Raw genomic sequence first — 120,174 nt, 5'->3', positions numbered from 1 at the left:
GGCCTGGGCTTCTGCATCTCCTTTGGTATCCGGTGTAACCTGGGCGTGGCCATAGTGGGCATGGTCAACAACAGCACCATCCACCTGAAAGACAAGATCATCATCACAGAGGTGTGGCAACGGCTGCGCGCACTCATGACGTACAGGCAACGTAGACCGCGCGCCGCAAGATACAAGACACCTGCTTCTTATTTAATAAGAAACTAAAAACAGAAAAGGGGAAATTAATTCCTCCAGACATTCTATACAAAATATGTAAGGCCTACGGGTATATTCCGCCATAAAATCACTTTAATAACCCCCAATAATCATGGATGATGAGCTTGTAATTTAAGTCGACATTTGTGGGTATGAAGAACCTTTTATTAAATAGTTGAATGCAAGCCTAAATCGTTAATTCGCCGTAAAGATGCGTCCCATGTATTATAATGTCAGATGGCTTTTATAGGCGATGTTCTATATTGATGTATAATACATTTTGGGAAATAGCCTATATGATGCAATTTTAAAAGTATCAAATGTGTATGGAAAGCCCAAATCATGAAACCTATCAGTTTACGTTATTCTGAACTCTCGGCAGCATTTATTTGCATAAAAGGCAAATAAGTTAAAAGACACACATAAGCTATACATCTAAAAAATAAATCTCAATAACTGAATTCACAACAACTTATAGATATATAGGTACAGTTACATATTTTTTTGTAGTTTTTGCGTTTAGGCCAAATATTAACCGAAATATATAGCCTTTACCTACATCTGACACAGCTATACTTTCACACATATTCTCAATAGTGTTTATTTCACAGTGCAGGAGGCATGCATGGTTTTGATGCGCATATCAATTTAATCTGATCGAAATAACCCATTGCAGGCCTTTCATAGACAGGCCTGGATTGAGAACAATCCATTCAGAGAATACACGTTTCGTTTCTTTCAACAGAGGTCATTCAACCAAATGCAACGTCATTGTTGCGTTTTGTCACTAGTTTTGATTTTCCATATTATCTCCCAGAAAGCCAAGTTCAACTGGGATCCAGAGACGGTGGGACTGATTCACGGATCATTTTTCTGGGGCTACATTGTGACGCAAATCCCGGGAGGATTCATATGCTCCAGACTGGCAGCAAACAGGTAGGGCCGTCCTCCTGGGGAAATACCATAAATACAACACAGTGGCAGTCATTTTTCCGATTTTATTATTTTTTTGAATTACCATTTTTTGCCAATTAATCAAACTGTTGGTGTCGTCTCACTCTCATTATGTATTGTCTGTTATCTCTAAAATAAAGAGGAAACAAAAATGAACACATAGGGACTGGAATAAATTCAGACCAAAAAAAAGAGCCTAGGCCAGACGTGAAAAAATGGCGTCTCGCCTGAATTATGAATTGGTTAAAGAATTCACAGCTACAGGCTGAGTCTCACCACATAAAGGCAGCAGACATGCAGACAGTCAGCTGCTCTGAAGTGATGCAGAGCTGCAGGGAGGCACCGGGCTGGCAGGCCTGCTCCTGGTGTCATGGCTTTCTGCCACCTGTTAATGAGATCCCTGGGGGGAGCCGGGTCTAGTCTCTCAGGGCACGCAGACCAGACCCGGTCTTTAATTCACATGAGCACTGCCATGAGTCATCATAATTATTACAAACAATATACAGGCCATAACATTAATACGAAGATACACGTTTTTAGCTCGATATTCACAATCTTGTCAATTGGTAACACCACCATGAGGGCAACATGGTTCTGCTTAGATGTTTAAATCCTCAGCGCGCTATAATTATGAACGTGTATAGTCTATAAATTAAAACCAAACAATAGCCTAATATTGACAGACACTAATTCTGAAAAGGGGGCCAACATGTCTAACACATCTACCTGCTATAATTTTATATTATTGTGCCCTATCGCTCGTTTTTGTTTCACATGTGTATTTCCCTGCACCCCGGCTGTCCTTTCCTCGTCCTGTTGACTGACACGAGGATGTAATCGAATCAATTGGTCTCGTGCCCAACAGTAGTCTCAACCGGATTAGGAGTTCCCCCCCGCGTGCAGATGAGAGGGGCGGGAAAACGTGACAGAAATGAGAAATAGCTCCCTGTTTATTGGCCCGCCCTGTTTTTTTTTAACAACCGTAGAGAGTCATTATACGCAAATGTTCAGTGGTCAATACATGGTTTGTTTGTATCTATGGAAATGACAAATTAAAATTAAATGACATTCATTTATGAAAAACATTGCTGCTTGAAATATGTATTTTTTCGGATGGGAGCGCGAGCCAATCAGAACCGAGGACACAACAGAGTTTTTTTTATTGCGACAGATATTTTCATAGTCTCCCCAATGACATAAAGACAAAGATACGTTTAATGACCTTTCATGTAGAATATATATAAATTGTTAATTTGCCATGGCTATTTATTATAAACAATGGTATGATAACGTTAATATGTTCCTGAAAAGATAAAGGCATATGTCATCATGCGATATTTCAATGCTCTGCTCATTGTCACCATAGCACATAGCTTACGCATGGCAATGCCATTCATTCAGTTTAGTTCAGATCATAATGATATTTATGAAATGCTACATTTAAAATGCATCTTATAATTTTCAGGGTATTTGGTGCAGCCATTGTGCTAACCTCGTGCCTCAACATGTTCATTCCCTCGGCTGCCCGAGTCCACTATGGCTGTGTCATCTTTGTCAGGATATTACAAGGGCTGGTGGAGGTAAGAGTTTACATCTAAAGGTGTATTACAACAATTTAAGTATTTCTTCCCTTTACAGTAATACAAATCGTGGATGGATTCATAAATACAATTCAGCCCTGAAAGCATTCTCACTATTAATTGGACATAGAGGTTACATAAGTGGGATGGAATTTCTGTTACTGTGGCTATCCATAGCTGAGGATCTGCAATAATACACTACACAAAGGGGCTTCTTGCCAATGTTACTCCAGAAGAAAGCACAGGAAAGACTGTACCATGCACTGGATTTTCAACCAGAGGAAATGTGAGAGCTGTATTGATCCAGTTCATACAGCCGAGTGTTTGTGCAAGTCCAGCTTCCAATTTTGCGGTCACACTTTGTATCGTGGAAACACAACAGCAAAGTGCTGGTAGATGCAAATAAAAATGCTGATCGGCAAAAGTACATTGGTCCTCTGGCTTCGTATAGTGAATTATGACACCAGATGTATGCCTGCTGTATAGTTGATGTTGTGTATATTGGTTATAGTGCAAAACACAGACAGCTGATATAACAGGTCTTATACACAAATATGACAGCATGTACAAATGCAGTGTTTGTAGAAATGGGATACTTTTTTTAGGAGAGAATGTCTGGATGAGAGCTTTCCATTACATGTTAATGGTTTTAGACAAATGGTTTCAAATTCTTAGTCATGATGGTGGATTATTCTCTCACCGGTAGCCCAGCAATATGTTACAGCATATCTTTATTGAAGGCTAATTTATAGATTTGAAGAGTTGTGTGGAGAATAAATAGTAAAAAGAAAGTCATATTATAACGCACTGCATTGCTCTCCTAAAACAGTATTTTTTAGTATTTTACATCAGCACAGTTTGAGTTTGTTCAGATTAGTGCCTGATGGAAATGTAATAGCTGCAGGGCTGCTTCGCTCCATGCACAGCTCACCTCTGTAGCAATTTGTTCATGGTAATTACAAGGGTGAAAATGTTAATTTATTTAATTATATCAGAATCTGTTGATTCATGTTCATATGTATAAGGATATTGCCTCTTAGATTGTTGCTAATTCCTAAATTCAAATAATCCAGAAATACAATTTATGTGAACCATAACAATGCTTTTATCATGTTTAAAAAGGACGGGTATAACTAATTCCTGTAATTAGTTTATTGTACAAACCAGTATATCTATTTGAACCAAATGCCGAAAAATGGCTGACATGGAGCACTCTCATTGAATACATACATTTCCAAAACAAACTGTGAGTATCAGGAGTGCTGAAATGATAATCTGACAAATATAGAGTTCCAGTCTGCTGTTTCTTACTATGAACACAGACTGTCTCTGTGTGGTGTGTTTAGGGAGTGACCTACCCGGCATGTCATGGCATCTGGAGTAAGTGGGCTCCTCCGCTGGAGAGGAGTCGACTGGCCACCCTCTCATTCTGTGGTAAATACTAATTTCTCATTTTCTCCTATTGGCATTAATACATTGTGTGACGAAATGATGTGTTACATATTACCGTATAGTGGTTAAGAAGTCTGACTTGACTCCCTTGTCTCGCTGTCTGCCAGGCTCTTATGCTGGTGCCGTGGTAGCGATGCCTCTGGCTGGGATCCTGGTTCAGTATTCAGGCTGGTCCTCTGTGTTCTACGTCTATGGTAAGATGGAACGATGATGCATGTGATGTGTGTGTGTGTGTGTGAGTGTGTGTGTGTGTGTGTGTGTGTGTGTGTGTGTGTGTGTGTGTGTGTGTGTGTGTGTGTGAGATGAAGTCAAATTCATTCATTAATATAATAAAGTAAATATAAATATGTGTGTATGTGGAAAGTGGGTGGCTAAAGTGTTTTCAAGCTGGTTGAAACCTTGAGAGTTTGACACTCAGTGAAAGTCAAATGGATTTATCCAGGCCGACTGCATATTGATTTCCTCCCCCCAATGTTTTGGTATGTCAATAGATAAATCCATGTTTAATGTTTCTCACTGGACTGGATTCAGTTAGCTATCCTGCCTGGGTTTTATTCTCTCAGGCGTTCTGGAAAGATCAGACTGCCAACGACTCTCTATCTATGTGTGTACATACCGCTGGAGTCAAAATTGGCTGCACTACTTTGTCTTTAATGATCTAAAATTCTGACACGTTTTCTATCTGTGATGTGCAGGATGCTTCGGCATCTTTTGGTATATTTTCTGGATCCTTGTGTCTTATGAGAGCCCTGGTGAACATCCTACCATCACTGATGAGGAACGCTGCTACATAGAGGAGAGCATTGGAGAGAGCGTCAAGCTATCGGGTCCTGCCGAGGTATACCAGCCGAGACAATGAATATTTTTTTATCCACCCAGCCCTCTTTGTTCTCAACCGTTTTTGCTGTACAGGGTGCTAGAAGTACAATGATTCCATTCCATCAGCCATTTCCATCACCTTTTGTCTGTTGCAAGGGAGACGCAAAAGTATTTATGTCAAATTCAATCCTTTGTGATAATCTATTGCAGAAATTCAAGACCCCCTGGAAGAAGTTCTTCACCTCAATGCCCGTCTATGCAATCATTGTGGCCAACTTCTGCAGGAGCTGGACGTTTTACCTGCTGCTGATCAGCCAGCCTGCATACTTTGAGGAAGTCTTTGGCTTTGAGATAAGCAAGGTGACCTTACAATACAAGTCAGTAGACAGGTGACAAACACGGAGTATGTATTGAGTGATTGATGAATGACAGATTAAAACGCACTGCAAATAATCCCTCAACAATAGTGCCAAGCGTTTTGGAGCTGAGCATGTGACTTGTTGCTCTTGGAATGATTCGTTATATAAATCAATGTCAGCAACTGGTGGCCTGTCATGAACTGACACATTACATAACAAGGCTACAACAAGGTAACAACCTGCAATCTCACGCTGCTGTTTACCATTCAGTGCACTACATTTACCCACTTTATTTGTTCGTCCAAAACATATGAAATTCAGACAATGAAACAAAAAAGTAGTGTCCATGGCAACAATCTCACGGTGCTATTTGCCGCAACTTTTGTTTTTAAGTTTTGAAAAAGCTCATGAGCAATGATTATTTGTGACGTCTCTCATGTGTGGTGACTGTGCCTGCCAGCGATGAAACTAAATGATGATGTATTTCCTCAAAAAGGCCTCCTGAATTGGTTGATTGTCTGCTTGTGGTTGCAGGTCGGCATGCTGTCCGCGCTGCCACATCTGGTGATGACCATCGTCGTGCCCCTCGGCGGCCAGCTGGCCGACTACCTACGCAGCAGGAACATCCTGACGACTACCACTGTCAGGAAAATCATGAACTGTGGAGGTGAGAAGTCGGAACCGAGGATGAAATATCATTTTCCACACCTCTCTCTGCTCAGATACTGGGTGTTATTTCACGGTGTTAGATCCATACTCCTCTTTTTTTGTTGCTCTTCACTGCCAGAGAGATGGTTGAGTTTATATTTTTCTGTTCAATACTTAGTTGACTCGGTGATTGTGACTGTGCATTGATTTCATAACTGTCACTTGGGTAATTGAGTGCAGGCCATGTATCATGATTAATTAAATTGGCACCACAACGTCCAGCAGCCCGAGGGCTTTGTGTGTTTTTGTGTGTGTGTGTGTGTGTGTGTGTGTGTGTGTGTGTGTGTGTGTGTGTGTGTGTGTGTGTGTGTGTGTGTGTGTGTGACCTGCTGTCTATCTCTGTTAGGATTTGGCTTGGAGGCCACATTTCTGCTGGTGGTGGGATATTCCCACAGCAAAGGCGTGGCCATCTCCTTCCTGGTACTTGCAGTGGGCTTCAGTGGATTTGCTATATCAGGTTAGTACAAGTAAAACACACTTTCTGCTCAATCAGAATGCAATTTAGGCACAGTTACATTTTTCTTGCTGAGCATTGAATATAGAAGATTGATATTCTCACATGTCAGAGTGGTATAGATTTTTTCATCAAACTATTTGCAAGAAAGAGAAAAAGCATATTTTCCTAAATGTCTATCTATTTTAGTAACATCCATAACATTTAATTAGCACACTGTATGTCCAGTCAAAACAGGCAGTACATTTGTGTCAGTTCACCTGAAATTGTGAGATTTTGTATTAAAATAATTTTGCAAACGTTGTTAGGTTGAGAGCATGTAGAAGTGGGGAATGTTATACCTTCATTAAAGTTACTTTAATGATAAGATAGTTGGTTCTTTCCTGACTAATTGGCATGCAGCTCAAGTATGAGTTTAGGGATCATATAATATGACAAACATTGTTGAAATGTATTTGAAATACAAAACAATGTTGTTGCCATCCCAAGCAGTGGTGTATTTACTGTTGTTTGACAATATGATTCCCCTTTTGAAAAAAAAAAAAATCAATATAAACTGCGTAACAGACTTCCTCAAGACATCAGGTTACAGATATTATTTGTAACACATTTTAACTGACGGGCAAAAAGGTCCTTTCCGCATTCTTAAGCCACTCATTCAACAGATCTTTTCATGTTGATGCGCCGGTCTGTGACTGTGCAAAATCTTCTATTATTCTTCTAATATATATATATATATATATATATATATATATATATATATATATATATATATATATATATATATATATTTATATATATATTTATATATATATATATATATTCTAATATTCTTGCCTGTTGTTCTTCAGCTTTCTCCTGGAGTGTTTAATAATTCAATGCTAGCTAGCTGTCTCGGGGGATTTGCCAGGCAGGCAGTGTGAGGCAGATCGCGAGGACACTTACTCATTCAGCCAGTCACTGTGGGGGAGGAGGAGAATGTGCAGCGAGTTACTGTCTATTTCTGCAACAAGATGGTCACCATTTGGGCTACTTTCATCTCTAGCTTCTGTTTTGCTACTGTCACAGTGGTTTGCCTAAATTTGGCATTTTAATCTGGTTGTCTGGTCATGTCATAATTTTAAAAAGGTAAAATGTATCAACACTATTTCAATTGAATGTGTTGCTTTTTGTTTGCTCCATCAGGATTTAATGTCAATCACCTGGACATCGCTCCGCGCTATGCCAGTATTTTAATGGGAATCTCTAATGGTGTGGGTACTCTGTCTGGGATGGTGTGCCCGATAATTGTTGGTACTATGACAAAGAACAAGGTAAGAGCTTCGCCATACAGGCACCAAAAATGGCATGAATTAAGATCCACTCATTTTATGTGTACAATAAGTCTTAATGGTCTAAATAAAGACCTATATAAGTCAGCAACACTTAAAGTCTCCCTATTTGGCATTTAATAGCAGTAAATACTGTTAACATTTAACAAACTATAATGCAGCTGTAAGCAGGTATGCATGCGTATAATGTAGAGACTCTATTTAAAACATGTATTCATAAGATAAAATAGAATTGCTGTCAAATGTGGACTTTAAGATTTTAGGACATAAAGTGACAGATTTGACTCCTAATTTTTGATTAGTGGTACCTGGAAAGAAAATATATGAAAATATGTACTGTATATGTACATTATATGATGTCCACATGTGGTCAAATATTGAAACCCAAGACTCAATGTTTTTTTTGTTTTTTATGTCTGCACCACCTTATTAAATATAAATATTACAGATTCACAAAACACACATTTCACATTCCTCAGAAGTGCATTTGTTGGACAACAATGTCTCTTGCATATAGACACTACTTGTAAGTGAGATATTTTCATTGTTGGCTTTAGTTATTTTAAAATAAAAATGTCCAGGCCTTTTAATAAAAAAAGCTAATAAAACTGTACTTTTGGGTTTGCGTCCCTCTTCAGACCCGAGAGGAGTGGCAGTCTGTGTTCCTGATTGCCTCCCTGGTGCATTATGGGGGTGTGATCTTCTACGGGATTTTTGCATCGGGAGAAAAACAGCCCTGGGCCGACCCAGAACTGACCAGCGAGGAGAAGTGTGGCTTCATAGACGAGGACGAGCTGGCAGAAGAGACGGGCGACATCACTCAAAGTTACGGGGCCTTAGGCGGTCCGGCTAAGTCATATGGCGCAACCACACAGGTGAACGGAGGCTGGGCTTCAGGCTGGGAGAAGACAGAGGAGTATGTCCAGGAAGAAGCACAGGCAGGAGGCTACGGATACAGTCAGGATGAGGGATACTCCTCGACCAAAACACACAATCACTGACACATGAGTAGACTTATTTTCTTGAATGTGCATCAGTTTAGTCAAAAAAATATCAACAAATGAGTAACAAGAAAAATTACAATCTGTCATTGTATCGTTTGCACAAATTCAAAAAGTAAAAAAGTATCAACTTAATGTTCAAATTTCGAAAGTGTGCAAGCGTACAATAAGCGTACAATATTCAAAGATATTGGATTACTAGAGATGTAACACATATCAAATTGGCAGTCTGTAAATGTATTATTATGCATACTGATAATAGATATATTCATTCGGAGTGCAATTGTGTGTAAATGTCAACATTTGTATCCCATCAGCCGAGGCTTCCTGACCACACTGAAGCCAGTAGGGTTACATAGGAGATGACCCCTTGTTTATCGACTTAACTGTGACAGTACAACGTCCTACAAGCCAGCCATTACAGTGTGTAGATATGTCCCTCCACAGCGTGATGAACAGAAACTAGACCCTCTGTTGATATAGATTGTACTGTATCTCTCTGCACTCAGAGTAGTGTGTCCTTTTAATGCACAATATGATGTTTTTTGTTTTTTTTATCACCGGCTTATGTGTGTGTAAAAGTCCTTAACATGTAAGTGAGCTTGTGTCGAGATTTGAGTGGCTTGTGATGACCGTTTGGTTACACTTTCACGTGGTAAAAAAGAATAGAAAATGCCTGTCTAATGTTTGCTATATGTGATCCATTTGGTGACACGATATCTCTGCAGACGAGCATTTTGATTTTAGCAATTTTCATCCGTCACATCTCAGCAGTGTAGTGCAGGAGTAAAGCCATTCTCATTATTCTACTCACCATAACTGTCAAAAGTCTAGTTGCACCAATGCATTGTTGAAAGAGTTGTCTTAACTAAAACATATATAGAGATAAGAGATAACTAGTGAGTAAAGATGTATAAGAGTTTATAGATTACATTTAGAGATTCACACTCATATGTGAGTGTATAAAGGGTTTGTGCAATGCAAAGAGTTTAGCAAAGTACAGATGAATCAAAATCAGTATGAGATTCTTACTTTATTAGAGCAGCAAACCTAAGAAACTTAATTGTCTTTAGACAAAAATGAATAATTAAAATGATGTGAAACATATGTATATGATCAAATGGATAAGAGAGATATTTTAATGTTAAAACCTAGTACACATATTATGAACAATCAAAGTTTAAAAAAATAAATCTATTATGTGAAATAATCACAACTGTTGTAACTTCAGTAGAAAGTTGAGAGGTTAGGCTGTGTAGGATCACATCGTTTTAAGTGAAAACGTTGTGATACATGTCTTTGAAGCCTTTGAAACTAAAAGGAGAAGAGTTTAAAATATCAATTGACAGTATAGAAGTAAACATTCCTAAACAAGTATTTACACGTTTACATTAATCTATACTTTGCATAAAGTTCACCAAAACAAGATATTTCTATGACAGAATGGAAGTGAGATGAATAATGTAATAATGACGTGTCTTCATGGGAGTCTGGTAATGAAAAGTCTGTCTGGTCTTCATTCTGCTCTCACACAGACAAACTCTGATGGGAGACACTTTGGTTTCATTTGTCTGTGGAGACCTTAAGTCAGCACTTCACAATATAGATGTGTATGGATGTGTATTTATGCATGGAACAAAGTGCAATTTGTGGTGTGTCCTTTTTTATGTTTCCCTTTCTTTCAAACTTATTTGTATTTGTCTCAGAAACTGTTACTGATGCTTCAATTTCTTTGCACAATCAACCAAAGGTGAAGAGCAGAGCTGGGTTTTAGGAAGTTAAATATTTTTTAAGGGAGTACAGAACATCAGCAGCGAGGTTCCAGCGTTCGGACCCACAGCGTGCAAATGGCACCAAAACATTACTCAGTGTACAAAGCAATAAATCCATAGTAACAGTTCTGGTCAAAACGTCATGAACAGTCATTATGTAACCGTTTTTTATGCATTTGTTTAACAGTCGTGTTTTTTTGTGATAACAAATGTAGAAAATATAAAAATATACAGAAAAAAACATAGAAATATATGTATGAAAAATATAGTAATAGAGTCCAACACAAACGTCTTTGACAACAAGGAAGAGTTTTTGTGACAGGGCTGCTCACCAGAAGAGAATGATATAAAGAGCTTCGTCTGAGAGGCGGACGCTCTTCTTCTTCATGTTTCTGTTTTTGTTTTGATGTGTGCTGTGGTTCTCTCTCTCTCTCTCTCTCCTCACTTTTTAGTTTGATTAATGTTCTTCATTCAGTGGACCCTCGTTGCCCTACTTAGCCATGTGCACCTCCTCTCTCCAGCTGTTCAACCCCGATTTCATTTTCACAATATTCATCGACATTAAGGATGAAATCTAAACAGGCGATTCTACATTTTCAAAAATGACGAATGTGCAACCTGAAGTAGTTCAAAGTTCCCTGTTTCTGTGCCTCTGAAGTTACAATGTGATTCTATGCCTTCTGTTGCTGTGTAAATTGAGAGGTTTGTTGGTGTCGAAATGAAATACTCTATATCATTTTTGATAAAAAAAAAACAACCTAAAACAAAACCTGTGTGTGTCCTGAGTATTTGTGTTGGCAACAAAGGAGAAAAACAGTGTTGAAGAACATAAACAAGGGCACATTAGCAATTTCTTGACCATTGCAACACTTTCCACTTCGTATTTACATGTTGCTTATAACTCAAGTTGTTAAAACTGCAATAACCGATACACAATAACTGATCAAGACAACTGCACCTACAAATGGATGCTAATAATATTTGTCCTCTGCATTTAAGCCATCCTATGCATTGGAAACAGTGGGACTGAACCACCGCTGCTTGGGGTTCAGTTTCTCGCTCAAGAACACTTGGACACGCAAAGAGCAGGAGCGGAGGAGCATTGTGCTAAAAGAAAAACCCACTCTACTCACTGAGCCACAGCTGTCTCTCTTTACAGCAGATACTGAGATACTTGGCCAAACATGAATTAGTCTACAGTCAAACTAATGCAGTCATCTATGTTGGTTTAGTGACTTCCCCAGAAGAAGAAGGAAGAAGTTCATTGTCTTTCATGAGGATATCTCAACATCTACACAGCTTATAAGGGATTTCATGTTGGGAAAGGGCTCTGAGGTTTTCAGCGTGGCAGGTCTGAGGACACCTCTGACTAGTCACTTGGTGCAGCTTTAATAAGCAGGTCGATTGTCGGTGAAAAGTCAAAAGGAGTCAACAATGAAGCTGAAGGACTATTCACACTGAATAAGTATAGCCAAATGTAGCAGATTACAAGCGGATTAAAAGGCAATGAACGCACCTGTGGAAATGTGGCTGAAAGGAGGGACAGAGAGGCAGAATAGGCAAGAAATAACACAACTGAGGCTGACATTGTGAGAATTGTATACTGTGACAAGACAGACATTCCCAACATATCATACACATTGTTCTTACTCACTGCAAAACACAGTAACATTAATATACTGATGTCGAGGGAATGATCCAAATCAAAAACTTCAGTGGGTGAAACCCTGAAAATCGTGTTTTCAGTTGTGTAGCTGCTCCAGCAAAGCCATAGGAAGTGCTCAGTTAATGGCTGCCCTCCTTCCCCGTCGGTGAAATCAATAGGGACGGTCCGCACCTATCGACTGTTCTAACCTCTTAATGGAGACTAGAGGGAGGAGGAGCACTTATCGAGCTATTTGGATGTGTTATTTTGATTTAGAAGCTGATCCCCACCTCCACCAAGAAAGCTTCAGCACACAGTTCTCACAGATGACCATAAGAGGAGATACAGTACAACAAAGCAAAACAATACACCTGAGTAGACATACATAATTTGTTTTCACTTATAGGTTAATGAGTTCTCCACTGAATTCCAATACAATTCAGTGGAGAAATATACATTTTTTATATAACATAAATATGAAACATTTTGAAGACCAATAAATCAAATGTTGACTCTGTGATTGTAAAATGTAATCATAGAAAATGAATCATACTACTTATTTTAGATGTCACACAAGACATAGTCCAACTCTGCTAAACTATCCCCTTTAAAGTTTATGTAGAGTATATGTATACCTGATTGTCTCCTGCCTATGTGGTTTAACCTCCATGTCTGTCTTTAAAAGTAATTTTGTATGGATTCCGGCACTGTGAAGAGCCGTATTTGTGAAATTAAATTCAGACCACATTCTCTTTCCTAACATCACTGACGTCAAACAACTCTGCAGGAGCTCTGAAAAGCCCAAGGTGACACAGAGATCAGTATGTGATTGATGCACAACTTCTGGAGCAGGGGATATTAAAAGCATGCTCTCTGTCCATGTGCCTGTGCTCTGGTGTGTGTGTGTGTGTGTGTGTGTGTGTGTGTGTGTGTGTGTGTGTGTGTGTGTGTGTGTGTGTGTGTGTGTGTGTGTGTGTGTGTGTGTGTGTGTGTTATTGTGACTCTTGTCCCGGCTCAGCCCATTGCTTTTGTTAATTTGACAGGCTCAATAAACGCGTCACCAGTCACCCTAAATGCTGTTTTCTCAGAGTCAACCAGCCAGAACCGTCATCCCGTCCCAGTGCAAGTGAGGGAGGTGACCCATAACCCTTTGTGACAATCAATCTGTCTATTTTGCAAAACCTGCCACCTCCTCTCAGCCTCTGGGTCTGTGTAATTGATGCAAGTCTACGTGCAGAAACACGTCATCCGGCAACTCTTTAATGTTCTGTTGGGTTTAAACTTTCATTTGCATCATGTATATAAATATAGCAAGTGGGTTGGTGCGTCTGACAGCATGGATGCTAAATTGAGAGAATGCGTGCGCATATGTTCAGCATCTCAAATGGCTGTTCAAATGTGGGAGGGGGGCAGGTGCTGCTACAGTCTCAAGGGAGCAGAGGGGGTGTGTGTGAGAGGAGTGGAAGTGGATGCCAAAATCACTCTTTAATGACTTGGGGGCTGTGCTCATGTTGTGCTCGGGCCCCTGAGAGCCAATGCTGCTCATAAATAAGGTCCTGATTTGCACATTGTGCCTCCAGCACCTCTGAGCGAGTCACAGGATGATGAGAAGGTATATGTCCTTAGATAGGATATCGACTTAAGATCAAGCAGGAGACATAACATCAGTTATGACTAAATTCATGATAGGAATTATTCTCCTCATAGTATCATGAATAAAGCATTTGCTGCTGCATTTAATGCTGCATTACTCTGTCTTTTTCCAAACCTCATAAATTATTTAACATTTTCTGAGTCATACATTAGCATTTTTAGGAGTTGCTTCATTAAAATAGCTCCAAACAGAGAAATGTGTTTGTTTTGGGGAGAAAAATAAAGTGTAACTTCATGCAGCCTCTCCTGTTTTCTGCAGTCACATACATCCACACGTGAGCTGTCCACGGTGCTCTAATGAAGCATCACTGCGTATCACAACCGTGGGAGTGTTCACTGAGCCATAGATATGCAGAATACAGCATGGTATCATGGTATTCAAGACCTTAAATGATCCTGATCTATACGTCGCACTTCTACAAGAACGCTGGGTAACGAACCCCCCACAACAAGCTCTGGATCGGCGCCGGTTGGCTCGGGATACAGCAGCATGATCCTCCTCCTGCAAGAGTCAGGAAGCATGATTGGTTGCACATGGAAGCCTTCTGCACCATCACCACAGTGGGTATATATTTAGCTGCCCCCCCCAACTCCTTCTCTGCTCCTCATACGCATCCTCCTACCACCTTGTCAGGAAGTGCGTCATAGGCTTGTCGAGAGGGAGCCTCTGGGGCGAGGCACTTCAATATTACAAAGTCAGAAACTCTCCTTCATCAGGCCTTCTTCAAGAACACACACATTGACACACATGTGGAAAAAAAGAAACTCAGAAGACACGTGCATCTCTGTATGATGCAAGATTTTGTGACTTGAGCTGAGAGGTCTGCAGATAGACATTTGTACAGTTCACATGCAGACACAATAATAATCGTTCTTACTTCTTTGTCTTTTCTTTTTCCACCTTCACTGCTGAACCAGTTTTTAAATGAAGTGATTCCAAGAGGAAATAGACACACAAAGAAAGACAAATAACAGTTTTCCTCCAAGAGGAGGAATTCCCAGCACACTGCCGTCTTGAAATACTTCAAGAATTTGATCACAAATTTCTGCATTATTAGAGTAAAACATCCATTTGATATCTGGGGAGGGGTGCGGTAACGAGGCACTTTTTTAATAGACTCGCTCAAAGAAAATATTTGAAATGTACCTTTTCATGTATTTCAAGGTTTCAAATGGAGACTAATTTCTTGAATTTCTTTTTGGAAGGGGTGGTTCTGCACAGACAAAAATGACTTTTGCTTTATTTTGCTTTATTATTATTATTATTATTATTATTTTGCTTTATTATTTATCTGAAGCATAAATGTCTCCCTGTTGCGCTTTGAAAGATATGTATTTGGATGAAGACAAAAACCATAAAGAGTTTTGCAGCACAAGTCGATGCTAGATCGATGATAAGAACATTAGGAGGAAGAAGGGGAGGGAGGCATATGCAGCTAATGCACCTGGATTGAAGGGTGTGTGTGTGTGTGTGTGTGTGTGTGTGTGTGTGTGTGTGTGTGTGTGTGTGTGTGTGTGTGTGTGTGTGTGTGTGTCTGTGTCCATGAACATGCATGTATGCCAATAGCTCCTTATTCAGGCTTGCCTCTTTATGCCCATCACCAGATGGGAGCTAGCAGTGTGTGTGTGTGTGTGTGTGTGTGTGTGTGTGTGTGTGTGTGTGTGTGTGTGTGTGTGTGTGTGTGTGTGTGTGTGTGTTCGGTTAGGAGGGGGGTATTTCACTAAACCCAAAAGCATCAGGCCTCCTTTTGTCCTCTTCCCTCTCACCGATGGCTTCACTGTGGGGTGACACACACACTCCAAATCTCATTAAAAAGTGAGAGATGGGGGGAGGGCTTTCATGTCTAATGGAACTGGAGGAAACATTTAATAGCAATAAGTCCAACTCGGTGGAAGCAATGTTGTGTTATACGAGCATTTAAAATAAATACCAATTATTCTTACATTCACCTTTTATTATTGCTTTTGTGTTGCTTTATAACCATGAAATAAGGAAACCCAAAACAATCTCTTCAGACTGAGACTATAGAGGGGTAGCCTAAAATGTGCACGCTCACAAACACACCTTTGATGCTTCATTGATTTGATGGACAATATGTGTCCATCTGATTTCATTAGGTACAGTGATGTGACAGATCAGATAGAGGTCTCAAAGCGGAGGGATAACACGAGGACGATGCTATCGCCGTCTGCCCCTTTGTTCTGCGCTTAGAGCGGCGGCTCAACACGCACTCCTCTCTGCCAGAGCTGAACAATCAATCTTCGACAACTTTCACTTGCATTAGATAAAAGCAACCCTGACAAAAAAAAACATGTGTTAAACAGGCTTAAAAACAGTCCTTTCATCATCTCATGTTAAACCTGTTGTCGTAATTGCCACTGTGAATGGCACAACAACAAGCCCCTTTTTACACCTTGCAATTTACTCATTAGGGTTAGAAATTGCTTTGCAATTGCAAGCAATTACTCCCCATCCACTGCAGCAACCACACACTAAAGGTCCTCAATTGAAAAAGAAAGAAGAAGCAAGCAGTCGGTCATTTAACCCTTTGTTAATGTCTTCCTGCAGCCATTTTTAACGAGAACTTAATGTTTGCATTGAGCTAATGTTTTTGGTTTGTGTCATTGCAGTGATAAAATATTGATGTGCGGTGCCTTTAAGAGCCGAGCCCGAGAGAGAGAGAGACACCTTAGGATGAGTGTGTGTGAGAGAGAGTAGACAGACAATAAACAAATAGCACAAAACCCACAGAACACTGTCTCTGACATTTGCTTTGCAAAGAAGAAAGAAAAAAGTCCAGCTTGAAAGCTCAACGTGAAAAAAGAGCGCTAATGCTACAACTCCCATTAGTTTTATATCATGTATCATTTATATCAAGTAGTAAAATTACCAAGACATCTACATGTTATTGTTATTTTGGACTGTGTTTATTATTGAGTTTGGTAAAGTACTGCAAAATTAAACAATACATCCAGTTTAATTTGTTTTCCTTTGCATTATTGGCATTCCACTTAACTGTGTCCTACACAGTTTTTGTCTCACTTTTTCCAACACAATCAGAAATATTTTCCGACTTCTGTAAATATTTCAAAGAAATGCTTAATGGTCACACTTATCAAAGTCAGATATTATTGACTGTTAGATAATTGGCAGTATTCAGCCAGATAATTCAGTTAGATTTTAAAACAATCACCAAGCTGCACCTCCTGTGAGCTCTAGATTAAGACAATATCCCTCATAGGACTACATAACACCTCTGACAGACTGAAGTAAGCAAAGTGAAGGCTACAGAAAAGAGTCAGATGAAAAGGATAAGATAATGCCATGATCTTTCTTTCATATCAGCTTCCTTTGTTATCTGCTCTTTTCCTTTTGCTTTCTCTCTCTCCCTCTTCCTCCCTCTGTCACTGCTGCATGGTGACTCAGACACTGCAGAGATGCTACAACTGAATGGTATATCGGATGAGTCACACACCAATCTGCTGCTGTCCATCTCTGAAAAGTTTTTTTTCTCTTCTACATACACAAATGCACAGACGCTGCACAACACTGTAACCTCTAAAAGACTGTGTCTAAAAGACACACCTGGTCAGTGAGTTGCCATGATTGACGTTTCAAACATAGCTTATATTCAAACTCTCCTCCGCACCTGCCCTCCTGACTTAACAAACAAGCTGATTCTAATAGTGTTCCCTTCACACTGCCCTGACCGATGCTACACACGAAACATGTACACACACGGTAAATCTGTCAATCAACTGCTCCGCAGAGGGCCAAGGTTTTTCTTCATTCCCTCGCTCTGTCTGTCCATCTGTCAGTCTTTCTCCCTTCTGCTCGAATGGAGAGTTTAAGCAAACACACACACACACACACACACACACACGCACACATGCACACAAACACAAACACGTGCAAGCTCTTTGTTTCAGGGGCTTCAACAAGTCAGTCAAGCACAACAACTCTCAGTAACAACTCAAGTAGATTTACTCTAGCACTGTACAGATTCAAGAAACTTTACTTGTCTTCTTGTTTTCTTCTTCTCTCCAGAACCACATGTTGCCATGATGACAAACACACACAGGCCCACAAAGTGAGTAATAATGATCCAATCATAACACTGACAGGACGCATTCTGCATAATTAGTACTTCAACTTTTGATACGTACATTGTATTGTGTTGTTGCCAGTACTTCTAGACTTTTACTGAAGTATCCATATGGCTTTTACTTGGAATAAAGTGATTCTGCATTTGGTGTCTCCTCTTACTGGCAACAGACTTCACACATCACAGTCTGTAATCACAGTACCACTGCACATGTGATAAGGAGTTGTACAAAGCCGTGCGGCACCAGACGGAGCTGCACAAATTCACTTGAGTCAGCGTAATTTGGGTCTGAAGACACAAGTTGTAAAGTGAAGTTAGTCGTAGTTAGAAAGGAGAGAGCTTATCAGACCTCTGTCCCGCTCAACTGTGCTTGAGGCCAGCAGCTCAAGGCTACATTAGACGCTTTGAGCATGAAGAAGACGAATGCACGGAATAAAAAAAAACATATCTCTTGCTGTGCTGCATCAATGTTTTTCAGACTCGCAAATGTCTAACAATGCAATGCTGAATCGGTGGAGTAAATGATCTCAATACTCTACCCATCACTGTCTGCAAGTATACCTGAATAAACAGATCCTTAGACCGAAGGGGGAAGAGATCTTAGGCGTTCATAGTTTGCACATGACAGATGTATTCAGAAGCAGACCTTTCATCAAGGGATTTTCAGGCTGGAGTGGCTTCGTGATGTTGATATTAGATCCATATGTGACAAAGGAAATACAATTAATAAAATTATAACATTCAATGAAAATTCCAATCTAAAACATTATTCCTGTGTTTGTAATCCTTTCTCTGTGGTGGAAGGTGTGGTATTGATATGTGTGTGCCTCTGCATCTGTGTGTGCTGTTCTGTTGATTAATGTGCGTCAACATGTATTTGTGTATGTCCTTGCCTATTTCTTTTCTTTTTTTTTCTCCCACTGTGTCTTTTGTCCATGTTTCTAAAACTGTAATGAGTTGCTATGGAGACTAGGATACTTGTGCAAAAAGGAAGGGGCATAAGAGAGAAATATCGGGAGCACGAGGTCAGGCACGTCGCACTCGCAGGTGTTTGACAGAAGCAACCCTACAGTCTTGTTCGATGAGTTTGATCCTGAAAGAGTGAATCTGCATACCGGTGCAGTGTTTCTCCACAGTGCAGTACATTCATATTTCTTGTTTTAGAATTGATTTTTTTCACACAAAGATATAGATACAAAAACAGACTTTCAGCCACCATCTTCCTGCTGTTCATGTTGCAAATGAATGAAAAAATGGACCCACAACAAAAAAAAAAACCTTTGTTCATAACCACACAGGGAGTGAGGGTGTGATCCTTCACATGTTGACAGGGGTTAAGCGACTGGCCAGTGATAATACAGCTGTTTCAGGCACTCCATCACCTGATAATTACATTACACTGGTACTCCATTGCTTCCACTCGCTCCCGGTAATCTTGTTAAAATCCCGGTGATTGGACAGTGACAGAGAGACGGATGACAGCCGGGCAGCAGCCGTGGAGCCGAGCCCTCTCCACGAAGATTTTAAAGTGCATTACGCTTTTGTCGCGTAACCATGGAGCTGCATAGTTATACATGTACTGAAATGCACTTTAAAATGTATTCCCTCTTTGGTTCTGTCCATTTGCTGTTTGCAGTCTTTGGATGAAGTGAAGGACCTGAACAATGTTGGATTGATTTTTCTTCCTTCATCTTGTTTTTTTGTGAAAACGTAAAAGAATATTCATGAAAACACTTCACAATGGATGAGTCCCACTCCATTAAAAGTAAAGATGGCTCCCCTTTTTCCTTTTTTAGTTGAGCATAGAGGGCTTTTGATTGAGTTGCCATTCTGCCCTCTGGTGGCCATTTCCTAACACTCCCTAGAAACCATTATGCTTTATCAGGATATGTATTAGTTGTTGTTGTGTTTTATGTAGTGTAGAGAACTGCCAAAAAATTAATAGCATTTACATAAATAAATCAGTTCGTAGGTGTATTTATTCCCACATTGCTGCTGTAGGCTTGAAGGTAAAGTACAGTCATGTCCTGGCCTTGATTCCAGACTGGATCCACATCCAGACGCTCAGTGACAGGTAGTTTAATTAAAGTAAAGATCTGCCCTGCAGCTACTGACCCCCTGGCCTGCCAGCCTCAGTCGAGGTAACCAGTATGCATTTGTCATGTGCACGACTGGCTGACATATTATTTATTAGTCATTTATATGAATGCCTCACAGCCACACCGACAGGCTGACAGAGAGAAAGGTTTCTGATGCTCTGTAGGGATAATCAGTGGTAATTAAGACGATGTGATGACATTAGATAAATCATAATAAATTCCTTTGAGATGAAAAGAGGCAGAGTGAAGTATTTCCTCAGAATGCATAATATGACGATAGGAGAATATTTGATAAGACATTTCAAGGAACTCACTTTGCATATTTGAATGCATTTAAAAAAACATTTCTCAATAGCCTTGGAATTGTAGGCCCTCGTAAAAGGCAAGCTCCAAAATGACTTGATCTTACATTATCCATAATGGCACAAATAGCCTCTTTTTTTGTTTCACACTTTAAACGTCATGCTCTTCATTTGTAAAAAAAAAAAAGAAAGAAAAAAAAAGGGAGGCTCTTATGAACTTGACGTCTTTAAGCTTTTGCTTAAATAACTCTGGAGACTATTCATCCACTGCTACAGATAATATTATACAGCTGTTTTCACTGGCTGGGTAGTCCTCGATGATTAGTAACCCGATCTTTGAAAAACTGGAGGAATTCCACCTTAAATATAAATATAAAACAAGTATTAGCAGATGGAAAATTCTCTAAAATGTTCACATTTGAGCTGAAAAGCAACTTGAAGAACTGTCAATGTGTAAAAATTAACTTCTGCTTTACGTTCACAGTCTTACACTTTTTTTTCTAGGAAGCAACAACAAAGTATATGAAACCTGAACATAAGAATGGATGCATGCACATATCTGGCAAACAGCACCACAAGAAAATAAATAATCAATTACATGAACGCATCTCATTCCAATTTTCAATGAGATCTGCTTTAATCTGACAGAATGATAAAACACTTGTGAGTCTCTAATAAGTGTGTCCCCATCTGATGTGCCTCAGGTCCTCTTGACCCAAGGGACCAATTTGAGTGGTACACAGCACATGGTGCCCTGTGCTGAATTATCGACCCCCAACACCACCACCACCATTGCAGAAGGGATAAGAGGGAGGCAGATTAGGGTTCAGTTGTCTTGGCAACCTGAGATGCCATCTGTCATGTGTGTGCTGATGCACATCGTGTAGCTGAGACATTGTTTTAATTTAATCATTTTCTCACTGCCAGAAAGACCTCCTGTTAAAATGCATAGAACTCATGTCAGCATGTTTTGAACAAGCAGAGTTGTAAGATTGGTTTTCATTGAAAATACAAATGTGGTGTTGAGCCACATGAAGGGCTTTAAAACACACAACCCAAAGATATTTGACATTGTGGTATGTACACTTAATCACTTTCCTGCTGAAAGGATAAGGAGATGGATGCCACTTTCATGTCTGTATGTTCAATATAAAGCTACAGCCAGCAGCTGATCAGCTTAGCTTTAGCTCAATGAATGGAAACAGGGGGAAACAGCTAGCCTGGATTGGTCTCAAGGTACAAAAGAATATTTCGACTTTGTTGTCTGGCTTTCTTTTACAGTTCAGGCTGTGATCCAGATGCTGAGCGACTATTTATTAACTCTGTGGGTGTGTCTGAGTCATGATTAAATTGGTTTAACGGGTCTTTAAAACATCATCAGTATGTCCGCTATACCATACCTGCTCAAAGGCACATTGCCTCTATAACAGAGACAGGATGTGATTCACTCAGTTCAACACCCACTGTTTCAGAAGCTTATGTACAGCCACAACTCACTCAAATGGCTCATTTGTGTTTTGTATTTTTCCAAAAATTGGAAAAATGTTTTGATAGTATCTTATCTTATATGCATGGAGCATGAAGCAAGACTAATGCACCATCTCTCACACACACACACACACACACACACACACACACACACACACACACACACACACACACACACACACACACTGAAATTAATATGCACAATAGCATAGGTCAGATGAATGCTAACCAGTGCAAATAAGCATGAGGGCAGCAGTGAAGTATACTGATGGAGGAAGAGGGGAGGGTCTGATAGATGTAGTGACACGAAGGCGTACTCCCTGGGGAGAGAGCTGCAAATGAACCAGCAGCCACACATGGGACCACACACACACACACACACACACACACACACACACACACACACACACACACACACACACACACACACACACACACACACAGTGATGCTTTCTTCTGCTATTAAAAAAGGAAGAAAAAAACTATCCTTTTGTGGAAGTGTAATTTAGTAATCAAGATCTTAATGAGCAAGAAATAGCTCAAAAGATATTAGTTTTGAATACTGATATTGAGCCATTTCATCTCAATGCAATATTGTAGCAAGATGGATTTGATAGTGCGTTGCTCTCTATTTGGAAGGAATGCAGCCTGTTTAAGTACATTAGTGAACAAATAAACATATTTGAAGATATATAACAGAAATGATCCAATACTGTAGTGCTATATTTTTAAATCTGAAAGAAAAATGTAATTTAAGCTGTTGTATGACTCCGCATAGAGCATCTGTGCAAAACTAGCTGTGCAATATTGGTACAATTAATTTCAGTGGAGAATGCCACTGGGGCTTGTGCAGAGAGTATGCAACCTATTTGTATAGCCTAATTGGAATAGTAACTATAAATAGCACAGTCTGCAGATCTTCACATTTAAAGCCACTTTGTGCAACATTTGAAAATATCTTTCTTTGGCTCCATTCGATGGTAATGTCTACAATGGCACCGTAGCAGGCAACAGTGCATGCCGCTACATCCCCTCCCCATCAGAGAAATTTCAGAAATCCTACGATCATGAGTTTTTTCCACATCATAAATTTATGGAGCATATGTGCATTACTGATATTAGACAGACACGTGTTTCGTAAAAATGAACCTATGGTTTCATTAAAGAAATCAAAGAAAATATTCAAAACAAATAAACGGCCAAAACATTTGGAAAAGGAACAAAACAAAGGCAAAACAGAGGCAACGCAGCAGACAGAACTACAGCAGGTGAACAACCTCATATATGGGGTACCTACATAAGTAGTCACTCAGGCAGAAGGACAATGAAGAACCGTCTGAAACATGAAGCCCACTACGAGCCACCACAGGGCCAGACAGGGGCCAAAAAGGAATGAGGCCATGCCAACAGGTGCGTTTTATATGCTGACACTGATCGGGGAACCAGGCTGAAGGCTGTGTTCACAATCCGACACTTCATTCGACACTAGCGCCGGCCCGACTAACTGCGAAAGCACCACAAGAAGTTGTTCACTCCAGCCTCGTTCCAGCACCCCTCACCAGCTCACCCATTTCCAGATTCCAGCTGCTACAGGCACTGTTCCTAAACTCCAGTGGGCTCCTCAGGCGTCAGGGCATCAAAGTTGGAGGTGTGGGCAGTGAGAGTGTCCACTCATGGAGGTCATCCAGGTGATCCGGGTTGATGGCCCGCTTACCCCTGAGCTGGTAACTGACAGCATACTACGTCTGGTGAGAGACTGTTGTTTTAACTCCATCTTGAATCGGAAAGAGTCCGTCTCCGCACACCACTGCAGACCCAGAGCTCTTTCCACTGGGAGCTTGTATCAGTCCAAAGCCAACTCCTTTAAGTCATTCGCCCTTTGATCCTCTGTTATGACTTGCAAAACAACATGACTACTTCTAAACCATTTCTCCAAGTTGAAGCCCCTCTTCCGACACTGAACAATGAGATACCTTATCATACGGATAGCTTCTCTTTCAGCAGATAAGCTGATTAGCAGATTGTGATACTCAGATGGTTATCATCTGCAGTTTTCCTCAATACATAGCTTGCACAACTGGGCAATGACACAGCACCGAACAGGTGTACAGTCATTCTATACTCCACAAGGTCCTTGGTGACGTGTCCATCTGGCCAAAAGAGAAAACTATTACTAAATATCTTTCCTCCTAAGCCACCTTCACAAGTTCCTGTCTGAAGCGAGTACGAGCTCCAAGGAGTGAGCTTGTAAGGTTAGGACCCTGCAGGAGTTTGCTCTTCAACGATGCTCTTTGAAATGTGGCCCCACAGTCGAACACACATGAAGGAATCCTTTCCTTGGATGGTGGACACCATGGTGAGGACTGCACCACACCTTCCCTTTCCCACAATGCAGTTGTTGCTGAGGTACTTGCTCTGCGTAGGCCTTGCTGATGAGTCCGTTCATGTACCCTGCATGCTCTTGGTGAAAATGCTTGTTGTTAAGAAACCTTTTTCTCAAACCCTCGCAACAGCAAAGTTATTTCAATCAGGAGAGACAAGTCAGATAAAGAAAAGATAATTGTTTATTTTTAATGGAAGTGATGATAAGTCTCTGCATAGTTTAAGTTCACGGGAGGTTTTCAGCTCATGTTCAACTCCAAGTGCAAAGGGAAGAATCAGAACGTCGGCAGCCCTTGAGTAACCTTGGTTGGGTTTCCATGGCATTTACTGAAATCATTGACAATCATTATTATTTATATTGTATTTGTCAGTGATCTGTTACTATTCAGTACAGCTAAGAGTTGTAAACCTTACACAACATGTATTGTATACCTATTGCAGGGGTGTCAAACATACGGACCGCGGGCCCCGCCGGGGGGGGCGGTCCGGCCCACGGGATAATTGTTAAAGTTGCAGGAAAGGAATCTTTTTTTTTTGTTTAAACCTGAGCTGGGACTCGAACCACTCTGATTGTAAGACAGGCATGCTAACCATTAAGCCACAGTCACAATTGATTTGAGGACTGACATTACTAAACATATTGCCCAACTGCGAGGGAATCTGCAAAGGAGAGCGCGGGCAGATAAATAGTGGGCTGATGTCTTAATTGTTGGTCTTTATGTTTCTAGTTTATTGTAGAAAGACCTTAAAATAGGGTTTATCATCCAAAAAGCTTCACCAATGATTTATACATAGAGAAATATTGTTATTATGTATGCATTATTATGCTGTGATTTTACTGGTCCGGCCCACTTGAGATCAAAATGGGCAGCATGTGGCCCCTTAACTAAAATGAGTTTGACACCCCTGACTTGTATACTCTGCAATACATATTGTGGTACAAGACATATTGGTATTGGAAATTTAAAAGAAAATTTAAAAAAGAGAGAGAGAGAGAGAAGAGAGAGAGAGCAAGAAAGACAACACATGATATCAGTTGTCCTACTTTTGTTTCTACATGTTGATGGAGATGTGATCCTCCGTTGTAAATGTATTGTTGGACAAACACAGAACAGGTATGTTGAACACTGAAAGCCAAACTGGATGGTAAATAAAATAGACTTTGTTATCGTGCAATATTGTAGATTAGAATTATGCTCTCGTTGTAATTAATCATGCAGCATTTGTAGCTTTATTATGTGCTTTACTGTGTTACACATCTACTTCTAGTTTTTTGTTTTCCTTCTCACGCCTGTAGTAGTGCAGAGTTGAGGAAACCATGATCTCCTCTCTTCATGGATTTTTTGGTCAACTCCAAAACTACCAACACAAAAGCTCATTTGTGTTGATTTTTTTTTTTTTAAACATTGACGCTGTCCCGACTAAAGAGAAATGTGTTGGACCTAAATGCAGGTAGACAGGACCAGTTCAGTGGTTTAATGGAGGTTTATATATACTGTATGTTTGATATGATTGTATGTTGTATAAAGTTTTCTACAAACCAAACAAACGATGTGACGATTTCTCTGTCCAGTCCAACGTGCCTTCAGCAGTCTACCTTGTAAGCTGACACCACGCACTTGCAGACAGACGTGCGCAGCAGCATGTGTTTGAGGAGTGACGTCAGCCTCCACCTTGTTACGGTGGAGCTGCTTACATGTGGGGAACCTGAGGGAGGTGAACATCTGGCTGAAAGTGATGTGTGCACGTGTGTGAGAGGAAAACTGCGCCGGACGAGGTACTGTGAGGAAACCTTTACGAAAAAGGAAACCTTCTGAAGATTCCTGCTGTTACTTTTGGCGATTAGTAAGTATATTTCAATATAGTATATTTTTGCATACTGTCTATTTGTTTTAATAGTTGAGAAAGTAATGTTAAGATCGTTGCACATGTTGAAGATTGTACTGATGATGCTGGTAAAAATGATTATGAAACTGTATCTCCCTCACTAATAATGAATAATTCAATGTTTGAAACGTTTTCTCGTGTTTGAAAGTAGGTCAGTAGCTCTAATTTAACGGTTTTGTTTAAGCCTAATGCCAAATGTCTTTATTTGTGGATAACACAGCCGTTTCATATTAAATATACTTGGTTTAAAAAAAAGGCCACAAAAAGTTAGTTCTTGTATAATGTAATGTCACAACTAGACACTGTGCACTGAATGTTTTCTTTTTCTTTAGTTTTTTTGCAGTTCACAATTTTTAGAATAAGCTTTTTAATAAAGAAAATAATTGCCATGTTGTCAGAAGAGAACATGTGTTTGACTGAGTTTTAAAAATGAGTTATCACTTCAGCTCTCAGTCCATCAACACAGAATGTCTGAACATGGTCTCGGTAGCAAAACAAAATAAAACATTGAGTCAGAACTCCCTCAATGAACCGACTGTTCAGAGGAGATCATTGTTTATTTAATTTTCCACACACTATAAACAGTCAATCAGAAATACTTTGTGGGTGCCAAAATTGTATTTTATTGTGTTTTACTTGAGCTGGAGTACAATACGTCTCCACTGCTCAGGGTGCAGCGGGCAACAGACCTTTCCATCCTGTGTTGACATGAGGTTTATTTAGTCTGGACGCAGCTGAAGGAAAGTCACGGGGTGAGAGCACCACTATACCTATGCCTCAACTTTGTGGTTGTATCTATTCAATACCTTTTATTCATCCACTAGTTTTACATGACCTCTTTTAAACTGTTACAATCCTACAAATTTACACCGGAGACACCCGATCATTGAGTCAAAGCTGATGGGGAAAGCTACAGCTTGAAGTTATTAGTAATGTTTTTATGAATAGTTTGTTGTTCCTCAAACAATTGCCACAGAGTATAGCTACTGAACAGGCTTTGAAGACCAAAGCAGAATGCACAAGCCTGCAGGTGATGCAGTAATAGCATTTTCACTGAAATATGTTTGTGGAAACAGCAACTGTATGTTCCTGACTGAAGAGATGATTCTTTCAGTTACAGGTGTTGCTTCACCAGCGTAAACATGAGAGCTGCACCTGTCCTGTAAGGAAACTGAATTTTGTGAACTAGTTGTGAAGTTAGTTGTTTACCAGACAACAAAATGAGCTTTCGTTTCATTCTCTGGAAACTGCAGTGTTTGCTGAAGGTCACATGCAACTGAATCATTAATCACTGTGTGATCTTACATACGAACAGTACACGCTCAGGTATTTAAGCTGGTGATTCAGCTCAGATCCATAATTTTGCACACATTTTTTATGTTGGCTGCCGTGTAATTTTAGCAGTTTCCGCCTAACTGCTGGTTTGACTGCAACAATGTTTTGTTTGATTACAGAAACACAATTAAAGGCTTTGAAATACCACTGAAGCACATCTTACTTAAAGGTTGTGCAAAGTAAATGAGGTGGAATAGAACACTTTTACATTCATGGGCCTGTGTGTGTTTGCACCAGTGTGTATGTGTGGTGTTTTTACAGACATAAACCCTCAGCTCTGCTGGAGGATAAAGGCTGCTAGTGTCTGAGAGCTAGGCCAGTGGCTGACCTTTGCCTTCCTTTCCCTACAGAGCCATTCTGTAGCAGAGGTGTGAATATTGCACCTGGATGTTTTGTTAGAGACAGATGCTCTCATGCCCTGCTGTTCAACCTGTAAACCAGCATCAAACTTGGAAGGCAGCCGCCTCTACATTACACCTTGTCTCTGTCCCACGTCTGCATGATGTGTTTACAATAGATCCTTTTCACTACATCCAGTCAGAACTCTGTGTCCACAATATATACACGTTTATCTCACACAAGCTGAGCCCAGAATTCACTTGACATACATTACTGCATGAACGTCATTGCCCTACTACCATTACGACAGAGTTGAACTAGTAATGACGATCTGCAACAGTGAGCTACAGACACAGTGCAAAACATAGGTGGTACTCAGATAAATGAGCAATGGAAGCCAGCTGTGATGCTGCATGTCTGTGTCCCAAACATCTGCCCTCCAGGTGTGCTTATATTCTACCAAAGATAACGTCTTTGTTAGATGTACGATTTTTATCAGACATGCAAGCGGCTCTGTCCCTCAACAACTGCGGGACCATGAGTCTCAGATATTTGATTATAATATATATATATATGTATATATATATATATATATATATATATATATATATATATATATATATATATATATATATATATATATATACATATATATATATATATATGAAAATATATTGGGTTTTCAATGACATTTTGTTCCAGAAATACTTGTTCCCTTCAAGATGAATTGTAATCTCTCTGGTGATTTATTCACATTCCATTTAATGCTGTCAATTTACCCCAAACTTTGCTTAATGACCTGCACAACTGATTACACTTTCATCAGCCTGAGTTGTACATTGGGCTGGCGCTAATTAGTTCACGTTAGCATGCCTACAAACACACACTAAATGTGGACAAGAACAAACATCAGCATGTTAGCATTTAGTTCAAAGCACATCTGTGCTTAAGTAATCATCACAACGAAATGTTTATTGCAACTTACCATAGAGACTCACAGTGTTATACACGTCTGTGCATCCTCTGTATTTTGGCATCTGAGAGGCCTTAAAATCCACAGATCGGTTACTCAAACTGGACTTCCCAGGTCTTATTTCATGTCTCACCAGTGCCTTAAACAACACATCCTCACCATCGCAGCCTGTTATCAGGACTACTTTACTTTACAAGGAACCTTTAAAGTCAGTCATTTGGCACAAAGCGAGCCTTTTGTCTCTACTGTATATTACTCAGCAGCCCCTGTTACCCACTGCATGTTCTGTTGTCTTTATTCCAGCTGATTAGCAGCGAGTATTACTGGCAGTCAGAGCATGTCTCTGCATGGGGCTGAGCTTTATGACGGAGGCTGCTCTGGGAACAGGATAAATGAGCCATATAGCGGCACCAGGAGCCTGGCTCAGGGCTGTAGCGGTACATCTTATTAAAACTGCAGTCAGTCAGTTTAATCCCTTTGATTAATGACTGTGTGTATTGTGTGGTTGTGAGTGCAAGGTATGTGCATGGAGCACAGTGTATAACATTTGTTTCAACATGTTATGTTGTTCATGTACATGTGTGAGACAGCTCTGTGGTTTTCACTGCAAATAACCAACCATTATTAGTCTCAAAAAACATTACGTCCTAATAATTTTTTGCTTTCCTCTTCAGTTTCAACTCAAGAAGAAAACATGTCAGAAAGAGGGAATTTTGGAAAATACCGACTAAATGTGGTCTGAGCTCAAACTGCTGAGGCCTTATATTGTTGCATGTGAAGAGGACTGTGCATGTTTCCCCTGATAGCTTACCTTTGAGGAAGGAATCTCTAGACAAGAAAATGATTACAGCGTGTATTAAAAACATCTGTTATTTGATCCACCAGGGTCCGTCAAAGAGCGATCGGAGCTGAAGGATGGACAGTGAAGTGGAAACGATGAACACCAGCCTTGACAGTCCTCTTAGCGCGATTCCCCTGACCGGGTTGGGGATAAATTGTTCTGGCCAAAAGTTCCGACCCTCTGGGCCCGGCCTCGCCAGTCCTCAGGAGTTCAACCAGTGGCTGCCTTATCGCCACGACGCCAGCCTGCTGCCCATGAAAGAAGACCTGGCCTTCTGGCTCACCACCATGATGGGTGGGGACATTCCTCCATTGATCTTCATACCAAACTCATGTTAACTACACTATTTGGACATTAGTTGCAGTGGAAATATTCCCAATTGAAGAATGTAATTCCTCCCAGCACATACTGTATCTACAGATATAACTCTTGACAGGCTTTCATTTTCAGGAATAGATGAAAAAGATTTTCAGGAAAAGGTGAAAAAGCTGCAGTCATATTAAACACAGAGGTACATTAACCTACTTATTATCCCAAATCCTTGAAATGCCTCTCCATGAGGGACACTGTGGCTGTGACTCCAGGGTAAGGGATGTTTCTTACTACTTTACTGCATTGTGGGGGAAACATAAAGGGCCGACACATGCCACAACCTGTTGGAAGGTGTCTGGAAGGTGACAAGACTCCAACAGGACTTCAGAAACCCTGCTTACTGAAAACTGTAAGCAGGGTGGACAGTTTTGTCTCTTGCTGCAGGAAATGCTATATATTAACCTTCTGTTTCAATGATCTGTTCTTTCCCTTTTTTCTAACACTTTGAGCTGAATTCGGTGTATCAGAAGTGCTACATACATTTTATATTTTTTCATACATTCATATTTTTATTTGTTTTCATGAAATTTGAATATATATTCTGTGTTAAATGTTGTTTGAAGTACTTATTTGAAAAGATCAGTGTATTTTTCTGTGAAAGTTGGCAAAAAGCAAAAGATAAGCTTTGAGTTATAACAATGTTACTATCAATGCACATGACTCAGTGTGTGTGTGTGTGTGTGTGTGTGTGTGTGTGTGTGTGTGTGTGTGTGTGTGTGTGTTTGTGTGTGTGTGTGTGTGTGTGTGTGTGTGTGTGTGTGTGTCCTCAGGTGGGGACCTCACAGCAGACAGTCTGATGGAAAGCTTGGACAACGGCGTTGTACTCTGTCAGCTCGCACAGCTGCTCCAGGACAAGATGATGCACCCCAAAGACGGCAAGGTGCTGCAACAACACAACTCAACGCACGCGCACACACACACACACACACACACACACACACACACACACACACACACACACACACACACAAACACACACACACACTTGTGGTACTGCAGTAAACATGTTTCTACTGCATACTCACTTCCTGTGTGTGTGTGTGCGTGTGTTCAGCCTTTAGTAAGAAGAGTGATCCATTGGCGAGCTGATGCGTCTTCTGGATCATTCTTCGCCCGAGACAACACCGCTAACTTCCTCTACTGGTGTCGAAAGATTGGTGTTGATGAAGCTTACCTTTTTGAGTCAGAGGATTTGGGTGAGTTAAGACCAGAGATTGAGGTGAACATTACGGAGTTAAAGAGCTCTGAAGTGAATCATGCAGCACTCAGTATGATATTAATTAGACTAAAATCTTTAGACTTTGAGTTTCACCTCACTGTGGTAAAAATAATATAACAAGTCACAAGGGATGCTCTTTGGCATGTATGCATTTCAGTCAACCTATTTGATGAGTGTGAACAGTGTCCTTTTTATTTCCTACTCAATCTTTCCAGTGCTTTTGTGTTTATTGACAAATCTTGTCTTCTCTTTTTTCTGCCTGTGGCCCTCTGTCTGAATAAATGTGACAGACTCAGCATAATTTGTCTTATTTTGTCAAAATATATTACATTTATTTTCCTTTGCTTGAACCAGCAATTATATTATTTCTTTGCAGTTGTTTACTTTCTGATATCGTGATATTATTGGTGATTTACGAAAACTTTACTTTAGATTATTTAGATTAGAAATTCAATGTGGCAGAGTCAATGTGATGTTTATATGTTTTATATGCTCAGACCTCCAGAGTCATTTCTCTCTCACACTCTGTATCTATGATGTTCCCGAGGAGATAATGTAGGCTAACGTGATTCTTTATTATCAAACTCTTTTTGTACGTCTTACTTGGGCATGTCTACGCAGGGCGGCACATGAGTGAGAATGATAATGGGAAGTTTAATCTCCACCAACAATAAATCCCCACGCCCTGCAGGCAGACTAACCTACTTCACTTAACTAATTGAGTGACGGGGAGAGTAAACTTACTGTACTTTGACAGGCTTCACTGTTCTGCCTCAGTGACACATGGGGACACAGATGATTGCTTTTGTTTCTTTTCTCTTGTCTCCTTTTCTTGCTGCAGCCATGGTGGATATCAAATACAGGTGAATGAAAATAAAATACCAATCAAGTGATAGTGACATCACTAGGTTACTATTTAGCTTTTTGTTGTTTTTTGTTCAGTCATAAATGTTGTGGACTTTTAGAGATTGTGCCCCACATGTTGTAGCTGTATATACTTTAGTGCATGCTCAACCAAATGATTTTAACAAGTGAACTAGCGTGTCCTGTCTGGTACACAGAGCCCTTTTTTGATTTATGAATAGCTGATTGGAGGCAGGAGATGCAGACTTGTTTACGAAGCTTTCATGCCCTCATGCCCTCAGCTGCACATCCACAGAAATTCCTGCTCGGCTTCAAAGATTGAGACGCACAATAGAAACAGAGCACCACCTGAAATGTGTCCTCTCTGTTCAGATTGCAGCTCCCATGTTATCTTTTGACACAGACAAACGCTTATCACCGGAAACATCTTTCCTTTCAGATGAGTAACTATTTTATGTTTCTACCCCTCCACCCTCTTTGTTTGTACTTCCTGTGAAGTCCTCCACAAACAACCTCGAGAGGTGTGTCTGTGCCTGATGGAGCTAGGAAGGATTGCAGCCAGGTAACTGCTACACGTGGTACAGCTCCTGAGAAGTAAATCACAACTGAATCTGAAACTGAACTGAACTTTTCACTTCATCAATTGTATTACAATGATCGTGATGTCAAAGGAAGTGTCCTTCATCTGCTGAGAAAGACAAAATGCTTTTTAATGCTTAAACATTGCTGGAAGTTTCAACCTCCCTTTAGCCTCTCTATTTCAACTGGCTATCCATTACATATCATGTACTTTTAGCAAACAATTTACTTTTAGGTACCTATATCTATCACTTTTTCAATTATTTAAATTACCTATTTGAAACATTGAATCATACTTTTAATTGCAACTTGTTGTGCTCAATTATAGATGACTATTTCAATATATTTTAAAATAAAAATAGTCTGCTTTCAGTCTCTCCACGTGCCCCCTTGTGACTGCAGAAGTATCCCCATGTTGTTCAAGAGGCCTCTACTTTGTGATTTTGTGTTGATTTATCCTGTTGATTGCTGATATATTTGTGAAACCTCTCTTTTAGGTACGGAGTGGAGCCTCCGGGGCTGGTGAAGTTGGAGAGAGAGATCGAGAGGGAGGAGGCGGGGTGCTTATCTCCATCATCCCTACCCTTAGCCCCCTCTCCTCCTGCTTCTCCCCCACCTGCACCCCTCACTCCAAGCTGTCTGTCTGAACCACTCGCTGCCTCCCTCGCCTCTGATCTTCCATCAGCCACAACAAGCCCAGTACCAACATGTGTATCCCCTCCTCAGTCCTCCCTCTCAGCCTCTAACCCTTGCACCACCACAGCCTCAACACAAACGCCTTTGTTCTCTTCATCCTGCACCACTAACACATCAGGCTCGTCAGGCCAAACCCTGGTATCCACTCCCAAAGTCTCCTCTACCACAATAAACAACCACACTCCCACCGTTACACCTCCCATCACCTCCCCACCTGCAGCAGCTCGTTCCTCCGGCAGGTCTACAAGCCGGAAGAGCACAGGCACAAGTAACATTTTGGATGACATTGTGCGTATTTGATTTCCAGTAAAAGTCATTTTATTTGAGTTCATGGATGTAACAGGTCAATATGATTTGCCCTCTCTGTGCCTAACCTGTTCCAGGTGAGAAACATTATTGAAAATCCCCCCTGCAGCTGTCCAACCAGGTTCCTTGTTGAGAAGCAACCTAAAGGCTGCTACCGTGTTGGGGAGAAAGTTTTGTACATACGGGTGAGTCTGTTCACACTAATCGTGGGTTTTTGTGTTTTAAGAGACACAGCATGCCAGTTTAGATTATTATCAACATAACGAGGAACCGTTGTTACTGAACCAATCTGCAGTATGTATTATATTTATTTGTTTTATTCACAGCAACTAAAGCGTGATTAAAATAGTTATGTTTATGAGGTTGAAGTTAGGGAAATATGGTGGCATGGGGTGAATATTTAAAAACTTCCGATTTAAAGTACAAGACAGGACAAGGTTACTTTATTATTATTATTTATCCAAAACTCTAATTATTTTCTCAGCATAACCACAATTCCTCTGTTTCCTGAATCTAACCATACACAGCACTCCACCTTCACACAACAATCATGTTTCCCATTAAAACACAACAGTCAAAACAAATCAGTAGCATATTAAATATATATTGTAGAAGACAAGGTTGGTTCAGGCCCACACATATTGATGGTAATACTACTGATATGTTGTTGTGTATGGTATTATGGTAGTAATATTAATTTATTAAAGCTATAGTTAAGTACAATTAGATTACACATTAATGTGAAATCGGATGCATCATAGATGCTACATCACATAATGAGATGTGAGGTGCTAATGCCCTCGAGTTATTAACAGCTGAATCAGCAACAAGTGTAGTGTGTCAGAGCGACTCATTTGCAATCACTTTGGATAGAGACGTCGGTGCTTTTCAGCCTTTCCTGAGTCGTGCACCAACCGTGTGCGTCTGTACAAAGGCTCGAGGAATGGCCTTCAGGGAGGCAGGGTTGCTTGGCAACCGATGGTCAGGATAAGACTGGGCTGACAAAGATTTTATTCAGTACATAGACCTTCGACAAAGAGTTCAAACCTGAAGGAAAAACAAACACGTCTCTTTCAGGAAGATTTGGCGGAGATATGACCGTGGAGTGCGGTGCAAATGGCAGCCCACTCGGGAGTCCAAGTCCACCGAGGGTTTAATATAAGAGAAAAGGTTTTACTTTACCGTCTGTACACAACCATCCAGCCATACAAAGAGAAAATATAACAGCTTCAATGTATATTTAATAATAATAATAATAATGCATTTCATTTTGAATGCACTTTTCTTTCAAAAGAATCCCAGAGTGCCACAGAGCCAATATATAGTAAAACAAATAAAAACATAGTTAAAGCAACCCATAATAATATTTTACTATTTTTTTTATATAGCTGCACACTGTATAAAGTGTACTGTCTAAGTAAGAGTCCACATGCTGTCCATTTAAAAATAGTCCTCTTCAGCAAATACAGTTACATGGAGGTGTATCACAGCTCTGGAGGCTGATTGGTCACTAGTTTAAATGTATTTAATGGTGTGTTAACTATATTGAACACTCCCTGAACTGGTAATCAATACTGCCAGCGTTATTTTGCTTATTTTTTGTTACAGCTACATTACTGACTGGCTGACAGACATTTCTACTGGCCATTTGGAAAATAATGCCTCCCTTCAAGTCACAGAACACCTGTTTCTCCAGAGCTGACCTGTCAATAACACGGGCGCACGTCAAAAGACATAACCAAAGTGTGTTATTAGTTTATGGTTTGGTCCAACAGAATTAGTTTTTTGTACTTCATATTTCAATATCTCAAGGTTGTTGTTTTTTTACCCTATCTCGTCCTTTTGTGCTCACCATCCCAACACAGCCTTGCAGATACAATGTCTCACCATAACTCTGTGTCCATATGTTCCTTTCAAGCTTTAATTACTAGTTCGTGGACGCTACTTGCACGGCTCCCTTCTCTTTTCACAAACACACCTCAGCTGTGTGAATGGAGCGCTGCAGCCCATCGACTCTGACTCCATCCATTACCTTCAGCTGCCTACGTGTGTGCAGGGAAACACGCCATAAACCTAAATTACCATATACACGATAAACCCCATGCAGCTCCTAGGAGAGCGTGCCATTCAGTGTGTACATATCTTTTTAAAGAGCAGATACTATTGATTAATGGGACAAAGTCATTAGTGAGGGGTTTAATCAGACAGCTTGTTAATGAGCGGCTGAGCATGACCGCCCCTCCTCACGTGTAAACTTCCTACCCCACCTCTTCCCCCCTTTTCTATTCCCTCTGGAGTCTATTCAATCACGCTGGCCCTGAAGTGCTCCACCATTCTTTGGTGTTAAAAAAGAGGAAGGCTTTTCTTTCTTCTCTGTGCCCAATTAGGCTCTCTTTTGGCTTTGTAGCAGCCACACTGTCTGACTGCGTCAATGGAAGGAAAAGACATTCAAACATCTCACAATATCATGCCGCACCAATTCTTTGTTTATCAAGCTATCTGCATAAGACATAAACCTTAAAAATGAAAACATTTTGTTGTTTAGTCTGGAAGCTGAATCAGGACAGAGATAATAATGATTCAATAGTTTTTCACACCTCAAGCTTCACATTTTGGTAGATAAACCCTTCATCCTCCTCCTTTCTCAGGGCTTCTCCAAATAAGCTCCAGTTCTATAGGTGACCCTGACCTTGACCTTGATCTCATTAGATTGGCAAGTATTTTGTCATTAGATAAAATACTCACCTACATTATAAATCATTCTCATCATGAGGGGAACATGAACGTCTGTACAAAATTGCATGGCATTTCACTCAAACCCACGAGTGTGTTTTGCTTATGGTGGCGCTAAAGGAAAAGTCAACGGATCACCAAAGTCAAAGGCTTCTATTTTATAATGAAACACTTGGAACAGGTCTTTACAACCTGCACAACATACAGCACCCTATATTCTTAGCTTTAAAATGTCAGATATCTTTAACAGTTAATCATTGTAACTTTAAAAAACTGCAATGATTTGTTTCCAGTGCTTTCAATGTTGTCCAGGGGGCTCTCAAACATATCAATGCAGACAATATCTACAGAACACGATTTCATCAAGTAGTCTCATAGAGATGGATAGTACAGAAGAGATAAGACATACATGTGCCTGCATCAACTCATATAATGCTGCTTAGTTTGTCTCTTCACTGTGCATTTCATTTTTAAAAAAAGGACCGACTGTACTCAAAAACTGCATTAAAAGCAGTGGATGTGGCTAAAACCTGCCTCCTACTGGCAGAAGTTTAAAAGACGCCTCCGCTCTGAGAACACTCATGCATCTTTCAGCAGAAGAGGAGAGAGGGAATCAATGGAGCTGCCAGAGAGGGAGGACACAGGGGAATCCAGACGGTAGTTTATGGGCTGCAGACGTAGCACACTATACGGAGAACTGGTGGGGGGAGGGGAGAGTTGTAGAGACAGAAATAAAGGAGTCTGCCTCACAAAGAGGGCTTGTGTTGTATTACAGTACAGTAAGGGCTGACGCTGTTGTTTTATTGCATGATCAGTTTGGTAGTTTGGTTAGCAGCAAATTCCCCATGATTTACATAGTTCTGATGTACAATATATAATTGACTTTATATAGAAATATTATACAAATCTTCTTTTAAAAGACAATTCATATTTAATCAGGTAACAGAGACCTGAGAACAAGAAACAGTCACAGTAAAAGAAAACACACACCGCCAGATAATCAACATACTATTGAAACATAGGATTACTAGAGTAATAAAAAAAAACACAAGATAACATTTGCTTAGCTGTTTTGAAGATAAATCATAAGTAACATATTTTAAACATTACGGATATAACAGCAGTATATGATAAATACTAATACAACTGATAATTAATTCTGGATTAATAAATATTTTTATTTCTTAAAAAATAAACGTTTGCTGATGAGTGAATTTGTGCAAATCAAGCCCAGTGAGAATTACATTAACTCTGACAGGAAAGTGGTTTATTCGTGATGTCAGACTTGACCCCTGTCAACCTCAACATTTTAATCTGCAGAATGACAGCTGAGACAGACCATGTCTGGGGTTTCCTGTATAGCTGCGTGTGTCCGTGCTTGTACCATTGATTTTTTTTATCCCATACACGTGACACACACCTCCCCACATAAGAAGAGTAGACCTGCTTGTATTATCACCCCCTTAATGGCTCCATAATGAAGGCTTTATTGGCGATAAGGCAAGAGGGAGTGGGCCGGTGCTGACAGGGCAACGGATGGCTTTGCAAGGCCTCCTGGGAATGTTAATGTCTACTGGGAGTTGAGGGTCTGCGCTCAACTCATCTCAATCTCTCCTTTCATTTTTTTTTCTTTCTAGGCTTTATATTGTGGCTGTAGTTGCCATGGCAGCGGATGGTTTTCCAGCTGTAAGGACGACTGTCTTTGAAGGATGTGTTGATTCAGATGAAACTGACTTCCCTGCAACTACTACTGACAGATAGATTGGCTACACAGTAGTTGTTATTATAACAAAAAAATAGTGTTTATGAGGTGGTTTGTGTTGCAGTTCTGTGTGGGTGTGCCTCCATGTGTGTGCACGCATGTTCATGTGTGGATTATTCCCGCGTGTGTGCTCAGCTGGTGCCATGAGGTGTTGTTTCATTTGGTTTAATGAGATTTTGACAAAGCTATCCGAAGCGAGAGATCATTTGCCTCTCAGAGCCAGAGCTACAGAAGCTTGTAAATATTAAATTGGTGTGTGTCTGCTGTGGAGGGGGAGAGGGGATGCTGTTTTCCATATAAGTGAGAAGTACATTCATAAACACATCCTGGGAGAAAATATATGCTCACTTTGTCCCCAGCGTTCCCTCCTTGACTGTGCTCTCTCGTGTCACCTTTGCAGATGCTGAATGAGCGTCATGTGATGGTACGTGTCGGCGGCGGCTGGGAGACCTTCATAAGTTACCTGCAGAAGCATGACCCCTGCAGAGGAGGAGGTCCGCTCAGCAGATCTGAGGTCAGGGTCTGCAGGGACAAAACGAAGCCATCTCACTCTCTCAGTTTGAACATTTCACGTGACAGCTATTTGGTGGTCGGTGCCCATTACCGGGGCAAGAAGTAGACTCTCAAACTGCTCGCTTGTGCTTCTGGCTCTGAACATTTCATTTAATACAACCAAACTGTGCACGGTCAAGGATTTAACATATAGGTTTTACCTCAGGTTGAAAAGGAAATGCAACTTTTTCGATTCAAAGGTGTACATTTTTGTATGAGTTTTCCAAATTACTGTAACAACTTGGCAGCGTAGCTGCACAACTCTACTACACACGTGCATCAATCAGAGAGATTTTAATAATCAACCAATAGTCTCTGTTACTTTTCAAGAAGAAATGCTAAACATTCGCCAGTTCCAGCTTCTATAATGTTAGGATTTGCTGCTCTTTTCTGGGGGCACGTGATTAAACACAAAACCACTGAATATATTTGGGTTTTGGAGTGATGTTGAATAAAAAAACTTGAACACATCACTTTGGGCTGTGAGACATTATATCAGGACATTTTACAGACTACTCATAAAAATAGCAAAATTTATGAGAATAATTGTTAGTTTCAGCAATAATTGTTATGTCCTGTATATGATAACTTGCATGCGGTTTTGTGGAGAACTGTATGCAATGATGTCATTATGAGTTAAATTATACATTATTTGTACGGATGTAATTTAGTTTGTTACCATACAGCTGTTATGTATCATGGTACGGTAGTTTGAATTTGTGTGTTTGAGCTTTTGTATTTTGTTCCAGCAGATGTTTGAATATCGTACTCATAGTGATTTTAAAGTATGGAAATTAGACCTGAGATGGTTTCTGTTAGAAAACAATAAACTTATTTTCAAAGGCAGAACATATTGTACATCCTAAATCAGATCTTATAACATTTTGTTTTTATAGTATGACTCATAATTTTTATCATTTATTTCATATTTTGTAACGTAAGATGGATCCAAAACACACTTCTCATTTAGTTTTACATTGGCTGTAGCAAATAGTGTATCATCTCAGCCCTGAAGAGGCAAAGACACAAAACATCGAGTCCTCCCTCTAGATGGCACCATGTCCTCAGCGACAAAAGGCCAAGCTTTGCCTCCATGCTTATCTGGAAAAGGAAACAGTCTGCTGTTATGATCTTGTTGCCTTTCCAGGACATTAATTTCTTAGTTGAACTGGAAATATGCTTTCAGTTCCATGAACGACCTCATGCCCACAGATAGTGTAAAACACATGGCTGCCTCATCAGCAAGATTTGGAGTCACATCTTTTCAAGATAAATGTACAAAAAAAGGAGCATTAATGGGAAAGAACAGTGTGTAGCTATGGAAAGCAAAACTGTAGAATCCAAGCACAGAAAAGCACAACACCTTAGTAATTACATGTTTTATTTCAGTAAAATAAATTAATTAAAAATGGACACAAGTTGTATATATTGAAAGAAACTAACTGTAATGAGATCATGCAAGACTGTAATGTCTCTTTAGTCCCCACATAACATCTGCAGTGGATTGAACCAGTATAAATGACTTGTAGAAAATAATAGCTGTGCTACTGACACAAGTGCCACTCGAAACAGCGGCGTTTTCACAGAGCATCTCTAAGTTCCTCATGAAACACAGGAAGTTGTTACTTGAGAGGGATTTTACAACAATTTCAAATACATTGTTACACTGTGTTGACCCCATTTGTTCTCGAAAGCACATCATTCTTAATGTTTTGTCAATCTTGCTACTGTGTGCTACTGTTCTTCTGTGTCCAATTTTTTCAAATACAAACATTGTTATTTTGTTGGTGTTACTCCTTTAATGTACTATTTGAGATATGGGGTGTAAATATGTGCTTTAGAATTTTTTCTTGTAATACTTTTTGATAAAGTCCTGCAAACAGTGCAGTGGTGGCACATCAGTACTGGAAAAGTCAGATTTACAACTATAATACAAAACAAACGTTGTGTGCAATTGTGCTTCAGTCCTAACAACACATTATACTTGCACCATGTACTTATACATTACAGTTTACTGCTTACAGTAATACTTATAGTCCTGCACATTAGTTTGGGTGTGAACTTAAAACTTTATAAAACCAAAACACCAAATAGCATTGCATTCTGTAAGGACGTCAGGGAATTTACTGACTAAGTTGTTAGTGTAATGACCATAGATATAAATACTTTCATATTTATGGTATGTCTTTCATGTTTCTGGCATAAATATTTTCACAATAAGAGCCTAGACCGACTGACCCTACACAACATGGTATAGACCCAAACTGTTTGTAAAAGACACAACAGGGTGCTTAGTACATGCTCTGGTCATCCTTTGCTCCCGTATGTGACCTTGCAAACATATAATGTATAACTCCACCTGCTCAGAAGTTCACAGACTTTTATGAGACCCAGCAAAGTGCAAAGATTCAACAAGACACTGAAGATACAGTTTTCAATCATGCCTCAGTTAATTTGCTCGACTTCTGAAAAGTGGTAGCCTCATGAGGAGGTAAATGGTGATGGTGAAAGGACTGAACATCACACACAGTGTCGTCAACACACATTATAACACTTTTTTTTTCTAAGAAAGTTAATTGACATAGCTGATAGAATATCTCATGACTCCTCTCCAGCAATTTATAAAAATGTCATCACACATGGCTGTAATATTCTTGTTTTATGAAGTGAACTTGAACATTTCAAAATAAATGATTTCTAATGTCTATGGGCGGGGGGGTGGGAGGGGCGATACAGTAAGAGCAAACTGGCTGCTGTGAGTTATTATCACCCACAAGTGTCACAGAGAGAGTTGTTGATACCTTTTCCACTGAATAAAGTGTAGTCCTACCTGCTAAACTCTTCTTTTTTTTTAAAAAACCTTTCATGTGGCTCCATCCCATACTGCATACTATGAAGTGTATAATTGAGTAAGTTAGTACACAAAAACTGGCGCATTTTACTGATTTGTACTAATGACACACAATGCAAAGTGTGCACCACACACACTACAATTTAACTGGTTAATTTAAAATGGAATTTCTTAATTTAAATAAAAATGTAAATAGAAAATGTATTTTGCTTGTTTTAGGTTGGCCATTAACACTACACTTAAATACATTTAGTATGTATACTTGTGATTATAAGTATACTTCATTTTTTCATTTTCAATGAGTACTATACAGTGTGCATTGGGAAGACAGCTTTTAACAGTGCATCACCGCAGTTTCTAAATTACTATTTGTGCTTATTTCTGCCACCAGATTTGGAGGTATTTTTTATCCAAACATTAATTCAGAAAAGTATGCATACTACACAATATAAATTGAAACATCATGTAAGTTAGTACACAATGAATACATATTTTACTGCTCAAGAAATGTGTTCAACACATCAATCAAACTGGGAATTTGGAATGCCTCGATCAATCTTAAAGTTCAAATTAAACATTTCTTATGTATTTATTACATCCATGTGTTAAAAAAAAAAAAACAGCTCCTCCACTTCCAGTGCGCATTTGCATTGTGGGGAACAATCATGTCCATCACATACATGATTCTCCATATTCTGCTTGTCTCATTGTCTCAGTGGTTACTGAGTCCGATTTTAGTAAAGACATGATGACACTTTGGCCCTCCACCAATATGTGATGTTACTATGTTACTGTACTTAGTGCAGATGATGATTTGGAACCCAGCTTGTGCTTTTGTTTTTATCACTGAAGTTGCATTTTTTCCTCCTTGTATTACACAAAAAGCCTGTCCAATATTGAGAGTAAACAATGGAGCAATCAAATACTCCCTCCACAGTTTGGTTTCATGTTTTGCTCTTGTCAGCAAACAACCGAGTCGCACCCACAAAATACCTTTACTTCATGAATGAATGAGCATGAATCCAATAATGGATTCATGCTCCAATCACCACCCTGTAACTCCTAACCCTCTCCTTACTGCCAGCCATTATCACCTCAAAACAAACAGAAAGCAAACTTTCTTATTCAAAATCTAATTTACACAAACAATGATCTGGATCTACATAGAGATGCATTAGTACATATATAATATTTAAAGAAGCATCAAACGATTTTCTTTTCAATGCAGATTTACTTAAGTGTATTTTATCTTACTGACCACGCTGCTAGATCCATCTTGTGCTCTGCAGAGGCTGCAGACGTTACCCCCGGGGCTCATGTGTGATATCAGTTAGTGTGCTACACTAAAGATAAGCAATGGGCAGTCAACGGCAGTTTTTTTTTCATTATTTTTTTCATTACGAACAATAACACAGCTCACATCACTCGACTGAAAGAGGAATGCTGACAAGATGCTCTGGCCTGATGTTTGTGTGTTTTTTTTTCTTTTCTTTTGATGGATTTTTCCCATGATTCATCCAGAGTATGTGTGGAAAAGCATGTTCTGGTGTGTGTGTGTGTGTGTGTGTGTGTGTGTGTGTGTGTGTGTGTGTGTCTGTGTATGCGTTGCGGGGGAGTGTGTGTGACTTTATGTATTTTTGAGAGCACCATTTTAAGACAAATTCTCTTCAGAGAAAACAGTCGCCATTAAGTCAACATGTCCATCTGACCCAATACAATGTCTTATTTGTGCTATGAGAGCCATGCCTCAGACATACGTTACTGTAGGTGTTAGTCTTGGTGTTCCTGGAGGTCCCTCTGGGATTTTTTTCGAGATTAGGTGTGTGAAGTTTGTCATTACTTTGCTCCTTCTGTCACAGTTCAGGCACACTGAACACTGAAGGGAGACGGCGATGTCAAGGGTGGTGTGAGATGGTGATCAGACAAAACTGTTTCAGAGTTAAACATCAAGGTTGAAAGGGTGTGGTTTGTGCGTTTCGGTGGGTCAGTCGCTTCACAACGCCTCTGTCACACGGTTCCATTCTCCTGCCTCGGCTTGTGGGTCGTTGTGCGAGTGGGCGTGCTCAGGGATGGGGCCAAGGTGCAGAGGAAGCCAGCCAACAATGTGAGACCGAGGCCCCCCCAGGCACAGAACATGGACCAGCCATAGCCATGGCTAATGTCCTCGGGGAGGCCATACATGTAGCGGGGGTAGCGGGACAACTCAAAGTTGATTCCTGCCACACATGTGCACAAGGAGATGATGCAGCATGTTCCTGTGTGATCAAAAGAGACAAGCAGTGATTTAAAATGGTTCCAGCTTGATTATTTAATTCCTATATGTACTGTGCATCTTACTGCAGGACAGGAATGATGTTACTGCAGGACATTGATCTACTCGCTCATGATAACCAAACGATGCTATCAAGCTGTCACCAAATAAATGCAGAAATTGAATGAAATTGGATTTTGGCTGCATGTTTGTGTGTAATCGTGGACATATGTGCTCTCACAGTACCTCCCATGAGAAAGAGTAGCCCAGCTACATATTGCATGAGGTCATGCTGCTGGCAGCATCCCAGCACTCCAATGATCCAGCCAAAGAAAATGATGGACACGGCCATGCCCACAAAGCCAGCCGTCATTCTTCTTAGATCTGCAGACAGAGGTGAAAACGTCTCCACTGAAACTCAACAGTGAAACTAAAGGCTATTGTGTAAACTGGTCATTTACAAATTGTGTGTTGTGGTGAATATGGTGCTCTCCAACTTCAGAGTGGATGGTGAAGCCTTTATCACTCAATCAATAAACCACACTGAAATGTTTTTGACCAACCAAGAAATTACAAAATGAATGTAACATTACTTTAATTGTATTTTAAATCAGAAAGCGTGTGGCGCTACATATTAGGCACTAGTATTATTTGATATGAGAATGATATCTTAAATAATTATTTGGTGTAGCATGTTTATAACATATCAGATTAAAAAAACTAAGAAAACAAAACTGATAAAAGGGTTTTAAAACTGAAAATAATACTGATGCAATCCAAGGTCAAACAACTCCTCCACTCTCTCTCTCTTTGAAGAAGGATTTCAAGTGAGGAATAAAAGCGTATCCACATATATTAAGGGGAGATATTCAAGAATATATTGATCTGTCAGACCTAATGTCCTGAGATAAGCCACTTGAAAGCTAATGGCTTCCTAATAGTGATGACCTGATAACCTCTGGTCATGAGTCTCGACGTGGGAGAGAAGGGCGTATGAGATCAGTGATACAGTATATTCAGGAGCGAGGATGACAGCAAAGGAAGAACATTGCATTCATTTAGTTTATTAGTTTGGCTGTTTTAAAAAAAAAAGTATTTCATAAATGTCTTTGAAATGATAAAACAAGACAAGAACTTAAAAATTCAAAAGTATATCTATAATGTGATCAAAGGGGTACATGTACAATAAAAATAAGAGCCCAATATTGTGTCTTGAGGAATGCCAAATTTCAACTAAAAGCCCTGAAGGTGAAAATGTTTTAATTACCTATATCAAGCTATTCTCAACCTTTTCTGTTTTTGTATTTATTTATTGTATTAATGAATGAGTCTATTGATTGAATACAGTAGAACCATACAGCATGGCACAAACATGCACAAACAATGCAAAGAACATGTGAAAATTTATTATTATTATTTATTTTTTTCAGTGACTAAACCAACTAGTCCAACCAACTCCATGAAGACAGACTAACACGCTGATACTTACGGAGTGCATGCCACTCATCCTGTCGTATGGTCTTTGTGATGTTGACGGGTAAATTTCGTGGTAGGATGGACGAAGAGTAGTGATACTTGACTGTGGTACATCTTTGAATTATTCCTGGCAAAAAAATTAGAAAATTATGGAGTAGAGCGAAGAGACAAAAAAGAGAATTAAGTAAAAATCTCATTCTGAGTTTTTGGGATTATGAAATAATATAAACACATGGTGGAAAAGCTTCATATTTATTGTACACCCTCACTGAGTTTTAATTTACTGAGCTGGCCTAATTAACCTTGTGTTCCCAACCACTCCTACATTGTTATTAAGGAAGGATTAGGAAACAATGTGCAATATGGATTATTCTACATGAGGCCCCATGAAGAACCTTAATTGTTCTCATTAAAAGTGAATCCCCTCATAATGACTTGATAGTCAGTGCAGTAAACTGCAATTCAAAATAGGCATCCAGAGTCCGATACATTCAGACTTTTATAGTCCAGCTCCTACTCCATATGTCAAGCGGCACAACAGCTTTATATTTCAATTTCCCAACAAATTGTCACTTTCCTTTCACATTTGAGAGGAACTGTGATATTTCTAAAGTACTTGAGTATCTCTTAAGTTAGAACCATGGCAGACATATTTCTTTCTTTTTTGGGAGCTTTAATAGACCCTTTTCAAAGCAGACATTTTGGCTGTCAAAGCAGGAAAAGCACAGGTGTAAATAATCCCATTATTGATGGCTCCATTCCAATAAGTGTCCTAGAAAGGCACATCAGTGACTGAGCATGCACAACACCAGAGCCCTGAAACTGGCCCACCTGAATGCAATGCAGAAATCATCAGTTGTATTAATTCCACCTGTGCTCTTCCTGCTTTGGTCAGTACAAAGATGTGCTGTCAATAAGGTCTATGGTTTAATAATACAATGTAGAAGTCCCATACATTGTATCACACTTTATTCATCTCAGATTTTTAGACTTTCCTTCTGATAGTTGGGTTTGTGATCTTTCAGACTTTTATCTGAATATTCTTTGTTGAGACACCCAAGGCTACTATTAAAAAAAGAAGTTTACATTATCAGGGTAGCATTGAGTCCAAATATTTTAAGTTTGAGACAAATTGATGAGCCACAACATGCAACATGTGATACCAAATTACAACCTGCCGCATACTTAAGGCATTTCAGATTTTTTTTGCAGAACACATTTACTGATGACATCATCATCATCATCATCATCATGTATAAAACACGAGCACTTTTGTTGGGATTTCAGTTTCCCATACCAAGCTGGTTTGAATGTGGTTTCAATACTCCACATCCTATGTCAAGAAGTTACACATTGGACCTCAGTTAAGACACATATTTCCCAATTCAAAAGAAACTGTTTTTCAATGACAAAGATAGACACAATGGTGGCTGCCTGGCAACATGTTAAATGCTTTGCACACCGTTGGAAGATCCACGCAGGGGATTTTAGCTATTTTGCCTAATCAGACGTTTTATCAGGACAGTGTGGTAATCTGGAGACTGCGCTTGATTGACATCTCCCTGACTCTCCTGTTAGCTTTGTAATTATTATTGGGGCGGGACAAAGTGCACCTTTATAATTCTTAATGGTACATTGAGCTTGGTGATTTAATTAGATTGCCATCATATCACCTTTTAATCTGCAGTCTAATCTGACAAAATAAGCGAAAACACCTGTGTGGGTGTGAATGGCCGAATACAATGCTCACTCACTCTCTACACTTAGTGAAAGATTGCTGTATATATCTGGAGCAGGTGGTGTTAATTTATCACTGTATGAGTCGACAACAGCAGACTATATCTCTGTGTCATCACTGCTGTCATAACTCTGTGATCATCAAGACGATAATCAGGATTATGCAAACATCAGAAACCTCTATACCTGGGCAATATCAAAGTTCATGAGAAAATCATTTCTGACCACAGTTTTGTAAATTGCCTCAATTGTTCACCCAGAAGTGCACTGCTATAAATTAAAGTATGACAGTCCCACATAAATCTCTCTTGTGTGTTAAAACTTGCTTTCAAATGGATGAGTGTGGTTCCATTAGGGGCATTTATGTTCATTTTAAATGGCATCGCTTTGACATATAGACCAGCTTATATAATGTGTAAATGTATCATTTATTATTTTAAATAATCTGTGAAAACTATATTAATATATGACTTCAAATTGCTCAATATATTAACGCCAATATTGGGCCTAAAGATGATTATTGAAAAGAAACAAATATGGTTTTAAGAATCAGACAACGTTAAGTAAACTGATTAATATCGTGTTTTCACTTGTATTATTTATGTGTAGTATTTCTGTCTGGGGCTACTAGCACAAATAGTAATTAAGACATTGTATTCATGTGACCACAGTAATCTTTTAGTAGTTTATCAACACATACAGTACAATGTGTGGCCATAATTCCATGCACACATGTACAATTCATTTAAAACATGACTACATAAACACCTTTTCTGAGACAATGCCAACCAAAACAGTAAGACAACAAGCTTCAAAAAGGTAGTATGTTACAGAAGTACACACATAACAGGTTCATACCATGTCTACCCCTGTAGGACTGACATGTTCAGTCAATTAAGCAAAAATATACCTGTGTTGTCATTATGTTCACTTTATGTGTGGATATAAATAGATTGTATACACATTAACTGTACACTGTAGATAATATTATTCCAAAGTGATTGTGTTATTGATTAAATATGTGTTTTTAATGTTACATACATATGATTAAACTTAACAAAAATCCCCTTAATCATTATGGTGCTGGCTCAAACATCTATGAATTATGAAGAAAAAAAAACATGATGTAGTTAAATATCCAGAGGCAATGCTTGAAAGAGGAAACACAAATCACTAAGCTGTTTTTACTGATGTCTACTTTGCAACAACTTCTGATGGACACCCATGCTTCTTCTTTTCTTTTTCTTTTTTACACAGAGTGGGTCCCCTCTTTCTGTATCTGCTCAGTTTTAAGATCTTGGTCTGGATCAGGAGTGGCAAAATGAGTGAGGCCTGAAACATGGCTTCTCGTTGTTGCTCAATGAGGAAGGATGTGCATTATGTTTTCTATGCTGTGATCTCAAATCCAAACAATGATTCATTTTAACAATGATTCACTTTCGTTTGCAGGAAGAAAATACATTATGACATTAACCTCTATGGGATGCTGTGTCTCTTATATGGAAAACTGGCTCAGGAAATAGAGGTGCAGCCATTATCTGGGAGAGACACTCAGCAAAAGGGGGTTCTCTCAGCACCATGGACAGCGACATTCGCAAATAATGAAAAGAGACATAAGCTTCTAAAAATAAAAACTTCCTTGTCTCGTTTCATAACAAATTTAAAACGTGCATTTAAGGCGCAGCGACACGTTAATGTGTGAGGAGAGTGTGGGCCTCTGTGCCATCCTGTTTGTGTCAGGCTAGGTGTGAGCTCATCGCTGAGCATCACGGCCTGGTGCACGCAAGAAAAGCCAGACGGCTCGTGTTTACCTTTGTAAATAAGGTCCTCGATCTCCAGGTCGAATCCCTCCCGGTGACACTTCCTCCAAAGCCCGGAGATGGTGGAGTTAAACTGCCGACTGCAATGAGACTCCATGGGAGACGCAGCGGCCAGGAAGTGCCGCTTCCCCCGGATGAGAGCTCCAGCATCTGGGCCGTTACCTTTCCTCTCCAGGCTCTTTGGAGGCATCTGGAGGGGGAGGTTGATGTTTGAATTGTAGATGTAGCCCGGGTCGTTTCGCTTGTTGGCATAGTTTTTACACCTCTCTCGATGTCTCCTCGCGTCGGTCTCGTACCAATAATCGGTGCAAATCGCCATGGCGAGCAGCCCGAGCGCACAGAAAGCCAAGAAGAGCCCTGTGCCTGTTAATATTTTCATAGCGGCCATCTTCCCCGCTCGATGAAGAGCCCAAACAGTCGCAGGAAGGTTCCTCCGTGGCCGTTGTGGTGGTGGTGGTACCGCGTGAAATGAATCACGACGGCACTCACAGCCTCACGCAGTCCTGCACTAGCATAATGGTGCAAGGCCAGCGCTGTCTGGACTGGATGCTGCGGTCTATTGTTGTGGTACCCGGCGGATGCAATGTTGTTCCCACCATCTGTTATGGTACAGGAGGAGAGGAGAGGGGATGGATGGCGACCAACGCTGAGAGGAGGAGGCAGGGGCAGTGATGTAGTTGCGCTCCCTCTCCTCCAGGTTGCTGCGGGATGGGGTGGACAGGAGAGTGCTGTTCTGCTATGGAGGAGTGGTCATTTGTGATGCTTGAATGGTCACCTCTTGGGATTTTGGTAAACATGCAAAGCACAGGTGCAGTGGAATCCTTTCTTTTTTACTTAGAAATAAGCAACAGCAGTTTTTTTTATTTTTTATTATTAGTTGCCTGGTGGTGATTCAACTATCGTGTTTACATTATTGTGGATGTATGACTCAGCCAATTAACCTAATGGATATAAGATTAGTGTCCGTTTAGATTACCTGCCTTAGACATGTTTCATATGTTTTGAAAATTCAATCTAATTTTAGGAAATTAATACAGTATCATGCAAACGCGTACTCTACCCTTCTAAGAGACGTGTCAGCATACACTTACTGAAGCAAACCTCTGTGGTTCTCGCCGCCACAAATTGGTAATTCAAACTATACCTTTATTAATACAGGTTAGTCCAATGAGAGCAATGCACTCTTTTTGCATGGGGATCTTATGTACATGGGCACAAAAAACATTTAGACAAACATACAAGACCATTGCTAAAAGAGGAGAATGACAAACATTAAAGGACATCAAACTAGCAATAACTATAACAGTGAGGGGTTAAGGCCTCCAAGAGCTGCACTCACTCAGATCAGTTGCAGGTCAGTCAGTATTGGATTCAATTAAATCTTTAAAGTTGGCTGATGAAATTTAGTGATCCAGTGTGAGATCCTGTTGCAGTTCATTACAGTGTGGAGCCAATCATTCAAAGGCCTTTAATCAACCAAAAGAAGATCTAGTAAGGTGTCTGTGATAAATTAGATTGTTTTCCTAGAAAGGCCCATATAAATACGTATTTAATTGTTAAACATAAATTATTCTCTTATTATTATGCTTATAACACTGTACTCTAATATAAACATGTCACTGAAACAAATTTGAATTTAATCAAACGTCTACACTGAGAGTAACTCCTACACATAAACCATTATTTTCCTTTTTCTGACTTAAATTAAAGCCACTGGAAATGAGACCATTTGTTAGAGCTTATTGGCACTGATTAATGATAGCATAGGACCACATTATTACATTGGCTAACATATTATTGTTTTCACATATATAGCTCATAAAGTCTGAATTGTGTTGGAGACGTTCAGTGTTGATGTATAACATGTTGACCTCAGCACAGGCATTAAATCAAAAAGACTGACAAAGTGTCAGGATGTTGTTGTCAGAACCACAAAATGACTGATATTTGTCATCAACAAAATCAGATAATCTAATTCAGAATTTAACAATGAAGTTATTAGAACACAGCTGAGAGTCAATGAAAGATTTATCACTCATGTGTTTGCACTACAGTGTGCATGGCGGTTGTTGGTTGTCCTTCTGTGCTGTGACCGAGGAAGGCTCCCACAGACAATAGGCCGCTCACAGGCTGATGACTAAGGAAGGCAACCCGTGGCGGAGTCGTTATGGCAACAGAAGCTTGCCAAACAGACTGTTGAAATTGGACAAGTGTGAACACAATCAATACCCCCCTCCCTCCACTCCCATATGACATTTTAGGCATAGGATCTCTGCAGTAAAAATATGCTCATGGTTTTTGTGCAGCGAGGTCACAACGCACAGCCCTACCAGTCAATATCAGGATATCCTAATCCCTGAGATCATTATCACACCCGTGTTCCAGTTACTCATACTAATTGTCTGCTATGTGTGGTCTTTTCGTTGTAAAGTTCATAAAAAGCAGTTTTTTTGTGGATGTCTGAAATGTAAAGGTATTCATTTCATGGGTGTAAACGTAATGCTATGAAAAGTCCTACATGTTTGAGCTGTCATCTGTCCATAGTCTCACTGCATTCTTGGAAACGGTATACATTAAAGCTGATTAACAAAAACGGTACCAATCTTTTTTTCAATTAATTTCAACTTTATTACAATTATTTATTCAAGCAGAGATCAAAAAGGTGCAGACTGGAGTGTATGAAGATACAAAATAGACAACAACAACTTTACTTTGTTGTAGACCTGACCCTGGTGTAACAAACCACCCTGACTTCTTGGCACTTATATTTCAAGACAAAAATATTGAGTGGCGGTGGTGGACATCTAATAAAACTATAGGTTGCATGTCTAATTTTCAATAAATATACAGCAGCTACATCAGGAAAAATATTATATACAATGTTAAAACAATTTAGTGTTGAATACATTTGAAAGAAGGATGTCCTTGTAGAGTCTAATAATACCTTCTCTATTGAGCTGGTACATCAGGAGTACCTGTGTAAATGTATGTGCAAAACAACATGATTGTCTGATTAACGATATAAGACAATTTGGTAACAAAGATCCATACAAACCGTCTTAATTCCATTGATGTTTTAGTTTGGCACATTTTTAAAGTGTCTGCACAAATGTCTTGTCAGCAGATCAAGAAGGTCTTCATCCATAAAGTTCTTCTGTCAGATATTTGTTTTAGTGTAACATGATGAAAGGTTTCCAGGAATAAGAGGTACCGGTGGAGAATGTTTAGTTTTAGTGTTTGGTTAAGGCGAGAGAGAGAGGTTTTCTCCATATTCAATTAACAATGGCAGAGAGCACGGCCATGATGGCCACGCCACATAAAATGAGCAGGATCTGCAGTGCTGACTGCCTGGTAGAGAAAAACAACAAAGGGCACAGATTCAGACAGACTCCAGGACATGCAAGAAAATGCCATCTGCCCATTTCCACACCACAGAACAAGACAAGCAAATGTCTGTTTGTAGACATTCTTCTTACATCGTCACCACAGTCTCAACTCCAACAATGCAGAACACGTTAAAAAAAAAAAAAGGTACCCTGTGGAGTCCTTGGCCACTAGTAGCACTACAGAGCCATGTTTTAATAAGTGGCCCCCTAGTGTGTTTGTAATGTGAACACACACACACAAAGATGCATACCTTAAACTGGACTCCTCTAGCAGGTCAGGCACCACATTCACCAGGGCTATGTAGAGGAAGCCTCCAGAGGTGAATGGCAATATCCAGGCAGTGGCATTTTCTAGAAATGGTCAGAAAAACTTGTATATCATTCTCAAAAAAAAATAAAGTAAAATGGTTTGAGTGTATGCGCAGTATATTGAGATTCTTACCTGTGCCTTTTGGTGACTGAGCGCACAGAGCGAAGCAAGCTCCCAAGACACCGACCAGCGCCGTGAACAGCTGCATGCGGGCGGCACTCCACCGGTCAAACCCGGCCCTCAGCAGAATGGCAAAGTCTCCCACCTGCAGAAGGGGACATTTCCCACAGCAGAGGATTGGCTAAACATTTAGCGTGTTTCCAAGCCCTCCAGCAGTCTGATTCTTCTTATGCACCTTCTTCTATGTAAACATAAAACCTTCAACTGAACCTCAAATGTGTATATTTAGAAATTATATATAATTTAGAGGACTCTGTATCTCACCTCGTGGGGGATTTCATGGAGCAGTATAGCAAAAGTGGTGAGGAACCCGACCTGCAAGAAAAGTTTAATTTACACTGGTTTGTCTTACTTGGTGTGTGCTCTGTAGTAACAAAAGGGAAAATGTATGACACATTCATCCTTGACAGCACCTGAGTTGAGTGATAAGCTCTATAAGTTAAGCTTGCAGTGCAAAGAGGGAAAATGTAAAAGATAAAGTACTAACTTTGAGCAGCTTAAAGAGCTGTGAAACTGTGACAACTTAAAGTCTTTTAAAGTGTTTATAATCCTTCATGAAGAGCATGAAAAGACCTATCAAGTGTATACTAAGTGTAGTTATACACACATGATATGTAGATGAGCGGCTATTGGATATCTCCATGTCAGTGAACGCAAAGCTCAAACCAGTTACCGTTAGATGAGTAGAAAAAAACAAACTCAAAAGGCTATTTGGCATAATGACAACATATCCCAAATGACTTTGACTTTTTTCCTGTATAATCTTTTTCTTGTACATTATATTTTAAAAGAATAAAATTGTTTGGAAGATACTAGTCAAATACTTGATTATAGTAAGTAAAACAAATGTATTAATATTTGACAATTAATCATATTTAATTAATGCTGAATTGATACAGATCATTTTCATACAGTATTTCTGCGTGGCAAAGTCACATTGTGATAAATGTGCAAGGGAGTAAACAAAACACACCGGTGAGATGTCTTGTATGTGTATGTTTGAGAACTTCCTCTCTGGCACATTGATCCATAGTTCATGCTGCTAGCCTTATGTCTCTCCAGCTGGACTCTTTTCCCACAGCTACAAATATAAACTAACCTACTGAAGCGATGCAAATACATGTACTGCACTTTAAAGTGCGGCTTTTTGATCAAGCCTGTCAGATGATGCGGCAAAATGAAAAGGTTTGTTTTAATGAAGGTCCACTGAGCGGTCCACTTTTAAGACTGCGGGACTGCTGATAAAAAGGTCTGCTGCTCGGCCGGTCGAGCCTGCATATGCTGCCAAACACTGTACTCACAAAAGGAGGTGTTATATTGCGTGTCCAAATTCACAAGAGTTATTATAGGCCTCAAACTCTAGACTATCTTTAATAATGCCAAATCATATGAGCAACATAAAGCACACCAATGTGGGTGCTCTCCTTCATCAATACAAACAAATGTCTTTTGTGTAAACCACATTTGAATGAGAAATACAAACATTCTAATATAACCGTTTTTTTTGTGATGAGAGTGCTTACTTTTTTGCTAACCAGGAAACTTCCTGCTACAGCCAGTCCATGGGTGAAGTTGTCAATGCAGTTGGCCAGTAGGTTTAGGTATCCACATGTCTGTGACACACAAACACAATGTTAACCTTAAATAGTCAAAACTACAACCAGTATGGTCAACAGGAATCTTTCAATTCAGTTTATTTTGTATACCCCAATGCCTCCGAGGGCTTTACAATCTGTACACATATGACATCCCTGTCCCAGGACCTCACATCAGATCGGGAAAAACTCCCCCAAAAAAACAGAAACCCTTTCACGGGGAAAAGAAGGAGGTAACCTTCAGGAGAACAACAGAGGAATCTTATCATTTATCAGTCAGTGAGTCTCTTTCAGGACACAATCCTGGTTGTTTTTGGTGTCATCTTAACTTACTCCCTGCTTTGTACTCTGACCCCTTTAAAATGGAGGCAGTAAATTATCCGTTCGTCTCCGGAAAAGAAAAAGCAGCTACTGGGGGCAATTTTATTGTAATAAACTGTTGTGCAGTTTCAATCTGCCTCTCAACCAATGTTTGCTGGGATAGGCTACAAACATCTGCAACCCTGACTAGGATAATTAAAGAAAATGGATAGATGAAAGGATTTTTCAGGACATTTCTTTATAATTCATTTCTTTGTTTAAAATCTTAATACAAATATTAACAGTTCAAATCTGTGATGCCACTATCATGCTATAACACACCTTCTTTTCTGATGGTAGCTGTTTGTTGGTTCATCTAAATGAAGTGGTGCGAGTGTTTACCAAGTGTAAAGGATTCAAAGGTTTATTTGCACATGTACAAGTAATGCATGTGGTGAGATGCAATGAGTGCTAAAACTACTTATGTAAAATAATTTTAATTTGAAAAATGAAAGGCTACATTTTTTACAAATAGTATCTTGTAAAACAAATTAAAAATACTTATGTATTACTTATATACATATGCAATGTATGAGGCACTGCGGTAGATGTCCTATTTACAAAACCCAGTTCATCTTTCTGATTTTGGTTTAATTGAGCCAACTAAGTTAATGGTTATGAACTAAACCACATGAATTAGTTTGGAGGCTTTAAGAAGCAAAACATGCATCTCTTGCATTACCAACCCATGCAAAGCATTTACCCCCAGTGGTGTCTCATTAAAATAAAATAAAATTCTGTCTGGCTTGTTAACTGGGAAATGTCTTGGTTGTCAGAATTACCTTGATTTTCTCTGATCTTTCCTGCAGACTCTGCTTGGAGGATTTCCATGACTCAGCATGATGCCCATTTCTGGGTGATGCCTTTCCACTGAAAGCTGAAATAGACTGCAACTGTAGAGAAAAACAAGAAAAAAAGAACATGTCCCTACATGAACCATAACCTCTAAACTAAAAAAAAAAAATATATATATTTTTTTTAAATACATTGTTCTGTTCCTATTAGCCATCCTTGTCCACCATCAGTACAAAGTGATTTGGAAGGGCTTGTCTCCCTGAAGGAAACCACACCAGTCTTACCAAAAACAGTTAAGTTAATGGTCACCTGGATTGAACAGTGCAATGAACATGCATTGTATTGCTGCTCCTACTGTGTGTCAATGGCTTTCACCTCCTGCCTGCAGAACAGCTGTTATGTTGAATTATTTCTCTAACTTCTTACATATGCAGGAATAAGCAGTCATGTGTACTTTTGCGTATTTTTATTTTTTTAGACATTACAGATGACTTATTAATTTCAACACTGCTCAACATGTTTCTAATTTTAATAAAGAAAAGAGACATTTCAGGCTACAGCCTCTGTTTTCCGAGAACAGCCAACTTCCTTGTTCCCTCATTCAGAAACCACTTATGTTGCCATTTAGACTGATAGTCAAATTAAGTGAGGGGGAAATAGCCTGCTGTCTTCTGGTAAAGGAAAGGAAATATTTGCTCCATGTCTATGATTGAAGCATGAGAGAAAATAATGAAGCCTGATGATTTTTTGAGATTGGAGCTAAATTACCTCTGCAACCTAATTCCAAATGAACTAAAAATACAACAGCGATTGAATCTCTTACATTAAACATCCATCAAAACCAATGACCCAATTGGAGTAAAAAGAAGTTCAGTCTGTGACAGTCCTTGCACATTTTTGTAAAATTTGCCTAAACTCACAGTGTTGTAAAAGCAAAAATCTGTATCACCTCTGTCCCTCTCACACACTATTGTTGCCTCTGTCTACAAGCTGAGTGCTCTCCGTTGGACACTGAAATGGCTAAAGCAGCTGCTTCACCCCGGCGCTATAAATAGACGAGTGGAGGAGCTGAGCCGTGGATTCCCATCCCCCCCCCCCCCCCCACCCTCTTCCCCCAAATACAAAGACAAGAGAGGATGAGACCGCCTTTATAAACATACTGCAACCAGCCATTCATTGTCAACAACAAAGCCATACGTTAAAAGGTTAATTGTCATCATTGCAGAGTCATATTTCATGTTTCACTATTTTCATATAATTTCTAAACAACTACAACGTTGATGCTCATCAAGGCAAGGAATAGCTTGACATTTTGGGAAACATGCTTATTTGCCTTCTTGCCAAGATTTAGACGAAAAAGATTGATACCATTCTCTCTGTCTGTCTGGTTAGCTTAGCACAAATACTTGAAACAGGAGGAAACAGCTAGCCTGGCTCTGTCCATGCTTAACAAAATCTAAATCTTACCAATTAAAATGACACTCATTTGTTCAATCTGAACAAAAAACGTTTGTGATTTTGTGGTTTTATGTGCCAAATAATTGTTTGGACGGGCGCAGTAACATCCTAAAGTCCCCAGCTGTCTGGCAACCTCACTACGCTACGAGATGAGAGAGTAGAATTGATTTTCTCATCAAACTCTCGTTTTAAATTCTGCTCAAAGAGATCACTGATAGGCTGGTTGGACAACAGCTCATCTGATGCTAAAGTCAGCAAAACACTGTAAAAAATATGCAGATCAAGCACTAACAGACCAAGCATACCTATGAAAACTAAAATCTGAAGACTGGTATTGACATTTCTTCTCACATCATTTCAGCTGAAACACTTACAGCAGAGATAGAATTCAGATCTGAATTTGACGCGAGATCCTCGTGGCTGTCGCGGTCTGGGAACATCTTCTCCAGGAGGAGGAAAGTCAACAGGCCAACGATTACCCACAAGCCTTGGGTCATGTAGTGATTGTGTTTACCAGCTAGGATGGCAGAGAGATTCAAACAATGAGCAAATGTAGTAAGTGAAAACTGAGCTACAACATGGATGAGTGCTACAATCAAAAACTTAAACCAAGAGTTGCATTAAATAAACAAAATAAATTAAATGACATATTTACATTTGGAAAAAATTGAATGCGTGTTGCATTTATTCTAAATGAACTCTGAGGAATTACTGCTCTTAAATAAGGTTTACTGACATCAGTATTTGTTGTTTGTGAAAAGGTCTTGAGCATTCTACAGGTAAACAAATCTAAATATCTTATGTATATTTAAGAGGGGTGAGAGAAATTAAAAATAATTGAAATACAAAAGTGGTGATGGAAAAGAGGCCCACCTGAAGAGCAAGAGCGCTCCCACGCCTCAGGGAGGAGGTGAAGGAAAACATCACCAAGAAGACCACCGATAGCAAAGCTCAGGAGCTGCTTCAGCCTCTGGCCACCAGCTGAGGAAACACAGGGGAAGAGAGAAGAGACAAAGGGCAGTAATCACTGCATACTATGTTTAATTAAGAACTGCAAATTGATGTCATGTAGGGCTGGGCGGTATGGCCAAAAATTCATATCACGGTATTTAGTAGGATTCAGGCAGTATCACGGTATTTATTTTCGAGTAAACACATTGATTCATTGACACCGAAAAGAACGGCCGTCAATTGAACGGGCGTCAACGGAGCATCATTTAATTTTCACAGAATACAGCTGAGAGCGCAGCGGGCGCTACTTATGTGACAGGGTACAAAGTTCAGTCATGGTTTCACATTTATGAAATTGCATGCTGGGTAAAGCCCGCACACTTATCATGATACTTCGTCACACAGGAGAGAGCGTCTCCTGTGTGACGGAGTTTGACAGGACGCCTCATCATGCAGTTCGGCCGTGTACTTTTATAAATGTGAAACCATGACTGAAATTTGGACCCCTGACATATGTAGCTCCATCCACTGCGCCCTGAGTTAATGCTGTGAATATTACATGTTTCTGCCTGCTGAAGAGTGTCCACCATCTGGTTTGGTTACGATTTTGTGTTTTGTTTGCACCTGCCCTCCCCTTACAAATTGCCCATATTCTGTATTCATTCCTAATCTACCGGATTAACATAATTATTTCTATTTGACCTCATCTCATGTGTGATTGACTTTTTTGTCTTTTATTTATTTATTTAGCACTAAGGTTACTTTCTCTTTATTTATTTTTTTATATAAAATGGCACCGTTTTAACAAATTCATTCATAATTTTTAAGCAAAGCATGATGCACGCAAATCCACAAAAAAAAGTGTCTCTGGCTCAGTCTACTAATACACACAGTGATGATGTGCTCCACAGAACCTTTTCTCTGCATTGGGAGTTTCCTCAGTAACGACCAACCTGCGGTCAGGACTGCACTTGAAAACCCCACGGCCTAAAATACATCTGGAATGCCAAGTTCCAGTGGGTGGAGCAGATCAAGAGGCTGCAGGCCTCAGGCTGACCTGCCTGGTCTGGTTATTGAAGTGCTTAGTTTCTTTCATGCGGCAATAAAAAAGTGAATTGAGACGCACTTTGCCGGTACATAGGTTAAAGAACAAAAATCAACCTAGTGAAAGTGCTATCCACAAGTAATGGTTAGAAGATGATATATTAGTTGTACTGGGCATCATCAGTGTGCTTTACTGTCTGCTGCAGTGTGGGTCAACTATTTTAATCCAGACTAAAGTAAAAATTATTTGATGGACTTCCATGAAATTTGTACAGACATTCATGGTCCCTAATGGAAGAATCCTAAAGAATTTGGTGGCCGTCTGACTTTGCATCCAGTGCGATCAGCAGGTGAAAGTATACCAAGTATCCAGTGCTATCTCAACTAGGGCTGCAACTAACGATTATTTTAATAAACGATTAATCAGTTGATTATTTTTTCGATTAGTCGATGAATCGGATAAAAAACTGTTTTTATCAAAAAAGCGTTCATTTCCAACCCTTTATTCAAAAACAGAAGTGACAGTGCAAAACATCTTCAGAAAGTGCACAAACAGGTTGCTCCTTGAACATCCCTGAGCTGTTAATTAAAACAACAAAATGGACTAACACTAAAAACATACACATGTATGCTTTACATCTGCCAAATGTGAGCCCTTTTTACTGTAATTGATCCCTCCAGAGGCTGCATTTACATACACTGCTTTATCAATATGTATGAAATACTGGGACAGAGGGAAGCTGTACTGCTACATATATAGCGTCCTCTTTCTTAAACTCTTTCATTCTGGGTCTCTTATGACCACGACGTCACGTTGTTGGCTAAGCCCAACGACGTGATTTGCTTCATTCTACTTTGAGTAAAAAAAAATTAAAAAAACCTGCAGCCAGATCCGCCGGTGTGCCGGTTTAACGTTAACGAGTGACAGCGTGAACTGAACCAGACCGGGGGGTGACGGCATGTTTCATCACGTTACGTTTTTTTTACAAGCAAGACTGAACTGTAACGGAACATAATGAAACTTTAACGACAATACACAACCCAAACACGTTAGCTAACGTGATAGCAAGCTGACTAGCTTCCATTAACAACAAGTTAGAGGAACATGAAGACGCTGATTGGCCAAGACTCGACTTGTCAAAGATCTTCTATTTTTGAGAACATCACAACCTCAACTTTTCTCGTGTCTCCAATCTCAGAAACGCTGGCCGGCCAGTTGCTCTGCTGTGCTCTTTTTTCTTTTCTTCTCCGCGACTTATTGCCCGGCGTAATAATCGCGCGACACAACGAATCGATAATGAAATTCGTTGCCAACACTTTTGATAATCGATTTTTATCGATTTTATCGATTCGTTGTTGCAGCCCTAATCTCAACCTTTACCATATGGATTGGCACAGAATTATTTTATGATCACCTGACAGACAACATATCCAAATTGCTTTAATTACAGAGCAACCTGCTTTTTTGATTTGTTTTTTTAAATTTGTTTTCCGCTGTGTATTTTTTATATTTAATCTTTATCCGGTTTGGTACTATTGACCTTTCAACTGACAGTTTGACATTGTTCCCTTTCAGTACAACACTCTTGCTATTAAGAAGTAATTTTACAAAAGAAAAATATTTAAGTAAAAATGTCCTTTAAATCCTTCTGCCTTTAGTCTCATCTATACTTCAAGGCAAACATATGCAATGGAGCTCATGACTTTAGTAGCTTTCCAGGAAGTACAAGTGCCCGTTCCATGGAATCTTTAAGGCAGTGCACCATCGACAACTGTACACACAAAGGAGGTGCAGCTGAGTCAAGGACTAACTGACTAAGACCCAGCAGAACTACTTCTTGAATTTACTGGGGTTATTTTTCCCACTTTAGAGGGTGTGGAGGGCTGAGATTTATTACAGAGTCACTAGAGAGCTGGCATTTTACGTACATACATAATGGGTTAATGACGTTGAAATATTTATTTAACTGCAGAAATTTGAACTCTGAACTCTTCTGCTTTCAACACTGAAGTCTGTTATTTTATAGCCGTTTGGCCTTTAAATGGCACCATTTGTGTTCATGTTGACATGTACTGACCAATTCCTGCTTTTCAAAAGAATTATACAACCAATTTAAAAAAGGGTCTTTTCTCTTAAGTTACAGAGATATCATGATGCGTCATTGATAAAGTGCCATACATTAACAGAATTGTCTATGTGTATTATCAATATTGCCACGAGGAAAATATTGTGATAGTATAGTACTGTGAGTAATTCACATGCACGTTTTGGTTACATGTTGCCATCTCTTACCTTCTGTTTTGAGAGCTGCTCCAGCTTCAATGGGAATGACAAGGAGGGGGAAAATCCCACTGAGGCCAACAGCAACAGAGCCCACCAGGGACAAGAGCCAGACATGCAAATGTTCACTGGATAAGATGTTCGCTTGGAGGTAATCTGTCAGGCTGTGGCCCGGTCCTGCAGCAGAGGATGTTGCATGTTCCATAGACGTTTGTGTCATCTTGTGGCTGCCTGATGCCCCCCTGGAGGTCAGCATCAGCAGGGTAACTAGGATAAACAAAGCGGCTACAGCCCAGCTGGGCTTCCTACAGCTTCCACCTTTCATCGGTCCCACGGTCCAAAAAGCACTTGCAACCAGTAATGCTGCAAGAGAGGCACACTTTCAAACAGACAGGCCTCTTTTGCACCCTCACAAAACATGTAGGAACATTTTACATAAGCATGAAATTAAGTCTGCTACTCACAATTATTTCGATAAATAGTCTGACTAAAAAGTCTAAAACCGAAGCATTCAGTTATCAGGGTAGGCAAAGCAGCACATCCTCGCAAATGAGAAGCTGTAATAGGCCTGCTGGCATGCTTGCTTGACCCACATATTATTTATTTATTTTTTAACTCCAAACAAATGTAACTTGTTGTCAGTGGTGTATAGTAACGAAGTAGAAATACTTTGTTACTGTACTTTTTTGGGATATCTGTACTCCACTTTACTATTTATATTTCTGTTTACTTTTACTTCACTGCGTTTTGCAAAGAAAACTAGTACTTTTACTCCGATACATTTCCCCTGAAACCTTCGTTACTCGCTACAAAATCAAATCTCTCTTTAGAAAAAAAAAAAATACATCCGGGACTGTGGTGGAACACAGACTCCACGAAGCAGGTCTTGCGAGTCACATTAGGCTCGTTCGTTAGAGCTGCGCCTCGCCTGGAATCCAGACGAGAGCAGGCGGCCGCAGCAGGAGGCGTTGACAATAAACTGCGATCAAGTCGTACAGTTTTCAGCTGCCTTCAAAGTATACACAGGAAGTCACAGAAAAAATGACCTCCTGTTAGTTCCGAACTGTTGTCTACTTGTAGTTTACAGATCACGTTTGGATTTATTCATATGTGTTTGTGAATATATATTTATGTAGAAATGTGTGTGTAGCTGCATCCTTTGTTCTTTTTATGTCTGCCTGTAAAATACATTACTACTGGTTTTGATGTGTGTTGTATAATTAAGCTTTTGTATTAACAACCACACAAGATATGTTTTAAGATTAAACATGAGACTAATAGTCAACTTTCCAGCGTTAAGTATTACAACTACACATAAAATAAAGATTTTCTACAACACGTGGTGTTTGCTGTCAGATCTAAGAGCCAATCAGCGCTCTGATGTGGCGACAGCTAGGCGTTTCCCATCATGCACTGGGCCACGCAGTCGTTGGAGAGCTACTGTGGCGGCTGACTCTGAAATCGACGGCTGCCTTGATCTTGTGAGAGTATCGTTGACCATGTGTGCATGACATCAGAGCAAGTCGGGATCAAGTCGGACACAAATCTAACCGGCATGCATTGCGCACCGATAGATGCCGATCGATTCTGCGCAGAACTGGCTCATCTCGAACGAGCCTAATATTATGCATTTGCCCTCTACATCCTCTAGTCCAGCGCTCCCAAACCTTTATGCGCCATGGACCGGTTATGTGAAGACAATATTTTCACGGACCTCAGGGAGAAGGGAGACAACGACACCTGACGTGTGTTCGTTATGTCCAGTCTACTCCTAACTAAACCTTTAGTCCAGTCTACTGCTTAACTTATAACGCGCTGCACAAAGGCAGTATGTTGGAAATGGAAGCAGGTTTTCATGCTTTTTTGGCGATCTCAGGATACTCTGCCTTGGTTTTAATCCAGAACACCGACAAAGTTGAAACAGTCTTTTAAGTTTCATTTTTAGAGTAACGTAACAGAGGTTCTGTCTGAGGTAACCACAGACAGATGTATCCGGTCATTTTTCACAATAAAACATCTTTCCGGCCTTGATTTTTTTTAATTTTTCATTCATTCTTTCTGTGCGGCCGGTACGCGGGGACCCACAGACCGGTAACAAGGGACCCACGGCCCGTTACCGGCCAAAATGAGCATACTTATAAGCACACTGTTACAACTCCTTCATAGTGTCATATTGCTTTTTGAAGAATTATGATGATAAGTTTATAGTAGATGCAAGAGTATACTTAGGTACAATATATTATGTTGAACATAATAAATATGGATGGATCACAGCCAACCCAGTTATTTTCAACACAACTCCTGGTCCTTGGTCATGGGGGCCACAGCACTTAAAAGAATAAACTTCATAATTCTCAAAATTCTGACCCTTTGCTTTTTTATTAAAAGCATGTAATTGTACTTTCAATACTTAAGTACGTTTTATATCAGAAAAATATTTGTGATATTTAAGTACAGAAAATATCAGATACTTTAAGACTTTTACTCAAGTAGTATTTTAATAGGTGACTTTTACTGGAGTAATTTTCAAGTAAGGTATCTTTACTTTTACTTAATTGCGGCTTTTGGGTACTTTATACACCACTGCTTGTTGTTGCTATGACCAGCTGCCAACACATGCCAAGTAGTGTTAAAACAGTAAAGTTTCGCCAGGGAAGGAAGCATTGACACGTAGCAGAGTTCAGTGTGCGCGTTTCCTGTTGGCACTTTTCCCTCCGTCGCAGAAAAGTTTAACGTAACGTCAACCTCACTGCAACTGTGCGTCGTCTTGTGAGCTAATTGTTGCGACAGAATGTAACATCAGGTTTTTAATAAGTGTTTGAAAGCATCTGCTGCTCATCGTGTCCCTGTCAGTGAGCAGCACAGGTGATAAATCAGTTCACTCACAAATAGAAACAGCCGACGTCACCTCACGTAAAATACAGAAAACACAAACTATAAAGCAGTGATAAACACTGCGGAGAATTAACGTCCCACTGAAAACTGCGCTTTTGACAACGGTACACTGAACTAGGGTAGCGTTAACTCTGTTAACAAAAGTCAGCAAGCTAACGTTAGCTGGTCAACAGCCGCGGAAGTTAGCGTCCGCTCACAGCTACGGATGTTAGCTCGCACGCGCAATCACGGCGAATCAACGAAAACGGTCAAAACTGCAACAAAGTAGCAGCAGGTTGAGTAAGTTAAATGCGGACGTTCGGGCCCGGAAAACACTAAACAACGACGTGAATGTGACATTGTAACGTGTGCATACCTTGTGGTTTCTGCAAGCTTCGCACCAGTGTGTCCCTGCCATCCAGGCTTGATGAAGTCTCCCAGCTTGCAGGCAGGGATCCGCTCGCTGCAGCTCGGGAGTAACTGTCGGTCACCACGACTCTCCCAAACAGCCACGTGTCAGGATGCTGGAGAGAAGAGGGGTGGGGGGGCGGTAAACAGGAGAGGAGAGACGGGACGTGGATCCTGCCCCACCAAAGATTTCAGGAAGTAACGTTAACGTAACATTTTGCCCCAACAACTCCACATCCAGGAGGAGAGTTTTGTTATATTTTATTATTTTGGTGGGTAAAAAAAAAGAGATGATAAACCCAAAAACGCATTCGTACACACCAGCTGACAATACAGTATGTGATGTTCAAAATTTAGGCACAACTGACGCGCACAGTCAGAAAGGATCCAGGGATTTTAAGGCCAGTCTAGTTGTATTGGAAATGGCAGCATAAGAAAACTGGGTTAATTTTAGGGAATTTAAAAGAAAGTTGTATATCCCAGTCCTATATGTTGTTCCAAATGTGTGTGTGTGATTCCTTTACTCCAGTTAATTCATACTCACTCTTAATGTGTATTAGTAGCTTAGCACTAATTGTGTTAATAATTCCCAACAGGTATCATACTGAACAACAACAGTCTACTCAGACGGTCCCTGAGGACAACATTGACGAGAAGCTGCACCATCATTTGTTCTATTATACCCTGTCTGTCTATACAACACGCTGTACTATGTATACACAAACATGTCCTTTCAGATGAATTAAGTCATATCTCATATTAATTGCCTTGGCCTTTTCCACAGAACACATTTTAACATGGCACAGTAGGAAAATACAGGTGTAACTATTGTCACACTGTCACAGCTTGGTCGAACCAGACGTGCGTGCCCGTCCTGCTTCAAAAGGGGGAAGAGTCGACCACTGAAACCATGATTATCTAGCAGTACAATGGCAAATAAACTCAGAGATAGAGCCTCTTTTCTCTCCGCTGACGAGCAGGAGATGATCATGAACGCATTTGAAGTCCATTTGAAGACCATAATCATGACAAAGTCTAATGCTGCATTTCACACCAAAACCTTTGCTGTATGCACCATAACACCACCACCGCTGCGATGGCTAGACATAAGCATGACAAAATATCAGACAAGTTAAATGCGTAAGTATTGGGGAAATGTATCGGCTAATTTGAAGCGCATCATCACCCCAATCAATCAGATTATATTTCTTTAAATGTGCCTGCTGGCAGTAGGCTTTCAGAATAAGTAGATAAAAGCAAGCCCAAAGAGTATCTAATTGATACAAATTAATAAATACTTATGAGGATATATGTACTGTATTTGAGTATGTATCATGTACTATATATGTGTATATACATGTATGTGTAGATTACCATATAACTAGGAGTTTGAATATGTGTATGGGCGGATCAGTATGTATGTATTATTCATAATCAGAAATTCAATCAATTGAAGCAGTGAAAATAAATTGTGTGTGATTCTCTGTATTCTGATTATGAGTCCACCTTAATCATTTTCTACAATAATTATGGTGTACTAGTAACACTGTCTGGCCTGCAGTGGCTTTCCTGATGTTCTCGCCATCGCCGACACTGTACAGAAATGTACCACTCTCAAAAAAGTGCAAGGCTGCATACAGTCTGTGATCCAGTATATGCATACAGTCTATGAGAGGGTCAATGCTCAGCTGCACTGTGTGGTGTTCAATGTACGGCTCGAGAAGGTCTCGTAAATAAATGATTCCTTGTCGGCAGAATCGATTGCGCTCGTACAGGAAGTCATCAGGATGTGAGAACGGATCTTGGTGATCTGGAAGAACTCTCTCCCTATAAAACTAATATCGCTCCTTCATCAATGAGGAAGGGAGCTGCCTTTTTTGTCCGGTGGGAGTGGCCAGCTTATCCAGTGAATTTCAGTTAGCCTGCGCTGGAGCAGGTTCAAGTTTTTGGATGTATTGCTATGGTGATTTTGCCAAACTTGCTTTGTGGAACCGAAAAGCCTGACCTGTGTAATCTTATCCTGAAAAGTATCCGGCTAACTCAGTTAGCGAGGTACGAAGAACGGGGCCCAGGATTGGATATCATCATTATAAACACACTCTGTTAAGTTCACAGTTGTAATCATCAGCCATAGTAGATGCAGTCAGTGGCAAATAGAGGTTGCAAAACTTGTTTATTTCAATTTATCTAAAAATGCATTCATGTTGAACTTCATCCATGTGGGACAACCCCCCTCCACCACCCCAAATATTGACAATAGCGAGGCATATCATCAATGGTGTCCTCAATGGCCCCAATAGAAGACCCTGCTGTTGTTGAATATGACCTTTGACAGGATTACACAATGTGTGTATATAGGTTGCGTAAGTGAAAGACGGCCGAGAGTGCACTAACTTGGAGGATGTAAACAATTGCGGTAAAAAAGTGAACTTCAGTTCTGGGAATCACTGACATAACCCTTTCTTTTTTCCCTCAAACATTATTTAAGCATCTGTTTCATGTAAACACACAAATAGTTAGATAGACCCTGGGATTAGCCAAGTGTGACGTTAACATGCTTTCATGAAGAGTGTGTTGAGCCAGAAACTCTTATATCGAAGGGGGTTTAAACGTAACAAATTATATTAACTTGCATTCGAACTCTGAAAAATTAACTGTGCACCTTTTAAATATAGAGATTTGTTTCAGTGATGAACTGTATTTCTGCCTTGTTTGATAACAACAACCCAAATACAAAAGACAAATAATAATAATAATGGAAAAATAATATATGTGAAGGTATAGCTTTTACAAATGTGAAGGCATGCTTGTATTTTTACTTCAGTATTTACAATTCATAGTTTTACTCACTAAATTAAAAAAAAAAGTGTTTTACTCCATGACATATATCTGACAGCTGGAGTTGTTAGTTATTTTGCAGATTAAGATGTTACATAAAGAAAGATATGATGAGCTTACAAATCAATGCATTGTCAAAGATTGAACCCCTGGTTTACAACCTTTATAGGTTGTGACCCCATACTTAAAAAACCTACATGGGGCTTCTGGTCATGTTTCACATGTCTATACGTTGTTCGGAGTTCCATCAAAGAGACATTTATCCTCTGAGCAGAACTGAGCGGGGCTGACTGTCAAACCCTTCTGCTGTAAAGTGAGAGGTTTTCTAAAGGGACTCTGATGCTCAGAAACCCTCCCACTTACGTCCACAGGGACCGCCAAAATCAACACAAAAGGAGAGTTCCTTGAAGTAACTTTAAATACCTGATCCAACTTATCTAATGAGTCAAAACAAGCAAAGATCGGAGAAAAGTCCAACAAGTGGATATTGATGTGTGTATTAGAACATTGTTTTGTCTTCCATCCTACCCCATTAATAATCTCACCCAATCATCTTGCTCCCCTTTGAAAGAGACCTGACCCCCAGGTTGGGAGCCACTCAAACAAATCTACCAAACTGGATATAAAGTAGCTGCAACAATAAATAAAATATTTTTACCAGTATTAACAAACTAACAATATCATAAATTACAATATATTAGTGTCATTATTGGCCAAATGAGTACATTTTACATTACTGTTGTACTTTTACTTAGGTCAGATTTTGAATGAATCCAAGACATTTACTTCTAGCACAGTAGTTTTAAGAATGACGTATTAGTAGTTTTACTTCTTCTTTCATCTTTTCTCAAACCGTTTTTCAAACCAAAACAGTTTGAAAATGGTTAATCATTCAAAGTAATTGAGTTTTTGAATATACAGTCTGTCAAGGTCCACAACATGCATTTTGCACCCATGTTTGGGTCCAGAGGGGGTCAGCACCATATCCCCACCTCAGCTCTAGTAAGGTCCAACAGTACGATACATTTCCTTAATTAACGGCCTGACCAGCAGGTGGTGCATGTGACAGGAGTTCACTGCATAAATTATCATGTGACATTTGCCCTGACAGCAGCCAAGAAAACAAATGTAATTATATTACCACAACAATTACATCTGCTTTTTCAACTTGTTTTTCACTTGTAGCTAAACACACAGGTCAGCAGTCTCTCCTGAGTTGAAGTAAGACTACATGACACATTCTAGATCATCTGTAAAAAACCTGTTGGCGTATGTTCTTGAGGCTTGCTGTTTTTAACATTGAAGTTGTCAACTTAAATAGACTTGAGAACTGTGTTTCTGACATGCAAACTTAGCACAGTCAGATGTGAAGATAACAACCAAAAAACATGATTAATATCTGCACTGAGTCATCCTCGTTTGACTTGAGCAATAGGGACCCAAAGCCTTTTATGGGTACATTTGTGTGTTTATGCATATGTTATTTGTGAATAAAGATATTCTCAAACTCAAATGTTATTAAAATAGATTGAGACAACAGATTAGGCTACTATTGTGCTGCGTCGTGTAAATAATTGAAAAAAGTAGCTTGTGTGTGCGTGTGTGTGCGTGTGTGTGCGTGCGTGTGTGTGTGCGTGTGTATGCGTGCGCCTTGTGATTCACCCTTGTCTAATAATACCCGCAGCCTTGTCTGATAGTTGGATAGTTAGAGTCCAGAGAAAATGAGGAATCAGGAATAAGAAGTGAGAAGGCTGGATGTCCCCTTACAGGCATGTCAAGCGACCATTCCATGTCATTGTGAAACACAGTATGGCCACTGAAACCTCTGGTGACTATCAGCCAGGAAGCATAGGCCCATTCTGTGGACAGCCTATCCACAGAACTGAAATATGCAATGTAAATTTCTCGTGTTTTTGTAAATAAGAATCGGACGTCAAACAGAATAAAAGCCCACTTGTGGAACCAACCTTATCCTAATGCAACCAGATGCTTGCTGGATTGCTTGTCAGGCTCACTGATGATGTTGTGCCTGTTGACAGCCCATACAGTGTGGTGTAAAATTGCATTGCGTATTCAAGTGACAATTTCTTCCATCTTCTGGTAATTTAAGGCTCACACTGCAATGAACCTTGCAGAGGTGCCAATATACAATAAATCATCTGACACATGTGCTTCTATTTTTTGAATTAGATTCAATTTGCATTAATTTCTGTACCGGAATTCCGCTGTTTTCATTGTTAGCTTGCCAATGTCCTATGCATATAGGGCAATATCACAGTCACATCAGATAATGTTTACCAAGATCACTTTAGTTCTCAACAGTTTATTGTTCAGTCATTCTAGTGAACAAAACAAACATATAGCATGCACATTTTATTCTTTTAAAAGGTTTGCTTACATGTTTACATGATTTGTAATCATGATGAGTTGGAGTGTATTCTTCTAAAAGCTCTTTGCAATGCATTGTGTTTGAGCAAACATTTCAGTAGCTTTAAAAACATGTATTTAAATTGAACTCTATGTGCATGTTGTCACCCTGCAGCGCCTGCAGATGAAAGGTGGTTTTCTTTTTGTAGAAGCTGGTCTGGACACAAAATGGTACCATGATACTGAAGCGGCATGCTTCGTTTTTCCCAATGAGCTCGTCTCATTTGTTCAGTGAGATCCAATGGAAATGAATGATTGGATCTGAATGCTTGTTATTTTGTATATAGCACAGGGATGCCACATCTGCTGTGACACTTCTCATCACACAATTATCAAAATAGATTCTGTTAGTCCCACCCAAGTGCATGCCTCGTTTCACAATTCTGTAAATTCGGTCATGAAATATATGACGTTCTATCACTTTGCTTTCGTAAATATAATTAATAAATGATAGCAAGTGTCTTCTGTTGAAATAAGTGAAGTAAAGGGGATACATGGGGTGGTGTTTGTTTAGCTGGTGAAGGGAAACAAGTTATTGTAGCCGTTGAATTCAAAGTGTGACAAAACTTCTGTTGAAATATGTTTACATGCAACATGTATCACTTGGAATTGTAAGGCACCCACACTCTTTTACAAAAATATTTTGTAACACTTTCTATGTCTAAAATACATTATACACATATGCACATTGTTATATGCTTTTTCCACTGTATAATTCAAAGGACTCAAATATTCATAATTATTCATCAAGAACAACACATTATAAAACATTGTATAATGACTTATAAGGTCAAGTTTATTAATACTTCATAATGTCTGGTCACTCACTGACATTTTAGATTTAATGATGTTGTTTCTTCTACTTAAAGAAACAATGACTACATTGTAGTGATTTTAAAAGCTCGTAGTGTATTATAATCTGCCTAATCCTCACAAGATATATTTTATTATGTCACTTAAAGCACCCACTTCATACTGTTGTCTAACAGTGGTTGTAAAATATTATAATGCTTAGTAACATAAATGTCAGTGAAGTGGTATGATACTTGCTACCTTACACATCACAATAAAATGTGTAATAATGTGTGATGGTTTTTGTGTCAAAGCATTATGAATATTATTCACCGTCTTTAGACTGAAGATGTCAAGATGTGACCAAATGCACTGAACTCATCGGCACCAGGAGTTCGCACTAGATTCACAGCCTTAAAAACGTGGTTTGTAGGAAATGTTTGTCACCTTCTTGTTTTAATAAGGAAGAAGAAGAAGGAGAAGAAGAAGAAGCTCATGGTACCAACCTAAATTGGTAGAATTAAGGAAGTTTTTAGTTCCCCTGCTAATTCAGAGATATATAGAAAGCCTGCATTTTTCAACCACCTTTGGCAATTTGCTTCCAGTAGTTCAACAACTCCGCCGTGGACATCTTTACTGCTCATCACTGGATGTTGTGCAGACGCGACGGTAAGACGGTTGTTGAGTGAGATTGTGGGCGTTTCCTGACTTTCCTTATACAAACACACTGTAAAGATGGTGTTTTAGTGTAACTTTGTGTATTGTAGGTATAGTGTTGAGTTTTTGTGCTGATAAATCTGAGAAACAGTTTACTTAAAGTATTTACTTATATGTACTACTTATATTTATTTGTTTTAGACATTTTTTTCTTTGTTTGCTTTTGTTTTAATTTGTGTAAGAATTCATGCAAGTCTTAAATTAGTTTAATAAAGTATATTAATAATATACTGCCTAACTCAAACATAGATACAAACACAGATACAAACACAGATAGATAGATATAAACACAGATAGATAGATAGATAGATAGATAGATAGATAGATAGATAGATAGATAGATAGATAGATAGATAGATAGATAGATAGATAGATAGATAGATAGATAGATAGATAGATAGATAGATAGAGCTTCTGCCAATATAAATGTGGGTTCTCAACTGTTTGACTTGACGGGTGGCAATTTAAATCTTTACATTTTTGTCCATAATATGCAAGGCAAAAACATATTGTGTCAACTTGAAATGCACAGACAACAACAAATGTTTATTTCAGTTATATTTTGCTTGGTTGTTAATGTTTAAAAAAAGAAGACTCATACTCCATACTAACTTGAATGCTTCAATGTTTATTTGTTTTTTGCTGTACACAATTAAAGTGAGTAATTATCTATAGCTACGCATCTAATAGGAAGAATAGTACAGCCTACATGTGTTTCTTTCAGACAAAACCTTTCTTTTTTAACTGAATTACTAGAAGAAATGTTGAGCGAAAACGATTACGAAATGTTGATACTGCCACAAGAGTTACAGAGTGTGGACATCAACCTGCAGTCATTCTGGTCAAACTGATGTTCTGCAGAAGAGGAGTGCAACACATCCTGTTGCGACGTAGCCTGTATCCTGTTTTCCACAGTCAGTGGTCATGCGCGTCATTCCCCTCTGTGAGGCTGTGCTGGCACAATCTTGTGACCCTGCGCTGTGAATCTTATGATACTGAGTCGAGGGAGACTCCATCTCTGAGAAAAACTCTGAATGTCAGCAGAAAAATATGTATAACAGCACAATAAATGTATCCAGGACTGTTGGGAAATGACTCTGACTTTGGTCTGTCTTGCAACCAGTTAACACGAAAGACCACAGTAAAGACCTGTCGTTTTTAATCCTTTTGCTTTTGAAGAGTTAAGTAAGCTGTAGCAGTACCAACAGTGCTTCCTTCAGAATATTAGTAGCCTCTTAAAATAAGTGCACACAAAGATAGTGATGAGAACATTGACACCTCCACACAGCAGGCCCACAGTCTTGAGGGGCCACAGTATGTGACTGTGTAGTAAGAGCTGCCAATGTAACTGTTTGCGTGCCTGTGAGGGCTTCGGCCATCAACGATATGCATCTTGAGACTGCATTCAGACGGAAAAACTGTGAAGCGTTCAGTTACACCCTGTGGCGGTACCAAACCAGAAAGCCGCACTCGGTCAGCGCTACTGCAGGATACATGTTTGTAACTTCACAGTGTGTCACACTTCAAAACTAATATAACAACTCTGCCAAATGTGATTCTACTGTATATCTCGTGAGACATGTTGTTTATGAGTGTGGTCCATTCAGTAACTGTTGGTGGACACAACAACATGGACACCTGCTCAGCGTGAAGCAATACATTGCCTTAGCCCTTTTATAGTTTTTCCTGCCATAGTTAGTGCTTTTTGTATTGGCTTGGTATTTTGCATTGGTTAGCTTAGCTTAGCACACATATTGGAACTAGAAGAAACAGCTAGCCTGGCCTCTGTTCAATGTTTGTCGTCCAACACTTTTAAAGCTCACTAACACGTTTTAAATCCTTTGAGGCAGGCCAAGAAATCGCCCACAACATGCTGTTTTTACAATTTTATTATTTTACTAATGATGAACCATTTACATGTTTTTAAGTTAGCTTCATAGGTGCTGGTTGACATATTTTGTGAACTTTAAACTTAACTTTTAACTTAAAAACTTTAAACAGAGCCAGGCTCGCTGTTTCCTGTGTTTGTGCTAAGCTAATTATCTGCTGGCTATAGCTTCATATTTACTGGAGAGAAATTAAAGAGTTATCATCTAGAAGTGTCAAAATGTCAAACTATTCATTTAAGAAGCAATAGCACACCATGAAAACACTCAGTTGCAAGTAAAAGCGCAGCTTTAAAAATGTTACTTACAGTGAGATTTCAAATGAGATAACACATTCTTCCTATCACAAATGCAAATGTTGGATTCATAAGAATCAATTCAGCAAACAGGTTTTGCAGCAAGTTGGTCTGGCATGACATGAACACATTGCTGTTTAATTTACTTGGCTAGAATGCTGACTTTATGATTCTTGCGCTACATTATGCAGTTCCTGATACTTGCTGCAATAGTTGCCGCTGATCAGCAAAAGTTTGTTTTTACTAAATTTGAGTAAATATATGTAAATATTATTAGCACTGTGTAGTAAAATTATCGCAAAAGTAGTACTCAATGTAGAAAAATGGCCATTCCTGATGCATGTAAGCATTGTAGTTTTGAAATAGTAGTCGAGGTCGAGCTCATTTTAAGTGTTTCATATGTATCTAGGTAGTTTATTCTATTGAATTGCAATGCTTTATATTTTTCAAGCTCATCATAAACTTTGTATGTTTCATGTAAAATCTTAGTTTGTATAGAAACCTGTTGAAGACTAAATCTCGATTTAAAAGTCTAAATATTTCCCTCTGGATTGTTGTGGAATGGCAGTTTATCACATGGAAATACCCAAATAAAGTACCCAAACCTTACAGTACTTGAATAAATATAGTAAGGTAGACTCCACCACGGCTTATACAGTCACTGTAAATTCCTAAGCACATGACCAATGGAAACATTTTGGAAAATAATGCACTGCATGTGATCTGTCAGGGATTATGGTATTTTTATGATGTTGTAATCTACTTGCAGAAAGTGAAAGAGACCAGTTAAAGGCATATAGAAACACACCTTGGGATTAACATGAATCACTTACTTTTAACTATTTGTTAGAAATGAAAAACAAGACAGTTTGTGATGATTTGTAATAAAGCCAAATGTGTTATCTGCCTCCTTCTGTTTCCTGTCGTCTCTAATATGTTTTCCACAATAACATCAAATATGTCACAACTATTCAGTTGTTAATTATGTCATATATACCCGAATATGTTTTATACTGACACTAACATTCTTTAACAATGTCTCTTTATCATCTTCTTGTCACCATCCAGTACAACATTTAAAACTTTGATTAAAACCGGTTGCTCTTCCTACAGTACAGAGGAGGACAACAAGGCAACCGACCGTATGGAGGTCTGGATAATCCTGGCCATACGACACGTAAATGGATTCATTTAAAGGCAACCTTCAAGGAACTGAATCTGAAAGACAAGTTCCCAGTTCCTCATTTAATAATATGTCGCTGCGTGTCCTGTATTCTGCATGTACCTCATCTCTCAGGCCACAAGGAAGACAAACAGACGGCAACTAGTTTAGATCTGTGTATAAAACCTGACTTCACAGAAACAAATAAGAGGACAAAACCAGAAATACCATTTTAATAATAGTTATCTCAGATTAAAATGTTAATTTTTAGTCAATGTCTAGCTAAGAGATAACGTTAATACGAAATTACATCTGAACTGAATGCAGAAAATGCAGCAATGATTAAATCAATATTTTATTTTGACCATCTCTTTCGTCAATACCTCTACTGACCCACGCCGGGTAAAGGATGGAGTTTTCTTAACTGAAACATTCTTTTAAGCTGTTTTGAAATGTTTATCGTGTTTCTCAACAAAAGTACTGCACACAAGGATGTTATGGTACTTTTAGAGTGTGTAAAAGTATTTGATGTCGGAACAAACATACAAAAGCAGCTCCTCAGTCCTACTGCCTAACAATCAAACCTAGACTTCTAAACCTGCTGCTGGTGCTGCTTACCTGTATGAGTATTACCTGATATATGTTCATAACATCGTCACTAAAATGAGAACAGGTAATCGACAGTGTGTAGGATAATTCTTTTGTCATTTTCCAGATCTATTTGCACCCAAAGAGCATGCATACATCTGAACAAAAAACTGTTGCCGTAACTCTTTGACTTACCGGATGGCTTTGCTCTTTAAAATAAAGGGCTTCATATCAAATGAACTGTACATCAGCACAGTTTGGATGTACCTGTACTTAACTTCAGTGTTTCAGTTCTATGCAACTTTATGTTTCTCCACCATTTTTAACTCCACTACATACAATACAATGCTACAATAGATCAACAAAAAAAAAAGTTATCCTTTGCCTTTACTGAAAATAGTTGTGATGGAAATAGTGCGTGGCGTGCTGCAGCTCGCTCTATGTATTAATACTCTCGGAAAATGCTACTGTCGGCTATATGTCATCAGTTTTGTTCAGCCAGCTGTGATTAAAATGGGGCCTGTCGAGGTTGCCCACAGTCTGTGTGGTTTTAACAGCTCCTCAAACGGAGACTCTGGCCATTCAGGTCTTCCATCACTCAACAAGGAAAACACAGCCGACAAGAAAACAGAAATATCGAAAGCAACTTTTTTTTACAGTTGTGTCAAACTGCATGTAACGTTGAATGTGCATAAGAGGATTAATGTTGTTGATAGATCTGCACGCAGTACAACTATTGTTAATATTATGTCCAACGATAATAACTATTTTTTGTAGCTTTTGATAAGTCCTTCCTGTGTGATTAATGTACCTGACTATGTTGCATAAAGTATGAAAGCAGTATTTGAAAGACAATTTGACCATGTTTTTAATGTGTAGTTGAGATCTTCGTGCTCATGGGAATAAATACACTGACCTCGGTAAGAAGACAAACATAACCTCAGTATTTTAATCTCAGAGAATGTAATATTTTCAGCGCATTGCCTTATCACAAGGCTGCAGTCTTCCTCTTAAACAGGCAGCGCTAACAATATACAAACAGATTTGTGCTGCACTGTTTCTGTTCTCTTTAACTGTTATCTCTGCATCTTTGAAATGTGCAGAATATATATATATATATATATATATATATATATATATATATATATATAAAATATACAATTAGGTGTTTAATTAATTACACTTGAATCTATAGATTTCTCTCAAATTCACCAAAAATAACCATTAGATAATGCCTCCTTTGCTTATTTAATCAGACCAATTTCAGAAAACTTGTTACATTGCATTTCTTTTGTTCATTATAATTTTTATTTATGGGTCAGACATTATTTTCTGATTTTGGGAGTGATACAAAGTGCCCTCTGTCAAGACCTTTGACTCCAATATGTCAACGAATGATCTTTTTTTTTTTAATTCAATGTCCGTTCTGGAAATGTATTCAGATTAGCACATATTTGATATAATAATGCTCCATTTTCATACTTAAACATACATTTTAGAAAACTTTTAATACAAAAAAAGATTGCCTTAATGCAAGTAATCATCTGGCAAAGTTCAATGGCGGTATTTATTATTTAATTTATTTACCCAATTCACCTGTTTCTCACCTTAAACATGATATAATGCATAACAATGTATTACTGAACAACAAAGTACACATTTTCTTAGTAGCAGTGGAACTCATTTCCCCCCCAGGAGTTGTTGCAGTATTTCCTCTGTCATAATGATTATCTCCATTTACATCCAGTGTGGTTACAACACAGATACTATACCTTCATCTTATCTTCCAGCTGTGTGTGTGTGTGTGTGTGTGTGTGTGTGTGTGTGTGTGTGTGTGTGTGTGTGTGTGTGTGTGTGTGTGTGTGTGTGTGTGTGTCGACATTCCTCAACAAATTCCTGTTTACATCACTAAACAACATGTTTTAGTCATTTTGCGACACTGTACACTTTCAGTCGGTCAGTTTCAGGTCTGCAGTGTCACAACTAAAAATAATATCTATTGTCACTGTCTTTGTTGTGCATGTGAGCTGTAAATTCTAGCATATCTTTCAAATAAATATTTTTTTTTATAATAAGATTATCTAGAATCATCTTAATGCTTGATGGTGCTTCTATTGGCACTGTTTGTAAGTAAGTTGAAGTTTTTGCAAATCAGAGACAATGGTCAATAAAACTTATATGTATTGATTCTACTTTAATGTACAGTGTATCATATAGTAGTAAATGGTATATATTAGTGAACATGTTTGAATAGTCTTGAATTTGGTAACACTTTGCTTGAAACTTCCCAATTTAACATTTATGAGCCAGTAATGTAATTGTTCACAATGTACAGTATTTGTCAAAATATATGATAACTTCCGCCAATGAAGACATATTTATATTATTACATATATTATCATTATCTGCATCAGCAAAAATATAAATAAACACTTACAAATGTCCTTGTATCTGCAAAGAAGTATACTATAGTGTGCAATAAACCGTTATTAAAGTATGATTCTACTGCTGTTGAGACCAAAGTGTGCCGTAATTCAAATGAAATTAATTAAAGTCAAGTAAACTGAAAACGTTGAGAGACTCACTGTCAGGATAAATTGACAGTGAGGAAAACACTTGATGACGATTGGCTGCTAAGGGAGGGGACAGCATGTAGACCCTGATAAATGTGAAGTTTCATGGTCTCCCCTGACAAATCATCAATGGCCAGGAACCTTCAGCAGACACACACTATTGCTCCCACCCACACACATTTTGCAGAAGTCAAAAGTTCCTTTTTTCAATTTACAGTCAAACAGCGGGCCTTGTTGATTTCATTTTATTTGACACAGCTGAAGGCCTTCGAGAGTATCTCAGGTTATAAGTGTATGCTGTACAATCAGAGAGAGGGAGAGACATTTTTAGGTTTTTCGTTGAGTGAGAGGAAATTTTGAAACATTGTGCAATGGTGCCGCAAAAGTTTTGAAAGGTTGTGAGAGCTTTTTATCCTGCAAAGCATCTGAGACTCTGTCCGTTGGAGAAGAGGTCTCCATGTTGCATCCATACAGAATGGAGAGCTACCTCATCCCGCCTGTAAGTATCTTTTTTTTTTAAATCATTATCTAAACTCTGAGGAGATTTTAAAGCTCAGAGGAGTTCCATGAGGAGTTTTCTTTTTAGTGCAACTTTAAACAGAAACACATTTAATAGTTAAGAGGATGGACAACATGTGTTATTTCAAATTAATGACTTAATGTGAGTCTACTTGAATATGAAACAGCACACAAACTGTAAGAGTCTTTTATACTACGGGCGACATGAAAATGAAACTCAAAACTTCTTGTGAGTTTCAGAACAGTAGTAGCAAGAAAAAAAAGTCATAATGATAACACAGCTATTACTAATGCTTCATCTGACTTACAAATTAAAACATATTTAGATACAAAATGAGCGTTTTATAAAAAACAAATGGTGTGTATTTATTATTTAATGTGTGTTATCTGCATCAACATCTAGTTAAAGATTTTACTTTCATGAGTTCTTGTGTCTGAAAATGTTTTTATTTGCTCTCACAGCACTCAGAAGAAATGTACGATCCTGAGATCTACAGACATCACATTACAGAATATTATAATCCATATGTCCTCGATGCAGGTGAGTTTTACTCCATGTGTTTTTTGTCTCATACGAACACAGTTTCAATTGAACCCGCCACTTGTTCTATAAAATACTGTGAGTGATGTTTAAATTAAAAACATGTTAAAATGCAAATGAATGATGATGGTGGTAGGGGGGAATAAAATGACATGAATCTTGTTTACATTTTTAATTAAAGGAAAATACTTTAATTTTCGTCTGCTAATCTTCAAACTAATCACCATAACTTGATGTGGTAACACTGTCTTTGTCTGGTGCACTGTACGTAAAACGCCTGCAGTGTGCAGCTGGAGCGCACCACATCAGGGTGTATGGAACACAGGAAACAGATGCCATTTCTTTCGGCCGCTACAATTTACAGACATAGAACAAACTTTCGCCCCATGGGGTTTTGTTGATCCAAGAGAGGTGCTTTACTTTCTCTTGTAATCAACAGTTTTGCATATTGTACCAAAACAATCTAAATTGGGGGGACGGGGAACTTTTTCTGACCTTATAGCAAAATAAGCCCCAACTGAAAAAGGGCCTGTTGTCATTGTGATAAATATACATCATATCTATATCTCAAATATTTAGAAAATAAGAATAAGAACACTATACAAAAGAGTAATCCGACAGTGTGACAGTAGATGTATGTTATGGCTTTATTATCTTGCTTGATTCAGTATTATAGTGGTAGTAGTTGCAATAGTTTGCATGTAAATAAATACTGTCTCTCCTCTATTTCAATAGTTACACTTCAACTACTTAAAAGCTTTAATTCACTTTGAATACATTCTAAAAAAAAAAAGAAAAATAGTGCAAATTTCAACGGCTGTGGCAATAAACAGGAAAGAGCTTCATGCTGAATTCTCTATTATTCTCCTCATTTCATTTGGTGTATTTGCAAACTCAAGCACAATGAGTAAGTAGGTCGTCATCAAGTCTAATTACTTTAGACTTCGTGGTTTTAGATATCTAATGACAAAGATTGATTTTCATAGACATACAGTATGGCTTCTTTCATGAGTCATCTCAAACTGCTCAAACATGTATTTCCGCTTCACTTTAAAGACATGTTTAGGACTTTCATATCAAGCCGTGTCTTCCAGTTAACCACTCGGTTCATTTCGGTCTTGTTTCGGATTTATTCAGTCCTTTGTTGAAACAAAAGAAAACAAGATGCTGTGGTCATTATGCTGTTTCTCTATCTCTCTCTTCAGATCACTGGGACTACCACCCTCACCCTCACCCTCACGTACACCCTGTGGAGTTTGAGAACCTCCAAGAGGCTAACTTCACAGAGCTTCAGAGTGTGCAGACTCTGCCCGCGTCCAGCCTGTTACGACACGACATCATTCGGTACGACACAGAAAGCCTGCTGGATCCAAATCTTGGGGCACATCCTCACGTGTTACAGCAACCAGTAAGTCCTTGTGTCACCAACAAAACCGTATATTAAAGAAATGAGCAGTCCATTAGCACATATGGTGCATGTTGCACACAATAAATATGAATTTAAATCTTATTAGAATTAAGAAAAATTGCTTTTTTGTTATGTGCCGTGCAGAGGCTGTAATCACTCATTGTTTGAAGTGATGAGAGTAATAATGACAAAGGCTTTCTGTAATACTCATACCACTAACATATAATTCCAAGGATCAGACAACTGTTGATTGATGGAAATGGCTTTATGAGGCTTTATGTCTTACACACACACACACAACTCTAAATCTTCAAATATCCTTCTAGCTCACTGCAGCTGTCTTCAAACTCAACATAATTCACAGTTGGGTTTAAAATCAAAGAGAACATTCAGGGAGCTGGAGGCCTTTAAGAGTCCTGTGACAAAAACCAGGATGTGAATTACAAGAAAAACTAAAAACCTTTTGTTTCTTCAGTTTAAAAATAATAATTTATTCTAAGTCTGAATGCTTAGTAAAGCTCACTCAGTATCACAACTACACACTCCACCCCTCCAGTTGTGAACTAGTGGACCAGAACAGAGATAGCAGCATAAAGGCGCAGTATCACTTACCAAGTCAACATTTTTAAAGTGTAAACCTCTTCACTTCCAGAGGTGAAAACGTTTTTTGAATGTATATATATGGCACAATTCAAACACTTAAGGTCATTTGAAGGTGCGTTGCATGTTTAAAAGAAAATAAATATAGACTTCGAAAGAGTGAATCTAAAAGAAAATTGAAACTTAAGTATGTACAAAATGTACAGGTTTATTATATTTGTTGTTCTATCAATTATTTTAAATTCTAGTCAAAATGACATGTGACATGCCAAATACATCTGGCTGAACGCACCGACAATTTTTCCACTTGAGGTCACTGTGAAGCCAAAGGTGGCACACATTTAAATATTTCCCACTGTTTGATGTCGTGCAGTAACGTGCTGAAACAAGCAGATACAGTGCTGTGAAGTAGTGAAAAATAAATATAAAAAGTAATCTTGGATGGATGATAAGATTGGATGCATAGGATTGTAATAATGAATAATGCATACTATATTTATAACATGTGAAAGGTATTCACAATCAAATAGGATAGTAAAAACACTGGAATAATTTAGATTCCAGTTGTCAGTATTTCTTAAGCATGGGGCAGATGTATAGCATACATACACACACAAACACCTATCTATTCAAACACAAAACATGTTTGTTTCAGCTACACAATGTGTGTTTTTTGCTGTTTGTATCCATTACAAATACGACTCAAAGCATGTGTGCTTTTAGGTCACATTGTGGTCATGCAGAGAGATTCCAACTCACTTAAAGTGTCAGACATGGTTGTTTTAAAGAGGTTTTGGGAGAATCGAAATAAAAATATATTTCTACTATGACGTTCTAGGTACCCCTCCAACGTTAGTTTGGGATGTGGCCGTGTCAGTTTCCTGTCGTTACATGCTTCTTTTTTTTGCCCTATTGTGCAACTAAACAAATATAGATAACATAACATTCTCATGCAGTTTGAAAAACGGTATTTCTTCTAAAACCTGAAGGCAACATGAAGCAAATTGGAATATGATCAATAAGTTAACCAATACGTTGTTGATTTAAGACTAATTAACTGTGACTCCTGGGTTGTAGGTGGCGTTCTTCCCTCGGGCAGTGTATCCACCACATGTGTCCCAGCGCAGCTCTGATGATGAGGAGCACGGCGCACAAACTCCCACACTGGAGGTGTCTGATGAGGAGTGTCTGAGAGATCGAGTCCCTTTTGCCACACCAGGAGAACTGGGTTAGTAGATAGATTTACAGGCTACTTCATGTGTGCAGTTGGGGAGCACTACAGCTCTCTACTGAGCAGTTAACGCGGGTACTTTAAGATGAACCATGTGAAGATTCTCAATCATCCAGGTCATGATATATCTAGAAGTGTTAAGTCACTTGACTTGCTTTAGATCAGGGGTGACAAACATACAACATAGGGTCCAATCCAGCTCACTGGATGACTTTGCAAAGTGTGAAAATTGCTGATATGATATTATAGATCTTGCATGCTTAACCAAGACTACGTGACACAACAGAGTGTCAGAGTTTGGACAAGTTGCTATTTATTTCAGGACAACGGAGAGCATAGAAGATTAATTAATTGTAGTCAGATAGGTTATTATGCAATGGTTTGGCTCATACTAAAATGACTTTGAGACTCCTGCTTCAGATTCTTCAGTCTCAAGAATCTAAATCAGTGTTGCAGCCGGCCAGTGTTGTGTGCCAGTGTTGTGTTCCTCGCATTGTGATGGTGGAGGTCTGGCATTGACTCATGTCAGCTCTGTATTCTGCTGACAATTTAAGATGCACTTTTAGGGTGAGCTACTTGTTGCACAACGCTTTTACACTGCTGGCCATGCATCTTTAACGGAAGTGGGCTCACAAAAACAGACTGGTTGTTTGTCTGTTATGCACTTGAATGTTCTTGATCTCCAAAGCTGGATTTTTATCATGGATTGTGGAAACAATCCAACAGGTGTACTAACTAGGAGAGGGGCAGCCCCTTGTCAGATTTTAAAAAGTGATCTTTTGGTCCAATCCCTTCTGCAGAAATGTGCACATTATCATAAAGTACTGATGTCTCATATGTTGCTGTTCTGGGAAATGAGGCTGTGTCTGTATCAGCTCCAGTTTGAATATAAATATGCGCACAATAAATGCGATTCCGGTCGCCTGACAAACACCCGGATGTGTTCACCAACAAGAGCAGTACAAAGTACTGGTTTATATTCAACATGTTTTAGTTGTTTAGTAGACCTGAGAGTAATCAACTGTGCACGTCCTTGAGCACAGCTGTTGTGTTCAATGTTTCTGTCTGACATGAACACGAGCATGAAGCAGGAGGAGTTCAGTGAGCATCCAGTGTGCAGTCCAGTCGGTTTAACACTGAAAAATTAGTTTCCTTTTAGTTTTTGGAGGCACTTGATGACTGCTCATTACAAATATTGGGGGGGGAACAGTTTCCATTTGTCACAAATTGGAGGGGATGTGCCCCTCTCAAATTACATGCTTGTTCTCCACTTCCTCTTTTGGCCAGTTTAGGACCAGCTGAGCGCTAGTCGTGTCTGGCAGTATCTGCACTGCCTGTAGCTGAAGGGTTTTGGGAATTAGGTTTGTTTTTATTCAAGTACATTTGTGAGCACTTCGGCGACAGTGATAGTATGTCATCAGCTTCAGTGTTACTTATTGGACCTCGGCCACATCAAGGCAGGCCTTTGCATTGTGTGATGCAATGCTATTTTTAATCTAATCATGGCCTCACAGAGTCCCTGTACATTTGGCATGTGCAGTGAGGAATAACGAACAGACAAATAGATAAATAAACATGGTTCTCAGAGTGTAGAGACCATCTGTCGACCACAAATATATGGAACAAGTAGCATGGGAAGTTTCCATACTCAGAGAACAGTTTGACTGTAAAGTAACTTTACTGATAACTGGAATCCGACTTTGTCATTAGCCTGTTTACAAACTGGCAACAGGATTGTATATAAGGAGGACAGTTAGTTAGTCGTTAGTTATTATTTCTTACTAAAAATGTTAGATACATTCAATGCAAGAAATCTGTAAGCACCAATATTAAAATAATACAATTTTATACACATTTTTATATTAAGTTAATATCTAACCTATTTTTAAAAAAAAAACAGTTAATATGTCATCAACTAGGTTTTTCACGCAGCACCATGACAATGTGGAAAACACAGTGACTCACAGAGGATTACATCTGTCAGTATTTTTTAAAATTGTGTGTACCGGTAGTCATTACTGTCTTGTAAAGTTACTTTGTATTAAAGATTAAGAAATAGGACCTAGAAAAAAAATATTGTCTGTCTGCTCTGCTGCTTCTTTTTTATGTTATTCCTTATTGGCCCAATGTCTGAGTTATCTTATTTCATTAATATAACAGATGTTGTTGACAGGTTAAAACTAGCAAAAACAATCGACTCACCCCACTATGGTGTCATTATGCCACAGCAAAAAAATAGGGCTTCACGTCACATGTTTTGTTTGTTTTCTTCAGTATATACCAGTTAGTAACGGTTCAACACTGATGTTTCCAACAGGCAATAAAAAGAAGATCCGATTGTACCAGTTCCTGTTGGACCTTTTAAGGAACGGCGCTATGAAAGACAGTATCTGGTGGGTGGACAGAGACAAAGGGACATTCCAGTTTTCCTCCAAACACAAGGAGGCTCTCGCACACCGCTGGGGAATCCAGAAGGGAAACCGCAAAAAAATGACCTATCAGAAGATGGCTCGTGCCTTACGCAACTATGGCAAAACTGGAGAGGTGAAAAAAATAAAGAAGAAGCTGACGTACCAGTTCAGTGATGAGGTGCTGGGGAAGAGTCATCTGGAGAGAAAATACATGTAGGCAGGAGGGATCCTGAAATGTCAAAATGTACACATTAAAAGTGTTAGATGCTTAGATGCTTAATCAAACTTGTCGTTCTGGAAATTGAATTGTTTGAATATCTGTGCATATTCTTTTTTGGAAACTTCTGTTTATACATTATACATATACAATGTTACGGGACAAATATTTTGTTTGACAACTAGTGAGAGTTGAAATATCCCAGTAGGCCCGGGCCTTCTTTTTTATGTGTTTGACTCTTTGTGTGTTGAAAAGGCTTAAGTTCTCTTGTGGGTAATACTGTGTGTACTATTCCATGTATATATAATTGCGAATTCATATTTAAAACAAGACACAAATAAGTCATTAATGGGACAGACTAATAGAACCAATAGAACAATTATAAGACCATGGTATGCTTATATGACAAAAGCCTTGTACATGTACTTGTAAACTTTGTATCTTCTAATGAGGAAGTGCTTGTAAAAAAATAAATTCTTCATAAACACATGTGTATGCTGGTTTTATGTGATAACATCTCACATCAGAGGTTAAACACGAAGAAGGAGAAGAAGAAGAGCTCTCACGTTTCACTACAGCTCTAGAGATCACTGTAATGCAATGCATACGTATGTCCAGTTGTTTTCCCCTGCATTGAATGTTCTAGTTTTACTTGAATGCCTCGCAATAATATATTGTCTATGTTTTTGTGTAGTTATCATAGTTTCATTCACCATTTTTCTAATCAAAGCAGTTTTTTAGCAAACTGTCTAAAGTGTAGTGTTTAGACTCTAAACACTACAGCGATGCTTATGAAATGTTTATCATAGTCACAACATCACACCTCCTTTTGAACAGAAAAATAGGAACTTAACTATATTTATTCACCACATTTATAAACTACATTTGCAGATTAGATTTAGTTCAATAAAGAATAATATTACAGCTCTAAAAACATCAAAGAAAACTAAATAATATATAACACAAGACAAAAACACTGAAATACATTTGTATTTCAGTAATTTGCTCAAATGTAATGTTCAGTGTGTAAATATAAAAGTATTCCAGCACCTCGTGTCCCAAGGGCCAATAGCTCCCCTCAATGGTTGAGTTGTAATTGATGCCCATAATTAATAGGTGAAGATGAAAAGATATATAATATAATAGAAAACAATACAATGCAATGCAATATAATTTAACCAGTAGTGGATAATCAGTCTTATTATAGCAGGATCAGATGAGTTCTGAGTGAGAAAACTAAGTCAGAAAAGAAAAACACATGAACAGAAGTAATGGTCTCCATGAATAACCAACTTAAGCAGCAGATGTGGCTCTCAGTTCAAATTCTGAAATACAGCACTGATCTTTTCTGTGGTCAACTTAAACCACATCTCACAATTGAATGACAGGTCCAGCTGTCATCTGCAGGGTTCAGTTGCAACACAGTTTTTCAGATTAAAATCTCAAAACAAAAAAAAAGAAACATATATGTTTTAAATTGAGTCTGTAACACTAAAAGGTATGTGATCCTCTTCTTCCCCATGTCTCATTTATGGTCATTTAAGTGTTTATATTATATTTATATATCTATGTTTATAGTAGATCTATATACTATCGGTATACTGTATACAGTATCGTATTGTTTAATACAATATAGCATACTATTGTCAAACACTATATCAAGTATATATTTTATAGTATGTTATAGTAAAGTATAGTATACTACATGACAATACAGTAAAGCATAATATAAGATAGTACAGTACAGTACAAGTAAATGAAACAAAAACTATTATGAATAGAACAGGAAAGCATATGAAATTAATTATCAGCAATACTTTTTCTAGCTGTGTTGATTTTCTTGTATTTCGTGTTCCTTGCAGCTTAATATTCTTCAAATTGACAAAACAAGTCACACTTGTTCCTGAGATTGTCTGGGAAATGATATAATGCTTGTGTGGAAAGGGCAGTCTACAGGTGCTCAACAAAGACACAAATTAATGCAAATAAACAAACCAAAATGAACCTCGACTCTGCAACTGGGGGACTTATAGGAAAACACACTTGTCTCTGCCAACAGATAAAACAAACCTATAGATCACATATTCTCTACCACCCTCTCATATCCATTCTTAGATTTACAGGGTGACTTGGTGCCGCACAGATGTGGGGAGACTTTTTGTAGATTCAAGGCTCTAAATTTAACCACTGACATACATCCCTTCCCCTCCCTCTCAAACCCTATCATTCAGCCGAGGTGTTGGAGGAAAGGATGGTTGAAATATAGCCCGAGGTCAGACGTGAGTGGGGGATGGGCTGGGGGCCGGGTTGCTGCTGGGATGGGATGGGAGTACAGGGGGGGGGGTCCCTTGAGCATTGTTGGGCCTCGGAGAAAAAAACATGGAAGAAGAGGTGGGATGGTTCATGAAAGTAGAATGGGGGGGGCTTTTTTGGCAGCAGCATCACTATTAAAGGAACAGGGTCGAGATAGACGGCAGACTGCTGAGGAACAGTGAGTCACACTGTGGAGGAGAGAAGATCATTCAGGATGCCAGAGCCAGTCAAAAAAGCAGGTAAATGTGCTGATTCAGCTAGTTTTGAAAGTGTTGTCATAATGTTTCCTTAACAAATGGAGAAAAACGTACAGTACATTGTTTAATATTAGCTTAATCCTGTTGTTAGACTACATTCCTAAGAAAGTCTACATTGACCTGTTTTAAAAAACTTTGAATTTATCGAGATGCTGCAACTGAATGTCTAATTGTTTTACTTCTTCTATGCAATATTCTCCTGAAACACACAGTTCTTCTAAGAATCTAACTATGTGATATTACAATATGTGTTAGACGATACACTGCTGTGCTGGGCCAGGCCCCTCTTAAGCAACTGTAAACCACAACCAAACTCAAGATCACTTGAGCCCTGCACATAGTGTTCATGATAAACAGTGATATACTGTTTGACTGTTCGCAGAATAATGAGATTATTACATTTCACACAAACATTTTCCAGTTTATATCAAGTTGTTTAATTGTATTACTACATTGTTCTTTAAGTGACTATTTGTGCCATTTTGTCACAATTAAAAGCAATTTTTTGCCACTTACAAGTATATATTCTACATTGGTGTAAAAGTAGTATATCACTTGACTTAGAAGGTTTATCGACAGACAATACAATCTGTAAAATAGAGAAATTAAATTTCCATTTTTATATTAGAATAAAATTAAAAACAAGATAGAATAAAATTAACTTGTTCGACTCCACAGGGACACTGAAGTAACAGTAGAAGATAATATATCAAGTCATACATGTGTTTATAACACTGTGAAACAAGGCATTATGCTATATAAACTACTATAACTATGACTTGTATTGAGACAAAAATGAAATAGGGTGGTCGGTTAGATGTCCTGAATGTAATAACAAAACAGTAGATCAGGTCAAGAAACTGTAGACACTTCCAACACATAATACCATGACTTAGTAAAGTAGCTTAGTACGAATGCTAACGTAGCCAGTAGCTAAAATCACAACATACTATGTGTAATTATCCATGCTTAGTTAAAAGTGTTTGCAAGTGGCATGATAGTACTCTAAGCCCCTTTTGGATGTGTCAGGAACTCAGTCGTACCTCGCATGATTGGTGGAAACATTGTGTCACGTGAAATCGACACTGTCACATTTGTGTCACATCATTGCATTCACAAAATGCACCGCTGATCCAAAAAATGTCCAACAAGATTCCAACTTGACAAATGAGTTTCCACAGTCCTCCCCTCGCCCCCCAACTTGTTGTTTGTAGAGTGACGACATATCACATATCAGATGACACATTGCAGCCCAAAAGGCCAGCTTGTGTGTGCTAAGACTTTTAGTGCCGTGGATTTGTTCAGGAAAATAACAGTTAGGATCGTCTTGCGCCCTGGCATTATTAGCAATCATTATCAACACTAATAAACAGGATGATTTTCAGAGTTTTGAACTCAGAGTTTTGAAATATTGCAATAAGCATGGGTTGCTTTGAAGTATAAAATATGTATACTGTAGCATCTGTAATTAATAGTTCTAAAACAACATTGTATGAAATGACAATGTGACAATGTGAAAGGGGTTACTTGTAATGATGAACCAAGAGAGATAATTATCACCTGAATCCGCAGCTCGCCTCAGTGCCGTACGTTAAACCGTATTGTTTCACCGTCCGACACGCAGCTTTACCGTTTTGGTTCACTTTCAGCTCTCCCACAGCATCATTTTCAGCCAAAAAGATCTTAAAACACACTGTACACTACCAAAGAAGGCCCGAAAAGAAAGTTAATGTTGGACTTACATTCATCAGTTGGAAGCAACCGCGACTCTAAGTTTGTGATAATGTTGCTCTTTAATTGCTGGCTGTGGAAAAAAGTAAACTTTTTGCTGACAAGTTCACCATATCAACCTTAAAAAATCAGGTTTGAGACTAAATGTATGCATTCTTACATGCATTGCACTAACAACATGGGGACCCACTCATGTAAACAGTGACTCAAAGCTCCACTGGTACCAATCCGCTGATTCATTATTATAGTCAGATAAAACATGGAGCAAATAAAGCGACAATAAATAATACAATTAAATAAATTGAAATAGAAACATGATTTCATACAAGAAAGTCTTCAAAACAACAGTAAATCATTTTAAAGGTCACACGTTGGTTTAACTTTGCAGGTATAAGTTTCTAAAAAAACAAAAGTCATCCCTAAATTGGTAATATCATTTTTAAACTTGTATTAACATAAAACAAGTGATTGTAAATTAATAAAGAGCTTAGATAGAGCTATATTATGGTCACTTAATGGCTAAAATCTTATGTTATTCAATATTATTTTTTCAAAACAATATTTTTGAAAGTATACCCACTAAATATTTCTGAACCGTGATTTACCATTTCATTTCATATTGACTGCAATTAGGAGATTCCTTTTACTTCAAATGTGGTAAGAATGTATGAAAGGTAGCGGGCAGCGTGAGTGATTGACGGCGTGACAAGAGCTCGCTGGCAGCAGACAGGCCCGTTCACTCTCTGCCCCCAGAGTCACAGAAATAGAGTCCAGTTAATCCCACGACTATGATACCTGCGCCGCTGTAGCAGCTGAAGTATGCCAGCCTTATTTATTAGTCCAGTACATATGTATGCTATATATAAACGCATAAGGTCATCTTACAACACACGTTTTTTTTGTTCAGTACATTGAACTGTTTCAGACTCTGGATATGTATATCTGAATTAAGCCAACACACATTGCATGATCCAAACACCTGCGGCACTCGCTGTTTTTAGGTCCTTTTCAAAGAAGACAAGTGTTGAAGAATGACTATGCATGTTTGAAAACGTTTCAAAAGATAAAAAGACCTTCCTACACAGCAGGAAAGGCAACAGCTGGTGTTTTACACAATGAGTGTAAAACTTATTAGTAATAGACTGACACTAGACACCATGTATTGTTTTTTCCCCCATTTAGAATCACAATCCATACCTGTTACTATTACTGAAAAGCATAGATAGTTTTTTAATTGTGTACATTTTACACACTATACATAGGTACTCTAAAGGTACTGCATTGTACTTAACAATATGTTATGCTAATTTGTACTTCCACTACATTTAATGGGAAAATATTGTAGTTTTTCTAACAGCTATAGTTATTTGGCAGATTAATATTTGACATACAAAACATATCAGAACAACATCAGTATAGTATAATGCCTTGTTATAGATTAAACTAACATACAATATAAAGATTACTTAAAATGAGTTACACACTGGCCACTAAAATGCTGCTTATGTATCAATAATAATAATATATTATACACAATAAAACAATCTGCATGATGACTAATTTTACTTAAAGTACATCTAGCTGATGACACTTTTTACATTGTGTTTTTTTACTATAGTGAAAGATGAGTATGCATAACACAAAAACCATGTGAACAGGCTCCTGAGGTCACATTGCAAACACAAGGACACTCTCCAAGGACACCACTACTGAGCTGGCATTCGAAGGAACACCTTTACATTTTTCAGCAACCTAATTTATTGGTCTTCATGTTGAATAACCTTTGAGGTTTTTCCGTCCTTTTAATAACTTTTAAACTTTTAAACTATTTGCTTTCCCTCGCTCAATACTTACATTTACTATTTCATGACTCCCCACATTTACTATTATCTTGTTAGTGCAGACTATGAAAGTGAATACCAAGACTGCACAAATGAGATTTATTATGAAGCCAGATCTTGGTGTTTTGAGACACTATGTGTTGACTGCAACAGGGTAAATGTATTGGTTTTCAGCTAGCCCCACCCAGTGTGCTGCAGACTGTACAACACTGTACTTGTTCAGCACATGAGCAGCTTCGCTCAGCTTATGAGCCTTCTGCTTCGTCGTGTGCTAAAACATGAATGCCTCCCCCCCTCTCCTTCTCTCTCTTACCTGTTGCGTTGTTCTTTTTTCAGGCGTGACGTTTGTTTGTTGATGGAAACTTCCAAGATTATAGCTTCAAATAACAAAAATCTTCATTGTATTGACAATTCATTCAAGGTGCAAAGAGTATAATCACTGTTACCTGTTACTTGTTTTTTTCTCACTATGTCAAAAAAATATTTTCAATGTCCGCTTATCAATTATACTATGTGTGTTTTATCCTTACATTATTTGATTACACCCTTAAAGCAGATATATTAAAACAAAGTCACACTTAAAAAGGCTCACTATTCATTTTGAACCCACATTCCATCTTCAGTTTCAGCATTTGCCAAGAAACCAAAGACTCAGGAGGCAGAGGAGGGGTCCTCTGTGGTCTTTGAAGCAGAGACTGAGAAGCCTGATGCTAAAGTAAAATGGCAGTGCAACTCAAAGGACATTTCCAGTGGCGGCAAATATTTGATCACAGCTGACGGAAACAAGCACTCCCTCGCTTTAAAAGCTATTACCAAGGAAGATGCCAATGTCTATGCAGTGATCGCTGGGGGGTCAAAGGTCAAGTTTGACCTGAAGGTCATATCAAAGCCAGGTGGGAGACTTTGATGCTGCAGCTGTGTGTTTGAGGTCTCTGCTTGCTCACCTGCAGGCTGTGTCGTCACAGAGCACAAAATATAGCACTCAATGCAGAAAACCACTGAGGCAGTAAATACTTGATGCACTGCATGCACTTAATGTTTCGGCACACAAATTCACATTCTGCACATTGTGACAGCCGCTCAGCGACAAGCCTCTGAAACATCTTCGTGTGGTCTATCTTTAAGAACTATTTGCTCTTATATGAATAGTTTGACATCTTGGAAAATACTCTTTGCTGTTAAAGTTTGAGTGTTTAGATGATGGGTTATATGAGGTACTTAACTATAGTCAGTGTATTACCTACAAAAGTTTGAAGAAGCAGACAAGAGTACAAACGGATCACTTGAAAGCATTTTTTGGGGTTTGGCTTTTCGTTAAAGTGGCTAAAATATGTCTTGCAGCTGCCCTCGTCCACAGCAGTACAGAGCTTTTCTCCAGGGTTGGTACTGCTGTGTGCTTCTTCAAACTGGGGATGTGCCGATTGCAGTCTACCAAATGTAATACACTGACTATGGATACCTCATCCAACCCCATTTGAAAAGACCCCAAAAATCTGTATGGGTGAAGCCAGCTGGCAGACAGATAGCTAGCTTAGCATGAGGACAGAACGCAAAAGAAAACAACTAGCCTGGCTCTGTCCGAAAGCAACAAAATCCACAAACCAGCACTTCTAAAGTTCACTAATCAACACGTTTTGTTCCAAAGTGTAAAACAAGAAAGCTTTTTGGGGCTTGACATTTTATATTAAACAAATGAGACACAACATGCACTCAAAATGTCAAACTATTCCTCTAAGGATCTGGATATTTCCTTTCACTGGCTTAATCACAATCATTTTGTCCAGCACTTTATCACATCTACAGAGCACCACTGTTCTGCATGCTGCAGTGACTGTGTGCTAAGTGTGTCAAACATCAACGTGTGTGCCATTAGTCTGTCATTGTGACCCGCTGAGGTCGTTTGTTTGGATTTGATAAGGTGGAAACAAATCTTGAAGAAAGGCAGCAGACTAATGGCCCAGTGTGCTACAAGAGACATCCCACAGCTGTCCGTGGCCCACATCATAGCCACCCTTACTCTGTCTGCACAGAGACCTTGACCCTCACACCAGCACATTATTTCCTCATGAGTAACCACCTCTTGACTGGTGCTCAGGATAGGCATGAGAGGCAGCTGATAACTCATGGAAAATCGTTCAGCCATTCAAAGATGATAAGACAGAAGAAATATTTGGGCGATAGACGTTCACCATAGAGTTCTTTCACAAGCCATAAAAGAGTTTACGAGTATCAAATAGATTCAACTGTAGACATTTAACTGATTATTGTCTTTGGTACACTAAATATTGTCATGTTAAGTGCTTCTCAAAGTGAAAATAAAGACAAAACAAGTTCTGCTGGTTACACATATTTTCTATGATTATAATTTAAGTGTGACATATTCACCTTTTTGGAGCTGACTACTTGTTGATAGGGGTGCAATGTACGGACCCAATATTGTTCATTGTACCTCTTACTTGTGACCTGTCATCTCCGTGGTAACACAGAAGCTCCCGTTGAAGCCCCGGCCGTTGCACCCGGGGAGACTGTTGTTGAACCAGAACCGGCTCCTGCTCAGCCTGCAGCAGCACCCACTGAGGACCAGACCGCTGCCCCAGCACGTGATGCTCCTCAAGCTGAGGGTGAGTTACTTCACCCTTTCCTTTTTCAGTCACTGATGTACACCATACTGCTCATCATAATGTCATAATCATTGACTTAAGCTTTTCCTGGAAATGTCAAACATGACAACACATTGCAGTCTAAATGTACATTACAGGCCATGTTTATGTTGCATTGGCCCAAGGCATTGGGCTTAGCTGCCATTTATGTCTCCTAGTCTATATTTTGACACATATGAATAACATATAATTGTTTGATTATGATCCCTGAACTTCATGTTGTGGTTTTCTGCTCTGAACTTGTTGTTGTTCTTTATCCAGAGGGACAACCTCCGGACACCAGACAGGACCTGACTGGACTCTTCACAGAGAAACCCAAGAGTGGGGAGGTGACTGTGGGTGAGTGGCTTTAAATGCAGGAATATGTAGACAATAATATGTTTGTAATAAGTATGTCATATTGTGTTGATTATACTGTCTTAACAAGGTTTGACATGAGTATTTACACCTTTATTATTACATTGTTTCAGTTCAAACTCTGAGCTATAAAGGTATTGTGAAATGTGAAAAGAAGGAAACTTGATGGAAAGAAAATTAAAGTGTGATACATGTTAATGGTGCTTTTTATTAAAAACTACCATTTGTCCCAAATTTTTGATTTAGTTTTTTTATTTTCTAAACTTAAACAGTATATACATCCTAGATCCAAGCGAGAGCATTTATAGGTATTTTTATGCATAGAGATAACATGACATACTGCATTGGATATAGGAATCTGAAGGATAAATTGCTAAGCCACATGGTAAATTCATCTTTTGTGCAGGTGAAAACATTACATTTGTGGCCAAAGTGAATGCTGAGTCGTTGCTGAAGAAGCCCACCATTAAATGGTTCAAAGGGAAGTGGATGGACCTCGCCAGCAAGTCTGGAAAACACCTGCAGCTTAAGGAGACGTACGACCGCAGCAGTAAGGTACTGTAGACCAACTGCAGACACTAAAACAGGAACAAAGACATTGTATCTTGAGACACATAATATATGTCCGATGACATGTAATTCTATTGACGAAATACATGATATGTACTTGGTCAATTGAATTAGTCCAAAAAATGCAATATGTAAAGTTTTTCTTTCAGGCAACAAAGGTGTTTTGCAAGTATTGCCCTTCTCACCCTTAGTTTTGCAAGCTCTTGCCTCATCCTCATAACATGATGAACCGCAGGCACGTAAATGCCAAAACAAACTTTTACAAGGAAAGTCAGCAGGGAAAATCAGTGGCACAAAAAATAAATAATCTGAAACTCACTAATGTTATACACATGAAGCATACGTACGACAAGGTTTTGAATCAAAGATGGTCGCCTCACACCTGTTGTGTTAACCGTCTCATGTCTCTCCTCATGCATGCTTGCAGGTCTACACCTTTGAGATGCAAGTCATCGAGGCCAAGCCGAATTTTGCTGGAGCTTACAGATGTGAGGTTGCATCCAGGGACAAGTTTGACAGCTGCAATTTTGACTTGGTTGTACATGGTGAGTGGGCCTGTTGTTAGTGCGTTTGTGGCACTCATTAGTATTGTTTCTCATATCAATTCAGTCACTAACAGAATTATCTTGTATTTCAGAGGCTTGTGCTGCTGAAGGTTTTGACATAAGGACAGCTTTTAGGCGCACGTAAGTTGTATATGTTGTAGGAAAAGAACGTTTGGTCACATTGAAATCGATTTCATGCTGATTGATTAGTTTACCGCTGGACAACATTTATTAATAGTGTCAAACTGCTTATTTTTCATGAAAAATGTTGTACTGACACTGAACAACTTGATCAGTTCCAAACAAACTCATTTTTAACTAATCATTGTATATTACAAGTGTTGATTCATGCCCTCAGTTAAATGTATTTATTTTTTATTCAAAACTAAAATCAAACATATTTAGTCATATTTAAAGTTTTAAAATCCAAATTGTTTCTTAGGATAAAAAGCATTCATACAAACTCTGATGAGAAATCTATGACAATATTTTAGGATTACAAATTAGACTTTATTCTGCTCCAGTGCTCAATTAATATCTGGTGATCTGAAATTGATTTAATATGAAGTTTATTTTTCAAATGAGATAAAAACAAACCTGTAAAACATAGCAGCAACATTATCTATTATATTTAATAATGTAACAGATTAATACAATTGCCAAACTTTAGTTAATTGACCCTCGTGGAATATTGCTATGTTTTGTGTAACAAGTAATTGTGGAAATGACCTATTAGGAACGAAGCCGGTAAGAAGAGAAGTGGACCACAATCAAGGTAGTAAAGGGGGTTTGTTGCAACAATATTGGCTTGCATTCAAACTCTAAGGATTCTGATTGTCAAAGCACAGAGAAACCAGGACCCGGATAAGAGGCTCTGTCTCTCTTCTGTGTCCTGTTTCTTCTCTGAATCAAGTCAAACAGAACCAGTGTTGTGGATGGTGCAGCCTCCAATCTGCTGCATTTTGAGAGATGGACCACGGAACAAAGACCAGAGAGATTTGAGAGGACTCAAATAAAAAAAAGCTTTGATGTAGTCGCCAACTATAGTGGCTGTCATTGTGTTAACCTTTGACTTAGGCAGATCTGAATACGTTGAGATTTGGTTATTAAATGGCTGATGGCTGCACTGCTTGCAGCCATCAGCTCTCTCTGATCTGCTCCTGGGCCTCAATCAAAACAGCAGAGCCAGCTGCAAAAACAGCGACCCAGCAGAGTGAGCTTTGACGCTGGTTTGATCGTACTGAAAGGGCAGGATGTGCTAAGACACACAGGCTTTTCAGTAAATGAGCTCTTCCACAGGGTTGCCACATAGAGGAAGTGCAGCTCTGGTGTGTTGTAACTTCACCACATAAACCAGAGACTCAGCTTCTAATCCTGCTGTCGGATCAGAGACAGGAGACAGGCGGACAGTCAAATCTATGCCCTTGTCTTTATCTTTCATCCCAATGATTAGAGTCGAGCAGATCCTATGGAGGCCGTTGTTTTCTTTAACCTTGAGTGTTTGTAATGTTCTTGCGCGGATGGCTACTGCTGCTCATGGCTTAATAATTGGACATTTTGGGAAATATTAATTTGCTTTCTGAGAGTTAGATCTGAAAATTGAGAGCAATGTCAAATGTGTGTTAAATTTGAAGGTTGAGCCAGGAGGTGATTCATTTAACGTAGCAGGACTGGAGGCAGGGAGGAACAACTGGCCTGGCTAGTTAACGGTGACTTACGGTAAGGTAATGGCTGCAAAGGTGCACGTACAGCACATAACCACAACATCCCCCGTCCACCATACCCCTTTATCTCTCTTCCCCCCTGTTTCCTGTCTGCCTCTTCACTGTAAACTAAATAAAATTAGCTTAATGGCCAACGGAAATCACATTTTTTTATTTATTTTTTTTATAGTAGAAACATTTTTTATTATTATTGAAAGGAAGAAGAAAATGATCTTTGCAGGAAATATCATAAATGCTCCTTTTTCCACTCAGCGACTGGGTAACAATTAAACAGACAGGCTGTCCGTAGCTATATCGAAATAAACTATAATTCATATGTAACCCATTTAATCAATTCTTAAGTAATCCACATTTGTAATCCTTATGGTGAGTCACGACAGGTGACATAGAACCACACAGTCTATGTCGGACAGAGGTCAGAGTGGATTGGTTGGTCTCTCGTCTTCCTCGTTATAACAATATACTATTTTGTCTTGTTATAATGTGCAACGTTTCACGTTATAACAAGATCACACAAAACGTTATGAGGGGATACTAGTATTACAGAATGGAGGTTACTGCTTCATGCAAATAGGGTTTAACATAAAGCATGATTGGCCTATGTAAATACGTTCTACCACCTGCTATTACAGCACGTTACTCCCTGTAAAACCAGAACATCTTTTAATGCCTGAGTTATAATGTCTGTGTTAATTAGAGTCCTGGTAGCAGATATTTTAACTTTGGTTAGAGCCAAGCTGGCTGGCTGTTTCACCCTCCTCCAGTCTTTACGTGAATCTCTCTCTCAGCTCTGGTTCTAGTTACCAAACAAACATAAGAGTGTAATAAATGCATGTGTATTTCCCAAAGTGCCTAATGCTGTTCCTTTAAACATGGCAACACTTGTCTCTGCAGCAAAACATCTGCTTGTATATGCACTTGTTTTATCCATCAATGCACTTTTCAGACTACAGAATGACCAATCCAAATTGTCTTTTTTAATCCATTTGAATATTTGCATTGTACAGTATTGTTCCGTATCTCTTTTACATATTGGAGCATGAGTTAACAGGAAATGATTATTCATATTGTATAAAAGTCTAGAAATGTGGATTTGTTTTATTCTGTGCTGTTGATAATTTTTGCAGTAGTAATGATGGAAATGAAGACTCAGGAGAGCTGGACTTCAGTACCTTATTAAAAAAAAGGTAAACAATAACAAAATAGTGACAGCATTTTTGCAGACTTCAGACAAATGGAACAATATTTACTTTGCTTTTTATGATCTGTTTCTGTCTCATTCTTTCTGGACCATCCTGCATCTTCAGAGAGTAAGCTACTTCTGCATTTACACTAAAAGCTGGAATGATAACATATGATAATTTATCTGCATGCATAAACGCTTGAGGACAATGATAAATTAGGGAGAATTGATTCAAATAATTTAAATGATCTGCCTGTTAAAATACAATTAAATACACACGCAGCAATATAAATCCTAATTGTCCACCATCAGATAGCTAGTCACCCTATTTTAGCATTGTAGTTCTAGTGTTTTTCTCTTTCCTGTATGCTGTTGATGGTTTTCTCTGACTTTATGAGCACTCTTTTTCTCACAATTTGCAATATTCCCTCAGAAACTCAAGTCACCTTCCCAAAGCGTCAAAAAATTGCAAAACACTCATTGTCCTATGTGCACAAATAAATTGGACAGCATATCAAACACCAAACACATAATTAGTTATTTATTTATTCATGCATGCTTCCCTGCAGTTTAACAACTAAAATAATATGAAATTATTGTTAAATGCATGTTTCTAATATGCTGATAGTGTTACTGTTAATATGCTGTGTTTAAACGTATCTGGTTTGTTTTGCCATGTTGGGTTCTTCCTTTGAATGAGCAGCAGTTTCTTAAAACCCTCAAATCGGTAAGAAACTGCTGAGTAGCGTAGGAAAACGTTGTTTTTCATACATTAATCTGTCAGGATTCAGTTATTTACAGTTATGTATTCATTTACTAATTTGTTACATGATGTTGTACCCTGAGTGTTGATTAAATAGTATTCATCATTTTGACAGTTTGTTCACCATATTTGTAATCTTGATATTGAGGTGCAACAAAGTGCTCAATCAGCATTTTATTCACTTGGCCAATCAGGACAAAAGCCAGCAACTTGCAGCAAGCCAAATATCAGAAACATATACGCAACAAGAACATATTTACAGAAAGAAACACAGACAGCTTGAACACAAGGAAGAAAAGAAGCTGCAGGCACATGGCCTCTCACAAAGGCTGCCAGGTGATTGGCTGAGCTAGAAAAGTTGCTGAGGGCATCTAGTGGACAGGTGAGGTAAAGACACGTCGACTAATGAGAGGTAGAGAGAAGAAGGAGGAAGGGGAGGAGAGCACAGATTGTATTCCTGCTTTCAATAGTTATTCTTTCATGTTTTTTCAGACCATATAATATATATATATATATATATATATATATATATATATATATATATATATATATATATATATATATATATATATTATATATACATATGGGCCATGCAGAAATCATAAATAGACAATTTGCTTAAATTAGTTAACAAGAGGGCTTTAATATACATGCCATTTTTTTGGCAATGCAAGAATTTTGAATCTTTATATATAAAACACTTGTTATCTTTATTACGTCATTTGATGTGCTATAAGAAAGTAAACCTGTTATGAAGTTGACTAATCATCAGTTGTTTGTTAGTTACTCAGTAATAGTTTATAGTGAATTAATCATGAATAAATTAAGATATTGTGAGCCGTAATCTGTTACTGAGCATGTCAGTATTACTTTACTTTTGTTATAGCCTATTTGCTTCAGAATATTAATTTTAAACTCTGGTTGGTGTACGTGTATTAGAGCCGTGCAGGTGAACACAGAGCCGGACAAAGATGTCTGGAATGTTCTCAGCCATGCTCCTTCTTCAGAATATGAGAAGATTGCTTTTCAGCACGGCATTACCGACCTGAGAGGCATGCTCAAGAGACTGAAGAAGATGAAGACGGAAGAGAAGAAAAGTGAAGGTTTGTGCCGAGGTCTTAGGCTGTACTTGGTCTAATTCACACTGTAAAGTTAGGACCTAATTGTAACTTTAGAATTGTATGTTTACCTTCTCTGAAACTTAGCTTTCCTCAAAAAGTTGGATCCAGCTTATCAAGTAGCTAAGGGAAATAAAATAAAACTGGCCATTGAGGTCGCCAATGCAGATGTTGAGGTGAAATGGCTGAAGAACGGGCAAGCAATTCAACCATCTGCAAGGTTCGTATTTAGAGAGACGATGCAAACTAATCACCTTAACTCAATAAAAAATTCAGTAGCAAACTTAAATTATGTTGATGAACCTTCTTTCTTATTTGCTTCTGCTTTCATCAATATATTCATCAACTCCTCCTTCATTACATCCATAGCAAGTAAGTGTCAAAGCACAATATAAAATGTTTCAATGTTCTTTTGGATTTGAAAAAAACAACTGCATATGAACTCTTTCCCAAACATAAGTGCTATTTCTTCAACTTCTTGTTTTCAAGTTATAGCTCTGAAACAAAGTATTTCCAATGTGTAAACGTCTTCCTGGTCTTTATAAAGGTACATCTTTGAGAGTGTTGGCAACATGCGCTACCTCACCATCAACCACTGCTCCTTGGCAGATGATGCCGCATATTGCTGCTTGGTGGGAGAGGAGAAATGCACCACTGAGCTCTTTGTTAAAGGTATTAAAGGTTGCGGGGAAATTCACAACATAATGAATCCAGAAAATGTTTGAGATTCGCACTTCAACCTCTCATTCTTCTGTGTTTCCTGCAGAGCCTCCCATTGAGATTTTGAAGAATCTGGAGGATCAGATGGTCATGAAGGGTGAGAGGGTGGAGTTAGAGTGTGAAGTCTCAGAGGAAGGAGCCAATGTTAAATGGTCAGATATTCTTCTTTACACACACTTCTTTCTGTCTTTTTTGAGTCACATTTGCATGCTATTGGGTTATAAATCCTAAAGGTCAACCTGTTGCTGCTGACATACTAAAAAGACAGACTAGGATATCAAATCCGTGAGTCATGGTTTGATTGATGAACGGATGTTGCCAGATTAACTGTCACCAAATCAAACCAAGTAGAATGTCCTTGAATGTCTTTGAAGTGGCCATGTATTATATGAGCAAGATATGAGATGTTGTTGAAAGCTTCAACATTAAAGGTTAAGTGTTCACCAGCTCTTAAAGATAAGTTTTGTTATCTTTAATGATACTTATGGTACTTTCAATCATGACTAATAATCACAATATGTTTTGTTGCTGTGAATTCCTGTGTAGGGAAAAAGACGGTGTGGAATTGACAAGAGACGAGTCTTTCAAGTATCGCTTCAAGAAAGACGGCTGCAAACATGTCCTGATCATTAATGAGGCAACGAAAGAAGACTGCGGTCACTACAAGGTCAAAACGAACGGTGGCGAGTCTATGGCTGAACTCATGGTGCAGGGTGAGTGTCAGTCATGTGAGCTGTGTACATTAGGAGACACTTTTGTCAGTGCTGAACGCTCTACATTCTCATACCCTACCTTTAGTCACGCCACTCCTAGCATGCTGTCTATCTTTGGGGTGCAGTGGCTCTTGCCATTTGCACACATTATTCTGGCAAGGTGACTGCCAAGAAGTCCACATGAAAGCTAAAGTTAGATGATGTAAATCATATGTCCCGGTTTCTCTCTCTGGTCTTTGTTTTTCTGTGTTGTTGATTTTTTTTGTGTTGATTTAATGTCCCACTTCAACAAAAAAATACCCCAAACTATGTTGACCTTTGTAATGCAACACTTTTAAAGTTTCTCAGTTGCAGCAAAGTCATCTTTCATTTGCTTAAAAAAATCTTCTGTATCACCCTGGGTAATCTTTATTGTCTTAATTGTATATCAAAATGAAGTTATGGTTTTAAAGTATATTTTATTGCTAGATGATAGAATTGCCTCTAGTAACAAGTCACAACAGCCGGGTGATGCTGATGAAAGATCTGCACTGGGCCCCTCAAATAATTGTAAGTCTGATTCTTAGCCAGACTTTGATGTAAAAAAAATAAAAGACTTTCAGTATTTAAGACATGACATATTTTGCAGGTGGTGGATAAATATGCTTGATTTCAATCCACAGGTGATCTAAAAATGATGAATGGGGACGGTTCAAACTCATCCGTACACGGACGTAGGCAAAATATAAACCCCAAATAGCTCCCTCTTTTTTTAACCTTCCGGTAACAATTTCATCTTTGTACCATTAGCTCACAGAGCAGAAGTATTCATGACCCCCCACCCCCAACAAAAAAAAAACATCATGTGACAGCCATCAATGTTTGACTACAATTTGACCTTTTCTTGTCGAAGCTATTAGTTATATTGAATATATATACTCTCACTTTTGCATATATATTCATGTATGATATAGGTTCACGTGCGTGCATGCGTGCGTGTGCGTGCGTGCGTGTGCGTGTGCGTGTGCGTGTACGTGTGCTTAACACCTCAGCCCTAGGCAGAACTCCCACAACAGTACTGTAACGACCTTATTTGCAATCCCTGCAGCGAGCTGACAAGGAACTTTTACAAGGAGTGTGGTGTGAGTTATCTCGACCAGATAACAATTTCTTAGGATACCTTTAATAACTCCCATGTACATTATTTCTTGTGGTATACAGTAATAGCCTGAAGCTCCTTCATCTGGTCTTCAAATCCTCACACCGTCTGCCCGAAATCCAATTAACTATTCTCCTGGTGCCTGTTGCTAAGACACAACACACAAAGGCTGCACACATAACGAACACCCCACGCTTGAACATATTATTACTATATGATCCTCACGTAGAATAGCTGTATCTAATTTTTTTTTTAATTATAATATCATCATACATCATCATCATCCTCTTACTGCATCTTACAGTAGCACCTCCTCTGAAGTCTGAAGGCCTCAATAGTTTACACAATCTCAACTCAACGCTTTTGTTTTCTCTGATTGGTAGAAAAAGACCTGGAGGTCTACCAGAGCATTGCCGACCTCACAGTGAAGGCAAAGGACCAGGCGGTGTTTAAGTGTGAGGTGTCGGATGAGAATGTGAGAGGGACCTGGTACAAGAATGGTGCAGAAGTCAAGTCGGATGCCAGAATAAATATCACACATATTGGCAGGTAAAGACGGTTTTGCACATGCGTTAAATATTCTGCACGTATCACATGATAACATGAACTGAAATGAAAGTATTGTGACAATTTTAGGATCCACAAACTGACCATAGATGAAGTCAAACCAGAGGATGAGGGAGACTACACTTTTGTGCCAGATGGCCATGCTTTCAACCTCTCTGCTAAACTCAATTTCATTGGTAATATTGATGCTTTTTTGCCTTCACACTTAAAAATTAGTTTCACAAGCTACATTTTAAGATTTCTAACACCCTTTTTTTCCTTTGTGTCCTAGAGGTGAAGATTGATTACGTGCCACGCCAAGGTACCACAAACTTATTCTCTTGTAAAAAAGCCAGACGAAATGCAAGGGTTTGTTAATTTTACCCATTGCCTCTCTCCCTCTTCAAGATCCTCCAAAGATCCACCTAGACTGTATGGGTCGCACCGCTGAATCCACCATCGTGGTGGTGGCTGGCAACAAGCTGCGTTTGGATGTCCCCATCACTGGAGACCCTGCTCCCACAGTGATCTGGACCAAAGGAGAGAAGGTAAAATAGACTTGCGTTATTAATCAACGATCGTCTGACATCTAATGTCTGGCCAGAGCACCGTAGGTTTGATCTCAAATCTGAGGCTTGCTGGGAAAGCAAAGCCTAATTTTACAATTGACATAAAACTTGGAAGCTTTACTTTTTGGCATATTTAAACAACATGTAGTGCAGTTCTAATACAATACACGTCTACGGATTACTTTCTTTTTTTACTGCTATTTTGAGACACACAGGTTAGCTCTAGATTAGCAATGCACCAGTCTTACTTCTCCGTCCCGATATCTAGACTTTGGGTATCGACTGATACCAAGTACCATTTTGAGTGATTAATAATAAAGTGATTGATAGAGCTGTATATGCACACTGTGTGGAAGACATGTATATGTTATGGGAAAGGCAACACCAGGCTTGCCAGAAACATTACATTCCTGACTTTGTCAAACAAAATGTAAGAAATAAAGTATATATTCACTTAATTATTATTTATCATTACAATAATAAATCGTACACCAAAGAGTGAGTCAAACATATTCATAATTTACAGGAATTGCAATTCAATTGTAACATTGTTAATTCAGAAACAAATTCAGATAGGAATTAAAATTCCAGTATATAATGTGTATAGTACATAACATAGAATTTAAGTGGACATATCGGGCCCATTGTCACCGATATCAATCCAGCTATTGAGTAAGAGTCAGCATTACTGATAACTAATGCATTCCTCCCTGCTAATAAATGTGTCTGGAATACTGAGCTGTTTTAACCGAGCTGAAGTAGTGCAAAGCAAATAAAAGCTTAATTCAATGATGCCACCCTGCTTGCTGTTTCATTGAGTTGAGGAGAAAGAGAGGTGTACATGCCCTCTCTGTTCTCTTCGACTTTTGCTCTGCTCAATGTAGGCTAGTTCTGTAAAACCTGATGGAGAAGAGAAAGAAGGGCCGCCATCCTCTTGGACCTTGAAGGATGGGGAAGTAAGCATGCATGTCTCGAGTATGTGACTGTTTGTAGTAGATTGAAATCCAAGTTCGTCGATTGCATCTTTAACCCATGTGTGTGTTTCGACAATAAGCTTACAACCTCTTTGTTCTTGCCTCTAAAGAAGTAGTGATTGGATGTACAAATACAGCCAGTAGGGAAGTTGCAGTCTATGAGCAGTTCACTCTATGTAAACGCTATGCAAATGGTTTACCACTCTCAAATCAAGATAACAAAATATCGATTGTGTAGCTACTTGTATGTTATATTGATGTACTGCTTTACAACCCTGGATAAAGAACAGGCTGCAGCAGTAACAATCAGTCAGATGCAGACAAATAGATGAAAAACAGCTTCTCCAGTGGCTATCGATGTGTGTCAACTGCATGTGGTCAGTATCCGTCCACGTCAATAAGGTAAGAGCACGTCCTGAATCTCCCTAAAGACAGACACAGATCAGAGGAAACTGGGCAGTAAGTATGTTTTTCTATGGCAACTTTGTAAAGTGACTCTGTGAAATAATCCTTGGATTATATATTGAATTACATAATTATATAATTAAATAAAGTGACATGAAAAATATTCTGAGGTTGAAAAAGTCCACCACTTCTTACATTAATTACTTACTCAATACAAGACACTTCTGTAGCTGTCAAAAACATTTAGTTTAAGCTACAAGAATTCAGTATATGGACACAACTTCCCTTTTGAGAAACTCATTAGACTTTCATTTCAGAAGCTGGACCTGCATTTGCATGTCGACATCTGGAGTTGTGTGTTCCTATCATGTTGTTGGTTTTTAAAAGCATGATTTGCACAAATACGTCAATGAACTTTGTTGTTCAGTGTTGCGATTGTTATCCCTCCAAATTTTGACATGATGTTGTATTGTACGATGCAGCATCTTTCCCTACAGAATTTGCAACATAACTGTCAATCAGTTTAGAGTGAGACTCAATCCAGTTCTGCTCTGGTTCTCCTTGTGTGCTGAAGGTTGTCACAGAGGGAGACAGCAGGGTCCATGTTGAAACCACCAAGGGACACTGTATTTTCACCATCGAGGGGGCTGAGAGGCAGGACGAGGGGATCTATTCTGTTGTGGTTCGAAACCCCGCTGGGGAGGACACTGCAGATATCAATGTGAAAGTTGTTGGTAAGACAAAGCACGGGTTTTCATTATCATCAGTGTAGACAAATAAACTCTAAATTTGTTTGGACAATCTGTTCATCACCTGTATGTGTAAATATACATGTTCTGAACACAAGACATATTTCACACAGATGTTCCAGATCCTCCTCAGGCTCCCAGAATCCTCAGTGTGGGAGAGGACTCCTGTGTGGTCCAGTGGGATCCCCCTCTGTTTGATGGTGGACAGCCAGTTACTGGTAACACATATCAAAATGTGTCAAATTATTTGGAAGTCTTCTCCTCCTTTATGGTTCTGACTAGTCTAATTGATGACAACATTTCATTCTCAGGCTACGTGCTGGAGAGAAAGAAGAAGAAGAGCTACAGGTGGATGAGACTGAACTTTGACCCTTATTCTGAAACAACCTATGAAGCCAAGCGGATGATTGAAGGGATGGAGTACGAGATGCGAGTCTATGCTGTCAACGGCATCGGCATGTCTCACCACAGTCCAGCCTCACAGCCTTTTGTGCCAGTCGGTGAGTCTTTACCAACAGGTTCACACTAGCTCCTATCCCACTTTGTGCATTCAATGAATATTCTTTCCACTGTTCAACGAAAAGAGCTGTTTATTGTTGAAACTCAACTATAAAGGAGATCATACATTTATAGATCAAATTAAAACAAAACAAAAGTGCATTTTGGTACACACACTACAGTAACATGAGGATGATGATGAGCAATGGTTGAGGGCAATGAAGATGACAGTCTTTTGATGAGTCAGGTGTTGTATAATGCCTGGTTTGCGCAGACTAAGGTCTAACTCTGGTTGATTTTTGGTCAAGAAAGGACTGGGTCATGTTGTAATCCAAGAAGTCTGTGGATTGTCTGTGTAACAAAAATATATGTTGTACATCACATGCGACTCACAGGTCCTTTCTGAGTAATGTCAGTCATGCCGGTCTGTATGTCTGTTAAATCACCACATGGACAAGATGATGAGGAAATATTTCACCCAAGTCGCTTGTTTAAGAAGGGCTGCTGTGGCTCAGTTGGGCTGGGTTGACGATTTGATTCTTGGCTCCTCCTGTCCACTTGTCGAAGTGTCCTTGAGCTATTGTTGGTTAACACAGCAACAATTTACACACCATTGCACTTATGCAGCATAATATTGTTTGGCGCTCAACAGTTTTTTTAAATGATGAAAATCAATGCAGCATGACTAGAGATATTGTCTATTTTTATTCCATGCATTCTTCTTTGTTGTCTAAACCTGGCACCTACATTTTCCAAAATGACACTTGAGCGCCTACAGTTCGGTCAGAGATTCAGGTTTGTTTCAGTAGCATTAGCTCATGTAGCAGAGATGAAGAGCGGCCTACAGAGGTCTGATAAGCTACATTTTGTGCATGCATAATCGCAGTGCAAGCCACTAAAAGAACCTTTCTTCTCTACCAAAGCATTCACTGCATTACATCCATGTAAAGGCTGAACTGCCCTGAATAATTAAAGCCTTATCACATGACCACTTGCAAATAATGTTTCTGAAAGGTGATCAAATTCTTAATGAAATCAAAGCACAGTCTTGATGAAGCAGAATGACTGAGTGTTCAAATGTTAAACTCTTAAGAGATAATTCCTCAAGATATTTTATACATTGTTGCTTGTTCAGTCATGACTATTTATTGTTTGATAGAATTACTTAAGATTTTAAGCCAGGTTTCCAAAGGCTTTGTCAGCTATTGATCTCATACTCAGGCTCTACTGTTCTCTGAGGAGATGACTTTCTTGTTTATGCTTCTCTTATGTATATTCCTCGTGTGAATCCATAGACAGTATGCTATGCAGCAGGCAACAGTAACCTACAACAATGTTGACATTCTTCATGTTGGAACTGAACATACAAACATGAGGGAAACAAGGAAGGATGCCTGTTTTTCTTCCTCGCATATCAACTGCCAAACAATCATAGCTGAGTGTGCTGATCTAGAGGTCTGGGGCCAGTCTAATAAGATTTACTTCCTGTCTATTCTGACAGTATCTTGACAGGCAGAGGCTCAGGTTTCAATTGTCTCCCAGTCTCTCACTGATTCTTGAACTACCATCTAGTTCTCCACTTGTTGATTTAAGAGGGAACACCATTGCATCCAGATGGCCACTTCCGATTAGGAAATGGCATTCCTCTCTATAAATAATGGCCTGGCAGTGAACGTCTCTGCTTGGACCAGCTGCTTAACACACAGGGTTCACGCTACTGTGGAGGCTGCTGCTGCAGAGGAAGCATTGTTGGCACTACAGCGAAGAGAACGAGAGGCCGTATGTGTGCGAGAGAGAATGAGAACATAGGTCAGAGCAAGACATCTGGCAGACGAGGCGGACACGCACAACCATCAGCTTGAATCAGCTGCTGGACTACTAAACACTGAGAAAGGATGAAAAAGAATAAACTCCCAAAGACAGCTGAGAAGAGGCCAGTGGAAGAAGAGAAACCTGTAGAAGAAGAAAGACATGCTCCAGTGGAGGCGCCAGCAGAGGTGGAAGACAACAAGCCTGAGACAGAGAAACCTCCACCTAATGTGGTAGAACAGGAACCAGAAGCCAGCAGCGAACCACCACCGGCAGCCACCTCCCCTGCAGAGGCAGCCCCTAGTAGGGAAGATGGAGCTCCAGCTGAGAATGAGACACCACCAGCAGAGGGTGTAACCCCAACAGAAAGTAGTCCCCCGGCAGAGGTGACCCCTGTAGAGCCCGTTCCTGCTGCTGAACCAGAGCCAGAGCCGCAACCTGTTTCTAGTAGGCATTATTCATTTTAAGAAGTTGCGTTTCATGCAGGTTTTTAGAATTAGAAATTAAACTTAATATTGTTTATATGTGTGTACATGTGTACACACATATAAGTACATGTGTGAAAGTGTGAAACACATTTTTAGAGATCATGCTGCTGCTGATTTGCTTTTAAAACATATCTGAATGAGATACTCTGCACCTATTGTCCGGACAGCCCTGAGCTACTTTTGAAACAATCTCTGCTGCTGTGACTTTCTACACACAAGGAAGTCCTTGACATCTGGCAGGTGCTCCCATCATTCGCTTGTGCTCAATACTTAGCCTCTGCCCTTTGACATGGAGTCCTGGCCTTAGTGACGACAAGACTGCAACTCAAATTCATCACCTTTCAGTCAAATCACAAGTTGTCAACAAGATGTTGCAACAACATGGAAATATAATGGTTGACTAAATATGACCTCGGAAAGATAAAAAGATGTTCCATTCTGATTTATTATTTGGAGGATTCTTTACTCATAGTTTGTGTTACTTACCCCACATTATCGTACTTCTAATATTGGTAGCTGATATTGCATCATTATTTAGGATGACTTGGCAGTGCATTTTTTCACAAAGGTGTATGAATCTACCTGTTGGTGGAGGTCACTGCTCCAGATGACGTGATGAATCAGTAGTAATATGTTTAGTGCTTCATTCTGTGTAATTTAAAACAACTAGTTTCTCTTCAGTCTCACACAAAGATTAAATGGGCATTTAGTAATCTGTGATCATTATTTATCTCTATGAGCAGTCAATTATCTATCCTTTTTTCCCCACTCCATACACCTTCCTGACCTCTAAAGTTCTACAAAAGATGAGCGACTAGACCCCTAAAACGTATTGCTAAACACTGTACAAATAATATTCCTTTGACTTTTTTTGCAAACAGAGCCATTTAGTCTCTGCAGCTACTTGTTGTGGCTCCAGCTGTTTGCTTTTGGCCCTTCTGTGGTGAAAGCAATGCGTGGGACGTAGCTGATAAACTAAAGTATTTTAATGCAAATTTTAATCATGTAATTTTATCCCTGCGGGATATAAAGTACAGCAGGCACTCAGACTTCAGCCCTGCGGTGAACTACGGGTCAGCGAGACGGCTCATCTTTCTCACGATGACGTACAAAAGCTTACAGGCTAATAGATTGGTTTGATGACTGATAACAACCACAAATATCTGATATTGAAATGGATATTGTTTTTGCTGTTATATGAATTAGGATCATTGCCAGGATCAGGCAGTCTGTTGTTAGATTTCATATTCATGGATGTCACTTTTAGTAAATTAAATACATACATCTATTTTCTTTTGTTTATCTGTGGACAGCACAGCCAGGCACCACAGGTTCTGTATTGTTAACATTTTTGATGCATAACATATACTAGCTAGGCCAATGATTTCCTGTACCATATCTGACAAACAGCTACAGTACCTCACAACCATACTTGCAATTACTGTAAATGTGAGAATATAGGGACAGAAACATTTGACACATTGTAGCCACACGCACAAACTCATTCCCCTTTAATTGGCTCAAAGATCAAACAAATCAACTAATGTGCTGCCTCGATAGCATTCTGTTGGCCAAAGGTAAGTAAAAGTTCAATTGAAAGTGGGAAGCCACCAAAAATGTACGTTCATGCCTCATTCCACCTTAGAACCACTTGATGCTGTTTTTCTAATTTGCAAATTTCTGGTTCATCCACTTGTTCAGTAATGCATGTTGTATTGATGTCTTTAACGCTCTAACTGACTAACAGAGACATTCATCCGCCCTCTTCCTCACTCTCAGCCCCCACAAGTGAGCCCATAGGACTCTGCCTCGACGACATCAGTGACACTTCCATCTCGCTGAAGTGGCGACCGCCTGAGAGGATTGGTTCAGCTGAGCTCGAGGGTTATGGGGTTGAGTACTGCAAGGAGGGCAGTAAGTGATAACCGCCGGCATACTTTTGATAAGGAGCGTTTTTTTTAATAGCATATATCAACAGAGTTTATATGCATCAATCAGTTAATCACAGTGAAGGGCAGCAACTGTGATCTCCAAATGTCCGAACAACACAAACTGTTGTCAGTTAGGAGAAGAATGAGAAATTATCTGACAGAAGGCACCCCGCGAGCCGAATGGTTAAGGTTTATTCCAGAAAATTGCAACATATCACTTTTTTGAGAATACAAAAAAAACGTGTTTTCTTGCAGAATGCTATTAAGGATACCCAATACATAATACAAAATGTAAGAAAATACACAGTGCAGATAGGAGGTTCCCCCCACTTTTCCTGGATCATTTTACAGATAGGAAGTTTTGCACTTTGGCCATCGATGTCATTCCTCTCTCTCTCATACTTTTTGTCATAGAATAATTTACATGTATATCAGTTAATTGCAGTCATGAACTGTGTGTTTATTGGTCGCAGCGGATGAATGGATACCAGCCTTTCAGGGTCTGACTAACCGGACATCAGCCGTCATCAGAAATCTCACCACCGGAGACAAGCTGCAGTTCCGTGTGCGGGCCTACAACATGGCAGGGCCCAGTGCTCCCACCAGTCTGGCTCAACCTGTCACAATAAGAGAGATAATGCGTAAGTATTTATAGATATGATGACTCTCTGCTTCTTTAGTTTCAACCAATACATCTAATATACCAGAATATTTCCTTTGGTATAAATTCACCCTTAAGTCTTGAGTTTGAGTTTAATTTCCCGTCATTCCTCTTACTGTGTTTTTACTTTCACAGAACGCCCTAAAATTTGGATCCCTAGAAATCTCCGCCAGACTCTCATCAAGAAAGTTGGAGAAATTGTCAACCTTGTGATAAAATTCCAGGTGCATTATGCAGTATACCTTCTTAAAACATCATTCAAACACCAAGGAGCCTGGCTCATGTCTTTATACAGTGTAAACACCAGAGTGAAACATAAACGAGGCACAAAGACTTAGCCAGGAATGTGGGTATGTCTGGAAGAAAATTATGATTCATCATGATTAAACATTTGGGATCATAGCTAAATGTTTCATTAGTATTTTAACTGAAATTATGTTGATACACAAATAATGTTTGATGTCAGCTTTGTATGTAAATGTGCTGCCAAGAAGATGTCACGTTGAAAAGGTCATGTGTTTTACCAAGAATGCTAAAATAGTCAGTCTTGCTTTCATATTAATATGAATCCTTCAATGATTAATTGGAGTGTTTGGCCAGGAGAAATCCTGACCTGTTGTTTGCACAATATGGAAGGTCAGTCATTGTGTTTGTACCAGATGTCATGGTCAATTTGTCAAAAGGTTTAGGTTTCACTAAGGACCTATATAGTGTGGATCCAAGACTACAGCTGTGTTTCCTTGAAAAATCACCATCTGAAATATTGTCTAATGTTTGACCTGACACATAGCATCTTGAAGTGAAACCCTTCTGTTCTGGTCGTGCAGGGTAAACCCAGGCCGAAGATCACATGGATCAAAGACGGGGAGCCTCTAAGCCCGACATTGGTTAGTGTGCGGAACAGCGATGCGGATACCATTTTCTTCATTCGCAAGACAGAGAGAGAACACTCGGGGAAGTATGATCTCCAATTGCAGATTGAGAATATGGAAGACACAGCAAGTATCACACTGCAGGTTGTTGGTAAGCAGAACTGAACACAGTTCATCACAGTATCATTAGGAATAAATACAATGTCTGTTGTGGGTAGTTACTCACAATCCATACCTCTCCTCTGTAGATATCCCAGGGCCCCCTGAAGCACTGAAGATCATGGATATCTGGGGCTTTAACGTCGCACTCGAGTGGAAGCCCCCAAAAGACGACGGTAACTGTGAAATAACTGGTTACTGCATTCAGAAAGCTGAAAAGAAGACCATGGTGAGACTCTACAGCCTTATACCTTTACATTTATATCACATTTAAATTAAACTGAATACAAGCTTCTGATGTTGATGGTAGGCAGTAATCATGATTATTAAATCATTTTACAACACTTAGCCAAAAGAAAGCATCAAGAATAAATGTTCATGCGACATTAGAAATCTTTTTACGAGTGGAAAATGTTGGATCCGAGTAAAAAAGGTTGGGAAGAAAACCTACCTGAACCTAATGAATCTTTTTGTTTTGTTTTTGAAAGAGACGCAATTTAACTGTTGGTGCTGTCATGTTGCGCCACTAAATAGCCGGCAGCTTTAGTCAAAAATATGTAGCAATAAATATAATTTTTCTCAAAATGCTAATGTTTACCAATGCGATCCATTTGGGTATTAGGCATATTGACAGTAGCCAACCCAATTAAGTAATTTGGATCTGGCCTAACTCCAGTAGGTCACGATCACTGAAACACATAACATCTGAAGGTCTTCTCAGAGGACGCCAATGGTTGTCTATCTTGCTCACTAAAACTGGTTCATTGCACCTTTAGTTTCACCCGCCAACCACCCACTGAGCTGCTGTGAAACCACATTTGCCCTTTCTATTGACATGCATGAGTGTGCATGTACGTGTGAGGATGAATGCTGCATGGACACAGAGGGATATTTTAGCCTCCCCTCGTGACTCATAAACTGTAATCAGCAAATGCTGAGCATCTGTGGGCCAGGAGTGATGCATTATGGGCCTGTTGGCAAGTCCTCCAACTAGCACCGTCCTCCACCTCGAGCTGCCAGGAACGATGTCGGCCAGGAATGTCCTAATCTTATCCTTGTAGCCTTGACCTGGTCCGGATTGTCTGTATGGTGACGCAGGGCCCTTGTTCTCCTGCCTGGCTTGGCTTCATGTTTCACTGTAGTCATTATTAGATCAAATTAATTACACTTGCTTGGAGGTGCCGATTATTATGTTATTAATAACAATGAACTGTGTACATGTTAGATGTCATCAATTTAAATCCTAAATAAATACATCTGAACTGTGTACAATTACACAACTCCTTTAGTTTCAGGTAGATTATGAAGGTATTTTGAAATTGAATCAATGATATATCTTGAAAATTATAGTCTGATATTGTTTACCATATTTCAATTGGCAAATAGCATTGGTCACAGTAAACAAACAGTGGATTACATTTAGACTGCTTAAATGTATTGAAGTCCTTGTGACTAAAATTGTCTGCAAAATAAGGAAATCTGATAGTATTACTCATTAGGTTTTTTAAATGTTTTTTTAACAATATAAAATAGAGAATTGTTTTTTTTTATTTACAACTCCCCACTCAGCTCACCATCAATCTCATTCTAATTTAAAGTGATTGCTGCAGTGTTGTTTTAGTTTTACAGTTTTCAAATTTTAGTTACATCATCAGGTGTAGCTATGCAGAAAGTGAATGAGAAATGTGAATTTCTCTTTATTTGCAGAAATAAGCTATGCAGAAAGTGCTGTAAAATGTAATTCTATACATGACTAATGCACAGAGAGACGGTGTTGTAAAGGGCTGCAAACGCATCAATCCAAAATCATACACAAGTGTTTACTTGGGTTGAGATCTGGTGACTCTGAAAGCAAAAGCATATGATTACACAAATCAACATACTGAATTTTAAAATACTGATGATCCATGTTTTTGTGATTCATGTGAAGGAGTGGTTTACAGTCTATGAGCAGTACAGACGAACCAACTGCGTCGCATCTGACCTCATCATGGGAAATGAGTATGTCTTCCGAGTCTTTGCCATCAACTTGGTGGGCCTCAGCCCAGAGCCCTGCACCACAACAGACAGCGCTTACATCCAGAAAATAGGTGGGCTGTGACTGCGCATAAATAACTGGTACAAAGCGGTTATGGTTCTGTTTTTATGTCATGAAGAGAACAATACCCAATTACCCGATTGGCTGTCGGTCTCTCTTCCCAGGTATCGAGTACAAGCCGCCCACCTACAAGGATCATGACTTCTCACAGGCTCCCAAGTTCACACATCCGTTGGTGAACCGTTCTATCATAGCAGGATACAGCACAACCCTCAGCTGCTCAGTCAGAGGCATGCCAAAGGTCAGTAGGGTCATCAGATGTTACGTAAAAGACGCTTGTGATCTTTTGTTGTTAGGACAAAGGAAGACACTTTAAATTTAATTCTAACAAAACAATTCCTACCCGAGGTCCAATTTCTAGCTTTTTCCAAAGCATTCAGCCCTAACACTGTAGCTGTTAGGAGCAGTTTAGGAAAGCTAAATACAAATATTTAAGCATGAAAGTTCACTCCTTAAAAAATAACAAAACAATCCAAACTCAAGTTCCACTTACCAGCTTTTTCTGGAGATTATAACCATATAGTTCAGAGCCAAGAATGAACTTTCATGCCTAAATGTTTTTATTATTCAAAAATACAGGATAACTAATACATAAAAGTAAATGACAAGAGGAATAAAGCAAGGGAAAATTACTCCCAAACCAATAGAGAATTACCTATAATGCTCTGACACTAATACTGTAGTCTCGCAGATTGTAAAAAGTATTACCTGACATATTTTTATACTTTGTCCTACCTTGTTAGCCCAAAGTGACCTGGTACAAAAACAAGATGGACATCTCAAATGAAGCCAAGTATCGAATGCTCAGTAAACAAGGGGTTCTGACACTGGAGATCCGTAAGCCCTGTACCTTTGACGGAGGAATGTATATGTGCAAAGCGGTCAACGACAACGGGGAAGACATCGTGGAGTGTAAACTGGAGGTTCGCCGTAAGTATCCTGCTGGGAGGTACAAAGACAGCAACGCATGGGTCCACTTTTTCTTGACTGATTTGACACTCGCATCCGATCTCTGGTATTCTCATTTTCCCTTTCTTTTTGTTAAAAAGTGATAGCTCATCAAAATGATCAACATGTTATATTATAGCCCTTATTTTTCCTCAAGTGGATTCTCTAATTAAGATTGAATATGTAACGTAAACATGTAACTGCTGAATTTACAGCAAATCCAAATAAACTAAAAATCTCAAAAGATTCCCTTATAAAAGTAAATATTCTAGTCCGTCAATTACACGCAGTATTAGGGTAACTACAATAATCAACATTTTTGGGAAAGAAGTGATAATAATACGAGAAAATATTTTGAGAAAATAGAATAGCTTGTTTCAAGTCATGTGTGCATGTTTAAACATTTTCTACAGTTATTTTGACTTAAATAGTTTGGGCTGCAGTGTGGCATCTTCCTCTGACCGGTATCTCTGTATCGTTTGTGTGGACAATAAGATGCACAATGGTGAGATATATGCCTGATCAAAAGTGTTTTCAGTTTGTTTTCGGTTTTCCACTTCTGATTAGGAGCAGCACACAGACATTTCCCTGAAGCTTTCTCATAAAGAGATTCCCAAGCAGGGTGCTGTGTCTGTCTGATGGTCTGAAGGGGATACAAAGCTATAAAGTATTGCACAGCAGACCATAGGGCTGGTAGAATTGTGATAATATATTACTGCATTAAATTATGACATAATTCTCATAATATTACAACTTCTTTCTCAAAATATTCTTCTTCTAAGAGAACGCAGATAAGGTTTTTGAATCTCGAAGAAATCTTTCTGAGACATTAAGGTTCAGGGTGCTGTATTTGAATTAAAATGACTGTCTATGTCATAACCAGTCAAAGTATATTATGACTATATAGTAAAGTATGTCCTAAAATATTGGCCGAATCTCCCATAAAAATGTAAAAATATAGTGTACTATAAAAATGTATTCATCGTATAGTACGTTTAAAAAATATATGTAGTATAGTAGTCCATAAAAATGTCAATAACAGTAGAGAACGCACACAAAAAAAGTATAGTATACCACTAATGTGGGCTGCACGGTGGTGCAGTGGCTAGCACTGTCACCTCTCAACCAGAGGGGCCCGGATTCCATCTCCGGTTTCAGCAAAACCCCTCTATAAACCTACTGTACATACCAACGCAGCACCAAACTGACAGACACAGGCCACGACAAGTTGTTGATATGAATAATAATCACTAAATGTCTTCTGCATGTGTAACAGGTGAGATGATGATATGTCATTATGGTGTTACCGCCTTGTTTCTGTTACACCCAAGTGGGCATGAAAGCATATGATTGAATAAGTTTAAATGAGTCATAATAATTAAATTATTTGTTTACACAAATTGAAAAAGAATCCACGAATATTGAGATGAAAATTATAAAAAAAAGTGTCTTACTTGTATTTGCTTTTGAAAATGTTGCTACTAATTTCCCTTTGTGCCATTAACTTCTCAAGGCCTCTATATTTTGACTTCTGTTTTGTTTCTGGCTTACAGCTCAAATTGCAAAAGAAGAAAATAAAGAGATTGCTGACTGAAGAGAGTATACATGTGACTCAATGGTGACTGTTTTGTGTCACAAGAAACTTTTCACCTGCATTACAAACTGTGACTATCCCATATATTATTTATATTTGCCACACTTTCTCCCTTCATCTCAATCATCTAGCATATCACCATACTTGCTCTTGGTTAGTATTATTTGTAATTCTCGATTACTGAATGTGAAACTAATTTCTAAGTAAAAGTCCATAATAGTCAAAAAAAGGTGGAAATATTTATGACATTTATTTAAAATTTCCCATCTTGTGTCTCATTTATTTCAGCTGGTCTAAAGAAATGTATTGCAGTGTTCAGATTTGTTTGTGTGCTTGGAAAGGTCAATATAAATGCAATAAAAACACAAAAGTGAGTGATTTCATTCAGTTATACTATCAAGTAGTGGAATTATTCTACGGTGTAAGTAATGGCGTAAAAGTGGAGACCTGTTCTGGGAATTGCACCATGATAGCTACAGCAGCCATGGTGTAGTAAAACAAAAAGTCATACAATTCCATAAACAATTCGAAGTATAGTATGGCATGGCAAAGGTCATAGTACTATATGCCATAAAAAGTCATAATATAGTGTGCAAAAGAAGTCCTTGAAAACTTATAAGAAAGTAGGCCTGTGAATTTTTTTTAATAGCATATAGTAATAGTAAAAATAGTCATCGGAATAAGTCTAAAGTATAGTATGTTTTAAAAAAGTAATTAAAAGGTCATAGTAGAACATGGCAAGCATTCTTTAAAAAAATCATGTTGAAAAAAGCTATACAAATATAGTATATAATACTATAGTATAGAATGTTGAAAAAAATTGTGTCATTTCATAGCATCAGAAAAACTAATTAAAAACTAGCGTGTCTGAAAAGTCATAGTGTAATATTTAGCTAAGTTTAGCATTAAGTAATGGTGTACATGTGGAAACCAGTTCCCGAAATTTCCATCATGATAACTGTGGCAGCCGTGGTAGTCAGTGAAGAGCATGCCACTGATACTCAGAAATTCAGAGGAATGGATAAGAGTTGTCGAGGGCTTGGTTTTATTGCCACAAAGCCTCGCTAAAGCCAGAGGTGTGAGCAATGTGCCTAATGAGCACGCCACAGAGGGATTGAAGGGCTGGAATAGCGATGAAGTCCTTATACCACTGAGGACGTGTAAATGAAGACGAGCCGCTGTGACATCACTCGACAGTTATTCCTTTGATGCCTTCAATGTAAATATTGCTATGACCTCTCAACGTACAGCTGCAAAAGATCCAGTGAGCCTTTGTACATGTCACCAGGCCACTATTAACATACATGACGAACGCCTTACAGGGCCTCCACTTTTGCCAGGTGTTTTGACACTGGGTTTCACCAATTCACAAATTACAAGTGAAAAGCCTACACGGTTCAAAGCGAAACAGGACATTTTAAATTGCATGTCTGTTTCTTTATATAATCCCTGAGGTTATTTTTTCACTTATCCCCAAGTCACATCTCTCTTCACAAGTGGAGGGAGCCAGCAGTGGTGAACAACATGACTGGAGGTGAAAGGAAACTCCACTGAATGGCACTAACAGTCTTAAACGTACAAAGAGGCTTGGAAAGGTCACATTTAGAAAAAACATTTCCCCCCTACAATGATGTCTGCATGGGCAATTTCATCTGAAAACAGTTTAGCAAGTCTAGCGCAAGCAGCTCTCTAAGGCATAGTGGGGCTTTTAGCTCAATGATGAAGTGAGCAGTGCTGCAGGTGTAGACGTGCAGGAAAAAGACTATTTAAAGTCATGCAGTGAACATGTTTCTTGAATAAAAGTGTCCGCATCCTCATATACTTAAATGTATCAAAACTAAAAGTATGCAATCATGTCAAAAACTATAGTATTGCAGCTAGTAAAAGTGCTGCGGATAAATACAGCATGACTTATTTGTTGATTATCTTCTGTAAATAAAATGTAAACCTGCAAAATAACCAGTATGGTATAATAAGTATGGTATAATAACTAAGGCATTCACACCAACAGTAGTGTAGTCCAACGTGTATGTAGTAGCATTCAATTTAAACACTAATATATTCTCTGGAAACTGAATGCCATGGGTATCCATTCAATAATTGTCAAAATATTTCCGTCTAGACCAAAGGAATGGACGGTCTCTGGACTTTTTTTTTGAGCAGAGATGAGACACTTTGTTATGTTTGATTGGACAGCTGGCTGCAGACACTTCCAGCAGTGGGGTGAAAGAATGACCCGCCTTTTCATGAGGCCATTGTGCTGCCCGTCAGACGGATGTTCAGAGTTCAATGTGGAACTCTGTTGGGAGAAGAATATGTACGATTTGAGTCAATATTTTCATCTTCTGGAGAGCTGTCCTTTTTGTATGACATAATGCAATGAATTTTCTAAACGATCTCCAGTCCCAAAACCAAACTGTGCAGGTACACAGTACAATCACAAAGGTAAATAAAAATGGGTGCGTTTTTCAAATTTTATTCATTCACAATTTTATAGAATTATTATTCTACTTTAACAGAATCAAAATAACTCTGGAAGATCTCACATGAAAAGCTACAATGAGATTTTATTTTGAACTGTAATTAAGGGAGATTCATTTTATAATCTGTATTACTCTGCAAGTTTGTATCTATAAACAATAAAACAAAAAGTCATAGTTTATAGTTTGGTTAAAAATAAAAATCACAGTATACAGTACATAGATTCCTCCCACAATTTGCATTTATCTAAAATGACCACAATCAACGCAAAGCTAAGAATGCAAACAAAAAAAGAACAGAAAAAACAGACGTTTCTTTTACAAAGCACTGCTGGTAGCCACTACAGTCGAGGAGGTAGCTTCCTTACTTAGCATCCCATTCTTGATTACTTGCTTTAGTTTCAAATAATTTACATACAAATAAAAAACAAAACAATAACCAGCCTACTTACAAAAGAAAGTGTACAGTTTCACCAGATGGGAAATCTCAAACAATCAACGGACATTTTTGGTTGGTGCAAAGATTTACACACCCGGTCGAGAAAAATGCCTACATGGGAAACGGAAAATAAAATTCAAAAGATCAAAATTAAATGGTGCATAATAAGTACACAAGAATGCCTTGTTGGTGGAAGAAAACGTTTCCCTACATTGCCTAAATTCCTGAGCACTCACATGATGTGCACTTGTGGCTACACGCTCTGAGGGCGTATCCACCTTTAATGTGAACGGTCATGCTCCAGCACACCAAACGTCAGTCAATCCCTCGTCACACGCAGTTTCACTCGGGTCAACTCTCGGGTGAAAAGATGTCCATGTTAATATACTATACTATATAATAATGCTGTTCTGATTACCTGTACAATAATCCACAGTGACCTGTACGTACAGTAAGTGTCTACAATGCAACTGGATTGGAAAGACTCCTCATTTTTAAACAAGTGCCTTATTTTCATACTTTTTAGACCAATATGCCACTTTTTTTATGGTCGAAATTACTGCACTGTAAAGTACCT

General features: G+C 38.9%; 6 protein-coding genes across 6 annotated transcripts in view; 4 read left to right on the top strand and 2 right to left on the bottom strand.

Moving 5' to 3' along the window:
- slc17a6b (solute carrier family 17 member 6b) overlaps nucleotides 1-8,856 on the top strand; it is a gene marked incomplete at both ends in the record, with an annotated part of 10,594 nt that extends 1,738 nt beyond the window's left edge. Inside the window, 11 exons of the mRNA XM_079217517.1 lie at nucleotides 1-111; nucleotides 1,016-1,134; nucleotides 2,618-2,732; nucleotides 4,079-4,166; nucleotides 4,292-4,378; nucleotides 4,880-5,022; nucleotides 5,214-5,363; nucleotides 5,897-6,029; nucleotides 6,417-6,527; nucleotides 7,710-7,837; nucleotides 8,494-8,856. The exon at nucleotides 1-111 is cut by the window's left edge and continues 145 nt beyond it. Coding sequence (XP_079073643.1) covers nucleotides 1-111; nucleotides 1,016-1,134; nucleotides 2,618-2,732; nucleotides 4,079-4,166; nucleotides 4,292-4,378; nucleotides 4,880-5,022; nucleotides 5,214-5,363; nucleotides 5,897-6,029; nucleotides 6,417-6,527; nucleotides 7,710-7,837; nucleotides 8,494-8,856 — 1,548 coding nt within the window. The remainder of the gene's footprint in view (nucleotides 112-1,015; nucleotides 1,135-2,617; nucleotides 2,733-4,078; nucleotides 4,167-4,291; nucleotides 4,379-4,879; nucleotides 5,023-5,213; nucleotides 5,364-5,896; nucleotides 6,030-6,416; nucleotides 6,528-7,709; nucleotides 7,838-8,493) is intronic.
- Nucleotides 8,857-29,752: 20,896 nt separating this feature from the next.
- On the top strand, nucleotides 29,753-38,828 carry gas2b (growth arrest-specific 2b; the record flags this gene model as incomplete). Its single annotated transcript, XM_079216750.1, has 7 exons — nucleotides 29,753-29,972; nucleotides 30,821-30,930; nucleotides 31,105-31,246; nucleotides 32,632-32,695; nucleotides 33,210-33,696; nucleotides 33,792-33,899; nucleotides 38,610-38,828. The coding sequence occupies 7 exons, from the start codon at nucleotides 29,753-29,755 to the stop codon at nucleotides 38,826-38,828; spliced, it is 1,350 nt and encodes a 449-aa protein (XP_079072876.1).
- A 4,791-nt stretch (nucleotides 38,829-43,619) lies between these two features.
- Nucleotides 43,620-49,284, bottom strand: tmem276b (transmembrane protein 276b; the record flags this gene model as incomplete). Its single annotated transcript, XM_079216919.1, has 4 exons — nucleotides 43,620-43,867; nucleotides 44,110-44,247; nucleotides 45,353-45,466; nucleotides 48,888-49,284. The coding sequence occupies 4 exons, from the start codon at nucleotides 49,282-49,284 to the stop codon at nucleotides 43,620-43,622; spliced, it is 897 nt and encodes a 298-aa protein (XP_079073045.1).
- A 2,248-nt stretch (nucleotides 49,285-51,532) lies between these two features.
- slc39a13 (solute carrier family 39 member 13) lies at nucleotides 51,533-61,845 on the bottom strand. The gene is made up of 9 exons (XM_079216894.1): nucleotides 61,269-61,845; nucleotides 57,854-57,961; nucleotides 57,355-57,497; nucleotides 55,510-55,620; nucleotides 54,296-54,385; nucleotides 53,037-53,087; nucleotides 52,725-52,857; nucleotides 52,534-52,633; nucleotides 51,533-52,244 (listed from the first exon to the last, which is right to left on the bottom strand). Exons 1-9 carry the CDS (start codon nucleotides 61,579-61,581, stop codon nucleotides 52,169-52,171), a joined length of 1,125 nt encoding a protein of 374 aa, XP_079073020.1. The 5' UTR covers nucleotides 61,582-61,845; the 3' UTR covers nucleotides 51,533-52,168.
- A 16,961-nt stretch (nucleotides 61,846-78,806) lies between these two features.
- spi1b (Spi-1 proto-oncogene b) lies at nucleotides 78,807-85,222 on the top strand. Its single transcript, XM_079217138.1, has 4 exons — nucleotides 78,807-78,877; nucleotides 80,083-80,285; nucleotides 81,963-82,113; nucleotides 84,434-85,222. Exons 1-4 carry the CDS (start codon nucleotides 78,811-78,813, stop codon nucleotides 84,742-84,744), a joined length of 732 nt encoding a protein of 243 aa, XP_079073264.1. The 5' UTR covers nucleotides 78,807-78,810; the 3' UTR covers nucleotides 84,745-85,222.
- Nucleotides 85,223-87,271: 2,049 nt separating this feature from the next.
- Nucleotides 87,272-116,804, top strand: mybpc3 (myosin binding protein C3; the record flags this gene model as incomplete). The annotated part of the gene is made up of 29 exons (XM_079217516.1): nucleotides 87,272-87,296; nucleotides 91,510-91,779; nucleotides 93,373-93,507; nucleotides 93,808-93,885; nucleotides 94,310-94,458; nucleotides 94,901-95,018; nucleotides 95,111-95,159; nucleotides 97,870-97,929; nucleotides 99,589-99,791; nucleotides 99,894-100,026; nucleotides 100,354-100,478; nucleotides 100,573-100,678; nucleotides 101,073-101,239; nucleotides 102,761-102,926; nucleotides 103,014-103,120; nucleotides 103,216-103,245; nucleotides 103,332-103,471; nucleotides 105,446-105,605; nucleotides 105,734-105,838; nucleotides 105,932-106,120; nucleotides 110,195-110,329; nucleotides 110,820-110,987; nucleotides 111,143-111,231; nucleotides 111,835-112,030; nucleotides 112,128-112,267; nucleotides 113,969-114,128; nucleotides 114,241-114,377; nucleotides 114,880-115,066; nucleotides 116,638-116,804. 29 exons carry the CDS (start codon nucleotides 87,272-87,274, stop codon nucleotides 116,676-116,678), a joined length of 3,768 nt encoding a protein of 1,255 aa, XP_079073642.1. The 3' UTR covers nucleotides 116,679-116,804.
- Nucleotides 116,805-120,174: the final 3,370 nt, after the last annotated feature.

The sequence above is a fragment of the Taurulus bubalis genome (genome assembly GCF_910589615.1).
Source record: "Taurulus bubalis genome assembly, chromosome: 4".
In the NCBI taxonomy this organism is placed as follows: Eukaryota; Metazoa; Chordata; class Actinopteri; order Perciformes; family Cottidae; genus Taurulus; species Taurulus bubalis.
Note: the sequence above shows the minus strand (reverse complement) of the source record. Positions and strands in the feature narration are given on the sequence as shown.

What these genes read in the sequence shown, in the direction of transcription:
- slc39a13 (XM_079216894.1), bottom strand. Translation starts at nt 61,581, where the DNA reads ATGAAAGGTGGAAGCTGTAGGAAGCCCAGCTGGGCTGTAGCCGCTTTG. An exon ending in ATCTGAATTCTATCTCTGCT is followed by an intron (nt 55,621 to 57,354) that starts GTAAGTGTTTCA and finishes TTTTCTCTACAG; the next exon opens with TTGCAGTCTATTTCAGCTTT. An exon ending in GTTTCCTGGTTAGCAAAAAA is followed by an intron (nt 53,088 to 54,295) that starts GTAAGCACTCTC and finishes CTTTTCTTGCAG; the next exon opens with GTCGGGTTCCTCACCACTTT.
- spi1b (XM_079217138.1), top strand. Translation starts at nt 78,811, where the DNA reads ATGTACGATCCTGAGATCTACAGACATCACATTACAGAATATTATAAT. An exon ending in CTCACGTGTTACAGCAACCA is followed by an intron (nt 80,286 to 81,962) that starts GTAAGTCCTTGT and finishes CCTGGGTTGTAG; the next exon opens with GTGGCGTTCTTCCCTCGGGC. An exon ending in TGCCACACCAGGAGAACTGG is followed by an intron (nt 82,114 to 84,433) that starts GTTAGTAGATAG and finishes TGTTTCCAACAG; the next exon opens with GCAATAAAAAGAAGATCCGA.